Below are 141147 nucleotides of genomic sequence, written 5' to 3'. Positions count from 1 at the left end.
TATGATATGTACATTAAGATGTCGAGTGTGCACGGAGCGCGCGAAAAATGTTGGTTATATTTTCGGGCAAGTCGTTACAGCCCCCCCAAATCAAATTAGGCTCCTACGCCTATGTTAGAAACAAAATAACTTAAAACCGTCTTGGGGGATTAATTGTTTACTTAATGAGTTGATAAACCCAAAGAATTGTAGAAACCATCGAAAGATAAGAAGCAATCGTAAACCAGAAACATCAATGAATGAGGTAAACTAGAATGTACATGAGATCACTGAAAGGTGACACCATAAATCTCATTTTCTATAACCAATGATCAATACTTTTCATTTTCTGTAACGATTGATCAATACTTTTCATTTTCTATAACCAATTATCAATACTTGTCATTTTGTATAACCAATAATCAATTATTTTCATTTTCTATAACCATTGATCAATACTTGCCATTTTCTATAACCATTGATCAATACTTGTCATTTTCTATAACCAATGATCAATACTTGTCATTTTCTATAACCAATTATCAATTCTATTTATTTTCTATAACTGTTGATCAATACTTGTCATTTTGTATAACCATTGATCAATACTTGTCATTTTCTATAACCAATTATCAATTCTATTTATTTTCTATAACTATTGATCAATACTTGTCATTTTGTATAACCATTGATCAATACTTGTCATTTTCTATAACTATTGATCAATACTTTTTATTTTCTATAACTATTGATCAATACTTGTCATTTTCTATAAAAAATGATCAATACTTGTCATTTTCTATAACCATTGATCAATACTTGTCATTTTGTATAACCAATGATCAATACTTGTCATTTTGTACAACCAATGATCACTACTTGTCATTTTGTATAACCATTGATCAATACTTGTCATTTTCTATAACCAATTATCAATTCTATTTATTTTCTATAACTATTGATCAATACTTGTCATTTTGTATAACCATTGATCAATACTTGTCATTTTCTATAACTATTGATCAATACTTTTTATTTTCTATAACTATTGATCAATACTTGTCATTTTCTATAAAAAATGATCAATACTTGTCATTTTCTATAACCATTGATCAATACTTGTCATTTTGTATAACCAATGATCAATACTTGTCATTTTCTATAACCATATTGTCTCCTTTGTTAATCACCCTCCGTTATTGAAACGGCTTATAAACCCTTTTTCATCCAAGTTAGTATATTGAGTATTAAATCATATTTAATATTCTCCAGGAATATGTTTCTGTTTCTCAGTCTTTCATAACTCCTTTAACATAAGACATATCTGAGTTCCATCAACAGGAGTTGTTTACCATGAACCCCCCTCTGCCCCCCTCCCCATCCCCCTCACAGTCCCGATCACAATAATCTCCATCATATAAATTAATGATTGTTAGGTTTCCTTTTTACTTAGACATTATCCAGTAATCTTTTGAGCTCGCATATTCTTCATAACTGACCAAAGTGGCTACTTTGTTGTTCTTGAAGAATAAGCAGAATGCCCTCAAACTTTTCTACATTGAGATAATACATTGTCATATATTTCACCACAAGCATTTCAGAATTATTATTCTGACCAACTTTAACTTCATCAATAATTTTTAACTTCTGTCATTGCAATTATCTACTTACTTATTAAAATATAAATGCAAATGGAATACAAATCATCCCTCAAGGTCCGAACATGAGAACAAAATCCACTTTTCATGTTTGATAAGAATAATTACTATAATAACAGAGACATAATATCATGATATTTGTATAAAGTGTAAAAACTACGGTGTAAAAAGTGTAAAAAATAGTGTTGACATCAGCTAAAGATCAACAACTACCTTCCCAAGCGATAATTTCTGATTACGAAAATACCCCCCCCCCCTCCTTCACCCTCAATAGCAATAATGATGTTAATTGTATCATACATATGATGTTATGAACTTTCTTCCAAAAAAAAATCACAATTTATTGTGGAGTCTCTGTGTGATATTACACATTTTATTCCAAAAATGTATTTTGCTAATGAAAAGAACACCATTCAATCTCGTCAAAACTGAGCAATAGAACCTAATTCTAATGTCTGTATTCTCTGGGTGAACATATTATTTTCACTTAAATAATTATTGCATTGAATTATGATTGCATAATTAAATAATTGCATAATAATAAATAAATATTGCATAATTATTAAATATGTATTGCATTAATTCAACAGCAAAATTAGAAGATAAGGCTACTTTGGTGGTTCACCTTGTTTCGTATCTGTATATCACAGTACCATCTATGATTTTAGTCCTATAACCATTATACCATTACCCCATACCAATAGCGCCACCATTAACAAATTCCCTAGCACTACATCAAGCCATCTGCTAGAAGCATTATGGGAACACCTTGTTGGAAAGTTAAATTGGAGAAACATGCCTCCATCTTTACTATGCTTTTGTCTGTTATCTATCCCCCAACCCAATCAAACTCTGAACAGCCAATCACAAAGCTGTATATTACCTTTCTCAAATCATGAGTAGATTACCCTAGTTATGTAGTTCCTAGTTACTGAAGTGGTAGAGTAAACTTCAGCACCCACGCCCACTGGCATGGCACCTCTGCGGGACTGAAGGTAGGGAGGGTCACCACAATTCCCCCACTGGCACTTTCAACCCATTTGACATTCTCCGAGTAGCCTAACATCTGTAACTGCCGAATTTTGTTGGATTTAACACCCATCAGTTTTAAAGTGTTAGCTTTTGGCCACTTCAACATGGTCGCATAGACATATGTGTTTGACGGGCCAGTTTTGCTCGTATACCTGCGCAGGAAGAGATAAGATAAGAACATGAGAGGTGAGAGTATGTAAACCCAAAGAGTGAATCTCTGGAAAAGGAAACCACATAACTTATTAAAGTTACCTTCATGGGAAGACAGACACTAAAAATAACTTTCAAATAACAGATAGTTTGTGCTAGTAACACTATACTAGCACAAACTATCTGTTATTTGATACCAAATCGAAGAACTTCTTCTTGTGCAATTTGAGACCAATAACGATTTCTCTCTATCTGTCATTTGAACATATTTGGAGATCACAATCTTGAGGAACTGCTCTTCACAGCATATGATTAAAAAACTTTTACTGCAGCTTTTGAAACATACTCTGATATAAACGATGCTTCTCAATGAGAAATATATTAAAAACAAGTGGTCTGCAGATAATAAAGATCATTTTAATTGAACCTAGACTAGTCTAGTATACAAGAGATGTTATTTTATCTTCCATCATTTGTAGTCACTGTGGTTTGTTACATTTTCCATAATCCAAGTTATCATACCCATCATAGTGTCAATTGCTCAGTTAATGCCAATGTTTCAGAACAATTTCAAGTAAATATTCTCAGAGGGATATAACTCTACTCGCTGGCAATAAAAAATCAAACAAGTTACATCAATGAAGATTGTAGTAGCCACTAAATATCCTGCAAGTAAGTGCTAATTAAATCTAAGTCAAAGTAAACTATAATGTTTCAGAGAAGGAGATGATAGCTGTCACCATCCAATAGACCCAAAAAGAAGAATATTTCATGTTATGTACATCTAATAAAAGTTCCATCGATTGTTATGGTATCACAATACACATCTGTATGGCATTTCCATCAATTGTTACTGTATTGCAATGTTTGGATGAACACTTTGACTAAAACGAGATCTGTAAGGGGCACTTTTCATAGCATGCCCTTCTCAAAGCAAAGGGTTAGAAATCTCCTTCCATGTCTTGTACGAGACATACCTACTTGACCACAAGAAGAAAACTGTTTCTTGGTTTTTCTTACCAAACTCCACGAGTAAGAGTGTCATTTTGATGCTGCCAAGGCTTGGTTGAGTAGACAGCCTCCCCATTTACAGAAAGCCACTTGCCCATGTCACGTAGCCGTTCTTCAAAAATGGGGGCTATGCGACCATCATGTGTTGGACCAACATTCATCAATAAATTCCCACCGCAGCTGTCGGAGAAACAATATGACAATGTTGATTCCTCTGAGGGGAATGACTCTTTTGTCCTGGCAACCTAATCATGTTCTAGACTGAGAATTCTCTGAATTCAGGCTATTTACTGGCTAAATGCCAGTGGAATTCACCACTTGTCAGTAGAAAAATAAAAAGGCACATGTATTTTGCTGCTAGTAGACATTTAGAACGTAAAAACCACAGTTTTCATTGAAAATACAGTTCATTTTCCGCTAAATACGAAAAGGAAAACAAAAGGAAAAAACATGTCCATTTCAACTGTCAATCTTTATATGACATAAGAAAACATGGAAAATGGCAGCCTTCTTACATATCTCAAAGAGAAAACATTTAAAATATTGATCCAGATTGTTTTTCCAGCCTTTATCTTAATTATATTTATAAACGTGATCACAGGACTTTTCTGTCACATGCACGAGTTGACGTCATGAACAAAGCAAATTTCCTCTTGTTTGAAGAAACCGCTTTTCGTTTCAACATGTGATTCTGCCCATTAAGTGCAGGCAAGACTTGAAGCAAGTTCCAAATATTGGACTCATTATTCTCTGTGAGTTAACTGTCATGCATTTCCTACTTCCAAAGGTGATTGTTTCCAATGACGGTATAAATCGCACTGACCATTTGTATTGGTATTTCTTTGAGATATTACTGGGCTTTAATACAGAGAAAACTTTGAAACTCTAATATTGATATACTTTTTTTTGTATTTCTATTGATAACATACCATAGTTAATCCCAGTAACACTTATCACATTATACTCTCACTTCTTAACATTCCCATGTGACCTTTGACATCTCGAAAAACAGATGGACATAGAATCCTAACGCCATGACAAACTTGCTTCATTACAGCTGTTAGAAAATTGCGCTAAAATGGGACTAAACCTTCCTTCCTTTCTTTCTTCTTTCTTACTGATAAAGCAGAGTTGCATAACGCTAGCTTCTCCCTTAAAGGGTGTGAAGACTCGTGCAAAAAGAAACGTCTAATGCCTGTAATCTGACCTAGCTTCGAATGAGGTGTAACAGAAGTGTTAGACACCACCATCGATCCCAGAAAATACACACACAGCTTGCTACCGTCGGTAATTAGACACTATAGTGTACAGTCAGTACATACAGCTGCGGTCAATACCCACAGCACAGTGTATAAACGATACAGCTCAAGATAACAAGGTATCAAGTTTCATTACTGTCTGCATTTTGTAGCGACAAGAGAAAAACTTCACTAGCAAGCAACGGAAAGTTAACTTTTTTCACAGGGCGGCACACGGTTTGGGGGCGAGTCTTCAATGCCTTTAAGTTTGCTATCATCATGGTGTAATTACTGAAATGAGCTTGGTCAAGCTTCCATCTCACAGTTTTGTAATTCAACGTTGCCACCATTTATATTGCAAGCTCACCTGATGGTCTCCATGAGAGTTTTGATGAGTTCCTCGATGGTGAAGTAATCTTTCAAAGTGGCGTCACGTCGATAACCCCAGGATAATTTATCAATGGTCATGCAGTTCTCCCATTTATGTTTGACCAAGTGGCCTAGAAAGAAAGAAAGAATTTTACAGACAGAAATGAAGGCATTTGTTACATCATCCACACAAAAATCAAATTCTGAAAATCTTTACCCCCATCACATGTAGGCCTACCCTCACAGGCTGTTTGCAGAACATAAACAGTCTGTACATGTACGAAACAGGTTTTTTTTTTCCCTCCTGATTCTTTGAAAATTGTTGCAGAATGAAAGTAAGAGTTTCTACGGGAGTGGGAAGATTTCCAAAAGATTATTTTCCCAGGTATAGTGAATTATTCGATCGATTACTTGGTGAAAGTAAAGCGGAAACGAGTGTGATGAAGATAGATTTCCCCGTGCTTGTGCCCTCCGTGATTAATGCAACTTCAACTCTGGAAAAAACATCTCTTACTTTGATGAAAAATTTCATAAGGGGTAAAATTCCTCATTGCATTAACTCAAATTGTGAGTGGGCAGCAACTGAATGGCCGCCGCAAGTAACAAATATATCAGATGTTCAAAACTTTTGGCAGAGGCAGAAATTCTTTAGGCCTGCTCAATGGGGACATAGAGTCCTGGGAATAAAAAAGTTTGGTATAAAAGGTATCTCTTGCTTGTTTTTCTCATTCTTCTTCTACTTCTTGTTTTGTATTACATGGAAAGATCTTAATGCATATTTCATGAACAGGGCAACAAGTTGGAGAGATGTGATATTGGACAGAGTCATATTGGACAATGCTTTTCCTCACCTTGCCACAGTTTGGCTTTAGAAATGTTTAGAGGTCACCTTTTTTTTTGTCCCATATTTAATAGCATATTTAACCTTTCTAGAAGTTTTAAAAAAACAAGAAGATTCTTAGGAGTCTCTGAATTATACCCAGATTATTGGGAGACCGTGCTAGAGTCTGTAGACATAAAAATATCTCAAAAAGGAAATATATTTTGAGAGTGGGGGGGAGAAAGGTTTGCTAAAATTGAATATAAGTGATAATTATTTGACTTTATAGACTATTTTTGGCCTGTGTTGGTGATCTTAAAACATAGCATATGTTGAGGAGAGTAGCAATTGCTTGAACCATCCAGAGTGGACGATTAAAGAGATAGTTAGAATGCCTGAGCTGTAAGGCAGTTATTGTTTACTTGATGACTGAGGGCAGTTATTGTTTACTTGATGACTGCTTGAGGGCAGTTATTGTTTACTTGATGACTGAGGGCAGTTATTGTTTACTTGATGACTGAGGGCTGTTATTGTTTACTTGATGACTGAGGGCAGTTATTGTTTACTTGATGACTGAGGGCTGTTATTGTTTACTTGATGACTGAGGGCTGTTATTGTTTACTTGATGACTGAGGGCAGTTATTGTTTACTTGATGACTGAGGGCTGTTATTTTTTACTTGATGACTGAGGGCAGTTATTGTTTACTTGATGACTGAGGGCAGTTTTTGTTTACTTGATGACTGAGGGCTGTTATTGTTTACTTGATGACTGAGGGCAGTTATTGTTTACTTGATGACTGCTTGAGGGCAGTTACTGTTTACTTGATGACTGCTGGCAGTTATTGTTCACTTGATGACTGCTTGAGGGCAGTTATTGTTTACTTGATGACTGAAGGAAGTTTTTGTTTACTTGATGGCTGATAGCAGTTGTTTACTTGATGGCTGAGGGCAGTTATTGTTTACATTATGATTGAGGGCAGTAATTGTTTACTTGATGACTGTTGGCAGTTATTGTTACTTGATGACTGAGGGCAGATTTTTGTTTACTTGAGGAGTGCTGGCAGTTTTTGTTTACTTGAAGACTGAGGGCAGTTATTGTTTACTTAATGACTGAGGGCAGTTATTGTTAACTTGATGTCTGAGGTCAGTTATTGTTAACTTGATGACTGAGGGCAGTTATTGTTAACTTGATGTCTGAGGTCTGTTATTGTTTTCTTGATGACTGAGGGCTGGCAATCTCTAACATCGCATAACACACAGACAAACTCTAGCTAGAACTGAACCAATGATTAAAACTTAACCGATGGATATTTGTATACAACCTGATGTAAAACCAGAAAGTTTGTCAGTACAGAATTCGGTTACATTTGGTATTCTGGTCATGGAATTTCTATATAAATGATACATAGTGACAAAGACCAGTACAAGGAAGATGGAACAAGAGTGAAGAAGTAAAGCTCTAACAAACTGGTTGTTAAGATAAATAATCATAAAGCAAATTAAGTTTGTAGTAAAGTTAACTTTGTACACCTCTTGTGTTAAGCTATTGAGTCTATATACCAGATCGTTGCTCCAATTTGCGTCAAGACAGTTCAACTGTGGTCAATCTGAACGGATATGTTTTATATAATTGATTGATTGTTATAAATATGCTTTTCTGAGAGATAAACGTAAAACGATAAGGTGTGATATAATATATCCCTTCAAGGCACTGGGACGATCCCTACACATGATTTATATGTGAATTGTCTGTTGAAGATCAACATCTATGAAGAAAGTTCAGTTTGTATATTTTACCTGGATTGTAACGATCATCGCAAGTGAAGAATCCACCGTGGGTGCATCTAGCCTCCTTACCCCACCGATCGTTTGTGACAACTGTATCCTTTACTGGGCTGTATGAGAGTAGAAACAAAATAAATGTTTGGACCATGCTGTATGAGAGTAGAAAACAAATCAATGTTTTGACTATGCTGGGGTGAGGGGAAGAAAAAGAATTGTTTTGACTAAGCAATGTGAGGTGCATAAAAATAATTAATGTTTTGACTATGCTGTGTGAAGGGCAGAAACAGTCAGATTAATGATTGACTATGCTGTGTGAGGGGTGGAAACAGTCAGATTAATGTTTTGACTATGCTGTGTGAGGGGCTGAAACTGTCAGATTAATGTTTTGACTATGCTGTGTGAGGGGTGGAAACTCACAGATTAATGTTTGACTATGCTGTGTGAGGGGCTGAAACTGACAGATTAATGCTTTGACTATGCTGTGTGAGGGGTGGAAACAGACAGATTAATGCTTTGACTATGCTGTGTGAGGGGTGGAAACAGACAGATTAATGTTTGACTATGCTGTGTGAGGGGCTGAAACTGACAGATTAATGTTTTGACTATGCTGTGTGAGGGGCTGAAACTGTCAGATTAATGTTTTGACTATGCTGTGTGAGGGGTGGAAACTCACAGATTAATGTTTGACTATGCTGTGTGAGGGGTGGAAACAGACAGATTAATGTTTTGACTATGCTGTGTGAGGGGTGGAAACTCAAAGATTAATGTTTTGACTATGCTGTGTGAGGGGCAGAAACAGATTTAATGTTTTGACTATGCTGTGTGAGGGGCAGAAACAGACAGATTTAATGTTTTGACTATGCTGTGTGAGGGGCTGAAAAAGTCAGATTAATGTTTTGACTATGCTGTGTGAGGGGTGGAAACAGACAGATTAATGTTTTGACTATGCTGTGTGAGGGGTGGAAACTGACAGATTAATGTTTTGACTATGCTGTGTGAGGGGCAGAAACAGATTGATGATTTCATGTTGTCCGAAATCAAGAACCAGAGAATGAAACCACAGGAGTGGGTTTAATACTGTGCAACCTCCGTTGTTGACTAAAGGCTGTGTGAGGGGCAGAAACAGATGGATGTCTTGATATCGTCAGTCTCTTAGAACTTGGAACATGAGTGCAGTGATGTGAGGTAACTAGTTTACAACCTCAGCCTACCAACCTGTGCAGTGTGCTTGATAATACACATGACAATTCTTAGTTTGGTTCCCCTGTTTTAACAATGTTCTTAACAACTTCTTTAAACAAACCTATCATTATAGAGCCAAGCCAAGAAATGTGTCGAGTTCCAATATTCACTTCCGGCATCCCAGTCGCCGTCAGCCCAAATAACCTCCGGTTGGTAAGTATTGACTACTTCACTCAACTGAGGTGTCATCACCAGCTGAAAGAGGTCAGAGGTCAAATGTCATGCATAGTTATCAATGTTTAATTATGTACCAACTAACTTCAATATATACTCACTTGATGAAATGAACAATTGCAGAGTATTTCTTCTGCAGACCAGGCTACATGATCACAGCCTAGTTAAATCTGCAGCCTGGCATGAAATTTAATTGGTATTTATCAATGCAGATTGTTTGTATTTGGAGACATGCCAGTTGAGATAACTTTTATGAGGTTTAAGTTTACCACACTACACGGTACTTTCAAGCATGCTACACCGGAAGCAAATATATGGCAAAAGTAACATATCCATAATCTAACAGCAACAGGGTAAATTCAAAGTGCTGATACTGTTGTCAAACTTGTTTGAAGCATATCATGACTGGTACAGTTTATAAACAATTACCCCAACATGTTGTTTGAAAACACTAGACAATTTTAAAACTTGGTGGCACCTGCTGTGACATAAATGCTGAAAGTCGGATGCACATATAAATATATAAATATATCATATCATGTTGAAATCTTTTGTAATTTAACCATTGTACAATCAACCATAAACAACACTGCAACATTTTGCTAACTTATGTTGCCAAATATTCCATCTTCAGTCTTAAAGGCATCGAAGACTCGCCCAAGCCGCGTGCTGCGCTCTGAAAAAGTTAACTTTCCGTTGCTTGCAAGTGATGTTTTCTTCTTGTCGCTCCAAAATGCAGACAGTAATGCAACGTGATACCTTGTTATCTTTAGCTGGACCATCGCTGTACCGTTTGTACACTGTGCTGTGGGTATTGACTGCAGCTGTATGTATACTGACTGTATAATACTAGTATCTAATTACCGAAGGTAGCAAGCTGTATGCATATTTTCTGGGATCAATGGTATTGTCTAACACTTCTTTTGCACCTCATTCGAAACTAGGTCAGATTACCGGCATTAGACGTTTCTTTTTTCGCGAGTCTTCACACCCTTTAAACATGCTAAACATGAGGCAGCTTGTGAGAATGTGAAACATGATCCTGACATATTTGTTGATTGTACATGATATACATGGCACCCTTATTGCAAAACTTGTCTGTCACAGAATACTGCCAGAATGAGTCGTTAGTTGTTCTTCTAGTTTGATGCGCATACTCTACGAGATCACCATCGATAGGCTGATATCAGTGCAAACAATCCCTACCATTGACAAGCAGACCATTGCATTCATATCACCTTCTCTAGCTTGAAATCCTTTTTGATGATCACAGGTTCCTTCACACAGTTCCTGGCTTTTGGCAATCTTTTCTGATTCCTTTAAGATCAATGGACACTCTCGAACAGTATAAAGCGTGGCATTAATTTTTAATGTTTTCTAAAATGTTCTTATGGTCACTTTAACTTGGCACCTGTCAAACATGTTAAGCAAACCTGCACCGGTTGGAATTTGGTCTTTATAACACTAATGGTTGTTTTACTATTACCATCAAAGATATGCTAACTAAGGCCTACAGCACAGATTCTGTATCTGTCCACCATGTTTAAAGGCATTGAAGACTCGCCCCAAACCGCATGCGGCCATCTGAAAAAGTTAACTTTCTGTTGCCTGCAAGTGAAGTTTTGTATGTGTCACTACAAAATGCAGACAGTATTGAAACGTGATACCTAGTTATCTTTAGCTGGACCTGAGATATCCACTGTTGTACACTGTGCTGTGGGTATTGACTCTGTATGTACTGACTGTACACTAGTGTCTAATTACCGACGCTAGCAAGCTGTGTGTGTATTTTCTGGGATCGATGGTGGTGTCTAACACTTCTGTTACACCTCATTCGAAACTAGATCAGATTACCGGCATTAGAAGTTCCTTTTTGCGCGAGTCTTCACACCCTTTGAACACAGCTCTGAGACTTTTACAAGAAGTTTCACAGAAGATTGAAGGTTTACAAGATTAAAACTTACATCAACAAACTGTGTAGTTTTGAAATTATTCTTCTTATCCACCAGGTATAAGGGATTAAACCACTCAAACAGGGAGAAATATAAACCAAATCGTACGTGTGTTTCTCTGATTGCTCTTGAAAGTTCACCTGCAAATAAAGAAGAAATCAATTCTGTCAGACAGGCTTCAAGGTACTTTTGTGACCTGTGCAGGTCAAGTCATAATGAAACAAGAGTGCAAGATGTAAATAATTATTTTATTATATGTATACATATCTAATGTTTCATTAGAGAGTTAAATACAAAGGCACTGTTAGTAGGAAGGATGTTCTGTTCATGGAAAGTCTAAGCTTCAGATTACTAAATAAAGAAGTATTTGCAATGCCAGCAAGGGGTGGCAATTTGTTTGAAATATTGGGGGGGGCATCTGCTTGGGTGCAGGCGCGTAGGAAGTTTCATCCCCAAAATTTTTGCGCGCTTCGTGATATATTGTATATATATATATATACATAGCTGATTTGGAGTGATACTATACGTACAGAAAGTAATGTAAAGTACAGAAAGTAATGTATCCCTCAACTACCTATCCTCCTTTGAAAGAAAGTTATAAACTTAGTTACAGTTAGCAAGTTATTTCTTTTCAGACTCGACAGTTAAAGTTCAGCACACAAGCACAGTATATATACCAAAGGTGTAACATAACAAAGGAAGAGATGTCTGGTGAGAATCCACTTACCTACAAGGTCCCTTCCAGGGCCTATATCTTTGGCATTCCAGTTCCAAGAAAACTTAGATGGCCAAAGGGTATATCCTTCATGGTGTTTACTCGTCAAGACCGCGTACCTACATAAAAAAGATAAAAAAATGTAAACAGTCAGTTAGATATCCTATACTTAATAGGGTTTTTTTAAGGACCTTTTAACTAAATCCATTTGCTATAGTGTGTGTAACAGTACATGAAATATTGTATTTGTTGTACAGTAAACCCATGGCCATTAGAAATATTGTATGTGCTGACAGTAAACCCATGGCCATTAGAAAAATTGTGTGCTGTACAGTGAACCAATGGTCATTAGAAATATTATATGTGCTGTACAGCAAACCATGACCTATAGGAATATTGTATGTGCTGACAGTAAACCCATGGCCATTAGGAATACTGTATGTGTTGTACAGTAACCCATGGCCATTAGAAATATTGTATGTGCTGTCAGTAAACCCATGGCCATTAGAAATATTGTCTGTGCTGACAGTAAAACCATGGCCATTTGGAATATTGTATATGTTGTACAGTAAACCCATGGCCATTAGAAAAATTGTAAGTGCTGTACAATAAACCCATGGCCTTTAGAAATATTGTATAAGCTGTTCAGTAAACCCATGGCCATTAGGAATATTATATGTGCTGTACAGTAAACCCATGGCCATTAGAAAAATTGTGTGCTGTACAGTAAACCCATGGCCATTAGAAATATTGTAAGTGCTGTACAGTAAACCCATGGCCTTTAGAAATATTGTAAGTGCTGACAGTAAACCCATGGCCATTAGAAAAATTGTGTGCTGTACAGTAAACCCATGGCCTTTAGAAATATTGTAAGTGCTGTACAGTTAACCCATGGCCTTTAGAAATATTGTATAACCTGTACAATAAACCCATGGCCTTTAGAAATATTGTATAAGCTGTTCAGTAAACCCACGGCCATTAGAAACATTTCTCTCTCGACTAGGTATTCAGTGTTTTGTGGTAAGTCTGCAGGAAAACATGTATAGACAATTTGGGATGGTAAAATTAGGATGGGCTTCCACTGGAGGTAGCCAGTCTTAGAGGGTGTACAGGGCTAGAAAGGTTACCATTCACTGTAGTTGTGGTAGAGGGAGAGTGTAAAGGTTGTGGGGAGACAGGTAAGCAAGAAGCAAAGTTAATACAATATTTTGAAAGTATTTTGAAAACCATTTGACACCCAGAATGACTGAGAATGACAAATCTTGGATTCCACTATAAATTATCACTTTATCCAGGTTTCATGAAGTAATAGCGACGGCATGAACCCTAGCTTGTACTGTGTACATACTGTTTATAGTACTTTTACTGTAGTAAGCCTACCAAGGAATAAATTCATAAAAGTACAACTTTCTGTATGACAATTAAGCTGAACACTTTTGTCATACTTTTATAAGATGATAATCATTGGATATACACATAGGCGTAGGAGCCCAATTTGCTTTGGGGGGGGGGGCTGTAACGACTTGCCCGAAAAATAAAACCAAATTTTTCACGCACGGCGTTCAGCATCTTCATGTGCATATTACATAGGCATGCATCGGTTATTACATCGCTTGCCAATAACCTACAATCATTTGCTGTGTTATTACCCTTCCATATTGGTTAGAATTATAAGGGAAGTTGTTACAATAATAATGATAATAATAAAAGTTTTACCATTGAAAAACTCATTGCAAATTATTTTTCTTTCATTAGGTGCCTGAAAAATTCTCAGCATATTGCCCAAATTTTCACAAAAATATTTGGTTGGGGGGCTGCAGCCCCCCCCCCCCGCCTCCTACGCGTATGGATATACAGAGTGTAAGAAAAGTTTCAAAATACTAAATTTGTTATGATCAGGTTGTGAGTCATCCACTATACACCAGACATTCCATGTTTGGGATACATACAGCTTATCAGTTAATTATCTATGATTTATACTGCACTCATCAATCAATAGGCCAATTTACCCACCCCCGTAGTAACAGTCCCAAAAACAAAAATAGATATATTCATGAAGACCACGAGAGTGTACATACAGAAATTCACAAAGTGAGTCCATGGGAGCTGTTATCATGGTATTATATGGTGAATTTAATATGCACTTTCAATTTCAAAGTGTGGAAAACAGACATTGAGTACCTAGACATCTTATAACAATGGGACTGACAAACACAGTGTGCTGCACAATCTGAATTCACAGAAAGCATCCATCCGTGTTTAACTACAAAACATATTTAATGGAGATTCTTTTGGCTTTTGCAAGTTATTACCTCTGGTACAGGCTTATATGAAAAGTGCATAGAGCATAGCTATTTAAACAAATGGTAAACACAAAATTTGCATTGAAAGTAGTACCATAGAATCCCAAATTTTGAAAAAATGTCCTTGAAAGATCGACAGGGTTCAGTGTAATACTCAAACAGCAATGACTTGTTACGTTCTTGAGAGAATTACGACGTAACAAACAGAAATGTGTCACTAAAGAATGAATCAGGAAACTTCCATATCATGTACATTAGGTGTTTGTGAAGCCACCATTCACCAGGGTCAACTGGTCCTTGGTCTGTGTTCATTTATTCCCTATCACAACCCACTGTATCAGTACAGTGTGAAGGCTACATACACCACAATATTAGTTTGAGTGCGGCATACAGCATGAACTGTAAAGAAGCAACTACCTGACATGCATATGAAGCCTTAAAGGGTGTTAAGACTGGCGTACAAAGAAACGTCTCATGCCGGTAATGTGACCTAGTTTCGAATGAGGTGTAACAGAAGTGATAGACACTACCATCGATCCCAGAAAATACACACACAGCTTGCTATGCTACCTTAGGTAATTAGACACTAGTGACGTACAGTCAGTACATAAAGCTGCAGTCAATACCCACAACAAAGTGTACATAGCAGCGATGGACATCTCAGGTCTAGATAAAAGATAACACGTTTCATTACTGTCTGCATTTTGTAACGACAATAAGAAAATGTCATTTGCAAGCAACGGACAGTTGACTTTTCAGAGCGCGGCATGTGGTTTAGGGCGAGTCTTCAATGCCTTTAAAACAATGAAATTTAATAACGATATGCACTTACCATACAGGCTGTACATACTACCTTTTAAATTCCATAATTGATGTTGCCCATCCCATAGGTGTGCCACCTAGCTTTCTTTTTAAAACCCCACATTTCTTGATTAGCCAATGGGGTGACCTGTCTTCTGAAAACTTGTCAGCTGCACATTCAGACAAACAACATCATTTCTGTCTCAATCAGTTAGAATGTTGTCAGAATGTCCCAAAGTTTGATACTTATTATCATGCTGGATGACCAAGGTATTTTAAGTTTGAGGTCAACCATGAGAGATGACCGGCCTGTAAATGCACTCACTGTCAAATTATTTTATTCTTTGCACCATGCAAATCTTTATCCAACATGCAATCCACCTTACCAAAAAGAAGAAAACCAAACTTGATTTTAACAAATGATCACAAAACATTTTTTAATGATAAATAGGAAGGCCAATGCAGTTGTTCATATTGCCTTGCCCATGTGATTTATCAATTAACAAGAGGAAATTGCCCGGTTATTAACAACTGAAAATTGATTTCTGTATCCTTTTCAGTGCATGTCAGGTTATAATTGAGATAGTATTAATGGACTAACCTGTACCTCTATAGTTTGTACACTATATTGATATCATTCCACCTCTTAGAATATGTGTAAAACCACAAAAACAGCTTAGGCCTAACTTGCTTCTAGAGTAATTCCTCCTTGCCACAATTTCATCATGTTCATTATTAAAAGACTACTTACATTGGCCAGTGCTGATTTCAAGTTCACAATCAGTGCCAACATCAGCTGTACTGCAAATGGATTTTGAAACTTTGATTTCTGGTGACCTGTGACCTTTATCATATAAACCATAGGATTCATGTACTGTACACACAGTGAATCCACAGAGCAAGTATGACATTTATTCAACCAAGATACGAAATAGTCATGACCTCAAGATGACATTTGACTTCTACAACAAACAATGGGACTGTTGTTTTTACTAGACTGAATTTACAAACCAAACATATTTCTAGCAAGCAGGACCAGGTTTGGAGTAACCTCAATCTTTCAGGCTTGACCTCTGGTGACCTCAGATTGCCATTGAGCTATACACAAACCAGTCCTATATCTGGCTTTGTAAAGTTATTACCTCTGTTTTTTTTTATGTCAGCCTACTTTCATAATTTAAAACAAAAGGAACTAACTTTAACCTTTTAAGTTCATACTAGTTGCAATAACAGTATATACCTTGCTATATACTGACATGTCACGTAAGGGAACCAGATATGCTGCACTGCCTTCAATTCCCATCAAGGTGCAAAATGTATTGAAACTTGTCACTATATATTTTGAGTTCCTTTTTCCTTTTTCTTTAATATAGTGAAAACAACAGGTGTTACTGTACAATCCATCATCCAATCACAGAATAATATTAAACACCCCAGATATGGCTATGTCAACAAGGAGACATTTTATTACAAATATCTCGGAGAGGGTTTTGTTCGATTTCCATTCAGCAAGAACAATCTTTACTTTGTAAGAAAAGGGCAGGGTGAACACAAAAAAATAACAAACAGGATAACTCTCAACAGCACCCGGACCCCCCCCCCCAACGCCCTCCAAACACCACATGGCATAATTCTCTGAGAAAGAAAATTAAACACTTGGAATTAATGGTAGTGACACTATATTTAAGGCAAAAAATGAAATAAATGTTGCTGTTATTATGGAGTGTATGGACCTGCATTATATACATCGCTGCCGTAGTCTTGCAGCAGACCCTTACCGACATCCCAGATCTGGGCCAGATATAAAAATCCAGATATGGCCCAGATCTGGAATTTCAATCTGGGCCAGATCTGGAATTTATATCTGGCCAGATAAAAAATTGGGCCGATATATAAACTTGATATTAAATGAAGTTTTATATGGCCCATATAAAATTTGATCTGGTTAAATTTTATTGCAGCCATATCTGGGCCAGATAAAACTTTATCTGCGTATCTGGATTGACTCTATACCCAGTTATATATGGCTTTATATGGCCAGATAAAACTTGATCTGCACATCTGGATTGACTCTATATCCAGTTATATCTGGATTTATATGGCCAGATAAAACTTTATCTGCGTATCTGTATTGACTCTATATCCAGTTCTATCTGGCTTTATATGGCCAGATAAAGGCTTGATATGGCCAGATTAAACCAGATCTAAAGCCAGACCGGGTTTTCGGTAAGGGGAGACCCAGTGGCCACTTCAGGCAACTGCTAATATACATTATATTTGCACTGCTGCTGCTAATTTTTGGCATTTGTCAAGATTCCTTTTTCTAGACCCTCTTCACAAATTCAGTCTCCTTTTTGGCTCTCAATATAATAGCCAAGCTCTCAATATAATAGCCAAGCTCTCAATACAATAGCCAAGCTCTCAGACAAGGCTGTAGCGCCTGCAGCTATTCAAACACACTGGAGAGGGTAATTGTCGTTTGTAAATATGCTGAACACTTCCAAATAAGGACCCTCACAAGGCTATTATCCCTTTAGATAAAGCCTTGAAATAGTTGTTTCAATTCTATCATGTACTCTTGAAAAGATCTACATGTTTGGAATATGAATCTATTAAGGGAATTTAAACAAATTATACAGTTCTGCAGTGGAAACTCTGCACAAACAGTCAAGCACTGCACTGCACCTCAAATTGGTTTTGGCAACTTATACATTTTTGTGGAACAATTAGACTATGCAGTAAAGTACCTTAGTATACCAGCCTACTGTCTAAGTTTGAATCTGTTCACAGCAATCATGAACTGCACAAGACACAATTGTAGTCTCGGAGAACTGATGATGTAACAATACCGGACCTGAGACAACTGTACACGAAGAATCTCAGTCATGAAAAAAGTGCTTTTTATTTTGTTTTTTTGTGCTCAGCTTCTTCACTTGTTGACCAAAGAAGACTAGTTTACTTAGATCTTGAGAATTCTTCTCCTCCCCTTCCCCTATCCCTGCACCCCGCAAACTCGCTCCAGACATGCCCAAAGAATAAGGTCATGGTCACATACTCTGTGTGAAGAAATTAACTTTTTCCCTTTCTGTCTACAACCTTGATGTCATTATGTACATTACAAGTGATTGACAGATGATCGACTTTGAACGCGCTTGGAAACTGTGCGATATGAGTAGATTGTTGCACGAGTGTACTAAGATGATTATCAGCCACTAAAAAATGACCCATTGTTAAATGAAAAACAATGCAACAGTAAGTTGAAACTAATAGCTGTTCACTGAATATATAACTTTAATCTCCCATAATCTGTCATCACCTGATTATTTGAAAAAGCGGTCCAGCAGATATATATCTGCGACTTTGGACCAATGGTGGGTTTTCTTTGAGAATATTTATAGATCATTAACATATGTACACTTGACGTGCAACTGTACAGGACAATGTTCCACATGGCAACAGTATGGAACTACAAATAGAATGCCCAAAGTTGTCTTAAGAGGTCAAGTATGTATGCTCTAGCCCAAAGTTTGATTTCAGAGTACATAGTCTGGTGACACTAGTTAGTATCAATATATACTAGATTCCCAAGATGACTTGTATGAGCACAACTACATGAGGGTGCAGGGAACAGAGGGCAAAGAACACCTGCCTGCCCATAGCCATAGTAACTCTGTACTTATTTACCTCATTTGACAAACTAGAAATTCTACCCATATGATCTTGATGAACAAAGGCTTAACCCCAAGCCATTTATTTGCTACCATTTCAGGAAATCTCTGTCCATTTCCTCCCACTAGAAATGGAGACATATCTCACAGGTAAATGGTACATATAACACGAAGTTGAGTTATAACTCTGTGTGAGAAATGGAATAGTGTACAGTACAGACAGTTCATCTCATTATATATCTAGGCTGGTGTAAATGGATTACACTATATAGATGTTTCCACTGATAATCATTGATAGGCTACAATAAGCTACGTTACTTAACACCTTGCCTTGCCCTGTCTACTACCAAATATCCAATTAACACAACAATTAATCCAAAACTGATAAAACAAAATCATTAACACACAGGGCATTGTTTTATGATTTGTTTCTAATTGCAATCCCTCAGGTAACCAGTTCTTACATTTTGGTTGGCCTAGCTAACAGCAAATTTGTGTATCCTAAAATGTAGCAAATTACAAAGAATGACCAATATGTACACAGCTGTAGGAGAGATGTAAAGGTTTGGTGACTAGAACATCAGCTTTGGGCCCGTAAAGTAAAATTCCCATTCAGGAGGACCATAGGCCTACCACCCCTAGTATTGTTTTTCACCATCTCCAAAGGGACAGAGCAATATAAATTAATCAGTTTACCTATTTGGGCAGATTAATTAGTTACAATTCAATATCTGTTTTTGATATAAACAATTAACCATGGTAGCTGTCCAATGGATAACCATTAATAAAGCTAATTTTGTTTGTTTAAACACAGGTTTGATTGTCTCGGTCTAAGTCTGTTTATGTTTAATAGTTTCCCTGACATGTCATTTATATATATATCTGTCTCCATCAAATGATATATTTTTTATGTACATGTATATTATTTATGTACATATATCATGACAACCACCCAAAGACCCAAACATTCTGTATTCATTATTGGTCAATTAAGTGACACTGTGACATAATACGTAAGGGGAATATATTCAATTAAGTAAAACACAATTTTTACTTACTTAGCGCCAGATGCTTCAATTATGTCTGCCCAATGTTTCGGGTTGAAAAACTCTGCAGTGAAGGCGGGAGCAAAATCTGTGTAGGTAAAACCGGGCCTGTAGTTGGATCTCATGAATGCCTCATAGTTGATGCTATGTTGTCCTTGCCAGTACCACCAGAACCACTCAGAACCAAAACTTGGGACACTGTAGACACCCCAATGGATAAATATACCAAATTTGGCATCTTCGTACCAATCTGGGATCGGACGCGAGTCTAGAGATTTCCAGTTAGGAGTGTAACGGACGGCTTCACCCTTGAAGCCTGAAATGTATACGATCACCTCTGTGACCGAGAGAAACAGGAGGGCGTACAGCCCTAGACGGATCATCTTGATTGGAATTCGGACCATTGTTCTGGTTCCAGGTATGAATCGCATGTTTCTAATAGGTTTAATAACAAAGAAAATCAAACTGAATTAAGGTCCTCAATCATGCAGAAACTAGTTCTGTTGTCTGAATATACATGCAGTTTGGGGATTTAAACTGCATAGCTTGATGTGTAATTATACTGCTGGATAATACAGAAAATATAAATACAATTACAATAATTTCAGATAGAGGGGAAACAAAGTACATACATGTGGAAACATGACCAAATTACTGACTATAATGTTCACATGAAAGGATCATTTAAAATGTAAATATTTTGGGGAAAAATTATTTAACATAATTGAAGCCTTCGTTATAGGCAATACGGGAGGTATCTTCATTAATCTAAATACGTACTTTGTTTACATTTCCTGTACCACTTTCAACTCTATTGCAAATCAAGCTCCTGAGTAGATCTGCAGATTTAGGGAGTTGGGATGGGTGGGGGGGTGGGGTGGGGAGTGCACCTCCCTATCTTCTTACATTATACCTGTAGTTGATAATTTTTTGGACTTGATGTCTTGCATAGATTTGGCACACATGCAGACATTGTTATAAACAGGAAATAATTTATCCGGTATTGAAAAATGGAAATAAAAATAAATGGAAATAAAAAATAAGCTACACGAATGCAAACATGTACAGGAGGTTTTTGTACATGGCTGTTTGTAAACTATTTGCCAGTATTTCATGAGATTTAAAATTCATAATTCTAACAAGTAAATCACTAATTATTCTGTGTAAGCTAGGCCTTGCAAATGTTACAACCAACTCCTTCAAGATACAGTACATCTGTTCAGACTGAACAGTGTGTTATATCCATTACCTGAAATGCTGATGAACAATTTCCTGTAACCTGTCACCTCATTACGCTCTTTAATTTCCTTTTTATGTTGATAAATGATGTGTACATTTCAGTATAAGACAACTTAATTGAGAGTTGTTTCCATGCACTACCGTCGGTGACATATGTAATTCTATAACTTTATTCATATATAGCCCTGCCTGATTACACTAACTGTAGATGAGCAAACATGTAAGGTTACAAACTCAAAATGGATACCCAAATTAACTAAATCTCGATTTTAAATTTAAGTTTTATTTTTTGTTAGAGTCAACTCTGAGATTGTAACTCTGAGGATGAGATCTGCAGGGTTAAACATAGAGCATTGTTAAAAAAAATTAACATACAATTACAAAATGTGAATGGTTAGCACTGCACAATACAACGTACTGTATAACACCTTGGGACCTTCCCTCTGATTAGGAACAGAAGTTGATCTAGTGTAAACATTAATAAATGGCACTTCAAGTCCTGATGGAACCTGCATGCTATAATATATACTTACTGCATGTATGTAGATTGATCTTGGCATACACTATAGTGTTAACAGGCCAGTCCACATTGTACAGTAATATATTAGTAATAACACCAACACATTTTACAACTAAATCTATGTACACATAATGTAAATCATACTGTAAAAAAAAATTGTATGCTACCCATGTTGTGACCTTAACCTAGCTTGCCTAGAATACATATGTGGAGTTGTGCAAGTTTAATTATGAACAAATAGGGCTAACGACGTTAGGCCTGATGAATTTAATATCGTAACTGTTCGTCAACAGACTTAGCACAAGGAAACTTACTGGCAGTAAAATATATCTGCGGAGTTATCACTGGCCGGAGATAACAAGAATTCTAAGCAATACAAATGACAACACAAATTCTACACACATGTTTCTTTCAGAAGATCCGTTGTACCTTTGGCCTAGTCCAAGCAATAATTGTACCGTATGATAAGCTGATCTGCAATCGTTCATTGCTCTCGCTTTATTGTAGATAAAAAATACTTGATAGACCTCGCCTACGACTAGTTTAGGTATAGGCTAGCCTAACCAAGTGTCAATTATTTCCTTAGACAACCATTTCAAATTTAGTTACAGTAAAACACAAACGTATAACGTCCAGTCCCTTTAAGTCAAGATTCGTCTTGCAAGCGTTGTACTCTACTAAGCAAGGTGCAATTTCATTAGTTCAAATGATCGTCTTTTGTACAGCACTGTATTGTGTTCGACCGTTACTTGCCATTAGGCCTAATCTACGTAGACAACTAACGTTGCAGTTTTAGTATACTTGGATTGTAAAGTCCTGCTTATCAGAGCAGAACAGCAAATAAATGGTGGTCGTAATAACATATTTTAACGGAAGTGTGCAATTTTCAGCCAAAGATGTATAGTGATATAAAAGTATAACTGCCTGAAGTTTAGTGATGATTAGATCGTAATTAAGTTGGGGGATTTCCTTTGAAGCGTATAATTCAAAGTATAACATTGACCAGGATTGGACTTTATATTAACAGGTCACTAAATTTTATCATCCATTGTCTCTTATGAGAGAGCATTTTCCAAGAAACATAAATCATTTAGGGAATGGCTCCAAGCCCCATCGTACCGGTCCCGCCCCCCCCCCCAATCCCCACCCTCCGATCCCTCCTTGCAAATATAGGAGTGTTTTTGCTCAAGTGGTTACTGAAGCCGGTGCCTTCCAATCATAAGGTCCCCGGTTCGAGTGACTCCAAGATCAATGTATGTCGTCCAGTTACAGAGTTGTTGACAATTTAATTGACAATTCATAATCATGGACGTTAAATATGAATCTAAGAGACTCACTTCGGTCAGCCTGCGGCTTTGATAAGCCAATGAGGCTTCTTCGCGAGTTCCTGCTTAATTGCAGGAGGATCTAAAATACACACATATATGCACACACCCATACACACATACAAACACGTACTTTTTGCAAGCTTTCCGAGCGTTGTCCAACTCTGGGTAACTGGTGGGGTACTCCATCAAAAGCTTCTAAAAATGAAAGATCTAAAAAAAATATAATCTCGGCGTGAGTTCAGAAATTTCTATGGTTCAGACGTACTCTACTCTAACAAGAAGAGTTACTGTATTGTTAAATGTATGAGAGGGTAGCGGGGTCGAGGCATGGGGAGAAAGGTGGCAATTATTGCTAAACACAGTGGCGTAGGAAGGTACTTTTGAGTGTGGGGGCTGAAGACTGATGGTCGGCCTGGGGGAGGGGTCTAAGGGGAGGGGGTGTCCCCCTCCCCCTTTGGAATTTGTTTGCATTTCCAGGTGGCCTCAGATGCATTTTGGTGTAATATAGCACACTTCAACCCACCCACTCCATTTTGTATATAATTTTGCATTTCCCCTGGCCTTAGATGCAATTTGGTGCTCCAAATGAGATTTTTTTCTCATTTGGAAATGAAAAATGGGTTTTCTGACTTGCGAAGCGGGGGGGGGGGGGGCGGAATGATACTTCCGCCCCTCCATATTTTTCACTGGGGGGCTGGCGCCCCCAGCCCCCGGTTCCAACGCCCTTGGCTAAACATCGTCTGAATTATCATGAATCATTGTGGCTCTTTTATTACTTTCATTCTCTTATATTTTTTCACTTTTCTGTGGTAGACGAAAAGGCAATTTTTCATGTCATGATCAGGAGAGCATATCTTTGTACAAGCTAGGCTATTCAAGCGCCATCCTCTCTCGTTCCACGTTATTTCTCGTTCTGTTCTTTGTCCATGCCACCACACACATCTGCAGTTCTTGACCGAGCTCGGAACCGTCAGCTCCAAACGTTCAAATTTTCAAATTCAATGCACAAGTTTCTCAGTAAAGGTTTTTTCCTCTTCGAATGTCGATGCAAACGCAAATTAACTGATCATCCAATATTAAAATATCATAGAAAGTGGTGGTCTGTTAATGTATAAAACGGAGCCGTATATAGAGTTATAAGGCTCTGTTATAAACGAATAGCGTAGAAATTAGTCTTTCATATGCAGAGTCAGGCGCGGATCCAGAGGGGGTCCAGGGGTTCCGGACCCCCCTGCTCTTGCCCCCCCCCCCAAAAAAAAAAGAGGTAGAGAAAAAACTTATTAAATTAAACATCCACGGCGTTTGTTCTCTCCAATCTACCATAGATCATCAATCAAACTAGCTAACTCGTACTGATGCAGATACATTTCGAGTGAGTTTTTGTAGGTGCTTTGCATGGGTAAATTGAAGGGGGTTCCCTGTTGTACTTAAATATCCAAGAATTTCACTATGGATAGAGTGAAACCCACTCCCCTCAGACCCTAGGATCACTGGAGGCCAAACCCCTCACCCTTCCGGAATCCTGGATTCGGCCCTGCATCAAACAGTGGTGACGGAACGGGAGGGGGATTGGGGGCTAAAGGCATTATGATTTTGTATCATCTCAACTCATCTGATTTTATGTTTTACCATATTAACCATATTTAGTTTAATGCAAAGGAAAGTTTTTATTAGAATGAGTATCGATTTTCAGAGAGCTTGTGTGGGGGCTTATGTCATTGATCAACTGTCATTTTCTTGCTTTCCTATCAGGGGCTAAGTCCACCTCCCTCACTTCAGAGGTTAACAACCCTGTGGATTCTGTTAGTCAATGACCCAGGTCATCACTACACCAAAGTTTACCTCTGACCCCTCATACCCAGGGTGGTCCTTCATGCCAAGGAAGTCATTCGGAACTTCGTACAAGATGAGCAGACACAAGTCGAGGCTTTGAATCTTTCTAAGAAGCAGTCGGCCATTCGAAAGAAAAGTGCACAATCGCCTACTTTGGTAAAGTCATGTGCTTGCTGTAAATCGAAGATGTCCAAACATTACAAAATCAAGTTAGGTGACCGAGAACATTACCTTTGTTTCATGTGTCATAAAATGTTCACACAGGATAAACAGCTGCAAAAGTATGTTAGAATTATTCCACACCCAAAGAACAAACCTTCCAAATAAACTGTTGCCTCATTGATTTTCACGTTTTATGCTAAGGTTCTATTGGAAACGTTTGTTGTCCTTGCTTATAATGAGTTGTTGCACTTGAGAGGAAGTTTTATAATAAGCTATGATGATTTCAAAGTAACAGCATAAGATACAGGTATAAGTTGTGCTGTTCTCCCAAGTATGTATTAATATATGCATACCAATATTACAACTAACTTCAAGTTAACATTTAAACTAAAAGTAACTGCTTATTATTTGCATCAATGATTTATTTTCTACATCCTGATAATCCAATAATATTGATGCTTTCAAGAGACTATAACAAATTGAAGCGCATCCATGACATATATGACAAGAAAATTGTCTGTATTATGCAGTATTAGAGGATGGTTTAATACCAGGAATCACTTTATATAATATGTATGAGAGTTTAGAAGAAATACTGTTATAGATAAATGCGTTTATTGCGGTAAGAGTGCTGAAGTGCTGCAATGGAGAAAGATATAAAATGAATAAATTTGTTTGAATAATCGCGGCTTCAATATGAGTTACTATTTCATTAATTGAAAAATTCCCAGTTTCAAAAAATTGAGTGATTTGCTAGTTATTGAGTTTATTGGCATTGTATTTTCTAAATTGTTTGTAAAGCGCACAGATGCATCGCGCATAGTGCGCTATATAAGATTTTATTTAAATTACATTACATAGGACAATATTAAAGTTTCTTTTTCTGGAAAAGTCTATACCAAAATATTATCCTGATCCCAATCTCACTCTGTCTCTGTTCCTATTATCCTCCAACTGGTGCGGCTAAGCTTCTCCCAGTCCCCTCCCCCCCCCCCCCCATTCACACCCTTCCCTGGTCACTTCCACTGTCAACATGCTATTACTTTGTTACGGAAGTAAGATTTAGTAAGTAAAATTGCCAGAAAGATTCTCCTGGGCAATGCCAAGAACGGAGTATACTTTTAAAATGGTCATAAGAAAAGGACAACTTGTTGAAGAATCACACTTTAAAGTTGTTCTGACATTATAGGCTTTATACCTTTGTGTTTTGATTTTAAATTGAAACCCAGTTACTCAGTTAATAAGCCATGTGTACTGATGTACATATTTAGGTACATGGTAACAAACTAATAGTATCTGTTAATTCTAATACTGGAGTGCACCTCACACTGCACCATAAAATTGTTAGTAATTATCCACAGCTGCTTGCAACTAACTTTGGTATTACATCCACAAGATCACAAGGTTAACACAAATAACTCTCAAACTTCATTGGAGGAGGAACTTTTATGTTCATAAAATTTATTGCTTGCGAAAGGAAAGAAAGTTTAACAGCTAGTAGAAAAGGATTCTGTTCATATTTGTACACATAGTAACATGTGTGTTGGGTAGGGTTTGGGGGGGGGGGAGTGTAGGGACTTAGGGAATCATTTAATTCTTGTTTACAATCCAGGGATCCTGGAGTAGTTCAGTTAATAAGGTAATCATAATGAGGATAATCAATTGTATGAACCTTGAAAGATCGGTGAATTAGAAGAATAGCCTTTTAACTAAAATGAAGACAGTATGCAGGTAGCGGAAATGATGACATTTTAAATATTATTAAAAGAACACTCATCGATCACTGGTAGTAGTGTAATCTAATCATAACACATATTGTGTGACACTGATGATGCTATCAAACTCAAAAATCAGTATACACATCTATAATATAAACCCTGACCAAAGGTCTCGATATATAAGCATTCTCACAGTTGCCAGGGATATTAAGTCTATTTCAAAATTGTAACAAAAATCCTTGTTTTTATTTAAAAAAAATGCAGGTAATTAAGAGGTAAGCAAAAGTTTACGTCTGTTTATTTTGCAATGGCCCCTATCTCAAGATAACGGCGTTTTGTCAATATTTATTGGCTTGATTGAATCATCCCGAGAAATAGATATTTTCTGTTGCTCAAGCCTAGAATAAACCCAATCAATTCAATCATGTTCATTTTTTAGCACAAATCCCTGAGTTTATAGAGTTTTACGAAAGATTCGGTTAAAATTTTCGGAAGTCATTCCATAAGAATATCAAAAAGATTATTTATGATCGTTTAAAGACTAATGTTGATTATAATGACTTTTCAATTTTCGAAGAAGTTGCAGTTGCTAGACGTAAGAGAAGGCGCTGAACGCACATGAAAGATATTAATATAAAACAACAAGCTGTATCGGGCAGCGGTATTTTATGGCCAACCGTTCCATTTTGGAACATTTCTATCGCTTAACATTCAATTTCCGAGGAACAACACTAAACCGGAAAACATTTCTGAAAAATAAAGCGTATCTGACTGCTTAGAAATCACGTATCACTTGTAAAAATAGGAGCAGACTATAGCACTATACTCCTAGAAAATAGTAGTATACAAGTAAACGCCTCGCCAACTCTAAGAAGAACACATTGAACGTAACTGTGACATTTATCTCTCAAAGATTGATCTTCTATTCTTCATGGAATGCGCGAAGAAAAATCGAAGCAAAATCAGTTATCCAAACTTTTTTAAACACACGGCGATACACTGTGTCAGCATCCTACCTATACCAATTTTTATGCGCTGAAGTAGGAAGAATGACGTCATACGACATCGACTGAAGCCACTAATCAAACTGGTGGCGCTTTGCTCGTACCGCAAGCAGAGCCGTATATAGAGAGAGTTTGGCCAACCATGTAACCGATTTGGATTGGTCGAGAGGGAAAACGCCCACACAGGGTGGTAAAATAGGTCCACTTGAAAACTTTATAGCAGACGACACGCATACTCACAGTGTATAGACTATCGTTTGTGTACACGAAAAAAGTACGAAATTATGAAAGAAATGGTGCTGGGGATGCTGCGATCGGTCAGAACATGGGTATTGTTGTTTGATTATCCGACTGACCATAAAAGAAGAGGATTTTTTTGGAAGTAGAAAGAACAAGATGGAGATCTAATGAAAAAAAGTCTGTGTAGCCTAGGCCTATACTAGCCATAGGCCCTAGTGTAATACGAGTAATGTTCAAGCAATGCGAGAATTTTACGTTCAAACTGGTTTCTGTAATTACATGCATAGCTATTCTCTCTCGTTTTACGATCCACAAATTCGATTTCATTATGCCAGCTCTCCTAATCATAGGCATGGCAGTTTCAGTCGCACATATAGTTATCCTAATTCCTAGTTATTGTATGCCTAGGCTATGCCTAGCCTAAAAAAGTATCACTTTTAGTTTAATGTAAAAGGGTGGGCTAGCCTCTAGGCATCACGTAAAGCCCTAATCCTTAGTTAAGCCCGAAGCATAAGTTAAGCCTGGGCTTAGTTAGACCTGGACCATTCTTGCTATTACTACAACTGTTATAGCACATTACATAATATGGCACAGTATAAGGCCCAATTAAACTAGGTCTAAGGAAGACAAAGTAGCCTAGGCCTAAACTAGTTAGGCTAGGTCTATACTCATTGGCAACTTGTGGGTTGTGTACACATACTTGCCTAATTATATAGACCCTTTTAGTATGCCATAAACATGTGCCCAAATGGTTAAATGATCTTGGTTTGCGTTAATTGTCAGCATTGGCCTAGCCTTTTTAGGCTAACAAGAATTCAGCCTAATTTTTTCTTCTTCAAAAGTATAGCCTAGGCCTTGGTTTAATTTGGATGCAGTCAACTATCATTTATCAAAGTTGCATCAGTACCTCCTTATTCCCTTAATTGACACCCACATTGACGATTGAAATTAAAAAAATCTTTTTAAATTATCTTTAGACAGTAAATTTAACTCCCTGAATTTCAGGACTTTTTTTACAAATCAAAGGTGACATGTGCTCTGAAGAAAAACTCCTAACATAAAAAGCCACAGTTAGCAGACTGTGATAATGACAAACCTGGTGAGTGACTACTAGACTGAAATCCAGTTCCTGCAACCACAGCAATAAAGTCTTTGTTTTAATCAATGCACTTGTGTGTTTGAAACTTTCAAATGGACACTCAATGGCAGTTGGTTAAGATATAAGGTTTTACCTTCATCATGGAGAGTTGAAGGGAATCTGCCTCATCATCTGAATAATGGACTCAAGGATAGCAACAAATCATGATTGGATAATGATTTTGAGCAAGTAAATATCTGGCAATTTGAAAGTTTGTATTATTTTTTTACATATTATTTAAGCTGTTTAGCTCACACACAAGCAAATGATCAAGTGACAACAACCGATGCAGTATATTTAAAGGTATTGAAGACTTGCCCTAAACCGCATGCCGCGCTCTGAAAAAGTTTACTTTCCGTTGCTTGTAAGTGAAGTTTTTTTTTGTGTCGCTACAAAATGCAGACAGTAATGAAACCTGATACCTTGTTATCTTTTATCTAGACCTGAGATGTCCACGCTGCTATGTGCACTGTGTTGTGGGTATTGACTGTGATGTTTGTATTGACTATACACTAATGTCTATTTACAGATGGTAGCAAGATGTGTGTGTATTTTCTGGGATCAATGGTGGTGTCTAACACTTCTGTTACACCGCATTCGAAACTAGGTCAGATAACCGGCATGAGACGTTTCTTTGTGCGGGAGTCTCCACACCCTTTAAGGAGAAGTATTTATATCCCATTAATAGAGAAAGAATTATGTTTCAATTGGTAGCATGCAACTTAAAATTTTGCAAACATTAGATACAATCAAACAATAACAAGGTTCATTTACAAGGTAATCTACTGCCCTTTATTTCACATTAGTCTGTCACATCAGAAGGTCACAGCTTTCATTAATTATACAAACAAATTCCCTTGATGGGTGCTTCGTTAGATTCCTGCAATTTTCAAGTTTATCAATGTAATAAGTTCTGAATGTGGCAATGTGGAGAAGCTTTGGGATAATCTGTGGATAAGACTGCCAGACTATCAACAAGATTCCACATCCATGCAACTCCAACTGCTTCCTTCACCTCCTTGCAGATGTACCACATGTCCAAAAAAGTCAGCATTGGTTAATGTAATTAAAATCTGGCTTCCTCCTGAGCTGGCAAATACACATGAATTGTCAAGTACAGAGGTCAGTGTGAAACCACTGAAAGATCTTCTCAGCTTTCAAGAAAACAAAGACTTGAAGCCAAATTGACAGAGGCCACACTGATACCATTCCACTCTCATAAGATGAAGGTATCACCACACTTCATTTTGCTTCTGCGATGCAGTGCCTGGTATACTGTGAGGGTCACCCAATGGATGTTTTAACAACTGCCTGGTTTATAGAGCTCTGCAACAGATAATTCATCCTAATGTCTAGTCGTCATCCTGTCATGGTCTTGAGCAAGTTGAACCCACTTCAACACAAAGCAGCTATTGAATTCTTGTCTAGGTACTGTCAAATCCACATCACCATCATTGCTGGTTCCAGCTATGCTGACCATGATAAAAGAGTACAATGAGGGCTTTTTAATTCACCCAACAGATCTTGCATTCCAGTACCTTTGGGCAGCTGAAAAGATATTCAGAAATTGTTATATATGAGTGTGTTTGTATGCATGCATATGTGTGATTTTCTTGCTTTACAGAACAGCTCCATTTTGATAAGCTATGTAACGTGGAAACCTGCCAATCATATGTTTGAAATAGGACAGGCTGAAACGATTCTTAAATGAAAAGCTTAACGACTTCTTGCATATTTATACATCACTGTTCAGGTAAGGCCAGTAAGGGCAGTATGAAGAATAAGTAACAATTAATAATTATCATTATGGCCATTTGCTGTCTGCATAATAACAAACTGAATGATGTCATCAGCCCTGTGCTCAGTTGACAACACTGACAAGTAGGCACACTATGTCAGTGTGATCCATGAAACCTTATTAAGGACATGACCGTATAGTATATATGTTAATGGAAAATACATAAGCTACAACATAAACCAGTATTCAGTTGTTGCAGGTTTTTTTTTTCTCGACAGACCCATTCAATCTGTTGCACCTACTATAGCCTAGTACTACATTCCTGAGAAATTAACACCACAATATCAGTCTTAGGTTTGCCCACAGACTCCCAACTATTGCTAACTCCTACACTCAAGTATATAGTTTAGCTTAGTAGAAAAAAAGACCAGGAGAGACATTCAAGTGCCCATTAAGGACCCTAAGGCTATATGAGAGGAATAAAACCGAGGACATCAAATGTCATACCCAATTACAATGCTTAATGTACTCATCCAAAGTATTCTTAAACCCATTCACACTACTTGCAATTCAACCTTCTCAGGCAAACCATTCCATCCATTCACAACCCTTGTATAAGTTGTATTAGACTTTAGAGAAAAAGTTATGCCGAATATTAATCCTACTATGTAACTTCTGGAGTTTAATACAATTACCTCTGGGTACAACTACTTTTTGGCAAACCTGAAAAGATCAGTGAAGCATAAATTGTCATTTTATGTGTAGGCCTACTTTATTTAATTGAAGGATCTATTAATGTAGGCCTGATGCTATAGTTGTGCGTCTGTAATTTAGCCTAGCCAGGACTGTGATGTGTGCTTTTCGTTTGTATGACTAAAGTAGGACTAGTACTAGTAGTATGAGGCGTAAAATAAAACAAGTGTAATGACAGGTTTTCAGCTAGTTTTCTATGCATTTCAGGTGTGAATATAAACGTAAATGTCATTAACTAACGCATACTGTAATTCATTACCTGATATCCATTTTGTTCCTCGTATGCCTGTCAAAATCTGACATTCTGAGTCGCTTCGTTTGTTCGCAACGAGCACAGTGTGCAAAGCTGCTATATATTGTGTGTGGTGTTTTTCGTGTTTCGCGCAACTGGTAACGACAACTGGACCTATTTTGATGCCCATGGTTTGCGTGTGACGTCACAAATCGCCAGTTGGCCAAACTCTCTCTATATACGGCTCTGACCGCAAGCAGAGCCGTATATAAATATACGGCTCTGACCGCAAGCAGAGCCGTATCTGAGCAGCGCCACTGACGGCAAGAGAGTACCAGCGCGAAGTACAAACACTATGCCAAGTTTGACATAACAAGTGATAAAGTTTACATAAATCACTCCAAATGGTGATATCGTGTGGACTGCAGCTTCACAGGTAATTCTTAAGAAGCGATAGCAGAAGCATTTACATAGGAATATAATAATTTTAGTGTCGTCTGTGAGTAGTGCTGTATTGTTATTCACTGGACTTTGGAAAGTTGGATGTAGGCTAGTTAGCCTACTGTAGGCCCCTAGGCCTAGACCAGCTATACGGCTGTCCTTTTGGATGCGAAATGACTTAAGCCTAATGACAGCAATTATCACCACCTCATATTACTTAAAACTTTATCCCTAACGATAGATCCACATGCCAGAATAACTGAAGATGACATTTACATAGCCTACCTTGCTCTTGGTCTACTGAAGAGTAAGATTCTAAAATAGGTTCGCCTATAGGCCTAGGCCATAACAAAGCCTACAATATTTCAGTCTATTAACATATCTACTAGAATTGTACAAATATTCAAACACATTTTCCATTTGCAACATATTCCCAACAATGTACAAGTAAGTGTGGCAAAAGGGTATAGGGCCTAAGCAGTAAAGCAGGCTAAAAGCCTAGCCAGTAATCTGAGTCTTGAGGTAGGCTAGGCCAAAGCCTATAGCCAGGTTTGTTCTGGATAGTAACTTTAATTACAGGCAATTTGCATAAATTTATTCAACTATGATTTAAAGGCCTAATGATATTCACATACCATGTTTGGACAAAGCTTTGTAGGCAATACAACACACTTAAGTCACTAACTACTCTTGATAACATCTCATCTATTGTCTATTGATGACAATATGTGACTTAATGTAGATATGCATCAAACTGTTTGCACTCTCATTTCATAAGGTGGGATCTGTTATCCTGCATAATCTACTACCCACTTTGCAACATAAACATTTAACTGAAAACTGCATGCACAGACTAATATGGAAATATTACACAAAAGTAGGCGTGTGGAAAGGGGGAGTGGGGTGGAAGGTGGAGGGAGGGTTGCTTCTTCACTGCATTTTCCTGGGACAACTATGACACTATCTGAGTGGAGCACTTAAATAATACAAGCAAGAAAATGTTTGCCATATGCTTCTGTGATACCGGAAATGACAATTTCCAGACATTAAAAGTTGCATAAAGCACTCCACTTGCTCATAAGAGGCGAGAAAATGTTTCAAAGTTGGTTCTTATAAGTCAGGAGTATAGTACTTACTACTCTGATCTGGTCACCATAACATGTCTCTCTTGTGAAAAGTACACCTACTCTTTCGGAAAAATGGGTAAAATCAAATTCCGTTTTCAAAGTCGAATGGACAATTAGGCAGTGGGCCGTACGTCGAAAAGTGCTCTCCTTTTCACATTTCGTGACGCACATCGGGGGGTGGACAAATGAAGTCAAAGAAACTCAAGATGAAATAGTCAGGAGCAACTCATTAGTTTTCACAAAAGAATGACTTGGTTTTTTGAAGAGAAAATTTGCCTAAAATTTGCTGCTTTTTGGGTTTGTTGGAGAATACATGGACTGGTTCCGCGAAAGCCCAGTCTATATAGTGCTGTACTGTAGCTAACAGTTACAGTACTAGGCCAATGTTGACGAATGGACGCCTATCGTCATGAATTGCTCTCTTTTTCCTTTCAGCACTTTTGATAGACACTGCTGGATATGTATCTGTGACAAAATGGACTGCTGATTATTCACTGAGTCTAGCAATGTTAACAATTCGTGTGAGAACATTTGCCAACCGCTGAAACGTCTTTGGTCCAACCAACTTCTTTGGATTCAGCTGTTGTATGAAAGCCATACCATCTATGATCAAAGCACCTCCTTTGGGAATTTTCAACAATAGCATTCTGTGTTTGGTCCTCTAATGCATGTAGTAAGTTTGCCTTGTTTGTCTTAACAAGGCTCCCATGTGGTGTAGCCAAAGAAAGTGGAAGTGGCCCGAGTGCATACTTCATAAGCTCATGCAAATCAATGCTTCTGAACCTTCCAATGACCACCAGTCGTGCTAAAAGGTTTCTGTCAGCTTTCATACAGAACTCTTTTCCATTTATTTTCCTTTTGACAGTTCTCGAGAGAGTTGTGAAAGTCTTCAATTGTAGCTTCTTCATACTGTGGAAAAAATCTGTATCGTTACTTTCAAGTCAATTCTTGCTGAACTTTAAGAATACTTGCTCACCCTTATCATGTGCCATTAATATGTCTTGCTCAATGTCACTGTCTGCAACCACTCCTGATGTGATGTGCACAAGCACTTTCTCGTCGTGATCAAATGGATTTACCATGCTGTTTACGGTCTCAATGATTCTGGATACATCTGACCTGTCTTGTTTCATCCGGGCTAACAGTAGATCTGAGCTTCCACAGGCTCTTTCTCCTATTCCTGCCATAAGCTCACATTCTCTTGTAATTTCTCCTCTTGCGGTGGTGTGACCAAATCCATCTGTTTACAGCACCTTTGTTGGTTGTGAACCCGACCATTCCTCCCTTGGTTTTAGAATCCCTGTTGGCTGTTTGCTCTATTGTCTGATCACATGCTATTTTAGCAAAGCTATTTTGGCTTCTTTGAACTGCAAAGTCTCCATCCATGAACCTTTTGAACACTGTTGGATGTGTTGTAGGGAGATTAACCATCTCTTGCCAGTAAGCTGGAAGATATCTTGCGTAGTTGAGGTGGTCATATGCAAATATCCAGGGGATCATACACCGGACACTTGACAAGTGGAGCAGCCAGTTACCTTCTCTAGTTGCTCTGATGAACAATAGTAATATCTCTACCATATCAAGGTATGAACCCCAGTAGGCAAATGTATGCCTTTCTTCTCCAGCTTTGATGAACTCTGCAAATGAGGATTCAAAGTTTTGAAATTGTTCACTGTTAATTAGAAGTGTGAACTGAGGGTCAGGAAAGGCAGACTGTAGTTGCAATATAAGACTTCTGATCTCATTTGCTTGATCGTCTGAAAGAGATTGCAGGTAAGCATCCAGTCTCATTTGATGAAAGGCCTCTGACATCAATTTGTGTGCTCTAACTGCTCTGTTGTAGTGCTTTCCTGAGATTGCTTGGTTAATTGAACCTGCTGCAATAATTTCTGCTTCTATAAGTAGATCTTGTAGTCCACCGTCTTTGAACCTTTTCCCAATGCAACCCAGAAAGGACATTGCTGTATGAAACGCGCCAAGGCGTAAGACAATTTTTTGTGCAAACTCTGCATTCTGCCATCGGATTATTTGTGCCTTACAGTAGATAGCTTGGTCTACCACTACAACAATGACATCAAGTTCAAGCTTCTTTGATATTTCAACACTCCTTTGTCAAATTGTGAGGACTGTGTTCATTTCAGTTGGATTTGCATCAATTATTGGCAAGTAGCCAATAGCAGACTTAGACGGTACCTCAGTTTGTGAAAGTAGCTGATTAAACCCAGTCCAGCTTGGTAGTGGGCCCTTAATATCAAACTTTGCGATTGTGTATGCCAAATCTATTCTTCGAGGCAGTTTAAGAACTTGGGCAACTGAAAAATACTGGTTATTTATCTCTGCTATTTTAGGTCCTTCCTTTTTCCCACCTTGGTAGACTGCGATGTTAGTAGCTGGTGGATGAACTGTCTTCTTCCTTGTTCTATGTAGTGACTTCCTTACTTCCTTCTGGGGTACCTTGGTTGGATTGATCTGCTGAATTGCAATGCCATTGGTGTTATGTGTTGTTCCATGACCAGTGAGTGTTTCTTCACCAAAGTTGTTGTTGTCCCAAACAAGTGTTGTATGTGTCCCCCACTGTCAAATTTGCAGGTAGTGCACAGTCACCATGGTCCATTTCTTTGACAGCTATAGCACTGTCTATATTCAGTGCAACTGAATGAGGGACACAGTAGCCAAAGCCATTCATCAAACCTATTAGTTGAGCTGATCCAGTGAGGTGTTGAAGGGCCAATTCAAGGGATGTGTGATTAGGCAGTTGAGTCTTTCCTTTGGATGCTAGATACATTATGTCTTGCGAGATAGCTGGAATCTTTCTGTGGCTTTCAGTATCCACACAACTAACCTTTGATTCATTGTCAGAAGCTCGTCAGAAGCAGAAACAGTCCAAGCCAGGAAGTTGTATAGCTGATGAGGGACCAATGCTTCTGCATTTTCTAGCTTCAAGTCATCCTTAGTACAGTAGGTGGCCAGGGAATATCAGTTTTCACTTCTTGTATTGCTTTCCTGATAGCCAGTGAAGACATGTAGGAGTCTCTTACTGAATGTTGGTCAACCCTTTGCTTGCTACTCTTGAACTCAATATCTAATTCATCCTCAGTGTTTTCTGAGTCTGTGTTTACAAATTCACCCTTTAATAACTGTGTTTCCTGCACAAGGTCTTCTGTACTAATGTCATGTACATAGACAAGGTCACTCTGTGATCTTAACTTTGGGGTTAGGAAACAAAGCTGAGGGAAGGCTCTTCTCAGTCGTACCTTCAGATTTGATGTCCTGTAGCCACTCGCATCAACCCCACTAGTTGGCTTGCACTTCTTTGATAAAGATATCGCAAAGTTTGGGAAGTGGTAATATTTCTTTACCTGTAATAATCTGTGTCTTCACAAAGTCACACAACGTAGTGAAGGCTTCAGAGAATCTTGAGTCCAGCTCTTCATTGTGCCTTTTCTTTGGATACAAATACCTTGTGTAATTTGTGTAGCATGACTGGTGATATTTGACTTCGATAGCCACGCTGTCCTTGTTTTCTATCTTCAAGAGGACACCAGTATCATCTTTTTCTTTAGCAGCTTGTTGAAGTTTCACTGCTCCTATGGTAGAACACATCACTAGATTCTCCATTTTTCTTGTTTGTGTCCTCGACAGTTTCTCCACTTCTCTCTCTTATTGCAGAATAAGCAAATATCAGGAAGCACATTCCTCGACCTTGCTTGTTCAGGAGGAGTTGAGTAGTCTGATCGAAGTAATCTGATCGCAGTTGTCTGATCGAAGTAGTCTGATCAAAGTTTTTTCTTTGGCTGAGAACCTTCACTATCATCATGTACAGCAGGAGTTGCTGGAAAGTCAATATAAGAAAAATTGTTTCAATTGTTCTATAGATGTAGTAATTTTTGTGTGACTTAAAAATCCTGTGCCCTCTTTTTTTGCTAGCAGTCTCATCAAGTTATATCTGATTTAGAAAGGCAACTATGAATGAAACTTGGAAAAGTTACTAAGATTTACTGTACTTCATTAATAAAGGAAAAAGCCTAGAAGATGTTTGCTTTGTGCAAAATGCATTGCTTTCTTCTGAAAAAAATAGAAGATTTTTCCAGGTTCTACAGATCCCATTTATTACTTTAACAGTAGGCTAGCTAATAAGACAATAGTGCAGTTACAGTAGTAGTTGTGTAATTTATTTGTAAAAAGTTATTTTGATACCAACATGAGGCAATATTGTGAGGCTTTTTTGCAAGAAGAATGAGTTTTTCAGTCTACTTGCTTCAGATCTACCCACAGGTGTTTCCTGAAACTAGTAGTTATACTACATTTAGCCTTATGAATGATCGTCCTGTTCAACACCACATTATGGCAAAAATGTTTATGTCTTTCAATTCCTTCTTGAAACTGTATGGCTGAGCCTGAGTCGTTTCCGTTGGTGGACTTGAACCACCTGCAAAATAAATTTTGCATCACCTGAACAGATTTTTGACTTGCCAAATGCCAATACAGTTACCAAAAAAGAAAGAAGTCAAATGTATTACACTAGAACCATGTTAACTGGGTTGATTAAATCTTGCCTAAGTGTGGACCATTTTGTGAACACAAGTTACTTCCAATGCCAGGGTCTACAGTGTAAGAACTTTCAATTACAGTTACCACGACCACGTACATACCTCACAACTTTCCCTAACACGAAAACATATACAGTAGGCTAGGGCCAGTGATCTACTGTACATCTGCCTAATTAAATTGCAACCCACAGTTTCACATGCCTTATTGCATTCCCAGTGTACCCTTAACAAGGAATGACTATGTGACAAACATATTAGCCTGCAGTGCTTTCCTTTTCAAAACTTGTTTGTAACGATTACTGATAAAACTTAGTTAGACTAGAGTAGAGGCTAGCCTATGTCGTATGATATTTTAAAGGTGATCAACCAGAGAACCAGGGGAACATCATACTATGTCATTCAAAAGTATTAGGTAAAAAAATCGGAGAATTAGATTAAAATTTGAGGGTTAGGTCAGTACTACTAGTACTAGCTATGGTACTACTAGGGCCTTTAGTACTAGTACTAGTTGGGCGAAAACGGTTATCGCCTTCGTTATACCTGTTTGGTCACACTTACAAGGATGCATTAATTCTGGGGAAGGCCTGTTCCTCTTCAATCTATTGATGTACCGTTCTACCCTCTGTTTGTCAGTAAACTGACTGTAGCAGACGTTGTGATATCCTCCATCATGTGGCAGTGGCAGGTTGGGTAGGGGAATGTCGTCGAAACTCTTGGTAACAAAATTGGTTGCTATCTGATGTTGCTCACCGCTCAGAGACTGCCATTTTAGGACGAAATCAAGAAATCTTGACCATGTGCTGATATTGAACTTTCGAACTTGCTCATTGGTTTGACTTGAAATGAACATGTAGCATTTCAAGGCGCTTTCATCTCCCGTAGGAACTGACTTGCCGGTAGTTGCTACGAACGCCATGTAGGTTTCACACTACTGTACAGACTAGCCTAGTTGTAGGTATATTTCGCGAAAAAATTGACAGTAGAACAAAACAAACACGTTCCTCATCACCCCTGTGAACAAGCATTTTTTAAATATTAACGAATTAATTTTAATCCATAATTGCGAGTCAAAGGCCAAGTTGTTGCCCTGTGAAAGCTAGATATGAGTTCAGACACATTTTCTCTTCACGATTTTACTGTTTTCACGTCCACCCCCCGATGTGCGTCACGAACTGGAACGAAAATTGACCACTGATTACTGCCTTAATGTATGTATGACGACTTATAAATGATCTGGCTCTTTGCCTCACTTTTCTCAAGGCTTCAACACACAATTACTTTAATTATGTCCCATTGAGATACTTATCTTGACTCACAGGCAAAATGTTTATCGATCCTTTCATACAGAATCTCATATAATCTTTGATACAGCAATCTTTTTTATTCTCATATATTCTCCTATAGGCAAATATGGAGAATAGATGTGCAATACAGTGTGTCAGTTGTGAGAAGCATGTCCTCTACTGTACCTTGCACACCATGTAGCCAGGCAACACCAGGTGAAGGACAAAGGCCAAAGATTGCGGCTTAAGTACTAGTGAGGACAAATGTAAGTAGCAAATGTTTGTGTAAAGTATCATATTCACACAATGTAATAGAAGTATAGTTCTAATATTTTGACAAGTAAAATTACTGCCTTTTTTTTATTAAGGAACTCACATTCTTCTTCCAATTTGAATGACAGCATCTAGCTCTCTCCTTTTCTGCTCAATCAGCATGCAATTGTAGTAGCATTACTGGCATCCTGTACTTCTGCCCTTAATCAAAAGTACTTTTATTCCAAGGTACTTTCAGATATAACCCTTCACGGTTCAAAAGGTCTCCTGTTAGAAATAACCCTTCACAGTTCACAAGGTCTCTCCTGTTAGATCTAAAGATGCAGTACTTTAAGTGGCTAGACCATGTTTCATATTGTGTGATGTGACTCCAGTCAGTCAGTAACTCTATTCCAGCTAGATCTGAAGATTTTGTAAGTGGCTAGACCATGTTTTGTGTTGTGTGATGTTACTCCAGCCAGTCAGTAACTTTAAGTAAAGAAATTTCAGTTTCAACCCTGATAGTTATTGAAATCTTTGATAGCCAAGTACTGTAACAAATTTGTGTTGAGATAATACTAATAGTATGAAATGTTATAAAAAGGTGAAGCTAATTTGTATAATCAAACCTGGTTTTGAGACTGAAGACTTTTATTAACTTGGAGATAGTGAGCTTGGTGTCTTGGTAGCACATGCAATAAAAATACTATTTTTGTGTCATAATATTTACTCACAGTACTTTTGTTAAATTTTGAAAGTAAATATTTTATAAAAATGCCACACTTTTGGACCCATAATGTATTGAATAACCCATCATGTAAGTTTCTAAGATAGTAACCATGTTTTAATTTATTTGTATCTTCACAGAGGGGCAATCCTATACTGTACAGTAGTTACTCAGATTTTGATGGTGACTAGAGTAAAGAATTTAAGTGATGACACACTGGAAGGAAAACCTGCAGATAGAAATAGATGTAAGTATGTTGAAATAAAGTATTCAGAGAATGAATTGTGACTTGAATATGGCATATTGCAGTGATTTTTTTGATGGACAGGAGAGTTTGCAGCTAATCAATTCATTTTGCTGCCATCTTAAAGTGTTTAAATGATTACCTGCTTAAAATATTGATATCGTACAACATGGTGGATACCAAATCAAATTCATCAGTTGCGCTATTATGCCTTGGTTAAATATTTTGTAAAAAGTGTGATGTATGTTGACATAATTTTTAAATTCATCCTCAAAGCATATAACATTGTTGAACTGATGTGTTTCAAATAGACATAAAATAGCAATGAAAAATGAACTACTTGACATGATTATAGCAAAGTATGGTCTGTGAAGGGGTGTGTCTCTTGTCTCAGGACTGATAGATGGGGACCTAGGTAGACTCACAGATGGCTGGAGCAGTTAAGGATCAACTTACAAACAGTTCCAGTCTGAGACTGAGTATGGTTTATGGTTTATTATCCTTGGTCAGATTGTAGGAATGAATGTCTCTGATATGGGTAGTCAGTCTGTCATTGTGCAAGCCAAGGATGAACCTTGCCATATCAGAGGCTGTAGAATGTTTGCATTTTGACAAGAGTGACCTGTTCATCAGTAGTTTAATTACCTACTGTCGCCTTTGGGCCATATATTGTATGTCCAGTTAGACTTTGGCAGAAAGCTCATTTGTGGCATGATGAAAGTGGTCCTTCCAGAAATTGGTGAAGTAGAGGGGTTAGAAAGGGATTTTCATGACATCTGTAAAAGGGCAGACTGTGTCCTATAGATACTTGAGTTATGTCTGCTATGAATAGAAATGATGTGTGTTTTGTGAGTTTCGAAAATTCAGGTTATGGAGGAATGACAGACCAAGTTCAGCATTCTCTTATTAATGATAGCCTATAAAAATATCAGGTATGCCTAAGCAGTTCTCACTGGTTAGAGGTTGAGCACTGGTGCATGAGTTGATGATAATTTTGGTTTGTAACATAAAATATCCCCATCATCAATAATCAGGCTGAATTTATTTATTCATGTTCTTGTTTGATGATTTGTACATCTTTGGGTTGTGGCTATGTGCATGCAAGCATTTCTGATTATTTTTTCATACAGACTATATGTGTGAGCTAACATTGGCTATGCTTGTCCAGTCAGGCTGTGAATCAGAATTCCTGTTCATGGGTCAATTATCTTTCACTTGCATCATTTCAGGAAAGCAGGAATTGTTGCTTGCAGTGCTGAACTGTTTTTATCCAAGCTTACAATGGCTTTTCTTATTGATTAATTTGAATGTGTTTCTGTAATTTTTAATTTTTGTGGTTGTAATTTCATGTTTGTCCTGTAATTTTTAATTCTGTTCTCTTTCCTTTTTAGCTGTCATTTCCTTGCCCAACATGCTGTTACATTGGAAAAGCACTTTTATATATGGTTCATCATTGTTTATACAACTACAATAATAACTAATAATAACTGTTATTTATATAGCGCAGGTATCCAGAGCACAAGGCAATGTTCAAATGCGCTCCCATATAAAGGGTCTAACTGTGATATTTCTCAAAAAGGATAATTTTTAACTGTTTTTTGAGATCTGGGAGTCAATCATGGCAATCTGATGTTTTACAAATATCTAAGTAAAATCACAACTTCAGTAGCAGTTTCTCCAGGCCAGCCAATTTGAAGAAGATCAGATTTACCATTTAAAAATTCATAAAATATAGTATTGACCCATGTGACCTAATTAATATGATCTGAGCAACCAATAGTGAGGCATATAGCAGGGCTCTAGCCAGGTTCACTTGTCCAAAATCAAGTCCAAGTCAACGTGTCCTGAGTCCAAGCCATGTCAGAATCAGAGTGAAGGCCGGGACAAGAATATCAGAGTCGAGAATCCAGTTGAAACATAATTTTGATTTTTGTTGCTCACACCAACTTGGCTGGCCTGGATGTATTGCCATTGCTAATGTTGTTTTGTGATTGTACTTAAATATTTACAAATATTGGATTGCCATTATGTTATCGATAAGGCATGATAAGTATGGACAGTTTGTCGACTGCTTGTGACAATTAGGATTCAAAGACATTTTAAAACTCTTGGCATAGTAGTGTTAATGAAGCAGTCTATGAGTCATGTATTACAAGTTTTCCCTGTCATATTGTATTGGAGGGGCAGAAGAGAGTAAAGGAGGCTATTGGGGAATGGTGGGTATGGGTGTGGAGGAGGGGTAGGGAGAGATTAAACTTTGGAACAGGATGACTCCCAGAAAAGTTGTCCATAGCTGTTTAAAACTATGAATGCATCATTATAACCTCAAACCTTGTTTATTTTCAGTGTGATAATCACCATGCAAAGCTCAAAGATCATTCAAGGGACTCGTGCGAAGAGACCAGCAAGAAAGTTAAAATCCAAGATCAGAGGTGAGAGGTTTGATCAGACATAGTGAAGTCTGCATGATTTTGTGTCATTATGTGTGTATGTATGTCTTATAATGGAATCTTGGGTTATATAGTTAAATGAGCCAATATGCCATGTTATGTTGGATTCTTGGTACTCATACCATAAATTAATTATGAATTAAGTTTTCAATATATACACAACTATAAAGTAGGTAAAATTTCAACAAGCATGGAATGTGCTGCTGTACAACATATTAAAACTGACCTTACCAAAATTTTATAACTCAAACACAAAATGTAAAAACAAATTTTATGGACCAATACAAGATTTCTACATGCCAATAATTGGGGGAATGGTTTGTTACATTTCATAAAGTTGTATTTGTGTTGTGTGGATCATTCCATTCTAATGCCAATTAGTCCAAAAACATAACATTTAATAATTGTGGTTTTTTTACCAAATTTTCTTGGTTGATTACTGTAGGTGTTAACATGTACCAGTGAGAAATTATCATATTGGAGAATATTTTACCATTTTGTTAAATTTGCTAAACTAGAATGTTAATTCCTGTATGGCTATAACATTATTTTATGTAAATATGATTATTATCATTACTTTATCAACAATGCAGATTAGAACAATTTGCAATTTTTAGTAAAAGTTAATTAATAACAACTTTTGTGGCTAACAGCTCATTTTTGGCAAGGAAGTCATTTCTTTGGTGTTTGATCATATGCAAACTCATCCCTTACTAATTTAATTATGTGATTAATTGTTGGTAAACAATGAAAAGTTCACACTAACTATCATTTCATGCGAAATAATGATCAGTAGTGCAAGCAAGCCATGATATTTCTACTGGTCTAGGTTGTCATTACATATTTTTCTTTTATATAGACAAAATGATTGATGCCGAAGATATAAACACAGTAGTTATGATGCTGAAGAAGGAGACAACACCATACATCAGTGAGTTGTATTGTCTTGAAACAATTGATTGGCTCCTTGTTAAATACTTCCCATACTGGAGGCAACTAAAACCTATGCAATCAAGTTGGTGTCTGGGTGTGTATGTGACAATTTGGCAAGCATTGAAATAAGTACACAAACTGGGAAATACCAAAGCTTTTAACCAGAATAATTTTACCAATTAAATCACGACATAACCACAAATTCAAGATTCTCTTTAGCCGAGATAATTTTGGCATAAAATTCAGCCTGAAAAGGCTGTCACGGTCATTACGCACAACGATTCCTAAAGCAGTAACTTTCAGTCCACTTGAACAAATACAAATCAACAAAATTTGGTTTACGACCAATGAAAGGACCATTCAAGGCCGATTCAAAATGCTTCAAAACTAAAACAGTCTCCTTTAATGAATTATAAGAACCATCTAAAAACAAAACTGTGTCGTCTGTATACTGAAGGATTTTAAGCTCCTCATTAAGAACAGAAATACCTTTAATACTCTTATTAGCATTAATTTTCATAGCCAGCAGTTCTACATAAACTATAAAAATATAGGGACTTAAGGGACAGCCTTGTCTAACACCTCTAGTAATGTCAAAATAATGAGATGCAAAACCATTATTGCAAACTGTAGCAGAAGAACATGCGTAGAGGGTACGAACCCACTGACAAAAGTTATCATTAAACTTGAATAAATGTAAGCAGTGAAAAATAAAGTCCCAATTCAACCTATCAAAAGCCTTTTCAAAATCAATAAAAAGTAAAAATCCAGGGCTTGAATTATTCCTACAATAGTCCATAGTGTCCAAAATACAGTGAATATTTTCTCCAATAAAACGACCTTTAATATAGCCTGTTTGACTGGAGCCGATGATCAAGTTATGTACTTTTTTTATTCTCGTTGCTCACACCTTGGAACAAATTTTGTAATATATTTAGCAATGAGATTGGACGAAATTTTTTGACCAAAGTATGATCTTTATCTGGTTTCGGAATAAGCGTTATCAAACTGCGTGATTGCTCCATGGAGAGAGCAGATTGCTGAAAAGCAAAATTGAGGGAATCTGTGATCATGTTACTAATATTTGGCCAAAAATGTTTATAAAACTTAACTGAAAGGCCATCACTCCCTGGGCTTTTTCCATTACCCATTGAAAAAAGAGCAGATCTTCACTCTTCCTCTGTTAATGGACTGTCACAAAGTTTGGCTTCATCAACAGTTAAACAATTAACAATTTGGAAATTTTGGAAAAGGAGAAAATTGTCATTACCTTGGCTTGTATACAAATCCTTATAAAATAGAGTACTCGAAGAATGAAGGTGGTATCAGTAATATCGGTACCACACCGATCTTTTAACTTTCGAACACAGAACACATAACATTAGAAGATTTGTTACGTCTTTCAAGACTTAAAAAGTAGCTTGTATTCTTTTCACCTTGTCCCAACCATCTAGCTCTAGAACGGACAATAATACCATGTAATTTATAATCGAAGCATTTCTCGAGTTTATTTCTTTCGACAGTTAGCTTGTTCAGTGTATCTGAGGAGAGCGTATAATGATATTCTTTCTCTAAATCTGAAATTTGTGTAATTATTTCTACTTCTTTCTTTCTGCGCTCTCTTGCCTTAACTTTACCATACCTTAGAGAAACATCACAAATTTTATATTTTACAAACTCCCAAGTGGCCGAAGAATTCTGAGACTGGCATATTGAAGCAGTAGAAATAATGGTATCTGTGATGAGTTGAGTGTAATCACAGTCCTTAATGAATGAACAATTAAATTCCAGAAACCTGGTCCTCTTTTTTTCAGAATGCAGTAATAAATTTAAGTTAACTATAGAATGATCAGACTGCAGACTGGGAGAGAAAAAATAACGAGTTACCAAAGACCCCAGATTGCGCGAGATAACAAAAAAGTCTAAACGGCAACAAATGTCTGGAGAGATATTTGATCTCCAGGTAAAGTCCTTTTGAAATGGATTCCTGTCTCTCCAGATGTCTATTAGATCTAAAGTTGACATGATTTCTAAACATTTTGATCTAGCATTAAAGTTAGTACGTAAGTTCCCTCCTTGTTTATCTAGATTTAAGTTGGGAACGAAATTGAAATCACCGCCCATAATAATAGAATCACTCGAATAACTACACAATATTTGTAATAATTCCTGAAAGATATCAGCACTGTCTAAATTAGTGCCATAGATGCAAAAGATTAAGATTATTTTATCAACAAATTTAACCTCGGCTATACAAATCTACCACTAGTCGACGACAAACACTGAATTATGGTCACATCTAAAGACGGGTTCAAAAGTATACAAACACCTTTGCTACAAGATGACCCATGACTAAAAATACTACGACCTCCCCATTCATTTTGCCAATAAGATTCGTCACTGGGAGTACTATGAGTTTCTTGTAATAAATAGATTTGTCTTTTATCAGTTCGCATATATGCAAAAATCTTACGTCTTTCCTTAAACTGTCGAATTCCACGCACATTATAAGAACAAATTTTCAAGTCAGCCATTTAGAAATAAAAATGTGTAAGCTGCTTGCTTGACTAAAAGCGTATATAATGTGAATGAAATATGCTTTTGTAAATACCTTATTTAATCTAATGTTATAACTGATGGCGTAGAGAAGGGACAAAAGAGAGAAGGAAAAAACACTAGTAAACAAAAACAAAAAAAAACATCTATACAATTGGCCAGGACGTTAACCTCAAATGGATGAATGTCCATCCAACTAATAGGGTTCATATGGAACCTGTATGAAGAGGCTAGAAAACAATAACACCCTACAGGCTGTATCCACTGCTTAGCTGAGTTTTTTTGTCAATATTAAAAGGAGAATAACAAGTATTGTAATACATACGGTACTTACAGGACTTTTAATCCATTTTTAAAATGTCGAAACTGATCCAGTAAATTTCTAAATTAAGAAAACACAATAAAAGTTCTCAGAACTGGTATGGCCTTCCCGAAGCTTCTCTCCATTTTCCTCCGAGCAAAGTTTAGTACCTTGCTTGTACAGATCGCTGACTTTTGGCGCCCATTTTTTCTTTTCATTCAGATCGATTTTTGTTAGATCATCGACGATGAAAAACGACTGGTCCGCTACTAGGGTCGTTTGTCTGGCTTTCATAATAGCGATCTTGTCTCTATATGAAAGGCACCGGACTAGAATGTGTGGTGATCTCTCCCCATTGCTTCGTCCGTCTCTATGACACCTCTGGATCGATAATGCAGGAATGTTGGTAAACAAAGGAAGTACTGTTGTTTTAACGATGTCTTGGCATACCTCCGCTTCTGTAAACGGAATCCCCACAATACGAAAGTTGTTCCTTCTTGTCATCCGCTCCTGTTTGTTAACTTCGGTGTTGATGGATTCCATTGTCTGCTCCAAGAGCGTGATTTTACAGGAAAGATCCTCGCATTCTTTTTCTTTGGCCGCCATCTTTAATTCTAATAAATCTATACGTTCTGCCTGAAATTCCACAGCTTCCAATTTCGAGATCGAGGCTTGGAGAGTTTTCATGGCATCTGCCACAGTTTGTTGGAACTCTTCAATTGCAGTCTTCCAACCTCCTTCTACATCTATATCACTTCCATCATCTTCAACCTCGGGATCCTCAGATATGTAGCGAATTAGGCCCACACGCTCAGGCAAAGCACGTGCGCCTTTGGGTAAAGATGTTGTGTCTGATTTTGATGGTCTGCCTCTTTGTTTTTTTTCTTGAGACATGATATTGGACGTATTTATACAATAAATAAGTAACTGAATACAATCCTGTGCAGATAAGTGCTCCTTTTCGCCTTAAAAATTGGTAAGTTTTAAGCACCCCGTAAACGTTACGTGTTTAGCCTGCCATCGTTTAGCCTCATTATTTTATATTTTAGCAACTAAACTGATTGAAAAAGAACAGTTTTCCTCTCTGCATGCAAATTATTATTTTTGTTTTGTCTAAGGTTAACCTCTAGCTAGGCTGACTCCTACTGGCTCCTGCTCAACTTGGTGTGTCTAAATTTCACCACATGGTAGAGCAAAGAAATACCATCATAAATGCATACAATTCAGCCATTACATCTTAAAAATGAAAATAGTGTTATTGAACTAAAATGTTACAAAATATCTTACTTATATGATGAATATTAATTATCCTTCCTGAGTGGATGAGATTGCAAGTCTCAGCTCGACACATGGTCCTTGTCAATGATAGAATGTGTACATGAGTACAGGTGATACTTGATATTAGAAAAGTTTGGTTTGTCCTATTGCTGTTGTCTATCAGGTGCCTGGATGACTCTGATGAATTAGCTGAGAGTAGTGACCTTAGAGGGAGCATTGGTTTAATTCCTTTAAGTTGCTGATGTGTTTACAAGTCTCAGCTCATCACCTGATTGGTTGTTGGCATTGATGGCATATGTTCATGAGTTGCCAAGGCCTGTGCCATTTAGGTAAATTGTTCATGTGGAACATTGTCCTTATTTACAGCTTTTTATATCTAAACAATGAAATTAAAACTTCATTGTTACTTAAATCACATCAAATTTATGCATGTTGATGACCCAGATTTGACCTTCATCACTTCTCAGCAATAAAGTACCTGTCTGAACATATGATATTCCACTCTAAATTTGCTAAACATGACATAATGTCACTAATATCTGAGAGTTAATCCTAATATTTGAATATTCATCACAGCATCTGGCAATTTTTAAAAGTACACATTGGATAGATGTGAGGAGGCAAACTGTTAGGTATGTGGGAATTTGAAAGGATTTCTACTTGGGAGGCACACTGGTAGTGTGCAAACTGGTAGTGGGACAAAATGACCTGTTATCTTCTCAAACTGCCAAAATGTTGATGAATGAAAACATAGTATAGAAGTTTCTACTTCTTAAATGCATTTTCATATATTTTGATAATTACTTTCAAGAAAATGTAACAGTAACTTCAGTCCCATATGGAAACTAGAATTTCTTCACACATTTACTGTGCAAAAAATGTTTGTATATTCAAAGCTAATTGTTAAGTGTATATTCCAGTTGGTTCATGGTGAGTCACTCTAGAGATCACAATTTTGTTTTGAGGTACTGATCAAGTTAGGTCTATAAACAATTATCTCTACATTTGACAAATTTCACCATGATGTCTTTGTTGGTATTTCAACAAACGAACAAGTTAATTTTAAGCAAAGTTCTGCAAAAGTTTATTAGCTGCAAAACCTTACTTTTAACATACAGCCGGCTGTTGGCCAACAGGTACTGATAGAGTGCTGCAATATTTCTGTACCTTTAAAGTAGGGGGCTACCATGGACCATGATATTTTCTAAACCAGCCCCTTACTATTAACCTCAAAATAACAAATAAATTACTGAATGCAAATGAAAACTCCCATTTTATAAGGGTAAATTTCCACTCCAACCTGTTTTTTATCATTTAACCAATAACTCATTTGATTATAAATGAATTTGGATTCTACACTTGTGCAAAAGGAAATATCATCTGCCATTAGATAATCGCTAGTTATGGCTTGTACTTATAGTGGCTATCTTTGGTGTGAAAGCTATAAATAATCAAAAGTTGCTGTGAGTCTTAACTACTCTGGATCATACCTTGCCACTTGGATTTGTTTTTAACAAATATTCATTTTGAGAGCAACATGTCTCTGATACAAAATGGGAAAAAAAAATCAAACAAACCATATTAAAGAATTCTTTCTTTAAACTTTCTACCTATTATTAGATAAAACAGTAGTAATTATTTCTTAAGCAGCGAGTTATGGGACATCATCCAGTTTTGCTTCTGCTTTTAACTTACTGCTTTCAATGTCATTGCATGTGTATTGTTTTTATGATTTTAAATGTTTTGTGATGTTATCTCTCTTTTTTATGTAGTTTCATAATAAGATCACCCTACACCAGGACTGCCTCCATCATGTACAATCAGAGTGTGATAAGGAAGACTTTCAAGTGAGGTTCATCATTGATACCATTGGTAAGATGTAAAAAATAATATGTAAATGCCTTTTTAGGATATTCTGTATGATAGTGCATCAAATTCAAGTGGGAAATGATCCACAGCTTAAACTATAAAACTAACACTAAAAATTTCAACTTGAACGTTGGTCAAATTGCTTTTACTGACATTGGAGTACAGTATGTTAAAGGTAGTCTGTATTGGCCCTAAATTTTGGCATGCTTAAATTGCTAGAAGTTTTCAAAAAGTACTGACTTTGAGGTCTTTACTTTCCAAACTGTTCTCATATTTCTAAATGAACACACAAGATGACTGAATGTCCCAGTGAAGTAAATTGATTTAGTTCCAATATGGAAAGTACCGCCATTTACTGTTGCTCAATAGAATACTATTATGAATACAAAGCAATTTTTCTTCCTGCCACTGGGATTGGGGTGGGGTGGGGAGATGAGGGGGTCATGCCCAGTGTCTCTCTCATTTTGTTTTGTCCTTTTTGTGTGTGGGGGGATGGGTGGTGTTTATTTAGAAGAGTTGGTCTTGATAACATTACTGTTTCATTATAATGGTTGTACAGATGGAGGGATGGGGGTGAGCAGAAAGAAGGGAGATTATTTAAGAACAAAATCACTTGTAGAACACCAACTGTGTATGGTATTCTGTGATTGTTCCCAATCCGATATGGAACGCGGGAAGTGAGGCTGTCCAAGATTGAAGACATTGGACACAACATCAAAGAATTCTTCTATTTTCTTTCCCTGTATCAGAAAATCTTTTTCAGTCCATTCCTTTTTTTGACATCTTGACAGGAAGAGGAGTGTTTGCAACAAAGGAAATCAGGCAAGGTTATTTCTAGCTAGAGTATAAAGGAGAAATAATTTCTCCTGAGGAGGCATCCAAAATAGCTAGAACCAAGGAAGATGGCAACACCTTCTTGTACTTTTATGAGAATAGTGGAACTATAGAATGGTAAGTTAAAATGTTTGCTTCCCATATTATGGTCTGTAAATGTTTATTTTTCTTTGACTATTCACAACATTAAGGATAACAATTTAATCTTTGAAACGCATATTTTGTTCTATAAATATTCACAAAATGGAGGGTTCGAATGTCACATTACTTGCTAATTTGTGAGTAGGATTTTATTATTACCAGGAGAAAGCGAAAGGCACTACTATTTTTCATGGAGTAGCCTAAATTCCCTGAGAATATTCGCTGCATATTTCTACAAATAAAACCTAGTCTACTTTCCAAAGATTTGTCTGATGGAGCGAGATATCACCTTTGAATTACACTGATTTTTCACCAGAAGTGGACTTGAAGCAAACGAGGGTGATGTCAGAGTTATGCACTGACAACAAAGTGTTTTTTTTTACCTTTCACAAACTACTGTATGTTTGCACCTTGGAATGAATAACTTGCAAATCAGGAATCATACTTGATGCTTGGGGTTGACTTTTGTGTGAAATGAGACAACTTCAAATGTACATCAAAACATATGACTTGAATCAAATTCCTCCAGAATGTTACATTCATTTCCCTATTTAACCTGTCAAAAATTCATTTTGGCTTGTACTATCATATACAATGGGTGATCTGTCTATGTAGCTCTCTATACAGTGTGTCAACTTTTACAGTTGTTCAGTCCTGCTCCTTTGGTTTCATAGTCATTCTGAATTGTTTTATTGTCCACTTAAACTTTCAATTTGTTGCCCTCAGTATTGATGCTACAGACACAGCCTGTGTTGCAAAGATGGTAAATGATGAGATTGGTAGGGAGGCCAATTCTGTTATGAAGAAACAAATACTTGAAGGAAGAGTCTGTCTCTGTTTGTTTGCCCTAAAAGACATAAAACATGGTCAAGAACTCTGGTACGACTATGGGCAAACAGATTTATCGTGGAGAAAGAAGGTAAGAAAGAAATTGCAAGGCATGAGTAAATATTTACTTCATTGTTAAACTTTAATAGGGTATGGAGAAACATGTTTAAGATAAATTCCAGTATACCCAGTATCTGAAGGAGATCGTTCACTGAATACCACCTGGCTGAGGATTCTGTCCGTTACAAACATCTTGGACATTCCTCCAAACAACATGAATCTTTATTCATATAAGAGATGCGGGATTTGTACAAAATTGCTATGCCATGGTGATCAGTTTCTTACAGAACAAATCATGAGGGTGGGATGCAGGACATACATGAATGTATGAAGGAGTGAGCCCTTCTGGCTATCTGCTAAGCTGCTTCAGTTTAATTTGGCAAATCTGCCTAAAAACATCGAAAAGACCGTTTAGCTCAGAACGATAACTATTGAGAAATGTACAAGACCCTAGGAATGAATATAAACATCAAGTATGGGGGGGGGGGGGCACTCTGAGCAAAGATGTGTTCAGCTTTGTGTAAAGAAGGAAGGTGTACTCTGTGTACACTGAAGCAGCTTAAACTATGGTCTTAACAAGACTAAGTATGATAGAGGGTTTTAACCTTTCGCAGGGCTTCAAAGATATCTCTAACTTTTTCAACCTCTAACTGTAGTGTTTCCTGAAGAAAGACCACCATTAGAAATCAATCAGCAAGGTAACAGAGAAAAGTATTTTAGTAAAATAAATAGAACTTGACAAGAAATGTTCTCATTGATTGTGGGATTCAAATGTTGGAAAAGCCAGGGCAATAACATACCTGAATGATATACCTTACACAAGAGCTTACAGTAACCACTTGAAAGTATTCTACAGAATGTAGTTTTGGCTTTCAAAGTGTAATTGATCAAGCATTAGCTTACATACTACATAAGAAAGGCCAACTGGAAATCTTTACTATCCAAACTGTTCTCATATATTCTACATGAACACATAAGATGATTGAATGTCCCATTGAGGTAAATTTATCAAGTTTAAAAAAGGAAAGTACCTCCATTTATTGTTGCTCAATGAATTACTATTATCAAGACAATCCAATTTTCCGTCCTGCCACCTGTTGGGAGGGGTGGGGGGTAAGGGGGGTTGGATCATGCCCAGTGTCTGTCTCATATTTTGTAATATGGTTAGTACCAGGGTAATGCAGAGTACTGTTGAAACAGCTTTATGGAACTTTATGACAATTTTCTTTTCTGGGGGGGGAGGGGGGGTTGGGGAGTTGGTCTTGATAACATTACTGTATCATTATAATGGTTGTACAGATGGAGGGATGGTGGTGAGCAGAAAGAAGGGAGATTATTTAAGAAAAGAATCATTTGCAGAACACCAACTGTGTATGGTATTCTGTGATTGTTCCCAATCCGATACATGTATGGGGGAGTGAGGCTGTCCAAGGTTGAAGACATTGAATGCAACATCAAAGAATTCTTCTATTTTCTTTCCCTGTTCAACCCATTTCTTTTTTAAGGTCTTGACAGGAAGGGAAGTGTTTGCAACAAAGGAAATCAGGCAAGGTGATTTCTAGCTAGAATAAAGAGGAGAAATCATTTCTCCTGAGGAGGCATCCAATAGAGCTAGAACCAAGAAAGCTGGCAACACCGCCATGTACTTGTATGAGAATGGTGGAATTATAGAATGGTAAGTTAAAATGTTTGCTTCCCATTTTATGGTCTGTATATGTTTAATTTTTTTTATGACTATTCACAACATCAAAGATAACAATTTAAAATATGCATATTTTTTTTTCTATGAATATTAACAACATCCAGGGTTCAAATTCTGACTATATCAATCACTAATTTGTGAGAAGGATGTTATTATTGCCAGGAGAAAATGAAAGGCACTAGTAATTAAGATAAGATAAGATAAGATAAGTAAAACTTTATTGATCCCAAAGGGAAATTCAGGCACTCGCTCATAAAACAGTGAAAAAGTTACAAAAATAGATGTGTATATTGTACAATAAGACAGTAAGAATAATAGAAAAAGTCAATAAATGAAAGTCAGCGTAATAAAACCTCATTAAAAAGCTTAATTGCACGGGGTATGAAAGAATCTCTGTATCTATTGGTTTTGAGACACGGAAGTCTCAACCTGCCACTGCCTCTGGACATCTGACTATTATGAAGTAGCTCATAGAGGGGGTGGGTATGGTCCTTCCATACCGCGTCCAGTTTGGACTCGAGAAGGCTGTGGTAGACCGAGTCAATGGAAGGCAAGGGTTCCCCGACTACTCTCTCTGCTTTCTTAATGATGCTATTAATACGTTCTATTTCATGTTTGTTTACATTCCCACCCCAGCAAACCAAGCAATAATGCCAAACCCCGCTAATGGTACAATTATAAAACATTTCAAGGATGTCATGACGAACATTAAAATTCGACATCTTACGGAGGCAGTACAATCTTGAATTCAACTTTTTAACTAATATATCAATATGATCTCCCCATGCCAAGTGATCATTCAGCACCACCCCAAGATACTTATATGACGTAACACGCTCAACTACACTTCCTTTGACAACAACAGGGGGTGGAGGATTAGTATTGTGACGAAAATCAATAATCATTTCTTTGGTCTTAGCAACATTTAATTGGAGGAAGTTAAGGTCACAGTAGTTCACAAAAGACTGAATTTGACGTAAGTACGCTTCATCACCATTACCATTGACTAAGCCAATCATGGCAGTATCGTCAGCAAACTTGATGAGTGAGCACCCTTGTTCTAATGACCTGGCATCGTACGTATAAAGTGTGAATAGGAACGGTGCTAGAACTGTTCCCTGGGGTGCCCCTGTATTTGAAAGAATAACATCGGATAGACACGAATGGCTGAGTTTCACCAACTGAGTTCTGTTAGTTAAATAGTTTAAAATCCAGTGAATAAAACCACCGGGAACGTCCATATTCTTAAGTTTACTGACTAAAATATGTGGTTGGATAGTGTTGAAAGCAGACGAAAAGTCGAAAAATGTCACACGGGCAAAATGTCCTCGGCAAGAATGTTCTAAATGAGAATATAGTTTATGGAGGATCAAAAGAATGGCATCTTCACAACTTCGATCTGATTGGTATGCAAACTGGAAAGGATCTAAAAATGGAGTTACGAATGGTCTAAAGCGTTCTAAAAATATACGTTCACAAACTTTCATGGGCACAGCAGTGAGGGCAACAGGACGTAAGTCATTCAAACATGATATTGCACTGGTTTTAGGTACTGGTATGATGCATGATTGCTTCCATAAGTTAGGTATAACACGGGTTGTGAAAGATTGATTGAAAATATACGTTAAAATGTTCGAAAGTTGTATTGCACATTGTTTTAAGACCCGCGGGGAGAGCTTGTCTGGTCCGGCAGCTTTCGATGAGTGGAGTCTTGACAAATGACGACGAACCTCTCCTTCAGTAACCGTGATGTCACAGTCAGAATTTGCGAACTGCTGTTGAAAATCGTCGTGTTCAGCTGAAAAATCCTGTCGATCGAAACGATTATAAAAGCAATTCAGTTCGTTCGCATATTCTTCATCCACTCTGGGTAATTGGCAAGATTTTGGTTTATTGTTGTAACCACTCATCAAGCGCACGCCTTCCCAGACGCGCTTCATGTTGCCACCAGTAAAATGCCCTTCAACTTTGTCCTTGTACGCTGCCCTCTCCTCGCGAATAATCCTTTTCAGTTTAGACCGGATTTTCTTCAATCCCTCATGATCTCCTTTACCGAAGAGCCCTTTCTTCCTATTGATGACGTCCTTTACCCGTTTCGTAATCCAAGGTTTGTTGTTAGGATAAACTTTGATCTGCTTTGTTGGAATTGTAAGTTCAACACAAAAATTTATATAATCGCTTACTGTTTCCGTCAATTCATCCAAGTCCCCGGCAGCGTCTGTAAAGGCATTCCAATCAGTAGCATCCAGTTCAGCTCTAAGATGTTCTAAGCTGTCTTCGTTCCATTGTTGAACAATCACGGTCGACGGTTTCTGCCTCTGAACAATAGGTCTGTACTTGGGTAGTAAGTTGATGAGGTTATGATCGGCATTACCAAGGGCTGGCAATTGAATGGAGTTGTAGGCATCCTTTACGTTTGAATAGAGCAAATCCAGGGTAGCAGTAGCTCGTGTTGTGCAAGTCACATGTTGATAGTAGTGCACATTACTTTTCCGGAGGCTACAATGATTGAAATCCCCATTGACGATGAATAATGCGTCTGGAGATGCCGTTTCCAATTCATGTATCACGTCACACAGTTCCAAAGCAGCCAGTTTCGCAGCACTCCGATGAGGAACATAAACAGTACAAACAATGACATGGGAGAACTCCCTGGGTAAATAGTACGGCCTCAAACTGACTGTCAGAATCTCAACGTTTGTAGAACATGAATGATGCTTGATGGTTGCATGGTTTGGATGGCACCAATTCTCGTTGACATATAGGCATACACCTCCCCCTTTCTCCTTCCCCGAATCAGTAGTACGATCACCTCGCAATAACTTGAATCCATTGACTGATACATGAGCGTCATTATGATGTTCAGTAAGCCAGGTCTCCGTGAATGACATGAGACTAGCATTCCGAAATTCATTTAGGTAGTTCACATTGGCACATAGCTCGTCGATCTTATTGCTCAGGGATTGAACGTTACCCATAATAATAGTTGGTAAAAAAGGCTTACATTTCTGTCTACGTATCCGTCTTTTAACACCACCCGGTTTTCCTCGTTTCCTTTTCTTGATTTCTTTCGGAATGTCCGCATAGTTGGTTAGGCTAGGTGATCCAGTGTGTAGGCCTACATGCTTCACATTACGTAGGGCATGTAGCTGAGCTGGAGAATAGTACAGCCTAGACGCTGATATAAACACATCGTTTTCTCCCAAACCGAAACACGTCGTCACCAAAAGAAATACTAATCCAAACGTTAGAACCTTTGAGGAGGGGAGTAACCTAAATTCCCCTAGAATTTTAGGTACACATTTCTACAAATAAAAGTCTCCTTTCAGAAGATTTGTCAGATGGAAGGAGAGGGGGGGGGGGGGGAGGACTCAGGGTAGCATGACCAGAGGTTGATATTCAATGTTTTGTGGAATGTGGAAGAGAGGGAGGAACTTTTTTCTAGAGGTAGGGAGTGGCAGGCACAAAGCAATCCACTAAATTAAGTGCAGAAAATCTAGCCTAAACATTTGTTTAAAAGAAAAAAACAATTTTTTTTTTTTTTATGAAAAACAAACAAATGCATAGCCATGCTTACAAGTTTTACATGTAGTCACCTGGAAGTGGATCGTGGAGCTAAGAATAATAAATTGGGAAGAGGGGAGGACTGGGGAGAGAGGGATGGGTGTTTATAAGTAGGGATATGGGAGTACTGGCACCATATGCCAACCACATTTTGCTTAACACTACACTCAGTCAAATGGGAGAAGCCAGCCTATTCACATGTTGACAAAAGTAAAATTTGCATAGACTTGTGTACAACTTTGGATGTAGTGATCTGGCAGTGGATGCTAGCCTAATATACTGAGGAAGAGGGGGTGAGCAAGGACTGGGGTGGGCAACAGGGAATTAAAGAAGTATTGATATGGAGTCATTTGATAGTTTTCCATTTTTAAGCTAATTTGAGAGACGTTTGATATTGGTGTTTGAAATCTTTTTCATGTTGTTGTTGGTCTTAAATTTGAATTACCTTTTATACTACACAAAGAATCATATCAGCATAATTAAAGACATCACAGAGAATAACAGTCTAATTATACTACACAAAGAATCATATCAGCATAATTAAAGACATCACAGAGAATAAAAAATCACTGGTTTGTTAATTATTATTATTATTATTATTATTATGGATCCTTATATAGCGCAAATACTATAACATATGTATATTCAAATGCGCTTTACATGATGAAGAATAAAACAAAAATAAGTAGAATTAAAAAGACAAAACAAATCAAGTTAAATTAAGTTAATAAAAGAGTGGATAAAAGAATATAATAATTACATGATAAACAGTAAAAGAAAAATATAACAAGAAAACAATTAACGAAATAAAAATACATAAAATGAATTCAGATATTATAAGCATTGCAGTATAAATGAGTCTTAAGTTTGGATTTAAACAGGGTAAAACTTTCAATTTTTCTTAAAACCTCAGGGAGTGAATTCCATAAAACTGGCGAAGCATAGCTAAAAGATCTCGGTCCAAATTTTGCAGTTCTTATGTAAGGAACAGTTAAAAGCAGACGGGACGAGGAACGCAACGGTCTAGAGGGAGTGTAAAGAGAAATTAAATCACAAAGGTACTGCGGTGCAATATTGTAAATACATTTAAAAGTGAGTAATAAAATCTTATAAGATATTCTTTCTCTAACTGGAAGCCAATGCAAGTTATGTAGGACGGGTTTTATATGATCATATTTGGAAGTACCCGTTACAAGTCTGGCAGCAGCATTTTGGATTTTCTGAAGTTTATCTATGAGATGTGAAGGTAAGTTACAGTATAATGAATTGCAGTAATCTATGTGTGACGTAACAAATGCATGAACAAGTGATTTACATGAGGTATCATCCAAGTAACTACGAATATGCCAAAGCTTATGAATACTAAAATTTGCTTTTCTACACACATTTGCAACATGTAAGTCAAGTGAAAGACTTTTATCAAAAATAATACCCAAATTGCGAACCTTATCAACTGTATGAATTGTTGCCGCCCCCACTTGAAAAGAAAAATCAGGAAGTTTAGCCAATTGTTGCTTTGAACCTATGACTATCAATTCAGTTTTTGTATCATTTAGTTTAAGATTATTCGTTAAAAACCAGCGACGTGCTTCAGCCACACAATTTTCCATTGCAGAAATTGCCTCACCTCTGGCAGTGTCATTGCCAGCATTAAAAGCAAGATAAAATTGATTGTCATCAGCATAACCCTCACAGTTAGGAAGGTGCTTAAGCAAAACATGATACAATTGGGATAAGTATGTAATAAAAAGTATGGGGCCAGTACAGCTTCCCTGGGGGACACCGTGCTTCAAAAAGAAGTCTTTAGAAAATGTACCATTTACAAGAACTTTTTGACGCCTATTACATAAATAACTTTGAAACCACTGAAACACCAGGCCTTTGATATTTATACGATTACCCAGAGTATTGAAAAGAGTATCATAATGAACGGTATCAAAGGCTGCAGACAAATCAAGCATAATGAGAAGAGTTACCATTCCAGCGTCCATGTTTTTCATAATATCGGAATGTACCCTAAGCAAAGTGGTCTCAGTACTGTGATGCTTCCGATAGGCAGAGTTGTTTACTGGCAGGAGATTATTTTTTAATAAATGACACTCAAATTGATCCATAACAGCGCTTTCCACCAGTTTGGACAGGTAAGCCAAATTACTCACGGGTCGATAATTCTTAAATTCAAGTGAAAGCCCTTGTTTCTTTAAAATGGGAATGACAACAGCACACCTCCAACACTCGGGGAAAACTCCATTTTCCATAGACAAATTGATGATTTTTGTTATCACAGGTAGTAAAATATCAATACATTCTTTAACAATTTTAGATGGAACAGGATCAAGTATGCAATGTTTATTTGCAGACTTATTAATCAGCTTAAGAACCTCCTCAGGTGATAACTTGGTAAAGTGTGAAAAATCTGGGATTACTTCACGTGAATCAACTCTGACTAAATCAGACGGCAACAGATTTTCCTTTGTACAAGTGTCGCGAATATCTGAAGTAATTCGGTCAACTTTTTGCTGGAAGTAATCACCGAAACCATTAGCCAGACTCTTGTTGTCAATGCTTGGAGGAAACAGACTGGAATCATTTTTAGCAATTAATTTGTTGATGAGGCAAAATAGCTTTCTTTGGTCACCACCACAATCCTGTATTTTACTGGTGTAATATTCCTTCTTCACACTCTCACATGCATTGGTGAATTGGTTTCTCGCTTTTTTGAAAGAAATGTAATCATCATGAGAACGGGAATTTAGCCACCTTTTCTCAAGTTGGCGACGATGTCTCCTAAGAACGTTTAGAGATGATGTAAACCAGGGTCTTGAGGGCTTAACTGTGATGAGTTTTGTTCTAACAGGTGCGTGTTTATCCAGAAGTGAGATTAGCGTACCGTTGTAACAATCAATAAGTGACTGTAAATCATTTATAATAATAATAATAATAATAATAATAATAATAATAATAATAATAATAATAATAATAATAATAATTGTCTAACACTTCTTTTGCACCTCATTCGAAACTAGGTCAGATTACCGGCATTAGAGTTAAAGTTAATAGGGTATGGAGAAACATCTTAAAGATAAAGTCTTGGTCATGATGTTTTTTTCAGATTTTAACTTGTGAAAGTTCATATCAGCATTAAGGAAAACTGAATGGATATTGCAACTGTTTCCACATTATGTAGGGAACAGAGTGGTATGTTGTAACTGAACTGTGTAGACTTGGCGACAAAAACATTGCTGGCACTAAACACATTTCTAATGTTAAAGATAAGTTTAAAAACCCTTTCTGCTTGAATGAGATTTGATTGAGGAAACCTTGGATGTTGTTGTAACCTCATTATTCAATTGCAACTATTTATGTGGTTTGACACATTTCATAACATTTTTTGAGTTTAACCTTTGTGTTAGTTTATACTAATATCACCTTAATACCTTCCCTGGAGTTCAGTACTTGTCTTACAGTACTGATACTCAGCTATGCATGTGACTATGAAGAAGACAAATATGTGATGTGAAAGCCGAGCACAAGACTCCTTTGATGCTTGTATAACCATAAAAAAAAGGCATGAAGAAAACTGCCCAAAGCTTCAAGTTTCCTTCGTTATTTCGAAGATAAGAATTTATGGAAATTATTAAAAATAAGAAAACTTTTGAACTGTTCTAGACCTACCAGGATTTGGACCCTAAACCAAGACCAAGAGAATAATAAAATTTATAATTTGAAGCAGTGTTAATATCACCTTTCATGGGATTTATAGTAAGGCACATAACCGTGAGAATCTGTAAGATAAAAAATATACTTAAAGTTTACAGCAGTTTCAATCTACTTGCTTCTGAACTAAACAGTGAGGGTGGTGTCTTAATTTAACAAATTGTTATGGAAGTTGTCAATACTTGGTAAACTATTTACAAGCTAATAGTGGCCAAACATGATGTGGTAGGAATTAGAAAATATGCAATGAGATATAAGCAAGAAATTTTTTGAACAGAAATAAATGAATTTATAACAACCTTCAAGAACATCAGCTTAACCACCAATATGTGCTAGAAATGAAATAATAGTCACTTATGCTCTTTGCTTCATTCCTCAAACTACTATTCTGTAGCACAAAATTTTTAGAACCATTTGTTGTGAATCTTTCTCTTCTCAAAACAATTAATAAAAGGTGTTACAAATGAATGTATGATCTGATATTTCTCAAGTTTATTTTCCTTTAATAATATTGAAATCAAATATTACAAAACGATATAATGCAGTGTATTAAATATTACAAACCTTGGTCCCTGGCACCAAATGTTCCTATTTTCTAGGGCTGTGAGTTTTCGTTTAAAGACCTAAACGTTTAAACGGCCGATTTTTCGTTCGTTTAAACGTTTAAACGTTCGCGAAATCGCGAGAAAACGCCGAGCACGCTGAGCGTGCGAGCATAAAGGCGTGGGGTCCATAGGACCGCACTAGGGCCCTGGTGGGGCGAAGACCCCGGAAAAGGAAATTTTTGCGTGTGTGGCGATAAAAAAATTCGCAGTTGAGGATGCAAAATACTGACAACTTTTTTAATTTAAATTGTCACGAAGCTGATGAAAAATTTTAAATGACAAGTTAGAGTAGCTATATTATGTTATAAAATGAAAAGAGATTTAATCTGTCTTACAATCTTTAAAAAGTTTAACTTACAGAACCTCCGATATTATGAAACAAAAAACGTTCGGCAAAGCCCCGTTTCTAAACTGCCTAACAATGAATAGCGCACACTAAACGTACATCAGTTTACAACTGTAGTACGGTTTAACCCAACCTAAATACTGCGGTAGGATACTGTACATGTGCTCAGAATTTTCCCAGGTACATTTCCAAACAACTGTGCGCTCATCCCCTGTCTAACACCTGTTTGTTAACATTTTTGGCACGTTTCCAAGAAACGTTTCATGGAGTATTCCCCATGATACACGAGGCACAGTTCATACACGCAGCACAAGATATCAAGCTATGGCCATCTTTATGAAAGTAACCTTGTAATAAAATATGTTTTAGGCCACACGGCATGATTAACTAATGCTAAACATTTATTACCATGTTCTTGTAGAAAACGTCAAGTTCGCAAAATACAATTAGTTGTGTTTGTAGTAGTTACGTGAGATCCGTAACAGACGAGGTGGTTAGGCTATTTGCTATACACTTAACTATGGTAGGACATTATTTTGTACGTATATTTGGAAATTCTAGAAAATACTTTCTTTTCCCCCCGCTTAACACCAGATGTGGTCTTACGGTTTATTCATAAATGGGTGTACTAGAGCCTTGTTTACATGACATTAGTTGCATTTAGCACGATATGCCAGTTTCGCGTGAATTTTTCGAAAGTGTTTTGCTGGATCTTTCGTAAAACTTGAAAGGACCGAACTTACTTTTCGTACACAATTGGTAATTTCTCTACTGATTTTCAGAGTTTTTTTTTTACGATCTCCAATCGATACATTTCCTTTGATCATGTATTTGAATAACTATTACCAAGTCGAGTATTCGACCCGGTATTGTCTGGTCGGAGAGTTCAACGTGATGGACAGGGATTGTAATCATTTCGATTGAACATGCATTGACTGGATTATCTGCGCCGCCGCTGTCGGCTCGATATAAAGTACACTTGTGCCGCGAATCAGGAAGTTTTCACAAAAGGATAACAGCGTTCAAGTTTAAGCCATTCATATCGCCGGATACATCGGAGGGGGGGGGGACAAAAGTAGGATTACGTTCGCGGTTTATGATTCGACTGATCGTAGTGTTGTTATTTCGCGTAGTAGACAAAATAAACATGGGAATTGATACGCGATTTTTGCCAATAATTAAATTTTCAGTTGATTTCATAGTTTCGTTTAAACGTTTATTAAACGTTTAAACGATGTTTCGTTCGTTTACACGTTTAAACGTGTAAACGGCACAGCACTACTATTTTCACCCATCAATCCTCGTCTACCCCCTCCCCACCCCACCCACAATCACTATTTACCCATCTAGTAACCTTTGTTATTTACATGAACAGATTAAGAGGGAAATACTCTAAATCTGTTGCATGATATGGATAAAATTGAAAGCAAATAGTTAATAGCCATCTCTGTAATTTCTTCCTCAAAAGAATGAACTATTTCACACGTTTTTGTAGAAAAATAATTATTAAAAAGTTTACTTTTGATAATAATAACAATAACGATTGCAAAATAATATACATCTGTGAAGTTAAGATTTCCCTCTACCAGTAAAAAATAGAACACTGTTTTACTATAGGACAAAATGTACAAAAAAAAACACAAAAAAATCTTGCTATTGTTTGAGATCTTGAACATAACATACATCGTATTGCATCTTGCTCATGTCCAGATCTTTGAAGGAGCATTTTGAGGAAAAATTTAACAAATTTTCTGCCCTGTCAAGATACTTAAATCCCATGCCAGTGAAGGTCATTAATTTCACTAGACAACTTTAACCTCAAATAATGTATTCCAAGTGGAACAATTTCAAACATTATCAATGTGATTTCTGTTCCTAAAATATGAAAAATGTCTTGAGTGTTAACTATGGAAGATCAATGGATTTGTTCACCACTTTAACCACTGTAGGCTTGATTAAATTTACAATTAAATGCATAAAGCTTCTGTAATTGCTTCAAGAAAGTTGTTGTTTTTGGTTGAAAGCAATTTACTCCTTTCCTCCCATGTTGTAAGTCCTATTCATATAGGGTAAAATGAATTGGTTTGTTTACGAGGTAAGCACCCCCCCCCACCCCAATACAGAAATCATTGATACAAATATGTAGCTAACCTGTTGCATTATTGTTCAAAATTATACATGGCTTTAGAACTCATTTGTATACATATCCTCCAGTTCTGCTGTGTTAATTCTAGTTAAGAATGAAACTTCATGTCTTCTTATGGCATACATTTTTGTTACATGCGCAGTTTTATCAAGTTTTTTGAAACACACTTAGAAGGAAGTGAAAATACAAGGAACTCTTTTTTCTGATACCACAAATTTGCTACCATCGAAGAACAGAAAGTAAAACACAAAGTGTGTATTGCAGTCTAAGAAGTAAAATATTAAACTTTGTCGCACAAAAGAGAAAAAACTTTATGAAATGTTGGTCCGTCAAATGTAATACAAACTATTCCTGTGTAAATGAAAAAAAATCTACAATGGCAGAAAAGGAGACAAAAGTCCTCCAAGCAATTCTGGGATACTTATAAATATTGCAAAATTATGAGGAGATATCAGAAATGGAAAAGTTATCATGTGTGACATATTAACTTTCAATTTTGGGGAGGGCGTGAATCGCCCATTAACCTATAATAAATAGAAAGAAAATGCATTTGTTTTCAAATGTTGCAAAAATAGCCATCTTAATGAGCACTCAGTCCATAACTTATTTAGATTTAATACAAACCAATGACCTAGTTTTACGAACGCATTGTAATTAGTGACCATTTAGCAGTACATGTAATTATCCAGCAATGAGCTATGTTATAGACCCATTGTAATGAGTGACCATTTTGTAGTATGTGTAATTACCCAGCAATGAGCTATTTCGTAGACCCATTGATATTAGTCACCATTTAGCAGTACATGTAATTATCCAGCAATGAGCTATTTCGTAGACCCATTGAAATTAGTGACCATTTAGCAGTACGTGTAATTATCCAGCAATGAGCTACTTTGTAGACCCATTGAAATTAGTGACCAATTAGCAGTACGTGTAATTATCCAGCAATGAGCTATTTCGTAGACCCATTGAAATTAGTGACCATTTAGCAGTACATGTAATTATCCAGCAATGAGCTATTTCGTAGACCCATTGAAATTAGTGACCATTTAGCAATGCATGTAATTATTCAGCAATGAGCTACTTTGTAGACCCATTGAAATTAGTGACCATTTAGCAGTACGTGTAATTATCCAGCAATGAACTATTTCGTAGACCCATTGTAATTAATGACCATTTAGCAGTATGTGTAATTATCCAGCAATGAGCTATTTAATAGACCCCATTGTAATGAGTAACCATTTAGCAGTGTGTGTTTTCTATTGTCTACTATCTATTGTTGTTACGTTGCAAGACAATATTACAACTGTAATTCATGTTATTGATCCACTAATCAAGCTATGCCTGTTTGACTTTAAAATATGTTGAACAATCAATACCTTGCTTTGTGCACCCTAGGACAATCAACTTTTGAATATATAACTGTTAACTGTTAAATACTTTTGAATATGAACCTCAGTTTCATCTTATTTTTCTCCAAATTTTTTCAAAAGTTTCAAATCAATAATCCAGCTATTGACTCCAAACCGTCCAAAAGTGTGATACAAACTTTTCTTGCAAAGCAAATACTGCAAAACCAAATACCAAAGAAGCAGCTTGCTTTTCCAACATGGCTGAAAACTCATTAAATATATATCCCTTGATGTTATTGATTAAACTTTTTTTCATTTATAAGAAGTTTTTGAAATTTCCTGATAAAAAAAGACTTGAAACATAGAGATATATGTTGTTTTACTGATCAAATTTACCTTGCCATCAACAATAACAGAGTAACTGGTCAATATGCTAATGGCCATCACAATGTGACAACGAACAACATCTCGCCTTTAAATAAAGGACCTGGTTTCATCCCACAACGAAACAGTTAACGAAAATTACCATTAATGTATATCTGGTCACGGTCCCTCGTTAGAATTTAGTTACACCCGATCATGTCTTACTTAATCAAAAACTGTTTCAAACTGTATACAGGACTATTAACTCTACAGGGTGACAAATATTTGTAAATACATCATTTCTTAACAAGACTGCAAGCCCACGATGGTTGGATGAGTACTGTCCTGAACATACTAAACGTAGGTAGATGCCATGCTATGTATATTCCATTTTGAATCTGTTATCAGTTCCAATCGTTCCAAGAATCCAGTGTTTGATAGGGGAACCATGCAACCCATATAATCCATTCACTTCTTTACCAGGAAACACCGGCTAAGATGAAACATTCTCAATGACGTAATTTAGGATTCACGTTATCGACGGCCATATTTCTGGGATGTTTCCTGAGCAACACATTGGCAAAACATTTGTTAAGATGGTGGCTTTCATCTCTGTACCTTGAGCTGCTTCAGACTGAATCTCATTGTTATTGGATGTTGAAATAATTAATTGTATTTTTGTTCACAAAGACAAGAGATTGCACCTCCTGCCATCTATTTAAATATTTTATGTATCTTCTTCATCGCTGTTTTGATTTCTGAAAAGTTTGGTCTGTCCTCTGGTTCTTTCCTCCAGCAGGCCTGGATCCATTCCCAGACGGCATCTGGACATTCGGGAGGCTGGTTCATCCGATAAACTGAAATTGGGGAGAAGATAGGCTAATAACCACGACAACGACAAACTGGCACGGGCGTCACACGGTCGCTATGGTAGTGGTCAATATTGAGACATTTTAGGCATATTTCCAATTATGTCAGACTTTTTTCTACATCATTTGTATCATTCATATATATATGTAACTAGCAATAGTTAAGTGTCTTTTATGTAAAGTAAAGATGGCATTTTTTTGAGAACAAAAATTAGGAAGCAGATACAGCTTTTAAAAATTGGAACCCCCCTCGCCTCCCCTCCCCCAAAGAATAATTCATTAACTGTCTGGTACAACTTTGGTAACCCCCTATTATACCTACTGTAGCTTTCTCGTGTAACTATAGTAACCAACTGGGGACCACCTGGTGTAACCTTTGTTATCTATGAGATATCATCTTTTGATTGTAATTTGAAATTGCAAACAGTAAGTACTATTATTTTCCAGTACATCTGGCCAATATTCTTATTTTGCTTAAAGGGGGGAGGGTAAGGTTAAGTTGACCACTGTTTTTCAGTACTTACCACCCTCTATTTTCTCTCTGGCCTCATTGTTATTCATGCCGGGGTATGGAGTGCTACCTCTGGAGAATATCTCCAAGAGGAGTACTCCAGACGTCGGAGAGCGACGTGTATCTTCCTGGAAGAGGATGGAAAAAGGAGAAGCAGAACAGGTTGATTCGTGAGGAGATAGATGATGCAAGTCTCACATTGAATGAAAGAGTCAAAACACATATTTATATATATGAAGTTATATTTATGCAATCAATTTAATTTGTATCAGGACAAGATTTGAATGCTAGTACCTATCTGTTGATATTTCAAGCTTTGATGTAAGCTCGGGGCAATCTTTTAGCTCATACCAGCATGCTGGTGTGAGCTATTGTTACAGTGCGGCGTCTATCACTCTATCCGTCAACAATTGGTAAAACCGCTCCCACTCACACAATGTTTATTGGAATTTCATGAAACTTGGACACAAGGACCATTGGGTATAGGGCCATCAGAGATGGTCCGAAATTTGGGGTCAAAGGTCACCTGTGGGCCGTAATGGGCCACTTTGTGGAAATACGCAAAATGCTTCTTCTCCTACAGATTCCATGGTACAATGTTGAGGGTTTGTCACGATAGTACTATGGTAGTTTTACCTTCAGGGTGTTCATGAATTTGAGATCAAAGATCAACTAGGGGTCTTTTGTGGCCCGGGCCGTGGCCCTATATTTTCAAATTGCTTCCGTTCGTATAGTGTATGGCCAGTTATAATGAAACTTGGTCACAACGTTCCTCGGGATGAGGGTTACGAGGGGTGTTCGGAAAATTGAGGTCAAATGTCATTTAGGGGGCCATCGGGGGTCATTCTTTGTAATATTTTCAAATATCTCAATCTCCTCAAGATTTTGATGGATCACATTCAAAGTTGAACTGATGATTGTTGGATTGTGTATGAATAAGGTGATGCCTAATAATTTTTGGTCAAAAGTTAATTAATTACAATTAATCCCCATTGTTTAAAAAAATCTGAGCCTTCACCTTTTTGCCAAAGCTCCTTTAATTTGTCTCCCAGTCTCTGCAGTGTTTGTTTACATTTGTGGTTAAGCTCTGCAGAGGCTGTTAGTGGAATTAAAGCAGGATTGGGAGTTGTTATTAACTGTTGAACTGAAAGCATGAGAGCCCTATAGCCAATCAGCACTTGCCGATTCTTAGAAGTCTTTGAGCCTGAGGTTTGTAGGCAGCCAGCCAAAATTTTGGGAAGGCTTGCTTGTGAAATTATGTCTGCCCAGATAGAGGGGAGAAAGTTTAATAGGGTAGGTCAGTGGTATTGTTTGAGAGAGTGGGTGAAATAGGATTTAAAGGGGGAAAATAGGATTTATAGCCAGTGGTGTGGCCAGGATTCTGCTAACGGAGGGGGGGGGGGGGGGTTATCGCTGTTTTGAGCTAGGGGTAAAAATTTGTCTTTGAACCTAAAATGTTTGGCCTCATGGGCCCAAAATTGGTGGAATCTGAAAAATGGCCTGAAATTTTGTGGGCCATAAAGTTTTGTGGGCCCTACATTTTTGAGCTCGAAAAGGTATGAGCCCTGCACCATTGGTGCTCTAGTTACGGATTTTGCCTGGTTGTCCATCTGACAACCCGACCTTACAGTTTGTTTGTCAAAAAAAAAATGTATATTTATGTATCACATAACAATGACCAATATATTCACTGTAGGAAGGATTGATTCGACCATAGATTAGATTAGATTGATCAGTTGATTGAGTAGATTTGATTGATTAGATTCATCAGTTGGAATCAAACAGGACTATATCTGAGCCTTATGATGTTTTGATTTATATATTTGGTTATTGATTCAAAGAGCTACAGTATGATGTTCCAACTGTTTAAACAAATTATTCTTATTTTTTGAATAAGGGGGGGGAGGGGCTGGGGGGGGGATAAAAGAGCTATATCCTTACATTATCAATGAATTTGGACAAATAAATTCTCAGATGCCAGCCAGGGTGCTCATTATGGATTCCAAGGGCTCAGGTAAACTCTTCAATGAAGTTGATTGTAAGTATGATTGTAAGTGTTTTACATAATAAAACGATTTTCAAAATGTTTCCTTGTGTTTTATTTCAAATTGAGAATAAATAAAAACGTCCTGATTGAGAATGAGAAATAAAAGCTTAATGTTTTGGCCAGACAAAATCATTAAATTTTGGAAAAAAAAAAATTCTCAAATGCCACTCAGGATGCTCATTATGGATTCCAAGAGCTTGTGTATACTATTCAATGAAGGTAAGTGTCAGTGACACTAATAAAATGATTTTCAAAATGTGTCTTTGTACTTTCTTTAAATTGAGAACGAATAATCTCATTATTGCTTAATAAGAAGGACACCCTCTAAACAGTGTAGAAAAAAACTTTAAAAAATTGGCCAAAAAAAAAAAAAGAAGAGAATTGATAAGGCTATAAGCTATGCAAAATCCCGAAAATTTTGACCAAAAAAAAAAAGTTCTCAAATGCCAGTCAGGATGCTCATTATAGATACCAAGAGCCCAGACATGCTTCTCTCTGAAGTGGCAGCCTATGGAATTTTTAGCCTATTAAAATGATTCTCAAAATGTTTCATTATAAATTCTCTCAAATTGAGAATGAATAATATCACTGTTGCTTAAAAAGGACACCCTCTATCCAATGCATATGTGTGGAAAGAACTAAAAAAGGTCATGATTTTTGGCAAAAAAAAAAAACAACTCATAAGGCTATAGCCAAACAAAATCATCAAATTTGGAGACAAAAAAAAAAGTTCTCAAATGCCAGTCAGGATGCTCATTATGGATTCCCAGAGCCCAGATATGCTTCTCTCTGAAGTTAAAAGTGGAAGTCTATGGAATTTTTAGGCTATTAAAATGATTCTCAAATGTTTCATTATAAATTCTCTCAAATTGAGAATGAATAATATCATTGTTACTTAATAAGAAGGACACCCTCTATCTAATGCATATGCATGAAAGAACTATAAAGGTCATGATTTTGGCCAAAAAAAACTCATAAGGCTATAGCCAAACAAAATCATTAAATTTGGAGACAAAAAAAAAAAAGTTCTCAAATGCCAGTCAGGATGCTCATTATGGATTCCCAGAGCCCAGATATGCTTCTCTCTGAAGTTAAAAGTGGAAGTCTATGGAATTTTTAGCCTATTAAAATGATTCTCAAAATGTTCATTATAAATTCTCTCAAATTGAGAATGAATAATATCATTGTTACTTAATAAGAAGGACACCCTCTATATAATGCATATGCATGAAAGAACTATAAAGGTCATGACTTTGGCCAAAAAAAAACTCATAAGGCTATAGCCATACAAAATCATTAAATTTTGGAAACCCAAAACAGTTCTCAAATGCCAGTCGGGATGCTCATTATTGATTCCCAGAGCCCAGATATGCTTCTCTCTGAAGTTAAAAGTGGTAGTTTATGGAATCTTTAGCCTATTAAAATGATTCTCAAAATGTTTCATTATAAATTCTCTCAAATTGAGAATGAATAATATCATTGTTGCTTAATAAGAAGAACACCCTCCATCCAATGCATATGTGTGGAAAGAACTAAAAGGGTCGTGATTTTTACCCCCCCCCCCCTCCCCAAAGTAAGGCTTTGGCCATACAAACTCAATAAATTCAGACAAAAAAAGTTCTCAATGCCAGTCAGGATGCTCATTATGGATACCCAGAGCCCAGATATGCTTCTCTCTGAAGTTAAAAGTGGTAGCATATGGAATTTTTAGCATATTAAAATGATTCTCAAAATGTTTCATTATAAATTCTCTCAAATTGAGAATGAATAATATCATTGTTGCTTAATCAGAAGGACACCCTCCATCCAATGCATATGTGTGGAAAGAACTAAAAGGGTCATGATTTTCACCCCCCTCCCCTTTGTAAGGCTTTGGCCATACAAACTCAATAAATTCAGACAAAAAAAAGTTCTCAATGCCAGTCGGGATGCCAAGAGCCCAGATATGCTTCTCTCTGAAGTTATAAGTGGTAGTTTATGGAATTTTTAGCATATTAAAATGATTCTCAAAATGTTTCATAATAAATTCTCTCAAATTGAGATTAATATCATTGTTGCTTAATAAGAACGACACCCTGTATCTAATGCACATGTGTGGAAAGAATTAAATAGGTCATGATGTTTGCCATATGGTCGCAACTTTACAAATTTAGTGAATTTGGAGAACGAAAGTTCTCAATTGACAGTCAGGATGCTCCCTATGTTTTCATACAGAGCTCAGAAATATGCTTTACTATGCAGTTTCTATGTTTTTTTAGAATTTCTTTCAAGGTGGGAATGGTTCTTCTCATTCCATCTATTTTTGTAAAATTAAATGAAATTAGAAAATCAGAAATTTGCTTTTCTATCCAGATAAAAGTGGTAGTCTATGGAATTTTAAGCCTCATGATATCATAACAATTTTCAAAGTGTTTTAGAATAACCTTCTTTTAACCTGGGAATGAATAATACATTATTACATAATTCAAAAAGACACCCTCCATCCTATGCATATACTTAAAAGGTCATGATTATGGTAAAATATAGAGTTATTTTTAAAGGGTTAAAATTCCCAATAAACCACTTTAAACTGATCCTAGACAAGCATATCTGGTAACTCATAATGAGCATTCTATCTGTCATTTGAAAGGTTTTTTTTTTCCGACCGAATTTAGGGTTCTATTTATTATTGTTTAGCATTGGGTGTTTATTACTATCTGTTTTAGGCTTTTACAATAATTGTCTTACTGTACTATTGTTTCTCATACTTATTTATATTTATAAACATAGACTATGATTTAATCTTTTGTGCATTTTGTGTTGTTTTTAAAATTATTTTACTATTTACATACTTCTGAAGTTGTTTTGTATTTTTTTTATTGTCGTTTAGTACAAGTGTTTTTTATATTGTTGGGCTTTTACATTTTATGCCTTATTGGTTCTATATATTTAATATTTAGGTTTTTGTTTCTATTTGTTTTTAGGCTTTACATTTGCAAAGCGCTTTGAGCAGTGTTGCTGATTATGCGCTTAAAATATTACTTATTATTATTAATATTATTGACTGATGATTTTTTAATTAGCTTTTTTAATTAGCTTTTTTAATTAGATTTTTTAATTAGCTGATGATTTTTTAATTAGCTTTTTAATTCTTTCCAAAACTATGGTAAGGATGGAAGTTGTCCTACTGCATTAAGTTCAAATAATATGCTACATTCTCAATTTGAAAGGAAGTGAAATGAAACATTCTGATAATTATTTTAATATTTAGAGGTTTAAACAGTCCATAGACTTCAACTATTAGTTTCAGTATAAAGCATATTTCTGAGCTCTGGGAATTTATAATGAGCATCCTGACTGGCATTTGAGTACCTTTGTTGATTTTTGCATGGCTGAAACCTAATGACTTTTTTGTGGCAAATCATGTCTTCCTGTTTTCTCCACAAGCAACAATGATATAATAAATTCCTAATTTGAAAGAAGTTATAACAAAACATTTTAAAAATCATTTTAATATTTAGCGGCTCAAAGTTCCATAGACTAACTATTTAACTTGGAATCCATAATGAACATCCTGACTGGCATTTGAGAACTTTCTATTTTTTTTGGGTCCATATTTAACAGTTTTGTAGGCTGAAACCTTATAATTTTGTTTTATTTTATGGCCCAAAAAATGACCTTTTAAGTTGAGAGTATCCTTCTGAATTAAGCAACAATTATATCAATTCCTAATTAAAAGAAGTTATAATAAAACATTTTAAAAAATCATTTTAATATTTAGAGGCTTTTGGTTCCATAGACTAAAACTTTAAAATCAGAACTTTCTATTTTTGTTTGTCCAACTTTAACAGTTTTGTTACTCTAAAACCATAAAATTATTTTAATATTATAAGAGGCCTAGCTCTGAGAATCCATAATGGGCATCCTGACTGGCATTTGAGAAATTGTCATTTGGTCCAAATTAAATAAGTTTGTAAAATTAAATTTAAGTTAAATTTAAATTAACTAAGTTATGATTTTCTTTAGCTAAACCATGACCTTTATAAGTATTTCCACAATGATACATAGGATGGTGTGTGTCTTTCTGAATTAAGCAACAATCATATAATGCAATCCAAATTTGAAAGAAATTATTATGACAAATTTTGAAAATCATTTTATGCACATTTCTGAGCTTTGAGATGCCATTATGAGTATCCTGACTTCTGTCCAAATTGAATGATTTTTGATAATATTTGAAAACAATCATGACCTTTTAAGGCCTTTCCAAAATTACGCATAGGGTGGAGGGGTGTCCTTCAGCAAAAAGCAACAATGGCATTTGAAAACTTCTGCCAAATTGAAAGTTTTGTAGGGCCATATATAGCCTATGACTTTTTTTTTTAATTCTTTAGCAAAAATCATGACTGTTTTAATTCTTTCCAAAATTATGCATAGAATGTCTTTTATTCTCAATTATCAGGTCTGGATGCTCTTTATGGATTCCTAGAGCCCTGGTTTGCATTTGTTTAGTGGTAGTCCCTAATTATCAAAATGATTTCATATAACACAAAATCATTCAATTTAGATTCTCAGCATCAAGAATTTTATGCTTTTCTCTGAAGCTAAAAGTGGCATGTTAAGAGGGTTAAAACTCCATTTTTTGCTGTGGCTAAAATTCTGACCTTTTTTAAATTCTTTCTAATATTATACCTAGATTGGAAGTTGTCATTCTGATTTAAGTTATTATTACTTCTGAATTATTACTTCTGACTTATTACGTATGAGTACTTATTACTTCTGAGTTATTATTACTGAATTAAGTAATATAATCAGTTCCCACATTGATAAAAGTTATAGCCATTTTTTGTAAAATCACTTTAATTTTTAGAGGGTAAAACTTCTAAAGACTACCACCTTTAACTCCATTTTTTTTTCTGTGGCTACAATCGTGACCTATTTTTAATTCTTTCTAATATTATACCTAGATTGAAAGTTGTGATTCTGAATTAAGTTAGATGAATATGATCTGTTCCTACATTGAAAGAGGTTATAGACATTTTTGGGGAAAATCACTTTAATGTTTAGAAGGTTAACTTTCTGAGAAAAGAACATTTCTGGGCTCTGGGAATCTATTTTAGAACTTTCATATTTTGTCCAAACTATAATGATATTGTACATGCTTATAAATACCTTATTTTGTTTGCCTTATGATGATTTTTAATTATTTGCCAAAATATTGACCTGTTTCTAAAATGATTTGATCCCAATTATTTATTATGTAACGGGCAATAGCCTTGTGATTCAATTTGTTTTTGGCCACACTCATTTTATCTTTTCATTTTAACTCAATACATGTTTCTGCATTTGAAAACTTTCGTTTTGGTCCAAATTTAATGATTTTGTAAGGCTAAAACCTTATGATTTTTTTCATTTTTGGCCAAAATCATGACCATTTAAGTTTTTTTCCACAATTACACATAAAATGGAGGGTTTCCTTCTGTGTTAGGCAACAATGGATACAATCAATTCCAAATTTGAAAGAAGTTATAAGAAAATATGTTAAAAATCATTATAAATATTTAGAGGCTTTAAGTTCCATAGACTAACACTTTTTACTTCAGAGAAAAGCATATTTCTGGTCTCTGGGAATCCATAATGAGCATCCTGACTGGCATATGAGAACCTTTTTATACTTGTCCCAATTTTATGTTTTGTAATGCTAAAACTTAATGATTTTTGTTTTACTTTTTACCAAAATCATGACCTTTTAAGTTGTTCCACAAATATATGCATATGATTTAGGGTGTCCTCCTAAATTCAGCAACAATGATATAATTCATTCCCAATGTAATAGAAGTTATGAAAAACATTTTGAAAATCATTTTAATAAGCATAAAAATCCATACATTACCACTTTTAACCTTCAGAGAAAAGTATGTTTCCAAGCTCGGAGAATCAGTAATGAGCATCCTGACTGGCATTTGAGAACATTTTGTTTGTTCAAGGTAATTGATTTAGTAAGACTATTCATATCGCCTTACGAATTTTTAAATTTTCCACCAAAACAAAATATCATGACCATTTTCATTCTTTCCACAATGATGCGTAAGAGACAAAGGCTGTCCCTCCTAAAGTAAGCAACAATGATATAATACATTCCCAATGTGAAAGAAGTAATTATGAAACATTTTGAAAATCATTTTAATAAGCAAAAAAATCCATACACTACCACTTTTAACTTCAGAGAATAACATATTTTTGAGCTCTGGGAATCCATAATGAGCATCCTTACTGGCATCGAGAACTTTTTTTTTGTCCAAAATTTAAGTTTTGTAAGGCCTTGTAAGCCTTACAAGTTTTTTTTTGGCCGCCAAAATCATGACCTTTAAGTTTTTCCACAATAATGCATAGGATGGCAGTGTCCTTCCGTATAAAGCAACAATGATATAATACATTCCCAGTAATTATGAAACATTTTGAAAATCATTTAATAAGCGTAAAAATCCATACACTACCACTTTTAACTTCAGAGAAAAGTATGTTTCCAAGCTCTGGTTCCGTCATGGGCATCCTGAGTGGCATTGGAGAACTCGTTGAGTTTTTGGCCCCAATTTAGATATCATGAACAGTTTAATTCTTTCCACGGTGATGCATTAGATGGAAGGTGTCCTTCTGAAGGAAGCAATATGATATAAAACATTCCCAATGTGAAAAGAATTATTAGAAACATTTTGAAAATCATTTTAATAAGCATAAAAATCCATACACTACCACTTTTAACATCAGAGAATAGCATATTTTTGAGCTCTGGGAATCCATAATGAGCATCCTGACTGGCATTTGAGAACTTTTTTTTTTGTCCAAAATTTAACAGTTTTGTAAGGCCTTGTAAACCTTACAAGTTTTTTTTTTTTTTTGCCGCCAAAATCATGACCTTTAAGTTTTTTCCACAATAATGCATAGGATGGAGGGTGTCCTTCTGTATAAAGCAACAATGATATTATACATTCCCAATGTGAAAGAAGTTATAATGAAACATTTTGAAAATCATTTCAATAAGCATAAAAATCCATAGACTAAACACATTTTAACTTCAAAAAGAAGCATATTTCTGAGCTCTGGGAATCCATAATGAGCATCCTGACTGGCATTTGAGAACTTTCTTTTTTTTGTCCAAAATTTAACAGTTTTGTAAGGCTAACACCTAACAAGTTTTTTTGGTGGCCAAAATCATGACCTTTTTAGTTCTTTCCACACATATGCATTAGATAGAGGGTGTCCTTCTGAATTAAGCAACAATAATATCATACATTCCCAATGTGAAAGAAGTTATAATGAAACATTTTAAAAATCATTTCAATAAGCATAATAATCCATAGAATAACACATTTTAACTTCAGAGAGAAGCATATTTCTGAGCTCTGTGAATCTATAATGAGCATCCTGACTGGCATTTGAGAACTTTTTTTTTGGTCCAAATTTAATGAATTTTTATGGCTATAAACCTTATGAGTTTTTTTTTTGGTTGGCCAAAATCATGACCTTTTAAGTTCTTTCTACACATATGCATTAGATAAAGGGTGTCCTTTTGAATTAAGCAACAGTGATATCATACATTCCCAATGTGAAAGAAGTTATGATAAAACATTTTGAAAATCATTTTAATAAGCATAAAAATCCATAGACTAACACATTTTAACTTCAGAGAGAAGCATATTTCTGAGCTCTGGGAATCCATAATGAGCATCCTGACTGGCATTTGAGAACTTTCTATTTTTGTTTGTCCAAATTTAACAATTTTGTAGTGCTAAAACCTTACAATTCTTTTGCCAAAAATCATGACCTTTTTAAGTTTACCTACAATTATACATTAGATAGAAGGTGTCCTTCTGCATTAAGCAACAATGATATCACCAATTCCTAATTTGAAAGAAGTTATAATAAAACATTTTGAAAATCATTTCAATAAGCATAAAAATACATAGACTAACACATTTTAACTTCAGAGAGAAGGATATTTCTGAGCTATGGGAATCTATAATGAGCATTCTGACTGGCATTTGAGAACCTTTTTTTGTCCAAATTTTAACAATTTTGTAGGGCTAAAGCCTTATAATTTTGTATAATTTTTTGCCAAAAATCATGACCTTTTTAAGTTTTACCACAATTATACATAAAATAGAGGGTGTCCTTCTGAATTAAGCAACAATGATATAATCAATTCCTAATTTAAAAGAAGTTATAACAAAACATTTTAAAAATCATGCTTTAAGTTCCAAAGACTAACACATTTCAGAAGAAAAGCATATTTCTGAGCTCTAGGAATCCATAATGAGCATCCTGACTGGCATTTGAGAACTTTCTATATCTGTTTGTTCAAATTAAACAATTTTGTAAGGCTAAAACCTTATAATTTTGTTTTAATTTTTGCCAAAACTATTGACCTTTTAGGTTTTTCCACAATTATGCATCATATAGAGGGTGTCCTTCTAAATTAGGCATCTATGATATAATCAATTCCAAATTTGAAAGAGATATAATAAAACATTTTAAAAATCATTTAAATATTTAAAGGCTTTAAGTTCCATAGACTAACACATTTCAGAAGAAAAGCATATTTCTGAGCTCTAGGAATCCATAAATGAGCATCCTGACTGGCTATTGAGAACTTTCTATTTTTGTTTGTCCAAATTAACAATTTTGTAGGGCTAAAACCTTATAATTTTGTTTTAATTTTTGCCCAAACTATTGACCTTTTAGGTTATTCCCACAATTATGCATTAGATAGAGGGATGTCCTTCTAAATAAGGCATCAATGATATAATCAATTCCAAATTTGAAAGAGATATAATAAAACATTTTGAAAATCATTTTAATATTTAGGGACTTACATTCAATAGACTATCACTTTTAATGTCAGAATAAAACATATTTCTGAGTTCTGGGAATCCGTTATAAGCATCCTGACTGGCATTTTGAGAACTTTTCCTTCTTGATATTGTAAGAATTTGAATTTTAAAATGATAATTTTCTTTTGAGGTCATCTATTTTTTTAATTTTTGACCAAATTCATGAACTTTTTAATTGTTTCCGTAACTATGTGTGGGATGGAAGGTGTCCTTTTGATTTAAGCAATAATGATAGTTTACCATTTCAAAGATATTATAACAAACATTTTGAAAATCATTTGAGTATTCAGAGGTTTAAATTCTCAATATTTTAGCACCCTGACTTAATATTTGAGTCCTTTTTTAAAACCTTCCTTAAAAATATTGTAAGTCTTTAGTCATTATGATTTTTTTTTTCTAGAATCACAAAATTTTTAAATTTTTCCCAAAGTCATGCATAGGTCACCCTGTTGATTATAAAAATGCAAAGAGTTCAATTAAATTCAGTGTTTTTTAAAGCTATATTATAATTTGAGGCTTAATATTTCATAGAACCCCACTTTTAACTCGAGAATAAACCAGACCCTAGTTTGGGGGGAATTCCTAGTTTCTAAACTGTTTAATTTTTGCTAAATATTAAGGTTTGCATAACCTGTGATAATTTTTCAATTTTCAGCAACAAAGCACAAATTCCTCTTGCTTAATAAAAAACGTGCCATCATTTGTTGATGACGTTAAAATGCCCCTAATGTTAATTATTATGACCAAAAAATAAAAAATAAATAAATAAATAAATAAAAAATAAAATAAAAAATAAAAAAATAATAATAATAATATTCCACTTTAAGCGCTTTACAGAAGATATGTTACCCCTGGTCAATGATAACCTGTCCCAGAGACAATCCCTCCAGGCGGCTGCAGTTATATACTGCGCCCAATGACAAGTTACCTCACAGGTACCCATTTAACCCCTGGGTCGAGGGAGGCAATTGAGATAAAGCATCTTGCCCAAGGACACAACGTAATGGACTAGGCAGGAGTCGAACCAGCAATCCTTGGATCACAAGTCCGACGCCTCAGCCAATCGTCCACAACACTCTCTAAGGTTTTGAACACGCAGGTTTTGAAACAGACCCACAGAATATTTCACTTTTATATAGCGCTTATACCAGCAATAGGTATCAAAGCACTTTACAGAAGATATGTTATCCCTGGTCAATGATAACCTGTCCCAGAGACAATCCCTCCAGGCGGCTGCAGTTATATACTGCGCCCAATGACAAGTTACCTCACAGGTACCCATTTAACCCCTGGGTGGAGGGAGGCAATTGAGATAAAGCATCTTGCCCAAGGACACAACGTAATGGACTAGGCAGGAGTAGAACCAGCAATCCTTGGATCACAAGTCCGATGCCTTAGCCAATCGTCCACAACACTCTCTAAGGTTTTGAACACGCAGGTTTTGAAACAGACCCACAGAATATTTCACTTTTATATAGCGCTTATACCAGCAATAGGTCTCAAAGCGCTTTACAGAAGATATGTTATCCCTGGTCAATGATAACCTGTCCCAGAGACAATCCCTCCAGGCGGCTGCAGTTATATACTGCGCCCAATGACAAGTTACCTCACAGGTACCCATTTAACCCCTGGGTGGAGGGAGGCAATTGAGATAAAGCATCTTGCCCAAGGACACAACGTAATGGACTAGGCAGGAGTAGAACCAGCAATCCTTGGATCACAAGTCCGATGCCTTAGCCAATCGTCCACAACACTCTCTAAGGTTTTGAACACGCAGGTTTTGAAACAGACCCACAGAATATTTCACTTTTATATAGCGCTTATACCAGCAATAGGTCTCAAAGCGCTTTACAGAAGATATGTTATCCCTGGTCAATGATAACCTGTCCCAGAGACAATCCCTCCAGGCGGCTGCAGTTATATACTGCGCCCAATGACAAGTTACCTCACAGGTACCCATTTAACCCCTGGGTGGAGGGAGGCAATTGAGATAAAGCATCTTGCCCAAGGACACAACGTAATGGACTAGGCAGGAGTCGAACCAGCAATCCTTGGATCACAAGTCCGATGCCTTAGCCAATCGTCCACAACACTCTCTAAGGTTTTGAACACGCAGGTTTTGAAACAGACCCACAGAATATTTCACTTTTATATAGCGCTTATACCAGCAATAGGTCTCAAAGCGCTTTACAGAAGATATGTTATCCCTGGTCAATGATAACCTGTCCAAGAGACAATCCCTCCAGGCGGCTGCAGTTATATACTGCGCCCAATGACAAGTTACCTCACAGGTACCCATTTAACCTCTGGGTGGAGAGAGGCAATTGAGATAAAGCATCTTGCCCAAGGACACAACGTAATGGACTAGGCAGGAGTCGAACTAGCAATCCTTGGATCACAAGTCCGACGCCTTAGCCAATCATCCACAACACTCTCTAAGGTTTTGAACACGCAGGTTTTGAAACAGACCCACAGTAACTGCTTTTACCACTTCTTTGCCATACTCAGGCGCGTAGCCAGGAATTTGCCAAGGGAGGGGCGAACCTGTAGGCAAACTATCAGAGCCAAATATGGCTCTGCAAACTATCTTAGTGCAGCGCCATCACGAGTTGGCACGAAGCGTACAAGAAAACTTTGGCTGAAAATGCCTCCCAGATCGCTGGAAATGGCACTTCCCAGGCCTTGTAAGTTGCATTTAAGCATTTTCTATTTTGAAATTACTATATATCATAAAAATATCATGAAAATATACAAAAAAATTTGCTCAAGGGGGGGGGGGCGGTCGCCCCCTTGGCCCCACCTTGGCTACGCGCCTGGACATACTTATACACAACCTTTACCATAGTTCATGGCCTCAGGGGCCGCCATTTAATTGGTATCTGTCTCATGTTGTTGCTGTCGATCTGTTATTCCTCTTCTTCTCTCGACATTCCAAAATCGCTGATCTTCAGAATATTCTTCGCAACGACCAGACAATTCCTCGCTGCCAGGTCTCTGTCAATGAGGTGAAAGCATGACCATGAGTTTTACAGAGGTATACTGTGGGAGCATGGCAGTGACCATATATCAATCTACTAGATCTGCTGTAATATACAGAGAATTTGGCATCTCACGTTATTGGGCCCCTCCCAAAAAATGTCTCCCTACATTGAGGTTTCATTCCTTAATGTTGCCGCATTTTTGATAATGTTAACATCATTTCAATTCCACAGAGTGTTTTATTCTAACATTCGTGTAGATGGATAGGAGATCAATGGTGTGAGGTGTGGAGGGGGGGGGGGGTGCATGATGGTGGTGAGGTTCTATCTGTTAACAGAAAGTTACTTATCACTACAATTTACTAGCAGCATTCTACAATTACAACCATCAAGATCAAAACATCTAATTTCTAAAAGGAGTGGGAATGTCCCATTCTCCTTATTTGGTTAAGTAACGAGAATTGTCTTTAATTAGTATCCAGTTTTGACATTTTCCCTTTGAAAGCAGATATCACACAAAGTTTTATATAGACACGAATCCTGATTACTTATCTGAGTTCTTCTTGTTTGTTCCTCAACAAATACATACTAACATACATGCATACCCATGCCTACATCCATAAACCCACACACATACACATGTTTATTAATCCCAGGACAATTTCTAGTTTACCTGTGAATATAACTTTTGTCCTCCAAGTAAGCCATCCCTGACGCTGCGTCTTCACTCATTTGAATCCTTTCGGGGAAACTCAAGGTCTTGCTGTCATCTTGAAGGAACTTCAAAAGATCTCCTCCTGCAAAGGTGACAGAGAAGCAAACATCAGTCAGTAAAATCAATCTTTTTATACAATTTACTGATTTCATTTCATAAATCTATTGTTTTTAGTCTGTTTTGTGTGTATTAATTATGATACAAGCCTAAACGTACGCGAATAAAGTTCCTCTGTTCATGGTACATGTTGCACATCAGTGTAGAGCAAGCCAAAAACTACTAAAAGAGCTTATATATAATTGCAATCTTCTCTGAATGTGTAACCAGAAATACACCGTACAAAACTTCAATTTCTAGAAAATGTCACAGCATATTAATTTAGAAAGATATTTATAAGGATATTTATGATATACGAATATATATGGACAATATAAGGATATTTATAATATTTATTATTAGCCAGTCAAAATAGGTTACATTCAATCAACCAATACATCTCCAGTTAGGTGCATAGATCTTGAGTTGGGCTATTCAACTAGCATTGAGTAAACATTTTCCTCTTCGATAAAATTTCACGTTGTTTGCGACCAGAAAATACTTCTCCATACAACTAACCAGAGTGGCAGGGGATCCATACACAATAACATGTTGATGGTGTACCATATTCCCTAATGAATCAAAGGCAAAATTTGACCCCTAATCTAACTAATTTGATAGCTGTCACAGAAAAAAAGAACAAATGTCAAATCGATTTTTTTCTGGTTTTTGACCTTGTACAAGCTCCATGACGATGTAGATTGGATGTCTGTCTGTTGCCACGCCAATAAGTTTGACGATGTTGGGATGGTTGTATGTAGGCCTCTGAGAGGACTTCCTTCTCGTTGCAGCATCTACTGTGGCCTTGCACATCTTGACGGTGACAGGTTTATTCTTAAATGTCGCTTTGTGGACGTCACCGAAATGTCCCTGCATGTACACAAGAAAAAGGATGCTTATGAAACTAAAAGAACAATGCAGTCAACAAACCCACCCCCTCACCCACCCCACCCCCATTTTCATTTTATTAATATTTTATTTCACTGGGGGGGGGGGTGCAATAGAGAAGAGTTACAACCATATGGGATGTAATTTATACAGTTCTCACAAGATATTCATATAAAAATTCACTTTTTTTCTTCTTTTTTTTCACCTTAAATAAAGAATGCAGCAGTAGTATAGACAAAGAGATGTCACATGCGAGGTCATGTGATATGTCACATGAGAGCTCACAATATATGTCACATGAGAGGCAACCAGTGGCTTAATCAACCTTAAAACATTAATTTTTCATTGCCTACAGCTGAAGTGGTATACATTAGAATTCAGCTAACATCTTATGTTAGCCCATGTACCAACAGTACGAGTCTCCCCAACTAACTCAACATTAGTGCACACACATACTGTGTTCATAGGAATAGACTGGAGTAAACAACATGACACATGTTGTGCACACAGGGTCATCCCTGTTAGCTTCAACTACAAGTCAATTGGCCAAAAAAAATTACAAGGTTTCAGGGTCACTGGTACAAAGTGGGTAAATGTCGGTGAAATTAACTCATCTACCAATTAACTTTTCAATACCATTAAAGGCAATGAAGACTCGCCCCAAACAGCGTGCTGCCATCTGAAAAAGTTAATTCTCTGTTGCTTGCAAGTGACGTTTTGTTCGTGTCGCTACAAAATGCAGACAGTAATGAAACGTGATACCTTGTTATCTTTAGCTGGACCTGAGATGTCCATCGCTGTATCGTTTGTACACTGTGCTGTGGGTATTGACCACAGAGCTCTGTATGTACTGACTGTACACTAGTGTCTAATTTACTGACGGTAGCAAGTTGTATGTGTATTTGCTGGGATTGATGGTGGTATGTTGCACTTCTGTTACACCTCATTCGAAACTAGGTCAGATTACTGGCATTAGACGTTTCTTTTTTTGCGCGAGTCTTCACACCCTTTAAAAGATTGAATCGTTGTGTCTTTCATGAAACTCACCTGTCCTAATTTGGTGTCCAGCAGGACGTCCTCGTGTCGAAGGTCGAGCTCGTCCTTGACCTTACTTGGATTGGATTTCTGATCATCGCGTTGGACGCTTTCGTCACCGGTGTTTGAGTTGACATGTGATGGTTCACCAGTTCCTGGATTGACCCAAAACTCCCTCCTTCCAATCGATACTGTAAAAAACCAGAACATTCAGACATTCAAAAAAATTGTGTAGAGGAGAAAAGTCAGGCTTAATGATATATCATATCAAACACACACAGTATGCCATTTCAATTTTATACATTGTCATCACGTAATGTGAGGGAGGAAGGGGGACCAAGATGTGTGGAAGGGGGCCTTTGAGGACCCCTGGCCCAAACACTGCCTACAGAGGATGGTATTGTAACACCAAAATGTGTATTTTACATGGTGTTTTTACATGCTTTTATTTAAAAAATATTATGCTATTATGCTAATCTATTACATATATGCTATTATTAAAAAAAGAAGCACTATTGTAATAATAGCTATCAGCAAAAATAAGTCCCAAGATTGATTTGCTGTCACAGATAGGTTAACTCTCTGCAGGTTTAAAAACTCGCAATGGACTGACCGTGCTATCGTCTTGTTTCACAATCGGGAAGTGCCTCTGTTTATCAGCGGACCTGCAGGAGAGCACGTAATGGCCGGAGGCGTCGCTCTTGAATCTGAGGATGAAGTCTCCCTCCTGTTTCAGCAGCTCCTCCGTCTCTTGTCTCGGCAGGGCGCTGTGGTACCAGGCTTCATCCTCCAGGGGCACATCCTTGTTGGAGCTAGGCTGTAGACACAAACATCTCTGCTGTAAGTTACTCAACATCGACAACTTTCTGTTACATTGACTTGACACAATGAAGTCAGACCACAGTTGGAGCACGCTTCTCCCATCTCATGTTTGTTCAGCTGGAAGATTTCAATTATCATATGACATGTGCACACTGTCACCTGACTAAGTACACTTGTCACCTGATTGAGTGCACTTATCACATAACTGGGTGCACTTGTCACCTGATTGAGTGCACATATCACCTGACTATTACTTATCACATGACTGGGTGCACTTGTCACATGACATCAGTGCATGAGAATGGTCTACCTTTCACCCACCTCAGACCGAAATACTTGCTACCGTCACAGAACCTAAGCAGACTCAGAGATTGAAATAAGCCAAGACAATAGGATTAACTCATATCTCCCATTCTTGGTATCATTTAAATGTACTATGAATTAACCATTGTCCACAATTCTTCAATTATCGGCCAAATGCTTAACACGCTAAAATTGTTCAAAGTACTTCCAGAAAGGCTTTCATCCTCTCTACATTATACTGAGATGGGTGGGTGGGTGTTCAATTAGATAAATATGTCACAGTGAATTTATATGCTTTGTGGGTTGAAACAATATACTTCTCGTTATTTGATGTTTTTAGTATGTGTAGGGGACACACTGATGACTATTAACATCAGTGGTTAATGATTTAATATTCACACACACTTATGACTTGTATAAACTACCTTCATACCTCTTTAATACTTCACACCCATGCATGTTTATGAAACTGATATTTTCACCGGTACATTAAAACAAAGCGAATCTAAAACGTATCAGTAAAGAATTGCCAAGGTATAATAAATTCAGGTTGCAGATAAACCCAGCTTCCTTTAAAAAAAAAATGGTATCAATAAAATCTAAGGTTTAATCTTCCTTCAAATCTGTAATATATAGTATTCCCACCTAACATTTCCCAAGAAAATCGAACATGCGACTGAAGCACTGGGAACCTAAATAACTCAGACAAAGTAAAACAAGAAGTGAAAGCAACAAGGAAACAGTCACCTTTATCACTAGTATACTAGCACTCTCTATAGCTAAATCAATTTTAACACACCTGCTGGCCTTGTTTATCAAACACGAGACACCTTGCAACTAGCATTACGTGAAGGTTAACACAATATTAGCAATACATGTTTTGGAAATGTCATGTCATAAGTGTAGTAGTAGTAGAAATCAAGTCAGAAAATCTGCTAGAAATGAACACTTCCTTGTCCAAGGATATGTTTCTCTTGAATCTCCCAGAGGGAGGAGTCTTGACTAAGGCAACAATGGAGATTCGTAATTCAGGGTGTCTGTAAATGAATAAAATTTCAACTAGCTTCAATTACATCTCTAGTTTTAGCAAGAGGATAGGAGGAAACAGGAGAACTAGCACATCTCCAAGCAGACACAAATTTTCTCTGACATTCAGATCAACTCTTAACAGTTAATATAGAGAATATAGTAATTTATCATGTCTTATTTATAGAGGTAGGTTAAAGGTCATATGTATTTTCCTCCCAAGTTCATTGCAGACATTTCTAGTCAGTTAAATAGGACATTTAAGTGTCTCATGCCATATGGTGGCCAAAGCAAGAACTTAAGTGCAAATGATTGGTCATGTATTACCACTTTTCTAGCACATTTCCACATACATATATGGTCATTTTCATAATCAGTAGTGTAACTTTCAATATTGGCACTTATTGCTTTGTAACTCAGTGACCAAATACCAGAATTCTTAGATTTTTTGCCATTTGACCATCCTAAGTGAAGTCTACCTTGGGTAGCTTTACAAACTTTCTCGGTTTCTTCAGGTGGATTTGGTGGCCATAAATATGCTTAAAATATGCTAGTTCAGCCGTACACTTTCAACTACACTGTTTTTGTCAGAGCCTGTACTTTTTGGTGGAAGGTATTTTCCAGTTCTTATTTGGTTGATATTATCAACAAGTGTCCAAACTAAAATGCAATTGTGTTCCCCAGGTTTCCTTCCTTTCCTTCTCCAAGGACCGGTGGCTAGATTTTGTCGTTTCGGAGGTGACATTTTCCGTTAACAATTGGTACCTAAGTTTGACTGCAACTAAGTTCTAATTAAGCAGTGTAAATTTTGTTAAGTATGGTTGCATTATTACAATAATTAATGTGTCTAATATCTGGGCCCTAAAATATTTTTCATTTGGAATTTTCAAAAGAATTGTGTAAATTTCAAATTTAATGTTAACTTTTCCGTTAACTTTTCCGTCACCTCCGAAACAAAGCATTCTTCAGCCCAAGATTTATGTAAACAATAGTATAGTCATTTTGCCCTAAATTTGTGTCAAGTTTGGAGGCATCTTTTGTATAAATGTAAAGTATTTTATGTCTGATATTGCAAATATTATGGAAGACATGTGACCAGCTTTCGAATTTAGCTAATTTTGGGGAAATTTTACGGTCTCAATTTTTTGTAACAAGTAATTAAAATGGCAAAAAATGAGATGTGCTCTATATTCACAAGCAATGGCATGTTTGAGTTTTAATTTGCATAGGATCCTTGTCCAGTGGTAGTTGCACGGGAAAAGTGCCCAAAAAATGTGGAGCGCGTCGTACCTATTACGAACAGCGCCCTCAAACTTAAGAAATCTCACTTCTGGCCCTAATTGGGGGTCCAATTTGGGGCTGTGGGTAAATTTGAATTTTTCTTTAAATACCATTTTTCAGGAGTGCATTGACTGTATTTTTAAAAACTCAAGTCAAAAAGTTGTGTATTTTGTGTTATCTACTCAAATTCACGACTCGAAAATTGTGAAAATCACATAGTTCATATGTATGAAAATTCCTGCACAAGCCGATTTGAGTAATTCAAATGACAAAACTTCTTAGCATTAGCATACAGGTGCTTAATAATTAAGAGGGTGGTACACTAGCATAAGGACTACCAATAAACTGCATTTCCAGGGTCACATGCCCAACGATGCCTGTGAATAGCGCCCTTAAACATCTCATTTTACCAACATTTTGTGCTTTTTTGGGCATTTCAAGGTCAAATTTGGTCACAATAAAAACATTTATTTTTTATTTTCAATACTAAACTAGTAAGACATGTATACTTATGATGCAAAGAATGAGCTTTGGGCAACTTGGATTGGATATTAGCCCTCTGTGAGGAGACATTATTTTAGGGTGTTTGACTTGGCCTTGTCTTTTTTTTTAAATAGTTTAAAGTTAAAATTAAGGAAAACAATCCTTGATTTCCAATAAATTTTCAGTTAATATGGAAATATCTGCAATAGTATTAAAAACTTTCTGCCAAATCCTTTTCATTTTTAAGTAACATATAATGATTTAAGCATTTAAAAGTTTACTTGAATCAGAGTACTGTTTTAACACTGTGTAAATATGGTTGTAAAAATATATCTTTTTGCTTAAAGTTTCCTAGAGTCATACAGTCACCAAAAAATTACACCCATAAACGTATATGTGTAAGCTCCAAAAAGTTGAAGTTACAAAAAATTTGAACCCTTTAACATGTGATGTTAGTAAAAATTTCAATATATATGGTGTTTGAAATTTTGGCCCTGAGTGTACAAAAGTTACACCACTGATTGTGAAAATGACCATATACATGCACGCATACAGGGGGATAGGAGCTTGGGGGGGGGGGCTGGGAGCATGTGCCTCCCAACTATTTTTCAAAATAGCAAATGTGCCCTACTGGCAAATAAAATGTGCCCCTTTGATGAAGAACTGTCTTTTAGATATCTTAAGCCTTTGTTAATTTAAAAATTTTTTATGTTATTATGTGCACCAAAATTGTATTGATAGCATACTAACACATCATATACAGTATATTTAAGTGATTTGGCCGGTGTGTATCGGTTTATAGCATAACGAGTGGTGGTTGTGGAATGAGAAAGTGCCCCTCTGATGTTGTGCCCCCCCACTTTTTGGAAGCTTCCTACCCCCTGCACCCACACATACTTATACATGAATACACAAACACATACACCCATACATATATATACTGAAATTCCATGCTCAACATGCAATAGTGATATCAAACAGGGCGCTTACTGTCAAACACATTCACTTATTGCTATGGGAACGGGGAAGGTGGGTGTCACATCAGGTCATCTACATTACCATAGTCAGGAGGCACACCTCCATGATGTATCACAAACCCAATACTAAAGTTGGCATACATGTTACAGATGGCATTTAGGATGTGTGGGAGTCAACAGAGGTTGTTTTCATATATGTACAAGCACCTCCTTTCCCAGGTTACCATCACAGCATGCACTCATACATGATAACATACACACATACATTTATACACATGCAAATGCACTTTTATGCAATCTCCTGTCTTGGTCTATAATTTAAACTCATCCAAAAAGCAAGTTGAGTACACTTTGCACAATATTTTATCTATCTCTGTATATAACAGTAGCAGAGTTGTTGAAGCTGACATCCAAACATACCTCTCTGGGAACCTTTGCTGGTGGTAGCTTTGGGTGGGTTCCCTAGCCGAAGAGCACATTCCTGGGCCTTGATCAATTCCTGCCTCGATTCCTTGAAACCAAAAAGTAATAATAATTATTAGAATAGTTCTAACTTGACCCTTCAATTCAAATTGACCACAAAACACTGTCAATGGAACACCACCTCTCCAATACCCAGACAATAAACTAGTAACATCACACATTACATTTGTTTTAATACAGTCTCTAGCCAATCTGCATCTCTGTGGTTGCATTTAACATTCTAGTCTCATATAACTTATTACCTCTGCACTAATAAACCTTGATATTTTCAACTGGACTTGTCCTGTTTTTAGATTGCCAAAAAGACTCTGGGCATCCTTAGTTTCAACATTGCACAGGCTCTGTCCATTAAGTTCCAACACCTGGGCACCCACACTGTAAACAATGAAAAACAAATATTAATATGTGACAGGAATATACATTAAAGATAAATAAACAGCTTCTAGTGGGACACTGGAATTCCAAGAACCTTACCAGCTACAAGGGGACTGCAGTAGAAGAATTAATACACAAAATCCAAAGACAGGCTCCATCCTGTACATCTCAGTTTATGAGGTTTTATTAAGTTGTAACCATGGGGATCTTTAGCTATCACCAACAGGCCAACTATACTGAAGCATCTTGTTTCTAACCAAAGCTAGAAGTTTATTTCTTGTTTGTGGGAGGGGGGGAGGGGTTGTTTGGTGGAGGAGAGTTTGGTATTGTGTACCCAGCAGAAGGACATGACCCAACTAGCAATAGTAACTTGGAAGTTTTCTTTTATTGTTTTACATGGTCATTTACAACATTCTTGAGAGTTTCAGCAAAGTAACAAGAAAGTTATGCACAACAAAATGCTTTAACATTGCCAGGACAAACTATATTGCAATATTTAGTAATAATGTCTTCCCAGGAAGCAAAACACTCACTTCCTGTTTGTTCAGTAAGGTTTGAATAACCATGCAAACATGACACGTCAAGGATCTCAAAACACATCAGGCCCACAACTAGGTTTTCACAGATTGGAGCATCCCCAAACAAGGCAACCCTTAATTTAACAATAGGAGGTATTTATCTCCAATTCATTGGCAGATATACAACTAATTCAGAATTTTATAACCTTTTTGGTCAACATCTGATGGATCTCGCTGCCTATGCTATGAAACTGTAATTTCGAAAAATTTCACAGAAAAGCAGGTCAATAAGATTGTTACATCAGTATTATCATTTTGGAAATTGGCTTGGCCTAATATCCAGAACAATCCCCTAGTTACAGGCCTTCAGTTCATGCTAGAGCTACTCACTTTAGCGTAGAAGAACTGATTGGTTTGTCTTCTGTAATAGGAAAACTGTTCTCTGGCTGTGATCTTCCCAAGTACAGAATAAATGAACAATTCTACAAACTTGTCAAAATGTAGGCAAAAATAGGCTACATGTCAATACTTGTTTGGTATTGATTGATTCAATATAATGTCAGTGCACATACAGGATATAATACTGTTATGCCCTGGGTTGTTCGGGATGCGTGTACCCCGTATTTCGAACACGCCCAGGGCTACTAAGAATATGTTTTCCCGTTTTGTTTGAATAATTTACCCCGCGATTTGTTGTCCATTCACTCACCATTCCATTTACTTTTGTTTTATTATGCAGGTCTCTTTCGCTCTCCCCGTCGTCTGCCATCACCAGCATTCCAGGCATTCGCTCTTTTATTACGCGAGTTGTTCTGTTTAGCGTTTATCTATTTTACTTTCACTCTGCTCTCTATACCTTGTTTCATTAAGACGGTGTTGTTTTTCTTATGTATTTTGTGTAATGGAAACTTAATTTATTTCGTTGAAGTTCGGCCAGAGAACTGGAAACCAGCGGTGAGCAGCACGGCTATTACAGTAAAGTAATATTTCAAAGGCAAGGTTTATTTAATTTAGAGAGCAGGTCCAGGAGTGAGGGCTGACTACAGGCGCCATTTATTATATTGTTAAGTAATAATTTCCCGTCCTGGTTGGCTTTTTTGCATGTTATAGACCCCGGAGGTAGGGTCAAATTAGGGCTCTCCCCGGAGGTAGTGCAGGAGTTAATCGGGGCGGGAACACATTAGGCGGTATTGTTCAGTCTGCCGTTGGCGCCACGTGTCAGGTACTCACTCTCGTGATTCTTAAGAGCCGTGCTGCCCACGCCCTGGTACGTAGTTATTGGTTATTTATTTAAAGTGAATCTCTGCCCGTTGTTTGCTTTTATTTGTATACGGCAGAAAGACGCTGCCATATTTTTGTATGTTTAAAGTGAATTAAGTAATTAAATTGTTGACTTGAGACCCAGTTCTCTTAAACTATATTCTTCTCTCTTTTTTTGTGTATTGGTTCAAGCCCTGCTAGCATAAGTCTTCGCCTCCCCCTTTCCCCTGCCCTGACATCAGGTGGCCTCCAGCTGCCTGATAACCCACGCTACCGCTCGGCCGGGGTACAGGAGTGTTACAATACCACTCATTGATTTATCATCTGACATAGTATGGGCAGTCAGTTTTGTGTAGCAGCCTACACCCATTGCCTATCATTACATAAAGGCTGGTATCACACATGTCTAATGCTGATCAATAAGTTTAACAACTATATACTGTAGGCCTTCATGTGTTATTATCAATACCGATCACATCAATATACTAATAATTGAACAGAAGATAGATAGATTCTTACATTGCAGTTTATACTGCAGCTCGTATAATATCTAAATGTTTTAACTAAAAAAGCCTTAGAAGAAGTTTGGTTCAAATGGCTAACAAGGTATTCATTTAATCATGAACACTGCTTATATATAACAACAAGGGAGGTATGTCTGTCCTTATTACTACAAATGCTCATAAAGATCATATAGTAGTCATAGAAACCACAAGTTTTATTGGTTATAAAATCTCATCCACGTGACCACAAAGAACCATGCGGTTTACTTGCTTTTCTCTATCTTATAAATATAAAACTTAAAAGCAAACATTTCCTTTTATGTGTATCCTACAACATATCTCAATACTAAATTTCTATGTAAACCACAACTTAGTGATATCATTAAATTTGACCTATTCACTGAATGACAATCAAGAAAGGTATTTACCCCTTTGTCAGGCTTGAATATACTCGACAACTTAATTGTCCTCGATGCCGTAACCTGAAAGATAAAATAAAACAAAGAACACTTGTGTCATTTCACTGAGTTAATTGAGACAAAATCTTGACATGATAAGCAGAGGGCTTTGTTGATTTTGCTGCTGGGCGAAGATGTCAAGTTTTATGGGTCACACTCTGAGGAAAACTTCATAGTTTCAAAAAATTATCTCATGAATAGAATGAAAGTATGACTTTGTAGAGTTTTAGTACCTTTCGATCAATTTGTTAAAATCAGGCAATAGCGTTGTGCGGTAGTCGGATTTTACAAAACCGGTAATTGCTGCAACATGTATCCCGGTATCGTAACTACAACCAGGATTTTCCTCAACTTTCATCTATGGTTCAAAGCACTTAGTTATGAGACTGTCAATGTCAAACATTCAATATGCATAGCCTTTAGGCTATGTACATACTCTTACACGCAGGGTTATAAAAAATAAAAATAACACGCTATATTAGGGCCTTAGTTTTTTAACATACACTTCCAAAAAGAAAAAGCACAAACCTTGGAAAAAAGCAATAACATGTAGATATTTTTGTTATTATATCCGGGATTCCCATGAATGATACCGAAACGAATGTTATAACCAGTTGTCAATACCAGGATCGCGATACCAGGATTCACTTGACTACAGGGATCCCGCACAACGCTATCAGGAAATGTTCTTGAATTACGACATCAAAGGCCATTTGAAAATAATATTTGTCAGAGCCAGCGAAAATTATATGAAACAACTGTGAACGATGGGGGCACAACACTAATGTGGGGGGTCACAAAGAAATGACAGTGGGTGGCTCAATTTTTCCAGATATTGGAAAAGTTATCTACGTTTTCATTTAGCTTGCCGACGGAGATGAATTAAGCTGTATTTCTAGCTTTCATGGATTCTGAGCATTGATTCTGAGGGGTGGGGGTATGGTTGGGGGGTGGGGGTATGGTGGAGGGATGGGTAAGGGGTATGGTGGTTCGTGGATGAGTCCTCACCGAAGATCCTGTGGGTGTAGGCCTAAAAGTTTGCATACCTCTGATATACAAAACCTAGTATCCTACTACATTAATTTGTATCCATGATGCCTTTTTTTCTCTCAGTATCATCCATGAGATGCTTCCACAATTTATTTACCTCGTAAAGTTGGCAATTCATTGTTGAAAGTGAAATATCTAGAATCAACAGAAAATACCAAGTTTTTATCCAAAAATGGTGTACCATCATCTAAACTAACTTTACAACCTAAAAGGAATTTGTTGGGCAAGAAGGATCTTTTTCAAGCACTTAATTTCAAGCACTATAATTTCAGAAATAGCAGGTCTCTGTTAATAAGTACACCCCTGAGCCAGTCCTTATATTTCACAACAATTTAAAAGTTAACAATTATTTTGTCTACCTTCATAATCCTAGTTTACCATCTGACCCTATTTTACATAATTATTACAGAAAATTAAATATTGAGATTGTAATGTAAACTCACAGTCTGGGGTATCGGTCCCAGGGATTGCTGGTCCTTTAAGTCTATCCCTAACGGCAGTTGGTCCGGGTCGATTCCTTGTAACTTTTCCTGGAGGCAGGACAATTGCTGCTCTACTTTAGCTTCGTGGCACTTCAAGTTTAAGATTTCTCGAGAGAGATCTCAGTAATCTTCCTGTTTTGTAAGCAGGCTGCGGAAAAATAACAACAACAACAAAGCAAAAGATGAGAGATCAACATTATCCAATAGAACCACAAATTTCAGTTAAAATTGATGTAAAAATAATTCAGACCTACAAGTTTTGATCAGCTTTTCTGCCCATCTGGTGTTACCATAAAAAGGAACTATAATGTTGCTAGAAATGTCATCTGTTATATTCAACCCAACAAATGAGTGGACAAGGAGTAAGGATATAAGGCAAGGTTCAGTTTGCTAATGAAAGAATAAAGGATGACATAAAATCAACATTAAGAAACCATAATTGTTAAATTCGTCTGTGATAGTGGCTTGGTGAAACCTTCAACATTTTAATGGCCAATCCATCAAAAAGGTCATGCATTTAATCTTTTGGTAGTACATAAGATTGAAGACAATGGTTTCTTTGTAATATTTTCCTGTTCCTTGTGGCTTTTTCTTTGTTTTATTTACTTTCTTTAATAGAAGATCCATTTACAAAAATTATTTGAATAAATTGATTCAAATTACAGGAGAAACAAACAAAAGATTGAATCAAGAGCAAGAAATTGGGCACATGTGACAAGAAATAACCAGAGGTTTTCAATACAAAGACTGCTACACCTAATACAGTAGGCAATAGCCTACACTTTAGTTTCATAACAACTAGTAGTATTAATACACTGCTATCCCAGGAAAACTACCACCAAATATGGAACATTTCCTGTACAAGTTGATTAAAGTACAGAAATATAAGTACAGGTGAAGCAAAGCAAAACAGAAAGAGGAGAAATACTTCACATTGTATTTCAGAGGTTTGGTAACGTATATAGAAACATAATACAAGCACAACTACTGCATGCATGCACTTCACTGTGACCAAAGCTAGTAGTACCAAAGTGTTTATACCTCCAGAGCCTGTGAAATGACCTTTGATGGCCACCAAAAATGGAACCGTCAGAACATTGATTTTAGTACAGGAAATGTTTCACAGTGTATTTCAGAGGTTTGGTAATGTCTTTTGAAACTGAATACAAGCACAACTACTGCATGCATGTACTTCACTGTCACCAAAGCTAGTAGTAACAAAATGTTTACCTCAAGAGCCTGTGAAATGACCTTCAGAACATTGATTTGCATAGATGGCTTAAAGTACAGGAAATATAAGTGAAGATGAACCGAAGCAAAACAGACGCAACCAGAGATAATTTGTAGAGTATTACGGAGGTTTGGTAACACATTTACAAACGACGCACAACTATGCATGCACTTGAGTTTACAAAAAGCAAGAGTGATTTGAACAGCCACCAAATATTGAAAATATTCAATGCAACAAAGACATGTCAGAAATGTTTAACATACAGGACAAGCTGAGGTAAACCCCCCTTCTTAAAAATACTTTTCATGAAGGTTCAAACTGAACCTGGTAAACGATGTTGATAACCCTATCAATATACAAACCTGAATTAACAACATGAAATACAACACAAAAGTAGCCACTAAAAAATAAATTAATTGAAGAAGAGAGAAAAAGATACAATACCTTAATTAACCCAACACGTGTAACTAACTGTTACACTGCTTTAAGAATAATTCCATCATAAAAAAAAGTCAACAGAAAGGCATAGAAAGAAAATAAAACTTGACTTTATTAAAAGTGTTAAGAGTTACATTTACTGTATCAAACAAACTTTCACATGTTGACTTCAGCTAATTTTGAATTGTAAATGCTATAGCCGTGCAGTTTACTGGCGTGACTAGTTTACATTCACGTAAAGAAGGAAAATTCAAATTCAATTTTTTTTTTTTTTTTGTTGATTTTGTTGATTTTTGATTTTTTCATAATTTTTTTAATATATATATGTTTTTTATTTTTTATTATTAAAATTTAATAATTATTTGTTGTTGCAATATTTTTTTTATGACGAGGAGTAACAATAATTTCCGGTTAGGGTTAGGATTGAGGTTAAGGGTTATGTTTAGGGTTAGGGTTACCCCTACTATTGTACATGCGCAGTTGCTTTATTTACATTACTGCGCTTGAATTCGCCAATAATTTATCAACTATTCTTACGACTAGACGTAAGAAAAGCCACGGCCATGATTTTATTCAATTTTGTCATGATAGTGTCGTACTTAGTGTAAGGGCGGCTAGGCAGTAGCATGGTGGGCTTGTAATTGACGCACTTAAGGATTGAATTGACGATGTCGGTCAACATAAAATCAAAATCACTCAACTGCCTGCAATTTTCATATGTTTAGTCCCTCAGAAATGTAATGATCTCAAAATATTTATTGTTCTGTGCCTACGCATTGAGAAGAATTTGAACACAAAATGTCTGCTGTGTCGAGTTCTTTCATACCCCTAAATTGACACATTCGTCGATAAGCTAACTGTTGTGTAGGCCTAAGTATACATCCATTGACTTTGGATGCTGTTTGCTATGCTCTGAACCTCTAAGCTTAGACAGGTCCCAGAGAGTAGTGGTACAGTATCATATTGAAGTAATTTTGGTTATTTTTAGGGAGTAAGATTTCCAAATGTCCAAAAAATGTGTAAAACTGGGGGGAGCGTGTTTAAAGCTTAAAAAATACCACAATTTGGTCAGCAAATAGCTGAAATGGATTCAAACTCATGAAATATGTAATTCTGCTTGACTGCAAAAAGTTTAGGTGGCCTTCTGTATCGTTGCAAGTAATAATTGAAGGTGCGTCAATTACGGGGGTGCGTCAATTATGAAGCCTTTACTATATAAATAAAAAGTGTTATGGCCCTAGGCCTATGTGCTGCGTATGTAGTAGGACCTAGGCTAGGTTTGCCTACCCTGCCCTTAAGTTTTAACGGCATCATAATAAATACTTAGCTTAATACTAGCCTACGATTACGAAAGTATAACTGACTGATTATGACCTACTGCGTAGACCCTACAACATTTATTGACAACATATCATGGGAAAAGATCGGAAATATTAAAAATTTACGTTATTTTGGTCTTGATTCTTGCACGGAGTAGAAATTGTATTCCAGCTGCTCAGGAGTATGGCGGGCCATCAGTCTCAAATCGTGGGGAATCGACATATACCGATTTAAATCGACATATTCCAATTTCCTTCGACTTATACCAGTTTAATTCGACATATCATCGACATATACCAATTTAAATTGATAATAAATCGTTATATGCCAATTTAAATCGACATATACCAGTTTAAGTTAAATCGATGATTTGTCAAATTAAATCGGTATATACACAGTACGTACACAGATGCAATTACCTACTCCAGTACACCATAAACAAAGATGATATTGTTCTGCAATGAGGCCTTCTGTACGTAAGGTTACGTTTTACTACAGCTAAATATATACCCAGGGGGATTAACATTTACAGTATTCAAATCTCAAATCATGCATTCCACTGTGCTCGCGTTTATTTTCAAGTATTCGCGCGCCTTGTCAGGTGACTACACGTGATGTATCTCCACATGTCAATCATCACCGAAATCGGGATTTGGAATATGTTAATGAGCTTAATCGATGATATGTCGATTTAAATGGGTATATGTCAATTTGAGTTGCTAGAAATTGGTATAAGTCCACGGAAATTGACATATACCAATTTAATTCCACATATCATCGATTTAAACTGGTATATGTCGATTTAACTTGACATATACCGATTTATTTTACTTATCATCGATTTAAATTGGTATATATTTATTTAAATCGATGATATGTCGAATTAAACTAGTATATGCCGATTTAAATCGGTAAAGAAGCCAATTTAAGCTGCTGGAAATTGGTATTTGTCGATTTAAATCGGTATATGTCGATTCCCCACGATTTGAGACTGATGGCCAGGCGCGTCATGTAAATTATTGGGGGGGGGGGGGGGGCTAATGTGTGGAGACTAACTAAGCGGAGCGCCACCATCGGTTGATGCGGAGCGTACAAGAAAATTTTGGGTTTTTCAAACCCCCAGATGGCCGGAAACGCACTTCCCGAGTGTTTTATGCTGCGAATACCTAGCCCTAAAATATGGGTCTCAAGGCTGCAATTTCTCAGATTGCACGTAAAAATCTGTAAAAAGATTGTAATTTGTATATTCGATGGTGTTTTAAGAGAGTAGCTGTTACTCGTAGTGTACTCGCAAAGACGTTTTTGAGTGTAGTAAATTACTACTTGCAATTAAATGCAATAATTCAATAAATGTCATAAGAAAAAACAGAAAGCATTTCTTAATGTCAACAAATGGGTAATTCCAAAACCATGTGCAGTTGCCAACAAATTTCTATGAACCAAGCACTGTCACGAATGCATGTAGGCTACCCTATACAGTACAGGTGAAATGCTAATATTGTGTTTTTGCTCATTTAATAATTGATTGCGTTTAAACATAGAGCCATGTTCCACGCCTTGCGTGTACTCGTAGTGTAAACGCAAATTTTGATGAGTGTAGCGTTTAGCTTATTACACTCTTATTTAAAACACTAATTTCGATGAGGCATGATACAGACAATCAATTATCATATCGTTTGAATGCTCTGGCTGCAATGCTCCGCACCTACCGCCCCCATGATGTTCGCCCTGCTCCTCACCACTCCCACCCCACCCCTTTTGTGATTTCTTACCCAGACCACCACCATCCCACTATCCCATTGTTTTTTACCCTCGTATCGACTGCAATTCTTTCAGAACAGAGATTAGATTTCCTCAATGTAGAAAGTACCAAAAAGTCCAAAATACGAAATAGTCATCATCTAGTCATCAGGATTGTGAGGAGCACTAAGTTATCACACTTAAGGGCACTTAAGAAGGATATACCCTACGAAAGAGATCTCCAATTAGAAGGAAGTGTCCCTGAAGGATATATCCATGGGAAATGTGCTACCATTAGAAGGATATATCCTTCAGGGGATGTTGGAGAACTGGACGAAGTTGTAAGACGAAGTTGTGTTGCGCTTACCGGTACTCACACTCACTGCTTCCACTTTTCATGGGGCGTGAAGACGCGGTTGGGGTGACAATGTGGTCTATAGCCCAGGGAAGGGCCGAGGGTCCCTACAGCATTTACTAAAATGATTACACCTATATAGTATACGTGTGCATCGGACAGATCGACAAGTATGCATTGAAAAATGGGCAGATGCACGTTTCGGAGCCTTGGTAAATATTGGGGGGGGGGGGCTTATCATGCATTTGCCCCTCAACTTTTTAATTGGGGGGTGAGCCCCCCAAGCCCCCCCCCCCCCGGTTCCGCAGCGATTGCTGATGGCCCGCCATAGGCTACATGCTTATGCAAGGCCCAAGATTCCACATTAGGCAGGAGGAAATTTGCGAGTAGAGCAAACTTCATTAGGTTATACCATGCACACAAAACCTTTAACATCTGTAGCTCTCCCTACCTCACCACCAGTTTCACCGAAACCTCTGTTATTCATAATCAGGGTACTCCATCAAGACATCACAATTTCTATGTCATCCATTCTAATTGTACAAAAAAATACTCTTTAATAAAGTCTCAAAATTCCTAAGCTTGTTCCGGCTTATGTTTTTGCTTTTGAAAATGATTGACAGTGTGTTGAAAGCACCGTTGGTTATACCAATTCTTCGGTTAATGTCTTCTTCGGTGCCCAGCAAGCTTCCAACATATTTACAATTCTTCCAACTTTCATTTCCTTTTCTTGTGATTGAAAATTTCTCAGTTTTTGTGCAATTGATTTTCAGATTCCTCCCTGACAGTTTGTCAGAAACTCGTTTTTCGATATCATGCAGTATATGCTGACCAGTTGATGCCCTTGTCAATATGAACACTGTCAATACTAAATTACCCTTTTGGCGCTCCAAACACAATACTAGCACTTCATTCCAAACCGTTGGTAGGCCTATATTATATATATACAGTATATCCGATCATCCGAACTAGCAAAGGTACGAAAGTTCACTTTCAATGTTTTAATTTTAATGTACAGGATACATTATGCCTACAACTTATTATGTAGTTGATGAAAGGTCAATACTGTGCCAATTTCGAGAAACTTAGGTCGTCTAGTTCACATCAAGGTAACTTTCGTGTAAAGGGTCTTATCATTAATCTGTGTGCTGAGAATAAGTGCTGAGCTCTGTAATTGTCAATACCTTGGACATGTACGTAGCCTGTATGTAGGCCTAATTATATTTATAACCCAGTACGGAAGAGGCAAACAGTTTGCTTTAGTTTCTTCTTTAGTTTCTTCTTCTTTAGTTTCTTCGTTAGGTCTTACTTGCAGCGATACTTTCGATGATGTAAGCTATACTTAAAGACGCTGGACCCAATGAATGTGTACAGTAGGCAGCCTTAGCATGCAGTAACTAATGAATTAAGACTTGTTCGACAAAATGAGGTCAAAAATAGCCTACGACTATACGAGTAAAAGTCAAGAAGCCATAGGCTACTTTAGTACTTAGTTTGGCCTGTGACCTAGTATAAAGGCTAGGCCTTGTGCGAAAACTAACTTAGACTAGCTGTTACAGCCAAAGAAAGAAACATAAATTTTGTTTTCTGAAACACTTTTATGAATTATTTCACCTTTTAACCTAAATTATAAAGTAAATGTTAATGCATGTGTGTTTTTAGTTTATATTTTTACTCAACATGCAGGCCTGCCAAGTATCCCTAGTTGTACCAGGCTACTGTTTTGCTTTTTTTTTGTGGACACTGATCAAAGAGACATCACCATTGTTTTTAAGTTTATAAATCCTTCAAGGTGCGATGAACCATGGCTCTGTGTACCTTTAGAAGTGAAAGACCTCGATTCTGGCATTTGTTACTCATTGTAAAGTGAATTCCTCATATTTAGTGTCAGCAATGTGTAAGCTTCATACCCATTCATAATAAGCATAGCCTATTTTCTATTTAAAAATTTAAACTGTGCTCGTACTTTGTTATGGTAGGAAGGGCTTTCATATATGCTCATGTTTAGTTTCAGTTGAAATGTTCATTGCACTTTTTATCTGAGAGGTTGTACACTAAAATTGTCTAGAATGAACCATCCTTCAGATACATGAACTGCATGTTTCTCAATGTTTTCTGTTCTGTTTATTTATCAAAATTGTAAGGTACAAATGGATTTTACTGGTACAGTATATAGTGGTTATAAACTACCATTTCTAGCAATTCATGATTGCCAGTAACTGTTTCTGATTAGCTTGAATGACAGAGTTCTTAAGTAACAACAATGTACAATAGCCAACAACATTGACATTCATTTACAGCTTGCCAGTTCATTGGAATTTTCACTTAAGTTTTTTCTTCATTCCACAGAGATTACAAAGAACATAAGCAATGAATTCCTGGCATATTTTAACAGCCTCAGTGACAATTGGCCTAATCTCTGAAGTAGTGTATTACAGCTACAAGAAGAAGTATCCACAAAGGCTCTCCAGTTTTATCCTGTCTCTCTTCACATCTGAAGCCAGTGATCGACCATCGATATTAACATTTAGTCCACCCAAGTATTTTTACAAGGTATTATTCTTCCCCGATGAAGATTACCCGTGTAAATTTTACGCCTGGAAAGGAGGTTGTAAATTACCCATTTGTAATTTCCCACATGTTGAGACATCTTTTAAGTTGTTCGGTGACTACTTATACTCTGCCAGATCTTCCTTGGATGTCTGCGTCTACACAATCACAAGCTTAGTCCTCTGTGAGATTATCCTGGATGTTCACAAATCAGGGATTCCAGTCAGGGTGATTATCGACGATGAGTCGGATAACTTTGAGGGAAGCCTCTTGAAGAAATTTAGAGAAAATGGTAAGGTCCTGCTTTCAAATCTAGTACCTCTGGTAACATTATCTGACTAGGTATGATAGAATGGCGGGGGTGGGATGGGATGGGGCAGTTAATAGGTGGGTGGGGAGGGGTAGAAAAAGGGAGGGACACAAAATGGGGAAAGGCTAAGTGAAGAACACATTTCAAAAAAGTGTACTTGTGATAAGTGCTGCATTACTGTTCATAAAGTAGTTCCATGTTCCTTTTTCACAGTAACATTGATGCATTTTTGGATGGGAGGGGTGGGGGGGGGGGGGGCGGTGGTGTGGAGGAGGAGAGGGTTGTTAAATACTTGTTATAGCACAACTGATGTATTAGAGTTCTAATTCATTCTTCATGTCTCTTGCATGAACATACAGTAAGTTGGCTTATCAATGATTTTGTAATAGGAATGAAAATTTTGGTGCATTAAAATTCAAACACTGGGTGGAAAATCTTGTTTGAATATTCATTGTTATCTGCGAAACAGACCTCTTCCATCACAAATAATTGTTTAAAAAATAATATGCCATATGTTGTAGGAAATTAATATTCAAAATAAATGTTACAACTACAGTAAAAACAAGCAACTAATTATAGATAATTATTTGTCAATTTTCTGTACAATCACATGTAGTTTATGTACAGTACAACTTCTTATTGGCAAGAAGCATTGAACAGACTTTGAACCCACAACTAACTGCTGTAACATTTTGTTTGTGGGTTGTGCTCGCAATCTTTTCTTGTTTCCTGTATGTTTAAATTAATTTGGTTTAGTGCAAAGAAGTGCATCAGTGCATCTATTTGTTAAATTCATATGTAGTTGATACCCGAATGTGTTTCTTCTTTGCAGGTGTCAAGCTAAGGACAGACAAGAGCAGTTTCCTGATGCATCATAAGTTTGTTATAATTGACAAGGAAACAGTCATGAATGGATCATTTAATTGGACAAGGAATGCCATAACAGCAAACAATGAGAATGTCTTTATAACTAACAACCCAGAAGTTGTTAAGCCATACATGGAAGAATTTGAAAAACTGTGGAGATACTTTGAACCAAATTCTCGACTTTACATGAAAAGATGTGGATACCATAGTGACAGGCAATAGTTGGAAATGTGGAACAGATACATATATATATATAAATATGCATATATATATTTACTGTGCAGAAAAGAGTTTTGTGTTTGTTTTTTTGTAACAACTATGCAAATTTAGTTAATGTTACTGTAACCTTGATTATGATTATTTTGTAAAGCATTCCTTACTTGGCAGATAATCATGGTATTGCACTGGTCACTATTAGTTTCACTGCCATTTGAATTTCCTATCCTGTATAAGTTAAATCTATCCCGAATAAACTCCTTCTTTCCTTGAACTGTACAAACTGTTCCTATGTATTGAGAAGGTCCAATTCATATGATCAAATATCCAAAGGAAATAAAAGGCCATAAGGGTGACAGTGACAAGAGATCTTGGCTCCACCATGATATACAGTGAACCATTCGTGGGCATTCTATCGTAATTTGATGACAAGCTGATTTTACTATGATACAAATCACACTTTTAACATGTTTATTTCTAAGCTGGTTCCACCATTAAATTATTTATCTCAAGGCAGGGGTGGGGGGGGGGTAGAGGTAGCTATCCCTTGCCCATTTCTAACTAGGAGGGGCAGAGGTAGCAAACCCCTCGCCCATTTCTAAATAGGCAAGCACACCAATGCATTGCTGTGTTGCGCACTTGCGACAGTGCTATCATTGCCTGCTCAAATCTGCCAAGTAGAAATTTTTGCCAATTTTCCATGAAATTTAACACCAAATATCTACTTCTTATCTGTTTTGACTTTTTACTTTGGAACTTTGATTCATTGTGTCAACGCCCAAGTTAATTACAGAATTTGGATTACTTTTCATTCTGATAGTTTACACTCGAAGCTTTTTTTCTATTCCTAAAACTTTTGATTTGGAGATGAAATTCAAAATGCTGGGATGACACATTAAAATTTGTAACTTTGTGTCCTTTCTGGGCCAGGGTAAAAATTTCCCTGCTAGGCACTTACATTTTTTGGGCACCACTGTCAACCCACACCCTCATTTTCTAGAAGCTTTCAACACATTTGCCATGGTTATAGGCATGCAGGTGAACATTTAGAGATATTGTGTATAGGTTACTCAGTTCTTGGGCAAGATATACATACAGATGTTGCAAAATTGTACTTTGTAGAATACACACTTCATAAACTCTCGTTCATTTTGTGAAAGAGTTTAGGTATTATGTCCATTTCACAAACATTTAAGGCTGAAAAATCATCTTTGGTGTTATTTTATTTCAAACTTATACATTTTATACCACTGTTGCTTCCCACGCATCATTGTATGAAATCCTGTACAGCATTTTATATTTCAATAAATTGTTCCGAAAACGATCTATTCTTAGTAAATGTGTTGTTATTGGTTTTCTTGCTGTGGTAGGTACAATACATGCATTACACAGTTATCCACCAAGGTGACCCCTTTTCTCTGATATCGATTAAAGATCTGATGCCATTGAGTAAAGTTGTGAGTAGGAAAAAACACTTCATATAAATACGAACAAATGAAACATTTACACGAATAAGAAGACTCATCAAAGTTTGTAAGTTTGAATCTGTTTGATTGAATCAATAATTTTACCATCAACAATTTAAAGTAGATAAAATGTACTCATATTTCCCCATTTAAGGTTTATGATCATCTGAAATAATCTTAATGAAATCCTGATTAAAGTATTGATTTTGACATGTAATGTAACAAAAAAAAAAAAAAAATACTTTAGTAAGGTAGTGGGTTGACATATCACAAGTTTTGGCTAGCATTCATTTTGCACATAACCATTTCTATAAATTTCATATCTGAGTGACAACGGGGTCAACTTTAATATTGATGACATCGATTATCTTGCTGATCAAAACATGATAAGCTGATTAAAGCCCAATGATATATACAAGCCAATCACCCAGAACTTCCTGTAATTCATAAAGGAATCTGCATGAAAACGAAAAGCTGCAGTAGCTGCCCAATCAATCGATCAATCAATTAATATCAAAACAATAGGTATTCTACATCTCCATCAATATCAAAACAGCAGACCCTGCAGGGCCTATTGTGTTATACTGGGGAGCACAAAATATCGTATCCGATACAACCCCTGCCGCCCCCCCCCCCCCCCCATAAAGTCAGACTTTTGACATGTGATTCATTTTCTGATCAGCAAGCAATGCATCTTTTTGGTGCTCCACTAATATCGAAAGATCAATTGACCCATGCCATTAAACGATATTGTATTGAAAAGAGACACAAAGACCTAACCCCTTTAACCCTCATCACAACACAAAATGGGGTGATCTGGGTTGGATGAGGGGGGGGGGAAGGGTGAGATGTAGACTAACTGAATATTTCAGAATTTCAAAGGCAAGAGTTCTTTGGAGCTTCATGTGGTAAATACTACTTTTCAAGAATGTAATAACAATCATAAAATTAAAGACAAAATTAATAAAAGTCTCTTAAAGGAACAAACCAAGAAGAAAAAAAAATGAAAGTAATGGAAGGAAACTATTTTACAAATTATTTTAAAGAGAAGAATCAACTTGTTTACTTGCTTGAAACTAATGATAGGTTCCACAGTATTAAACAGCACCACAATGACAATGTCTTTGTTAACTATTCTATCACATGAGCTATTGATTTATGGTGGACGAGCAATTAATTTGTATTAGATTAAATAAGTCTACTTTAAGCATAGAAAAAAAACACTGTTCATGGCGGCTCTTGAAGTAAAAAATTTACATAATTAGGAAAATAAAAGGTACTAGAGCTTATAATATACCCTGCACTGACCACACTAAGTCACAGACACCCTCGAGGCTTCATTTGTATCTACAAATCCTCAAACTTAAGTTGGATGGTGGTTTTGAGTGTGGCTCAAAATTCACATGATATGTTGTCACATCTAAAAAAAAATATATATAAAAAAAGGAAAAACCGTTAACAACTAGCAAATTTGACCGCAAAACCGTTCGTTTTGATTACTACTACTTAAACAAAGACAGGGATGGCAGGAAACTGTTCCTATAGGGTCCTTGATGGGGACTTGAGTGTCCCTCCTGATCCTTTCTTTCTACTAAACTAAACTATCGGCATCAAAACAGATTGTGATCATGTAGAAAAATACAAACATGTCTCTGGCGAGTTTGGGATGCATGTGAAAGTGACAAAAGTGACAAATTCAAAAGTGCACAAAATACAAAATTTCTTTATAATTCCCTGCTTAATTTTCTTTCTTTCTGATTTAGATATTAGTTTATGGTTGAAATACCTGATTGTGAAAATTCCCTGACCCACCCTCAAGTTTTTGTGAATGCCTGGTGGAACAGACTGTGATCACTGTACCGCTGTCTCTGACCGGCATCCATACACATGTGACGGTCAACAGAAATCACAAATAACTCTAGGAATGGATTATTCAAAACAGGACCTGTAATTCTGAGGCTGCTGGTTTTAATTACAAACTAGCCAATCATAACTTCACTCTTTCAAAAGGTATTAATTATTTTACTCTGTAGTTGTCAAAATATGATTAATTTCACAAAGAGAGAAAGAAATAAGAAAATTAAGGAAAGTTCACAAAATTGATTACAGTTATTATACTTTCATTTAATTTGTATGTTGCAGCAGCTGCATATGGCAGATCAAAAAAAATTAGAAAGATACAAGAATAATCAAATCCCAAAATTACATAGCACTTTAACAAAGGAAAAAAACATCATTAATTACACCATATTTGCAAAATGCCACAGGACCGAAGACAAAGTCTGACTTCAGCAAATTTGAAGAAGGTAAATCATTCTCCGAATAATTTCCAACTCGTTAAACTAAGACCTATTCCAAGCTTTGTCCCTTCCGTCCATCACACATTACTGATTAATTACTATGGATTTGAGACAATACAAACTGATATGAGCTTGGGGGCTTAACAATTGTTTTTTTATGGGGTGTGTGTTTTGTATAACCTTTATTGGAATAGGTTCAGTTGTAATGCAGGGATACATTTTTACTAATAGGGAAAACTTTGGCCAACATGGGAATACAACATTTTTCTAGTTTGCTTTGCTTTGCTTTGCTTTTTTTATTTTTTTTTTATTTGTATAATTTTTTTTAATCGTAAGTATATCACTAAGTAGAACAAGTACTGTTTTTTCAATGAAGTGATCTCATTTTTAACACCGGCAATGTTGTCTTCTTACTTTTCACAAACAACACGTAGTCAAAAGTGGCAAAATATGAAGGACAAACAGGCCGTAATTCTGGGTTGTCCGAACAGCAAATTCAGTTGTCCAAATCCTTTTTTTGTTTAAGCAAAATAACCACCAATATGTACACTGTAGAAAAGATGTGTAGGATTGGTGAATAGAACAATAATATGTACACTGTAGGAGAGATGTGTAGGTTTGGTGAATAGAACACTAATATGTACACTGTAAGAGAGATGTGTAGGTGTGGTGAATAGAACACCAATATGTTCACTGTATGAGAGATGTGTGGGTTTGGTGAATAGAACACCATGCAGTGTTGGGGGTGATAGCAATTCATCATTTTAACTATTTAGGAGTATGTAGTTAAATTGCAATCTGAATTCGATGAAACCAACTAGTGGTCCACTGGATGACTTTTTAAAGCTGACTTCAGTCGACCGAACAGAAATTTGGTCGTCTCGGACGACCATTACAAATTTGCCTTGCTCATGACATACTGTATGTTATCTATTTTACACTCGGCTTACATTTGTTGAAAAAAAAAAAAAAGTGAATGAATGTAATTAACCTTCCTACTTTATGAAGCTGACAAACTCTTCTTTAAAGAACCATTGGTAGGTTGGAGGCCTTAGTATGTATTCTTATGAAAGCCCAAAGGAACACCTATGATCATGTAATTTATTTATTTGGACAAAACTTGCACAGGTATCTAATACTCTGCTTGGTTATGAGACTATCAAATTTATTGCAAAAGATGTCTCAACACTGATCTTTGTATATCTTCAAAAACCCTCTTCAGTTCAACAATATTTGTTCACCTCTATATCAATGTTAATTTGACACCTTAGCACATTTGTAAAACTCGAAATCCACAATAACAAGTTGTCATATTCTAGGTAGGTCTAGATTACAATACATTTTAGTAGCAATATTTTGTCTTGTATTTATCACTTATATCCAACTGATTTTATTCAAGATGACACAAATGTTAACAAATATATTTGTGCTTCAGCCACTTTGACCATAAATTATCGTATTTTGAAAATGAGCGGACTTACCACTGCACGGTGTAAATACAAGTGATGGAAAACAGGCCATCATAGTGTTCATTTTGTCAGTGATATAGTAACCAAGATTTAAAACGGTCATAATCTATCATGTACCTAGAATTAAATCTCTCCATCCAAGTCAGGAAACTGGGTTAGTGAGGGGAATTCTCAACGACAAACCATTCCACCCAGCCTACATAGTCACATAATATATTCATTCATGTAAATATTGAAAAGTACCACCCTAACTACCTGCAGATTGTATGATAGGATAGTGAAACCAAGGCTTGTAAGTTACCAGTTGATTGTATGATAGGATACTGAAGCCTAGTATTAACCTGGTCATTGTATTACTAAGCCTACTTTCTATGTTCATTCGTTGGTAGACTCGTTGATAGTTTGATACCCTTTGGGTTTCTGACATTTCCATTGAACTTTGAAGAAGCTGAGAGAACCGATTGTACCGAATACCATCAGGATACCAAGTTGCCAGTAAATGTTGAGCATACTACTGTACACAAAGCCCAAGGCCGCTGCTACGGACTACCAAAAAGAAAAAAGAGAAATCATGTTTCAAAACAATGTACTTTAAGTTAAATTAAGTCAAAAGCCTCAACTGTTAAATACAATGTCTTAACGTACCTGAAACCATTATCTGTCTGTACTTCAGTTTAATATCCAAACATGCTCCAGGTTTGACAATATTTTGGGATAATAGAGGCTTGACAGTAAATTTTAAATTTTTTTTGGAAGTATAAAACACCTGTTCAATTATACTGCTAACAGAACCATGGTTAAAAGGTACCAGGAAGCCATCTTCATAAGAACATAGATAAAAGTGCAGCTGCCAGCTTAAATAAGAACATCCAACTTCAATTTCTTTCTGTTACATTTCACAATATTATTGTGGAAACTTTGATGGAATGCCATTTGTTGAAATTCTTGGCAATTTTATAGTTCTGGATGCCCTAACTGGACTAAATCTTGTTGTCAAAGAAATTTCTGGCTCAAGTAATGTAAACCACAAAGGTGTTGTTATGCATTGAGACGCGTTATAGGTAAGTAACTGCGAGCATCTGTCACTATCCATGCTGTAACATGTGAAGGTTTTGTACAGACTTGCGTGCCAACACTGTCAATACTACTAGAAAGGGGTTGCCAGCATGACAGCCAAATATTTAGTAAAAATCTGCCTAATTATGATATCGTTCACTTAAGGCCAATTTGAATAATGCTACAGCCAAATTTGTTTTCTATAATAGTCACAGCAATATTGGTCACACATTGAGCAGACTTGGCTAAAGATGTTTAAAATCCGGATACTGTAGGCAATATTATATATTCGCCCGGACACCAACTCTGGGGAATCCCTGGGGAATCCCCAGGCAATCCCCGGACGTCTATTAACCCTATGTTAGAGATAGTGTTTGCCCTTTAAGTAATGAAATTGGAATTATCATGCCCTGCTAGATAGTCATTTGGAAACTTGAGTAATGGCAAATTTGGCATTTAGCTATTCTGCACTGCATTAAACTGCATGGTAATAGACTGTATTGGAACACAATGCAAGAAATCCCTATTCAGTCGAACAAACTTGCACATATTCCAAAGAGACAGGAGTAATGATGTCTAGATATAAATCACAAAAGGAAGAAATTGATTTACTGTGGTGGGTTGACTTACTTTACCTTCATATTTCTGTCATACCACCCCTCATACATTAATTTGGTTTATATAACAGCTTGGCTGGCCACAAAATGTGGTGGTACTTTAGTGTGATTGTCAGATCTGAGGTACCAGGGGCACCCTCTGAACAATTGAGCTACTTCCAACAGTGACAGAAACTACATCCAAAAATACCTATCTCACACCAGGAAACTGTGACAAAATGGTACGTGGACTAATATCTATGACATGAGGTCTGAGGTTCAATTCCTACCTTCCACTTATGAGTTCCCAAAGGACAAACCTGTTGTGAAGTTTTTTGGGTGTGTCGATATATATATTTGAAAGGCAATGAGTTGGAAAATCCAGAACAGTGGGAAAACTTCCTCCACCAAATAACATACATACATATAAATATTTATATCTATATATATACATATATGGTCTAGTTGGTTAAGAATCCCAGTGGAAGCTGGAAGTTTTTTCACTGTTCTGGATTTTCAACTCATTTCAATTTCAAATACAATACATATTCATACATATATATGGATTGCATTGCATTGTGTTCCAGCGTGTTTCACTGAACACCTTTGCATTGTACTGCATTGTTTAATGAACTCCATTACATGACATGCCATGCACACTGTACATAGTGAATATTGACTTTAATCTGCTTATGAATACTTACTTGAACAAATTTAAAAATGGCAAAGGCAGGGGCACTGTTGTCTGAATATACATCTCCGAGCAAAGAATAAATCTGTGTGTTGAAGCAAGCATCTCCGAATCCCAGCATAAAGGCATTGGCCACTGCGAGATACTCACTGAGGAATCAAATAATATAAACAAAGTGTAATAATGAGTTAAGAATTAACTAGAGTAATTAACCAGAAACCTTAATATGTTTGCAGGCACTTATAAAAATTACATGTCTATAATTGCAGTGACAAGATGTAGTTCATTTTTCATTTTATGGTAAGTGTTGTCACAACGATCACACAGTTTTGTGTTCATATTTTCTTTATTAAATACAGGTATGGTGACCTACTTACTCTTTTGTAATTGATAACAGTTAATATTATACAAATAATGAATGGTTATGAGTGCAATAGTGCAAATATTTCATGAGTTGAAAGATGGAACAAATTACATCTTTCAACAAATGAAATATTTGCACTATTGCACGAATGGAAACCATTCATTATTTGTTTTATACAACATATTATATTAAGATGGGTAAAATGAACTCATGCAACAGATTGTTTTGAACAGACAGGTATCTCTGCTCTCTTACCATTGAAAAAGTGCTACCAAAAAAGTATAACCCATGGTTCTATTTCATAGAGTGGAATAGAGCGGGTTTTGCATGCAATCAACGAGCAATTGACCAATCAATGACCAGAATACAATTAGGTGTTGTATAGAACAGATTGACCAATTTGAGATATGTACAACAGAGATACAACTATGTATTAACCCATTAGTGGTTGTTTATCCTTTCTACATGAATGTGACAAAGGTGGCCAAATCCCTCCTCTGCTCCAAACATTTCTATTAGGGAGGTATCATGATTATGATGGACAAATTAATCTTCGTCGTCAGTATAGTGGCATGATATGAAGAAATTAAAAGCAAATCCACATGTAATATTACAAGTGGTTTTCTTTAGGATAGAAAATACCTATTTTTGTGCAAGACAGGTAGGCAGGTCTGCATTACAGTAACAAAAAAGGTTCAATAAGTTCACAACCACAATAAAATACAGAACAATCAAAGGAAGATTAACGTATTTCCCCTAACAGAGACATTGTGTACGATAACATACTAGTCATCATGAGTGCAGCTAAGATGTGCTGCCTAACATATTAACGCTTGCATCTGAAACTAACACTAGGCTCCAATATGTTTAACAGCCTTGGATGAATAGCAAATACTTTGTCATCACAAAACACTCTAAAGATTTCAGGCTCATCAAGTATATAGGTCTTTTACTTAATGTGTAAGTTTTCAAACCTTCTGGTAACCTACTCCTGAACTTTTCTGAAAGGGTGAAAGCAAAAATTAATAAAATAGAACCCTTAATTGACTATTATTTGTAAACCTGGGGAGGGTAGGTTAATGTTCACAACTGTTCTTGGCACGGGGAAGTTCTGCTGTTATCTTATTTACATATTTATTTATTTACTTATTTAATCCATTAGAGTAATTGCCAAATATCGGAAAACATGTTGCCCAAAAAACAAAAAACAAATCCTAACCAACAAAGGAACAACATCAAGCAATATATAAAGAGTGTTCCCTTACCTTGTTGTGATAATAGCTTTTACGGAGGTGCTGTCGATAGGGCTAGGCCCTGGAATATTTAAGAAGATGAGAAAGAAACAAGCCATGTGGACTAGATAACCCAAGAGGACGATGGGATCGCGACCATAAGTATTGGTTCTGTTTCCAAGGAGACCAAACAGACCGCCACCTGAAAAAAAACCCCAAAGAATAAGCCATCAAGACAAAATAATTGAAATTTAGTTTTGAATTGTAGATTTTCTTAGAAATAAAGCTGATGTATCCCACAATCTGGAATCCAAAATACATGATTTTTGATATGGTCAGAAATGTACTTTGGTAACTTTCCTTGGTCTGAGAGACCAGTAATACTCTTTCTTTTGTTAAATAATCAGTAATGTCAAATATGGTCTAATAGTAATATAAACAAGTAATTATATAAATATAGCATAAACATATTACAAAATAATATCAATGTCAAAAATTAGCCATTCTAATGCCAGTTGTTGTGATGATTTTAGAACAAATATAGCCCCTTCTTTAATGTGACACCTTCAACTACTGGATGTTTGATGATGGAAAGTCCAAATTTTTAAAAATTCTGTTAAGCTCCATTTTATTGAAATTAATAGAAGAAAATTGCTTGGAAGATGAAATGTTCACAATTAAAAGTAAACATTATTAACTAACCACTAACTAAAGTTCATGGTAGGTCTACACTTTTAGCCACACAGCACAGTTTCATAACATTGGCAATGAACTGAACAAAAGTTGTTTATAAGCAGCTCCTTGAACTTATTTTAATTTCTTGATTTTTTCTTGTTCAACACTAAAATTCCATAACAATATATTTGAAACTGTGAATATTCAAATTTCGTTCAATGTTAAAAGTTGAAAATTTCAAATTTTCCAATGTTTTTGGAATTTCTGTTACACACATGGGATGATTGCTGACTTCTGTTTGATCAAGTTTGATCTGAGTGATTGAGTTGGCAGATATGAATATTCAGCAGGTTTCATAGAACTGTTTTGTAAGCTCTTCATTAAAAAAGTGCATCATTCAGATTGTAATAGTGACATTTGACAGGAGTAGCAACTAGGGGCAGATCCAGAAAGTTTTAAAAAGGGAGGAGGTGCTGCCCTGGGTTTTTTTGAAGTGGACTATCAAGTAAAGTTGTGTGAGGGGTGGTACCCCAGAATAAAAACAAATGAAATTCTAGATGTCAAATAGTGCTTTCTGAGGTATATATTGCTTAGGAATTAATAGGCTTAGTTTGGTCAAAAGCAAGCGTGTGTGAGGTTGACCGGGGGCACGGGGATGTTCACCCCAATAGTTGGTAACTGTATGTACACCAAGCAAAAGACTCACTCTGCGCCTATATGATACAGCCAGTGTGAGTGCAAAGAAAGAAGTGTCTGCGAAAAAAACCCATCCAACTCACCGAGAATTTCACCAGCGCCGATGAACATGCCACAGACACCGATCAATCCTTTACTGTTATGTATAATTTCACTGTTGCCTACAGAAGTACCATAAACACCACTGAAGAATGTCAGTTCTAGCCCTGAAAAAAGAGCGAAAGGAAAAATCCTTCAGACTTGAGTAGGTACAGCTTTATACAGCAACTTTGTAGACACAGCAATCACCAACACTATGCCTATAGCAATTTGTAGTAAATGTATGCATCAGCCTCATCCCTTGCCCATCTTGGGCCCTATCAGGAGGCTGACAGTGCTTTTATTACTATTAAAGAGGTCTTGGGAGAAGGGCTAATACATTGCATACAAACTTTCAGTTTGAGAGGAGGGTACTAACACAGTGTACACCTCACATTCATTTACAACAATCATAGCATTTCATGCCCAGGTGGTATTAAAGAAACTCATCTAAACAGAACTCTATTTCTTACAAGTACCTGTGTTTGTTATTAACGACAATAACAAAGTTTAACTACAATTTACAGTCTTGCTGGTATTACTGATCATTAATTACGTAACATGAACTTACATACCAAGGTCTGAAACTCCACACAGAAAATGTTTTAACTGACGTTGGGGGGAGTGGTCACTACTGTAGGGTACAGTAGAGAAACTTTGATGAGGGCAGCAAACAAATAAATGACATTAAACAAATGGTTATCCATTACTACGGTAGGGATACAGCACAGAAACATTGATATTAAGCTTAGTAAACGAATGAACGACATTACATGTAGATGGCAATTGATCCAGGCACTAACTCTAGGAGGCATAACATGGATGCATGACCTTTCATTAGTCCACTATAGCCCTGATGTCATAACATAGATTGCCCAACAGAAGAGATATCTAGGAGGTGTAACAAACATGACCAGTGACATGGGCAGTAGACTACTAGGGAGTAAAGCATAGATCACAGCTGATGGTGGCAGCAAGGGCTTGACAAGCGCAGTATATATGACCTCCCACAAGGGCAGTACATATGAACTTTGACAAGCGCAGCATAGACGACCTTTGACATGGGCAGTTAATATGATCTTTGACAAGGGCTGTACAGGTTTATATGACCCTCGACAAGGGCAGTATAGACGGCCTTCGATAAGGGTGTGTATAGATGACCTTTGATAAGGGCAGTATAGATGACCTCCAACAAGGGCAGTATATATGACCCTCGACAAGGGAAGTATAGACAGCCTTCGATAAGGGCATTATATATGACCTTTGACAAGCAGCATAGATGACCATTGACAAGGGCAGTATAGATGACCATTGACAAGGGCAGTATATATGACCATTGACAAGGGCAGTATAGACGACCTTTGACAAAGGTAGTATTGATGACCATTGATCAGAGCAGTATTCACAAGAACACAAGATATCACCACTGAGTAAGCACAGCTGCAATATAATAACAGGTTACAGCATGGTTGGCCATTGATAAAGGGGATAGTCTTTTCGATGGCACAAGATAGATGACCATTGATGAAGGGCAGTAGTCTACTAGAGGCTACAGCATAGATGGCAACTGACAAGCAGCAATTCAGTGTGCACAGCATAGAATGCCCTCGATTAAGTGTGCACAGCATAGAATGCCCTTGATAAAGGCCGTGGATTATAGGTATAGCATTGGCGTCCTGTCATAAGGACATTTAACAATCGTTACTATTAATGATGACAGTAATCTAGGCTGACCTCCAAAACCGAGAAATTCTGTGGACAGTTCGACATACACCAAAAGTTGCGAAACTGTTATTCTAGCCAAGACTGATTGATGAATTTTGCATGAGATAACTGGGCATCCTTTTTTTGTTGAAGATCATTGAATGTTTCAGATTTGTTCAACAAGATCAAAGTTTGTTATAGATGCTTGCAGCGTTACATTTCTTGCCTTCATTTGTAATTAGTACTCTTACCCATCCTCGAGATGCCACCTAAACAGTGTTAGTCACAAATCCTATCCACGTAAATTAAGCTTTGTGGTCTAGGCTTGAACGTACCTGCTATGATAAATGTTGTCAGTGTAAAACTCCATGTTGAGGAATCTATTGACAAGAAGCAGTATTTCACACAAACCGAAAACCCAACATTCTATAAGATTCAGGCACATTTATGACACAATATCAATGCCACGAGAAATAAGACAATCCAGCCTCCGCATGAAAGAAAACATTAACGTACAAGCGCACACGCACACAAACGCAAAGAAGTGAGTCAAAAGTCTCCTCCTACCTGTATAGAAGAAACAGACGCTCAAGAGTAACATGTCCGGTTGTACGAAGAGACGAAAAGAGCTAACTGTGAATAAAATCAAAAGTACAAAAACTACAAACTTATTACAGATTCAAATCGTTTTGGCTTAAGATTTTATCTACAGTAGCTTACAAACTGTATTTTGCTAAGAGCCCGGAAAACCCATGTGATATTTCACATAGAGATGAATGCCACTCACTCTACCTTGAAGAGATCTACCAGGTTACAACCATTCGGTTGCTTCTCAGTAAATGCGTTCCTTATGCTTTGTGGGATGACTTTACGCACAAAATTCAATTTTGACCGGTTTTAGACAGTGCTACCAGTCCGGGTTACACCTCTGTAACCGTTACATTTTTGCGGAAATGTTCCTTTAATAAAATAGCTGATATTTCATCAATTAAAGTGACTGATTTTATTCGAATATACAGACCATTCCTCATATGCAACACAAAGCTCGATGGAAAAACATAACTCCATTATGGCCTACTTTAATGTTTAAAATCCATTAAGAGAATTTTGTTGAGGACAAATGGTACTGTATGTCATCCAAGGGTTTTTTTTTTTTTTATATGAAGTTCAATTAAAATGGACATGTTTTGGTTGAGTTATTAGAATTTGTAAAACAAACATTAAGACGTGCACTGAGGAGCGAGTCATCATCTATTAATAGCCTTAAAGGAGTATTCCAGAGATTCAGCAAATGAATTTACATGTGAATATCTTGAAAACTGAAATTGCTATAGAAACACTATGAGATATCCAAACACTGCCTAACCTCATCTTTTTGTTCATATTATCAAATATGGCACATAAAGAGTTGAACAAACCTATCAGCAGGATAATTATTATATTAAAATCCTCTTCTATACCTTAAAACTTACAACATTAACCTATGAACTAATCTTTTCATATGCATCGTTAATAATCATACATAACAGCAAAAGCCAAGCACACAAGTATCTGCTGCTCAAAAGCTGCAAGTTGTCTTTTTCCATTTTCTAACAAAATTACGATCTAGCAAATTTTGATAGATTCCTATGGATAATATGGAGGCAAAATTAACATTAGTTTCAGATATGATTTCATATAAGATATATTGAATATTATCTCCTGCATCTTTTGAGGAAAAGGCTGAAAGCTTAAGCAATGAGCTACACCATACAACAAATAAACAACAACAAAACAAATTGTTTATAATTAAATCAGAAACGACATAAGTGCCATTAAATGCCATGTTCTCTAATGGGAGTAAAACTTCCTCAGTGTAAACGACGTTAGCATTGAATGAATGCTACGTTTAAAGCACAAAACTTACCTATAGCAGCAACTGGTCCACTATTACTCTCTCCTTGTCTGAAAAATAAACCATTCACATATGTGTTAGTACAGATGTCATTGCAATTGTAAGTGAAACCAATAATTCTAGGAGACAAATCTAGCACACGGGCCCACTTTGGGTCCTCTTCCATCCACCCTCCCTCCTTCCCCACCTCGCCCCTCCTCCTCCCTCCAGCAATCCATCTTGCTCTTCCATGCTGGAGTATCTCACTTGTTTGAAAAGTGAAGAAGTTTGCTATATTTGTAGGCTTCTGCTCGAGTGGAGAAATTGGGGCAATGCTATTGACAAAGACGTGATTTTTAAAGTTTAACATAAATAATCTGCACATACTCCGTATTGATGCCGACAGCATCCGCATCGGAATCTCCAGAAAAGCGGACCATCACTCTGACCGGGATGAGGGCCAGAAATAAGAGAACACCAACCACAGAGACCACTCCAAGTACACTAAACACCAGATTCCTGGTTTCAGCTGAAAAGAGAAAAAAATGTAGAAATGACACAAGTTCATTTGCGATGAAAATGCTTGATTTGATAGTGATACAGCGCAGCTTTAGAGAAATTTTTCCGAACGGTCTTACGTGATGTCTCAAACAGGCACTGTAATACAGAGAGTAAAATTTTGTAAAACACCGAACAGTTGCAGGGCATAGTGTCAGTGGTCACATTTTGTACAGCAATTTTTTTGTAAAGTACCACAAAGTACAATACTGTGAACAGATTCTGTCCACTGAATCTGCAATTCATTCATTTTTGCAATTATGTAGCAGATCATTTTGTGTAGCACTTTGGAAATTGTGTTTATCAGGTTGCCCATTTTATGCGACAGTTTGCTCATTTTGTGTAGCAGCTTGGAAGTACTGTGTGAAAATGTGGCCCCATTCTTGTATCAGTTTGCCCAATATGCAATGATAAAGCAAATATATTATTTTCTGTTGTCATCTGCAGAACCTGCACCCCAGATAGAGATAAATTTCAATGAACAATAAAACTGCAAAAGAATTGACAATTACATATCATCACCTGAAGCTAGGCTCAGCTGTGGATAAACGATTGCAATATTTTAAAGAGTGTTGCTGAATACCAAAACTTGGAAAACATACATTGTTGTTGAACATATTAGATGTAGATACAGAGGTTGCAATCCCCACACCCCTCCCATTCCAACCCCAAATCTACAATGAAAAATAGTTACTAGCACCACCGTGAGAGAAGGTAATAAAACAAAAATGACATTTTCAGCTCTATTTGCCCAGTTATGACATCATTCACTCTTCTGTTGCCAGATGCATTTCCAAAGTAAATCACCAAATTTAAATTTTTTGTATCTGCACGGTATGTGACACGAAGAAGTGGTTTTTACCACGAAATACCAAAAAACTTTGTCAAATCTATCAGCTTGAGCCAGCAGAAAATCCCTTTGAGTGTTCCTTTTCGATATATGATCAAATCAACTTAAAATAGTAACATAAGACAGAGAGAAAGAGACAGAAAGAGAAAGATGGAGACAGAGGGAGGGAAAACATAAAACAGGAAATGCAGACATCAAGAAATAGTTGCCTTCTGTTTTACTTACGCTCTATTCTGTCCTTATCCTGAAATGCGATGTCTACGAAGAGATTGCCAAAGATGAGACTACACTGCAGCAATGCCCAGAATAAACCGCTGTTTCTTCCAATGGTATCTTTACTCGACATGAGGGTCAAGTAATTGCCCTGAGCAGTCCACAAAACTGTCAAAATTAATAAAGAAAATGCAAAACAAAACAAAACCTGTTACATACATAAAGTATCTTCCATTCCGTGGAGAAATACTCTGAATGATTCTTGCTTGAACCTACGTGCAGTAGTTTTAAACCTAAGAAGCACCTGGCCCGCAACTACTGTAGGCATAGGGTATGGGGCATACATTCATAGTACCATGGGAGTTGAAGCACCCATGGGGGGGGGGGAAGGAATGAGGAGAGAAATGGGAGACAGAAAATATATTATGAAGTTCAAACTTTTGTAAGTCTAAATGTTAGGCATTACAAATGTGCAAAACACCTGCAAAGTGATAGTTTTATTCATGATGGAAAGTCGATGTTGCTAGACTATGAACCAATACAATTATATGCGAGATACATAAAGGATACAACCGGTTGGTTTCGTATGGTAATTACATGATACATGCTGTACTGCATGGTGTCATATCTAGATTGCATACAATGAGCCTTAAGTTAGACACTTAATAAATGTATACAGATCTCAGTGGGGTGAAATACATTCAAAGTAGATAGTAAAAGCACAATTTCTGAATTTTGAGACTGAATTTACCATTATTTGACCTTCTAGCATATTTGGTAAAGAGACACAGGCAAACTTTACATATCAGCCCCTACTACCATAACTAAGCCTAAGACTCAGTACTAAACATGGTACTACCATACCTGCTGCAGCGACACCCAGGAGAGCTGAAAGACTGTACAAGAGGTATGGATTGATGTAGAGAAAACTGAATATGAAGACGGAGTAGACGACACCACCAGAGAACATGGAGAAACGGGCACCTATGACACTGACCACCGATGGAGCAATCCAGTTTGACAATGCAAAGAAACTATAGATGATGGCTAAGCTGTTGTAACCCATGTGTTTGGACATACTAGGTTCATAATGTGTTTGGTTCTCTGCCCAGCTTTCGATGACCGTTTGCTGCAAAGAAAACATACCAGGTAATCTGACGGAAGTTTTGAAAGTAATGATGTGAAGTAACAATCCAAGTTATTGGTCTAGGAGGAAGGAGGGGGGATTTATCTAACTATTTTAGCATTTAAGCAAAGTCTATCATAAACCTTCAACTGAGCCTAGAATGCAGCTGTAAGGTAGCATGGTGGGTTGACATTTTCAAATATCTAGCCATTGCAAGGTCTTTCAGGGCAAACTGGTACAGTATTTTACTAGTATCCTTCAGACAACAAGGTCTCATAATGTGGTTGTCCAAATAGCACATTTGGTTGTCTGAAAAAATGTAGCAAAATAACAAAGAATGAACACTCTGTAGACTGTAGGAGAGGTGTAGGTTTGGTGAATAGAACATCAGCTTTGGGCGAATTAAATCTTATGTACAAGTATCATAAGCACGGCAAGGACTACCTTAGTAAACACCATTGACCGAAATATCCAATAGATAACATCAAAGAAAATTTGCATATATAGATTGAGTAATATATAGCTCCCAATTGGGTAACAGTACTGCAGAAATAAAAAGACACTGCCAGCCAACATCTGCAACACATTAAGACTAGCCTGCCTTTAGTTAGGCTTGTAGTGACCAGGTTTTGAATTCATTATACTTGCCAGACATACCACCTCAGGAATTTCACTGGCATCCCAATGCAAATACATTTGTTTATTCCACCCTTGCTGTGAAATGTTACTTGGTATGAGTTGTTCTCTACTGGATACATGTTGTCTCAACTTTGTCATTGCATTTCACAATGTTTTCCACCTTAAATGTCCCAAGTTGATTTTGACAGCTGGTGTTCATTGGTATTTGATCTTATTCTTTGTATACAGTCTTCATGTATGGACAACCATACACTAATATAAATAGTGTTTTCATTAGGTAGCTAACACAGGTCTCCCACTCATAGATTAAGGTCTCCTTTTACAGAACTGTATTATCTGTAAGCTGTATACTTGCTTCTTAGTGCATTAAAGAGCAAATATTGTGTCAAGAAAAAGAACAGTTGTGTCAAGTACAGAATAGGCTTAGTTCTGAAGGCATTGATATTATTATTTGCGATACTTCAAAGCGTCCAGTATACAGTAGGGCCTAGGCCAAGATATAACTTAGCCTAGCCTAAACTTAAGTCAGTTCTTACAGTATATACTTAGTGTAAAGGCCTACTAACTCTAGTACTACTTTACTATCTAGACTAAAATTAGTGACTGAGGTTTGCTTACTTGCAGAATACCCTGCGGTATCCAGTCAAAACGTCCCTTTACCAAAACGTCCCCGTTTTATTAAGACCAAAATGTCCCCGCTATTTACCAAAACGTCCCCATGAGTCAAAACGTCCCCGCTTTTATAATCAGTTGGAATGCAAGTGTGGATGTTATTAGTTCAAATCAAAGACTAAGGATAAGTATAGTTTAGGTTGAAAACACAGATTTTAGGAGTGGGAATTGACTGTTATGAGGGCAGAAACATTTTTGAGTATAATTTTTTAGTAAAACATGTAACGTTACCACACTAAAGGTAATCGAACGATATATTCTATACTTCAATATATATATTGTATATATATGTATATAATATATATTCTAAAGTATACGTATCCAAATTCTTTTTTAATTCCTCTTGTATACTATTTTTTGATTTCTTTAATTTGTTAATTCACTGAAAAACATATAGCGTACATACCTTTTTCATACCAAACATAATTAAACGATATAGTCCTTCATGATTTATTTAGCGACTGTTATCCAACTTGTATGCCGATAACTTAGCCAAATTATAACTTAAGATTAATATATATTCACAACTGTGAATGAATGTGATAGACGGGGACGTTTTGACTTACGAGGACGTTTTGACCAACGGGGACGTTTTGACCAACGGGGACGATTTGAACAAAAGCGGGGACGTTTTGGTACGGGGACGTTTTGGTAAAGGGACGTTTTGACTAGTGTTCAAACGATTAACCTAATCGGAATCGGAACGAATATTGCATAATCGGAACATAATTGGAATCGGTAAAAATTACGTGGAATACCAGTTATGTCATACCGATTATTCAAAAACATATGGAAGGTGAAAATATCATTATTCAAAAACATATGGAAGTTGAAAATATCAACTGATGTATTAGGTTTGTTCTTTTACTACGAAATATTAAAATAAGACACCCTCTATACGTCTTTCACAGTGTATACTTTCATCAATTTACGCTGCCAGGGTCGCCGATTTTGCTTCCCTCGTGATTAGTGACTTCAATTTTTTTGGCACAGTAAGCATAGCAGCAATACCAATTTCGCGAATTAACGAATGTGCGCACAATCACCGTGAAGTTCCCGTGGCAAATTACGGCCTGCACGAAGCAATTTCAGTACCAGTGAAAATAACCTAAAATCCTCACAAATCTCCGACCACATGGTAGCCTTACTTCACACTAAGTCAACTGCATGGAAATCTAGCCTTGCCATCTGTTTATTCGCTCTAGTTGTGTCGAAAATAAAAAATAAAAATATCCATGGAAACTGCAATCTTCGACCACATGTTAGCCTAACATTATTTTCGCTGGTACTGAAAAAATAACTTTTTTTTTTCTTTCCGAGAAACTCCAGAGGTAATTTGGTACACACAAAATGATACCTTAGAGCCTTGTATAACAACGAAGCAAAAGGAAACAGGGGAAAATCACAACAATAATTGTTTCTGTCAAACTTTATTGCCGATTTCGTATATATACGGGATATTTTCTCATTTTCAAATAATCGGAATCGGTACGATTTTGAAAAAAATAATCGGTAATCGGTATTTTCTGTTATGCATAATCGGTTGAACACTAGTTTTGACTGGTAAGCTACCCTGCAACTATTGAATCTCACAGATAATAACCAGAAGTCAATATACTGCACAACTATTATTACAAGAGTATAGTATGTATGTATTTGTATTTTAGGTCCTCCTGCAAGCAGGAACTCACGAAGAAGCCATCACTGGCTTATCAAAGCCACAAGCTGACCGAAGTCAGTCTCTTATATACTGTAGTAAACAATGTATTGCTGATCTTAGAAAGCTGGAAGTGTGTGAGTTGTGGGGTATTCTGCAATTTTCCCCCAAGGTTAAGGCCCTGGGCAAGTAACATGTAATTTATGATCGCAGCAAGTTTGCTATATAGGCCTAGTAAGACTAAGACAGTAAGAGCTTTAACATTCTTTTGAAGGATAGTGGTGATGACAATCATGCTGATTTTGCTTAGTGGTATAGTTCTATCCTTCAGCTATATGATTTCATCAGAAGTTTGAGAATTACACTTGTAAAGGTCAGGAGTCGAACTGTTTTGAAGTAGTTTACTGTATAAATATAATTGCACTAAACTTGTAAATGGGTGGAATAATCCATGTGTCTCAAAATACAAAATTGACTTGTTTTCACTCTAGCATTTTTGTCCATTTCCGTATAGACGTTGTAGCTTACAGTTGCAAAAGTGGTTACAATTTGACTCACGAGTATATGGTAACTACAGTGTCTACCACTATCACAAGTATCAGTGCAGCTACTGCAACAGTACGCGAAATTCGGGGGAGACGGAGCTATCGTACACCACAAAACACTTAGCCTAAGCTAGGCCTAACTTTTAGGCTAGTTACCTCTATCATTCCACATGTTTGGAATGCGGTGAATAGGCTCATGAAAGCTAACCCTAAAATCACCACATTGCATAATTTGAACAGCTCCGCTCTCTCCATCTTGCATTGAGTTTCGACTGACACTTTGCTTTGCTAAACAGACATATATGCTACTGGTTTCACCAAAGAATTTTGATGGCAGTCAATACATCATATGTACACTGACTGAGTACAGACAATTTTCGTGAACAGAGTTGCAACATCATGTCATGTGATCCGCCTAAGCTAGCTACCATCGTGACCATCGTGATGGAAATTCTGGCCTACTCTAGGAAGTCTTCAAAGTTTTAGTTCATTAATGCATTTTCCATGCATTTTCGTGCATTCCATTTCAACTTCTACTCCGGGTCCCAGGGCCTTTTGTCAGATCTTCAAAAGAGGAAACATGATTAAAATACCATGCAATCCTTTACACATTTTTGACATTTGTTGTGACCAGTGGTGTAGGAAGGTACTTTTGAGTGGGGGGGGGGGGGGGGGCTAAAGACTGATGGCCAGCCTGGGGGAGGGGTCTAAAGGGGTCTCCCCTTTGGAATTTTTTGCATTTCCAGGTGGCCTCAGATGCAATTTGGTGCAATATAGCACACTTCAACACCCACTCCATTTTGTAAACTTAATTTTGTATTTTCACCTGGCCTTAGATGCAATTTGGTGATCCAAATGAGATTTTTTTTTCTCATTTGGAAATGAAAAAGGGGTTTTCTGACTTGCGAACCGGGGGGCGGAATGATACTTCCGCCCCTCCACATTTTTCACTGGGGGGCTGGCGCCCCCCAGCCCCCCGGTTCCTACGCCCTTGGTTGTGACCAATGAAATTAGTACTGTGTTGTGGTATTTGAGCAAGTGAACAAATTGGTGTGAGAGATAGCGCAAAACTTGACCCCTAGCTAAGTAATCATGGGCAAAAGTTAGCCAAGCTTAAGTTACATCAAAACCCCTTATATCCCCCAATCTGGCAGCAGTTAATTAACGTGAATTTCCTGCCTGCTGACCACAATATGAAATCTCCAGCTAGATATGCTTGGATCTATCGTGTGGGACCTACGAAGTGTAAAACATTGCAACGCATGTGTAATCAAGTAGAACGATCAAGCCTTGGTGCAGCTAAATGGCCTCTACGGCTATTAATTTGATGCTTTGTTGCATACTAGGGGAGGGGGCGCGAAGGGGGAGACCGCCCCTCCTATATGTCATAAAAAAACTGCTGATTATTATTAAATCATGGTGCCTAGTAATAGATCAAGTACGTTTGGCCTTTGTGTACGTCTATGGCAAGCCATATGGGTCAAACACCCCATAATATATGCTCGTATTAATACGAATATATACGCCTTTGATTAATTGGAATATATATATACGCGTATTAAATCAGACAATAACTGGTATGTCTAATAGCTTTCACAATCGAGTTTCAGTTGAGAGTTTTCACATTGTGTAGCCTCGCCAGTGCAATAAATGAGAAATTATTGACGTACATGGCCCAGGTCAAACGTACTTTGATCTAGACAACAGCATGATTTAATACGTGCATATATTCGAATTAATACGGTACGTATATATATTCGAATTAATCCTCATTTGTTTATATTCGAATTCATACGCGGATGTATTTAAACCTAATGTTTGGCTAATAATATATACGCGTATATAGGCTATATTCGAATTAATACGCATATATTCGAATGAATACGCGGATATATCATGCGGTTTTTGTCCCACGTGGCTTGCTATACACGTATTAATTCGACTACATATATGAATATTAATTCGAATATATGAACGTATTAAATCATGCTGTTGTCTAGTTCAAGTACGTTTAAAAGTTTGAAAGTTTGAAAGTAAATGTATTAGCCATGATAGTCTTATATAGACTTATTAGTCTATATAAACTGATTGTATACATATGTTTATGAACTGTCTGCTGACATGTGTGGAATGCAGCCTTATATAGATCCATCTCACATTCACTGATGGCTGGGTCTTAAACAACAATTGTGAACAATTGATCAATCAAGTGCAGTGAGCTCTTTTTACTTTCATAATTGGGCGACATTACGAATTTAAAGAAATATAACTTTTCGAGATAAGACGTCAAATTTCAAAATACACATACAACTTTCGTCTTAAAGGTCTGGAAAATTCAAATTACAAGGTCCCTATTCTCACAAGTAAAAAGACCAAAATTTTAGATAAATCGTAAAACTTTCGCAGCAAAACGTCAAAGATTTCCATAAACCTTCACAATTTTTATTGAAACCTCAAAATGTTCCTCAACAACCGTCGCTGCCGGTGGAAAGTGATTTCTGATGGGGTGGGGAGAGAGGTGTGGCTGTGCAAAGTGACACCCCTGACCTCATGAGCGTCATCTTCTACGGAACATGCGAGTAACAACTGTACGTTACCTTGGTCGGAACCGCGTCTTCACAATATCAAATGTCACCGTGCAAAATTGATACCGTCACAGATTTTTCCTAAATACCTCAAACTCTGACCTTGGATCAGTTCATATCATTATATGTGAAATGAATTTCACAATATTTCGGTGAGTTATGTATTTAAGTATCATGATAAATAAATTAGGCTATTGAGTTCAGGTTACGTTATATACGAAATACCTTTATTTTACTAACTTGGTGTACAGCTTTAAATTGATTGAGTTAGATGGTGATGAGTGCACACACACACACACACATATATATATATATATCTATATATATATATATATATATATATATATATATATACACACACACACACACACACATATATATATAGTGATTTTTCGTGCATGAAAGCTTTCTCAGACATATATCTATGAGTTAACAGATATACTTCAACGGTGCCAAATATTTACGGTATTACTGAGCTGCTATATACTCAGCATTGATATCAGATAATCGTCACCATCCATGGAAAACTTAACTTAATATACGGTAAGTTATAACGTGTCTATTGAAATAAGTTTAAATGGACGAGGAAATCTGAATGAATCCTTAAGTTTGAAGTTTGCCGACCATACTTTATGAACCATGACAAAATTTAAGCGTTCGAAAAGCTGATATGAATGAAATATTGTAAACCCTCATATAGAAATCATACAACATTACATTGTTTTGTCAAAAACACTTTGCCCTAATTTTGCTGCCATGGCGGCGGTCATTCCTATTTTCGCTGCCTTCCCGCCAACTGCTGCTCCATACACCCCTCCTGCTACTTCCAAGGCTTGAAGGCCTAATTTAATTCCCTTTAGAACACGTTGCTGTTCTGCCCTCTTGATATCTTTGTCTATCTGTAAGACTGCGGCATCTTTTACGTCAACAGCTTTTGGACCTTTAGCACCCTCATCATACTTTTGCAGAATAGATGTCTTCTTTTCTTCATATGACACAAGCATCTCAATGTTGTCGATCGACGGTTTTAAAATTTCTCGAATCAACCTAGTCATCAATTTATCACAGTATTCGAAGGAAAGCTCTCCGTTCCGTCGATGAAAATATTTCACGACGTCGCTTTCTACCTTGGTGACGTTTGTGCAGTATACACGACTGAGCACATCGTCCAGTCCATCACATCTTCTTTCAAAATGTTTGCGTATTTTTGTGCAGATTGAAGAGCATTTCACCGATGCCTCTCGACTATCAAGAGGACCCTCTATTAACAGTTCATCCAGTTCTCTTTTGTAGTCTCTCTTTGCTTCAGTTAGTGCATGTTCCGCAATAAGCGTTTTCGCTCGACACAATTTTTCGTCCATATCCTCACCGTACTCCTTTCTTACCTTGTCCTTTGCTGGTCCACGTGCATCTCTTTCATATTCTGCCAGGGCGGTTTCCTTCGCACTTTGCAAGTCGGCAATATTCAGTTCGCTTACCAAATTCCACAGTGCATCGAAATGCTTGCGCTTCGATGATCTCATCGCTTCCTCACATGCATCGTTTGAAAGAGATAGGTTAGTTTTCTGCAGTGACTGCAACCGCTTACGTAAATCTGTTTCCAACCTGGATAGTGCATTCAGGAATCCATCGCAACCCCGGCATCGTATTTGAAATTGATTAATGCAGAGTTCGCGAATACGCTGATATTCTGCATCGATGACATTCGTTTCTAAAGGTAAACGATCTTGAATTGTATCACGTGCTTCTCTTTCGTACACCTCCTCAACAGCTTCTATGGTGTTCTGTATAAGAGCAGGTTGCAAAGTTTTAATCTTCCCATCCATTCGTTCTTCGAGCGCCTCCTTTACTTCATTAATGCTAGGACCTATAGCCTTGCGTAAATACTCTTCTAACACTTTTTGCCTACCTTCCAATAACTCTTCAAAAGTGTAATTATCAAGATTTTCCACTTTGGTGGTCAAATGTAGTTCTAGGTTTCTTGCAACTTTTTCACAATGATTATGCGATTTTGTGTTATTTATGGTCTTTATGGTATGTAATTTTCCTTTGAGAGCTGAATTAAGTTTCTTCCTGTACTGCTTTACGCTTCTTTCGTCGAAATTCGAGGCTTCAAATTCGGTAAATGCTTTCTGAACCTCAGAAGATTCCTGAACATGAAAACTTTCAATGTCTTCCGTTGAAATAGGATAGTTGATTTGATTTGCGTGGTCATCATACTTTTCCATGGTCGCAATCAAAGTGTCGTTCCATTTTACTTCCAGGAAAGACTCCCAGGCATTTTGTATAGGTAACTTATCAGATTCACTGTTCACTGCGCTTACACATGATGACACGTACAAAGCCAACTGTTGGCCGGTTATGGGAAAACCTTTTATCACTTTTACTTGTGCACAGGCGAGAACGTGATTTTTAACTTCTTCAACCCGATACAAAAACTTCTTGTTGATCTGACCCTTGTATTTGGCTGACAACAAATTTTGAACAACTTCAGGGTCCACTGAAGGTGGGGGTATCCCGTGCGCATCAAAGTTTTGGAACGACCTTTTGATAGCTGCTTTAATGACATTCCTACTGTTTTTAGCTGCACCAGCTTCTACGCAGAGGACTGAAGATATTATGAATTTCTTCCAGGTACAGTTTTGGCCATCTACTTCAGGTTGGAGAACGGCGTCTCTAATTAGCCACATGAAATATGGAGAAATATCAACAGCGGTTTCCATGCTTTCTCCGGGTGTTGATAAGTGACACTGAATAGATGAACTAAACTGGGAAATGAAACTCAGCTTGTCTAAATCATCACTCGTAGGAACACCTTTGCTATTGTATATCAAGTATGAACTGAACAGAGCGCAGAGAGTGAAAACTTTTCTATCCCACCTTTCAGTGCAACCATCATGGTCAATCGTGGATGTAGATCCTAACCCCTCGGCATCCAAAAGTACAAGACGCGCGATTTTCCCGTCAGTCATCGTCACCGAATTAGGTGCTAAAGCAATCCATATTCCCGTGGTCTTTGATGTCGTTGAGTGTCCTATCTCAAAGGTCACTCCTTCTTGAAATTGTGACAAAAAGTACGACTTCCCGGTACGGGCTGGACCTGTAATGCAAATGACGATGACATATTCGTCTTTAACACTGTCAAGGATTGCAAGACCTTCTGTGCAAACTTTTATATCACCTCGCGGTATACTTTTGTCGACTTGTAATTGTCTGTTTTGTGAATCCCAGATGAAGTTACCTGGTAGGCATAACGGTACTGATGGATACGGCTCCATACTTTGCTTCCAACTTCAAGAGATCGTTGCAGTTCCAAAATGTACAAGGAGCCAAGGACCATGCACCTCCGGAGATATTATTTACTGTAAGGAGAGACAGAGAGCATAATCAGAATAGGATCATCTCAAGAGTTTCAAGTTAGTTTCTAGTTTTACGTACTAATATATGGTCTTTATGCTACATAATTTCTTTAAACTTTGAACTCTTAGATAGAAGTTATCCGATTGGGGAAGATTTTAAGCAGATTTATTTTATGGATCGATTTTTGTGATGGCTGGGTTCCTACTGTAGCTCAGTATATATCAAAATTTCCATCTTCAAAGAACAACAATAATTAATGATTAATCTTACTGTGATCATCCGCTACGAAAGCACACATTTGAAATGTACTTTGAACTTTCCTTTTGTTTCATTTAAAGCATCTGATAATATTTGCAACAAAACAGAAGTGCCATACCACGCACAATGATGATGCTCGCATATAATACATATAGTTAACTTTGTTCAGTAGTGCCAAAACATAAATTTAGAGTATACAGACAGATTTGGGAATATTTTTCTTGGCAAATTACAAATCACACATACACCTTCTGGCGGTTTAAAACTAGATGTTAACGTTGTCAAGTACGATGTAATATCTTAATTGAATTTCCATAAATCATTACATTAATTTATACACCGCGAACGAGTGGTGTTCAACACTATAGCTCACACAAGCATTCAGCAATATAGAAATAACCAAAAGTAGGGTAGGCAATCAAAACCCATGTAACAACCCACTAATTATGACATGTATAATATAGCAAAAAAGCAAATCACTACACCTGGGACGGTGTTTAAGTCCAGAAGATATAAACAAAACAGAATTCTTTCCTTATATAATGCATGAGCAAATACTTCAATTTGTTTCAAAATGATATAATATGAAGAATCTTACAGAATACAACTGAATTAATAAACAACCAATTAGAAGAATGTGAAACATTAACTTACATTTTCTTGTCAGTGATTTTATATTTTGGCTATATATTGGCCGGCTAATGGTCATGAATACTCACTACTACACACGAACACTTTACAGTCCACACCGTTCGTCTACCTAAGGCCTTTTGCGTCGATCGTACTACTATGCCGGTATCACTTTTCAGCTACTTCCTTTATGAATACTGATTATGAAATATATTAGACTGTACGTGTATACATATAGCCTACGGTAGTAATCTATGGGTTTCAACTTGAAAATGTAGTTGCTACGAACGGATATATGATTGCAACATATACGGTGGAATGTAGGTTACATCATATATGTCTTAATTCTTAATCTAAAAGACACAGTATCTCAAAGATTCACATTAGAATGCCGTAAGATCTTACCACAATTGTTTACTCCATGGAGGCCTATAATCAGTATATTGTGTTGCCTCGGAGTCAATGTGAATCGTATAAAAGCTCCAAAGGGACGATGGATTCCTCTGTACAGTGCAAAGGTTGCAATGCTCTTCGGTGTCAGAGACTTGGGGTGGAGATTCCAAAGGTCACATTACTATTGTTTCATTAACATAATTAATATCAGTAATATATGTCTTCGGAACTGTCAAATAACAGCTGCTGAAGACTGTGTGGGTATGGTGTGTTGAATACAGTGTACCAGAACAAAGTTCATTCGAATTGCAATTAATGCCCAGTACGGATCGCACTGGCGCAGCTAACATATACCTAATACGATTTGGCAGTGGTACATTCAGGTTAGTAAAACTTAATTTGGGCCGTTTTCTTGTATCAGATACGCAGCAAACTAATGTATGTATTCGTTTTTCAGACCTTTTCAGACATGTAAGCGGCATCACGTACACTACAGTGAAACTACCCTATATGTGCATGTGAATTGAAAATAGGTATAGTGAGTTATGCTTGCGTGTTTGTCATAGCTTGAGATTTGATTTGAAAATTCACCTATTAATTTATGGTTGCCGGCTAATGTACAGTGTAGGTTGGTTTGTGTGGTGGTATATGTCAGTAATATTTGAAGGCTTGAGCATGGTTCAGTGGAAGTCTATTAAGTGAGCTGGTACATATGTTTCCCTACATTTGAAGAAACCCTTTTCCGAATACATAGCAGGGTAGGTACATCAGCAAATTTCTATGGTTCACTCAGGCGCCTAGGTTTATTGTTTATACATGGAAATGGGGATTGTCAGTTTGGTGTTTATTGCGTATTCGGTCAATAACTTAGACTAAAAAAAAACTTCACTTAACTTTATTATCTTACTTTTATTCATTTGCCTTTACTTTTATGCAGGAGCTGCTGAAACAAGTCCACATTGGTAATCATGAATTTAGGAAAAGCCGTTCCTCTGTGTCTTCCTGACAACCACACATGGGATGCGGAAAAACAATGTATCCACATAAATGAAGGAGCTCCTCGAAACAAACTACAGCTTTGTGAAGAAGGTCTGAATATTCTTAAAAGGATTGACAATTCTGTCGTGGTAGTCTGCATTACTGGTCCAGTCAGAAGCGGTAAATCCTTTTTGCTATCACAAATACAAAATGGCGGTAGATTCGACGTCCACCACGGGACAACATCAAAGACCACGGGAATATGGATTGCTTCTCCCAAACGTACTGTGATGAGAAACGGACATCCAGCCAGACTGATTTTCTTAGATACGGAGGGTCTTGGTTCTCTTAACACTTCAGACGGTAACGAAGATAACACATGGGAAAGAAAATTGCTGGCACTGAGTCTATTGCTAAGTTCATATTTCATCTTCAATAGCCAAGGTACACCTTCTTACGATGATCTATCAAAGCTGGGATTCTTGGCCAGTTTCAGTGAATTTGTTAAGAAGGCTAAAATGCCACAACGTCGTGGTCGGCATACGACCCACCAATCCAACACGTCATTACCCGACTTTCTCTGGCTCGTTAGAGACGTAATTGTTAAACCAGAATTGGACAATAAACCGTGTTCCTGGTCAACCTATCTTAGAGCTGAGGTGTTGCAAACTAGAGGTGGTCGATCACGGGATACGAGATATAATATCCGAAGAGCTGTGATTGACACATTTGGAAAGATTGATGCTGAGTCTATGCCATTTCCGTCCATTGACCCAGACGTGATTCAAACGCTTGATTCACCGAAAGTTGTTTCAAAGTTGCATCCACAATTCAAGAAAGCTATGCAGGATATTACTGACAAGATCATTGCGTATGCAAAAGTGAAGAGAGAAGCGGGAAGGGTGTTGATGGGACGGGACTTGGCTGATTTACTTCAGGGATACGTCAAAGTTCTCAACTCTCCTAACGGTATCATTGATGTGGAAAGTGCTTGGGATTGTCTTACAGCTGTCAAGGATGCCCAAAAACTTTATACTAATGAAATGAAAGCGATAGACATGCCATGTGAGAACGACCAAGTTGTTGCGTGTCACTTACTTGCCACAGGGAAAGCATCGGCTTTGATTTCCTCAAAAGCTGATCGAAGTTCTGCATCAGACATCGAATTTTACAAAGAAAAGTTTAACGCAGGAATGCAGGAGAAGCTACAACAATGGCAGATGAAGAACTGCGAAAGATCCCGTTCCTTTTGTCAAACGATAAAGGATAAAATGAGAGAGAAATATCTTCGGCAAACAAATATAACTGACGTTTATTGCATCGATAATGTGAACACCGCTAAGGAGAAAGCTCTTGAAGAGTATATGAATTCCGCGCGAGGACCTGTCAAAATGATAGTCTTTAAGGAATTGCAATCATTGGCAATTGATTTTAATGTATGTGCCATAAAGATGCTGACTGAAAGCTATCTCACCAAGGCTGTAAACTTATACAAAGAAGAAATGTCTAAGATAACAATGCCTTGTCCAAGCCACAACCTAGATGAAATGCACAGCAGTGCAAGTTTAGTAGCGGAACGTTTCTTTTCTGGCAAGGTACCATCTGGCAACAATAATGTTGTTTCTGGTCAGCTAGAAAGACTCTCAGCTGCCATCGCAAGTGAAAAGTCTGCTATCACCAAAAATAACAGCAACCTTTCACGAGAGTCTTGTGAAAATTTATATCGATTTTTGAGAGAAAAACATCTGAAACGGATCATTGATGATCTGGGAATAAGTAGCAATCTTCAAGACTTAAAGGATGGTTTTAAATTGGTGCTCAATTATTACGACAAGAACGCCATCGGACCTGAAATGATATACGTTCGCAAGAAAGCTTTGGAGGAAATGGAAACGTTGATTCAAGAGAATCAAAATAGGCTTCTCCAGAGAGGACTTAAAAAGGCCAAAGAATGTTACAGTCAACAGTTAAATAATTTGATGTTACCATGTTTGGAGAGAGACTTGTACAGACACGAGTCACGTTGCCGACCATTAGCCGATAAGACATTTTGGCGGTACTGCACAGGAATTTCACACGAATTCTGTGAAAACGAACTGCTTGCGTTGAACTGGACACTGAAAGGTATTTTTGAAACACGAAGAGTTGAAAATAATGAGATATCACGGCGTAATCATGTGGAACGGATGAGATACCTTGAACGCGAATACCGTCTGGATGAAACACTTCAGAGTCCATTAAAGAGGAATGTAGAAAATGTAAGAAGAATACATTCAGCTATCTTAAAAAAATTCAAGGAGACAGCAACAGGTGAAGGAGCCGATGAATTTTACGGAAAGACTAAGGACAGATATAACGATACTCTACAGCAGTGTTCTAAAGAACACGCCGAAAGTGTGGCAGCATTAGCAGCTGGTGGTGCACTGTTGTTAGGACTCGCAGTATATGGCATTACAAAGGCATTTGGGAGCTCAAATTCCAAAAGAGAATGATATGAATTAACGTTCTTTCTCGCCATCTTCCGCATTATATCATTTTTTGAATTTACAACTAATTATATAGTACCTATTGACGTTTTAATAATTACTACCCAGTATATATAGCTACCCAAATAATTATTGAACTCATTTTACACTATATGTGTGGTCTTTGGCATTATTATAACTATAAGTATGCTGTAATTTCCCGATAAATTTAGTTTGCTCAATTGTTTCATTATGTATGTGCTCCTTTGGTTTTAATAATTCCTCCTTGGTGACTCGTTTGCTTCTTTTCTCTGTTGGTTCCACTTATTGTTATATCACTGAGAAATGAACACCCTTTCTCCTCTAAGAGAAATGGAAATGATGACTTTGAGACAACATCTAATGTTAATCTATTGTACCTTAGGTGAACATGAATAGTTCAGCCACTATATTTAAGGAATAACGAAGGCAGGCATTAAAGACAACCTATATTGTTCAGTAACCTCAAAACTATGTAATATTCGATTTTTAAGTTAAACGCTTTCTGTTTGACTGAATACGCTCGCCTTGAAAAATTGCCTCTTAAGGCCTAACCACAATGCACAGTAAGCCGCCATTGATTATGCAATAAGCCTGAAATTCCACCTTGATGACGTCAGGGAGGAAAAACTCTCATAACAAAGTCTTTTACCGTGTGGTAGACTCCCCGTGAACAATATTCAGCTCTTGTTGCTAGGGCTAGAACTTTAGAAGGGCTTGCAATTTCCTATAAGCACAACGTAGTTTAAAATATTAACGAGGCACCTGAAGGTCATAGTTACGAGTTCTCTTTTCTAAAAATTTTCGTTTAAAAAGAAGGCATAGGCTACGCATAACGAGCACACTGCAGCTAGGCCTAGTGTAACAGTAACAATGTAGGCTGACTGTAATGTTAAATGCATTGAAGACTCGCCCCAAACCGCGTGCCGCCCTGAGAAAAAGCTAACTTTCCGTTGCTTGCAAGTGACATTTTTTTCTTGTCGCTACAAAATGCAGACAGTAATGAAACGTGAGCTGGACCTGAGCATGTCCATCGCTGCTATATGTACACGGTGTTGTGGGTATTAACCGCAGTTTGTGTGTACTGACTGTACGCTAGTGTCTTATTACCGACGGTAGCAAGCTGTGTGTGTATTTTCTGGGATCAATGGTGGTGTCTAACACTTCTGTTACACCTCATTCGAAACTAGGTCAGATTACCGGCACCAGACGTTTCTTTGTGTGCGAGTCTTCACTGCATACAGAATGCCTTGCCAGACATAGACTTACTACATATCCAATTCACATGGAATGTTCCTTGCGTGGCCACGGATGTCGTTCATTATCACTAAGGAGTTCTTAATACCGCTGGTAATGTGGTAATGGCGAATTAGTCGGCCAAGCTTACAACTTTATTTTAATTACCAAGGAGATAATTTTTAAACTATTCATTTCCTTAAGCTACACCATTGCTATTAAGTTTTCTTTCAGTACCGTAGGTGCCCGAAAAATTCTCAGCATATTGCCCGAATTTTCAGGGGAAAAAATCTGGTGGTGGTGGGGGGGGGGGGCTGCAGCCCCGCCTCCTACGCCTATGTGTGTAGTGTTCGGTTATCTGATATCGGGAATATCTGCTATTTTTCATTTCCTTCAACCAAGTTTTATAATAGCCGTTATAACAGGTTTTAATATTTCTACACCAATAAATTAACTGTGTCTGAATTTTCGAAATTTTCCTGACCAACATTCTTCATCATACTTCCCTCTACTCGTGCAATTTTGACCTGTCTGTTAGTGGTTGAAGGGGGTTTTTCTATATTGGTTGTCCATAGATTGAATTTTGTGCAACATTATGGGTATGTTTTGAAGTGATTTTATTCACGAGAAATGTGAATTTTCAAATTCTGAACAAATAATGGGCTTAAAACCATGAAATGTGGGGCTTTCGGATATTGTGGGCCGTGACGTAGAATCACCTACAAAAGCAATGATCCACAGGACATGCAATGAGGTCGAACATGATGTGTGACTGGTGACAATCTTCAAAAATGTTATGGATGGAAAAAAAAACTATTGGGAAATACTTGGTTCTCAGGCAAAAGTGTACATCTGGTTGGTCATTTTCAAGCCCGAGAAGTGCCATTTCCGGTGATCTGGGGGGTATCAAAACCAGAAATTTTCTTGTACGCTCCGCGCCAACCGATGGTGGCGCTCCGCTTAGATAGTAATTCGCGCCCCCGGGTTAGAAAATCCTGGATACGCGCCTGAATTCAGTCCAACGGAAAGCGGTTAACTTAAAAATCGAATATTAGATAGTTTTGGGGTTATTGAACAATATCAATTGTCTATGAATCCTGCCTTCGTTATTCCTTTAATGAGCCTTTTCTTGCAGAATATCTGCAACCAAATGGTATTATTAAATGTAACTAGGCAGTTGTTTCAATGACCTGTATATACTTTCCACCACTCGGGTTTGCTTGACTAATTAATTCAGTATTGTAATTGGTATTGATCAAAATATTTAACAATTTTCCCTGCAGTAATCGCTATTTTATATAGTAACAAAATAGCCTGGAGATAACAAGGAATTTTGATATGATACAAAATTAGTCACCATTCGATCCGTGTTTTTACACCGGTAGAATTAATCGCTGTTTTGTTGACTTGACGGTATAGGTCTATAAATCCTGTGCCGCCATCAAGCGTGGTAGTTTCAAAAATATACCAGGGGTATCTTCTACCAGGCACTGTATAAGGAGTGAGCGAGTGGGTCGGAAACGAGGAAGGAGGGGTTCGTGAAATTTGACTCCTTGAAAAAGGAATAATACAGATAAAAAAATATTCTACCTATAATGTAAATTGCACCATCATATTGGAATACCCTTGCTTCCTGTAAAACAACACATACTAGCGCATAACGACTTCTCATAACAAGATATATATTAAATTAAAAAAACTGTAGATGTAACAATGTTTATTATTGTTCAATCGCATCATAAATCGCACCCAATACGGTAGGTGGTGGACTATTTACGTGAACGCTTTTCTCTTGTTCTCCTTGTTCTCCCCATTAGGTTGCAGCAATTACCCTATTTTTAGATTTTTCCATTGTCAGGTATGTACTACTTCATTATGTCATAATGATATTCTTAACTGCTAATCAAGCTTCATGACATTTACAATGGGTGACAATGATCCGAATTTCCAGGAATTTGAGGTGTGTGTGTGGGAGGGGTGTGGGGGGGGGGTTGGTACTGGTGACCGTTAAGTATAACGAATATGTACGTCACGGTGTCAGGTATAGCACTATTACATAAGGAGTATAAGGTTGGCGGGCAAAGATGATCTAAAATAAATTATGACTTTATCATGAACTAATGATAATACAATACAAATAAAAAATTATAATAAGGTTGTTTCTGAGTTCTTATTCTCAACGTTGGAGCTTCTAAAACGATAACATGTACTTCAATATATCTTTAATGTTCCGTGCGTTATGTTTATGGTTATTCCATGAAGTGGGGATCCCGATGTGTGAGAGCTGTTCATGTCCATGGCTCACCATGAATCAGAGAGGCAAGTTTGTGGGTAAATATATAATACCTGTCATTATAAACTACCGGGTAAAAAATACATGCTTTTCAAAACGAAAATTTACATTAAACAGTGGATTATGCTTAAATTGTTAGACTTTTCCAAAACAAAGAAATGAAGATAAATAGCTCTGTGGTAAAGTAAACCAATAACGCATATTTAAGATGGAGCTCTAAATTAAGGTGTAACCGATTATCATATTAATGGTCTTTACTTGTCTCTCTTCGACTAAATGTTAACTCACACTACGTACCTCAAGTAAGGAAGTGTTTAACAAATTATACCTCGATGTTATCGCGACAGCATTGTTACATTTGTAAAGCATAGTAAGTAACATTAGTGACATCTTTTTGTTACTTTTAATATGATTAGTATTCTATTGTACCAAACAAGTTGAAATTTGAATTATACAGAATAATATTAAACGTATAACAAGATCAAACATAACAAACAGCTAAAGCTTCGTTAATTAAATCAAGTATAATATTAATGTCAGTGTAGTGGTAATAAAACCGATCTTTTCGAAAAACGACGGACTCGTACAATTGCCCTTCTTATAATATTATAGACAATAAGAAGTCACATGTATATACTTCCATGATTCCTTCATATGCCGTTGCCTGTTGTTGTCTGGGAATTAGGCCTTTTTTTGAAAAGGATTAATTATGGGCCTAATTCGCTATCTTGAAACTAAACCCTAAATGTTATTTGTTCATTGCATCCTTAGCTAATTGTATGAAGGCCGCAGAACCGGCGGCTATCTTAGCAGGATTGCCTCCAAACTGTGAAGACAATTTGGCAAGTTCCAAAGCTGCATCAGCTGCTAGCTTGCATCCTTTTAACACACGTTGTTGTTGACCTATGTCGATGTCTCTGTCTATCTTTACAAGGTATTCCTGTTGTATGTCTTCACTACTAGGACCTTTAGCTTGCTCATTGTAAAGTTTTAAAATGTGTTCTTTCGCTTTCGTAAAGTCAGCAAGGAATTGAACGTCATCTAATAAGGGTGTTAAGTTTTCACGGATAAGCTTTTCCATTAACTTTCTACAAAAATCTTCCGATCGTCGTTTCTGCAGTGTGACAAATTTGGTCCTATTTCTCCCCTCAAGTTTACTTAGTTTGGTTTTATACACAGAAGCAACAGTTGTGTCTATTCCGCAACATCTCCCTTCATAGGTTTTCCTTATATTAGTACATTTTGTTTCATATTGCGATGTTTCTTTTTCAGTTTCAAGAGGGTCTCGTTTTTCTACCAGATCTAGGTATTCCTTTAATTCTTTCTCTGCTTCCTCAAAAGCTGCCAAAGAGATGATTCCTTGCGCACGACTCAACTGTTCGTCAATATTCTCCATATAGTTTCTCTTTACTTTATCTTTCGCTGGTCCAACTGCAGCCTGGTCGTATTTTGTTATGACCTTTTCTTTAGCATCTATTAAATGGGAATAAGATGCATCTTTTGCCATGTTCAATATCGTATCGAAATCCTTCATTTTCAAAGCCTTCATGTTTTTTTCGCACTCATCTTGTGAGCAAGTATCATTATGATTCTGGAGTGTGTCAAATCGATCTCTCAAATCCTTTTTTAGACAGGAAAGCTTTTCATGGAATTGATAGCAACCCTCGCATTTTCGGATGAAGAGATTTGAACAGGAAGTAACAATTTGCTTATATTTTGCTTCTAGAATGTGTTCTTCAAACGGCATTTCACGTTTAACTTTGTTCTCTCCTCGCGCATACATTTCATCAACAGTTTTTAGAGATGCTTGTATGATAGCACTGCTTACGTCGTTTATTCTGTGCTGTATTCTTTCTTTCAACTTTGCCTTTACTTCATTAACAAGTGGTCCTTTAGCTTTACTTGAGTACTCTCTGAGGATAGCTTCTTTAGCTTTCACAACATCTTTAAAACAATTTTTCTTTAATGTGTCAGTCTTCGCAGTCAAGTAAGTTTTAGTTAACTCAGCCGCTACATTTTCACACTGTTTACGAGATTCGCTCAAATTCTTCTCTTTTAAATTATCATATTTCTTCTCGAGGGCAGTAGTGAGTTTTTCAGACCATATTGCCCTTGTGTCGTCATCAAAAGTAGGTGATAATAATTGGAAAAGCTCTTCCTGTGCCTCTTTAGATGCGTCATGGTGAAAGCGTTTCGCTACACGAGTCAATACAGGGAGCTTTAATTTTTGGATACATTTATCATATTTTTGTGTTGCTTGGTGGAAACTATCATTCAGCCGTAATTCAATGAGAGAATCCAATGTGTTTGGTACTGACAACTTATCTAACCCTTTATTCACTGATTTTACACACTCAGACACGTACGTAGCAAGTTGATCACCGGTAGGGTAACAACCTAAAATCTTCTTTACTTGCGAAAGTGAAAGAACTTTTTCCTTCACATCCTGGATCCCTTTCAAAAACTCCGGATTGATTTCTGCCCTGTACTCGGGTAATGATAAATTCCGCACTACTTCCAGCTTAACAGAAGGAGGTGGTAAGCCATATGCATCAAAATGTCGAAAGGTCGTGCAGATTGCCTTCTTGATGGCGTTTCGGCGGTTCTTAACTCCATCATCGTTCACAGAGAGCACAGAGGAAGTGATGTACTTCTCCCAGGAGCAATCCTTGCCGTCCACCTGTGGTTGAAGTAGTGTGTCCCTTATCAACCACATAAAATATGGAGCGATGTCAACTTGTATATCTTCCGGGCTCCCTTCCACAGTTGTCGGTGCTGAGTGACCATATATAAATGATCTAAATTGCGCAATGAAACCAAGTTTGTCCAAATCATCGACGGTAGGAACATTTCGACTGTTGTATATCAAATATGAACTGAACAAAGCACAGAGTGTAAACACTTTCATGTCCCACTTTTCTGTGCTTCCATCTTGATCAACGGTGGAGGTTGACCCTAAACCCTCGGCGTCCAAAAGTACAAGTCGGGCGACTTTTCCGTTCACTGTTAACAAAGTTGGTGCTACGGAAATCCAGATTCCCGTGGTTTCTGCTGTTGTAGTATGGCTAACTTTAAAGGAAGCTCCTTCTTCGATTTGTGACAAAAAGTACGACTTTCCGGTACGGGCTGGGCCTGTAATGCATACTACCACGACATTGTCCTCCTGAATGCTTTGAAGTAGCTTTAATCCTTCGGGACATACGGTTATGTTACCGCGTGGTTCATTTTCCTGCACCTCGATTGCTGCGTTCCTTTGGTTCCACCTGAAGTTGCTTGGTAGACATAGTGGAACGGATGTCCGAGATTCCATAGTTCTCTCTCTCTCTCTCTTTTAGAAGATCAACAAGCCGATAAACTGTGAATAGTAATAGAAGAAGGCTTCTATGTTAATAGTTATACCATACACATAAAATATCATATAGTAGGCCTAGTAGCCAGGTTTATCATACTTAATTAGCATGTTCTAAAAGGAATTGCTCGATGAATTTGTGTTTAGGTATCTGGTACGATTGCCATAATGAACTTGTGAAGATGTTTAAGATGGTAACCTTCTTTTCAATACAGGTTCGTTTGATAGTATGATGTATCGACAATTTCTTATTTGTTATTAATAATTTGTTCATAGTAACATATACAAAATCACGTTCCTGTGGACGTTTACGCATGAACTGAAACTATATGCAGAAAACTACTAAAGCTCTGGTGTGCAAACAAATTGATCGAACAGTCAGTACATTTGAACAAAACAGCAATGGGAAGCACTTTGTGAACTCAGACTATACACCTGTTGCAACATATATTACGTTTCACCCTTGTTGTGTTGCAAAGGCAGTAACTTCAGCTATCTAGTATATATATAATACATCTTTTATCTCC

At 36.9% G+C, this 141147-nt stretch overlaps 7 protein-coding genes and 1 pseudogene across 16 annotated transcripts; 2 read left to right on the top strand and 6 right to left on the bottom strand.

The window, feature by feature from the left end:
• Window positions 1-1836: 1836 nt before the first annotated feature.
• On the bottom strand, window positions 1837-22480 carry LOC139959421 (alpha-L-fucosidase-like). Of its 6 annotated transcripts, none has more exons than XM_071957017.1 (9): window positions 22105-22287; window positions 19956-20378; window positions 12138-12244; window positions 11423-11550; window positions 9346-9479; window positions 8055-8152; window positions 5436-5568; window positions 3840-4010; window positions 1837-2821 (listed from the first exon to the last, which is right to left on the bottom strand). In XM_071957017.1, exons 1-9 carry the CDS (start codon window positions 22188-22190, stop codon window positions 2566-2568), a joined length of 1536 nt encoding a protein of 511 aa, XP_071813118.1. In that variant the 5' UTR covers window positions 22191-22287; the 3' UTR covers window positions 1837-2565. The 6 variants fall into 6 exon arrangements, with proteins under 6 accessions (XP_071813118.1, XP_071813119.1, XP_071813121.1 ...); XM_071957018.1 differs by having other exon boundaries at window positions 22132-22287; XM_071957020.1 differs by lacking the exon at window positions 22105-22287 and adding an exon at window positions 22326-22480 and having other exon boundaries at window positions 1838-2821.
• Window positions 22481-53762: 31282 nt separating this feature from the next.
• Window positions 53763-56402, bottom strand: LOC139959813 (uncharacterized). Its single transcript, XM_071957689.1, has one exon. It carries the CDS (start codon window positions 56400-56402, stop codon window positions 53763-53765), a length of 2640 nt encoding a protein of 879 aa, XP_071813790.1.
• Window positions 56403-61175: 4773 nt separating this feature from the next.
• Window positions 61176-95781, bottom strand: LOC139959810 (tyrosine-protein kinase Fer-like; annotated as a pseudogene).
• A 3671-nt stretch (window positions 95782-99452) lies between these two features.
• Window positions 99453-103898, top strand: LOC139959951 (uncharacterized). 3 transcript variants are annotated; one of them, XM_071957900.1, is made up of 3 exons: window positions 99453-99608; window positions 100981-101473; window positions 102324-103898. In XM_071957900.1, exons 2-3 carry the CDS (start codon window positions 101002-101004, stop codon window positions 102578-102580), a joined length of 729 nt encoding a protein of 242 aa, XP_071814001.1. In that variant the 5' UTR covers window positions 99453-99608; window positions 100981-101001; the 3' UTR covers window positions 102581-103898. The 3 variants fall into 3 exon arrangements, with proteins under 3 accessions (XP_071814001.1, XP_071814002.1, XP_071814003.1); XM_071957901.1 differs by having other exon boundaries at window positions 99601-99740; XM_071957902.1 differs by lacking the exon at window positions 99453-99608 and adding an exon at window positions 99981-100004.
• Window positions 103899-104337: 439 nt separating this feature from the next.
• On the bottom strand, window positions 104338-123523 carry LOC139959950 (UNC93-like protein MFSD11). Its single transcript, XM_071957899.1, has 10 exons — window positions 123191-123523; window positions 119260-119524; window positions 118408-118563; window positions 117162-117303; window positions 116808-116845; window positions 115469-115534; window positions 113203-113325; window positions 111782-111950; window positions 110166-110301; window positions 104338-108355 (listed from the first exon to the last, which is right to left on the bottom strand). Exons 1-10 carry the CDS (start codon window positions 123287-123289, stop codon window positions 108185-108187), a joined length of 1365 nt encoding a protein of 454 aa, XP_071814000.1. The 5' UTR covers window positions 123290-123523; the 3' UTR covers window positions 104338-108184.
• Window positions 123524-125239: 1716 nt separating this feature from the next.
• LOC139959947 (uncharacterized) lies at window positions 125240-130401 on the bottom strand. 3 transcript variants are annotated; one of them, XM_071957895.1, is made up of 2 exons: window positions 130273-130401; window positions 125240-128981 (listed from the first exon to the last, which is right to left on the bottom strand). In XM_071957895.1, the coding sequence occupies exon 2, from the start codon at window positions 128895-128897 to the stop codon at window positions 126333-126335; it is 2565 nt and encodes an 854-aa protein (XP_071813996.1). In that variant the 5' UTR covers window positions 128898-128981; window positions 130273-130401; the 3' UTR covers window positions 125240-126332. The 3 variants fall into 3 exon arrangements, with proteins under 3 accessions (XP_071813996.1, XP_071813994.1, XP_071813995.1); XM_071957893.1 differs by lacking the exon at window positions 130273-130401 and adding an exon at window positions 129892-130116; XM_071957894.1 differs by lacking the exon at window positions 130273-130401 and adding an exon at window positions 129957-130113.
• Window positions 130402-130491: 90 nt separating this feature from the next.
• LOC139959949 (guanylate-binding protein 6-like) lies at window positions 130492-136843 on the top strand. Its single transcript, XM_071957897.1, has 2 exons — window positions 130492-130643; window positions 131198-136843. The coding sequence occupies exon 2, from the start codon at window positions 131229-131231 to the stop codon at window positions 133728-133730; it is 2502 nt and encodes an 833-aa protein (XP_071813998.1). The 5' UTR covers window positions 130492-130643; window positions 131198-131228; the 3' UTR covers window positions 133731-136843.
• A 286-nt stretch (window positions 136844-137129) lies between these two features.
• On the bottom strand, window positions 137130-140663 carry LOC139959948 (guanylate-binding protein 5-like). Its single transcript, XM_071957896.1, has one exon. The coding sequence runs from the start codon at window positions 140579-140581 to the stop codon at window positions 138020-138022; it is 2562 nt and encodes an 853-aa protein (XP_071813997.1). The 5' UTR covers window positions 140582-140663; the 3' UTR covers window positions 137130-138019.
• Window positions 140664-141147: the final 484 nt, after the last annotated feature.

Source organism: Apostichopus japonicus, chromosome 19 (genome assembly GCF_037975245.1).
Source record: "Apostichopus japonicus isolate 1M-3 chromosome 19, ASM3797524v1, whole genome shotgun sequence".
NCBI lineage: Eukaryota > Metazoa > Echinodermata > Holothuroidea > Aspidochirotida > Stichopodidae > Apostichopus > Apostichopus japonicus.
This window is presented reverse-complemented; position numbering and strand designations above follow the sequence as displayed.

Excerpts from the sequence above, each read along its gene's own strand:
- LOC139959948 (XM_071957896.1), bottom strand. The coding sequence starts at position 140,581 with ATGGAATCTCGGACATCCGTTCCACTATGTCTACCAAGCAACTTCAGG.
- LOC139959950 (XM_071957899.1), bottom strand. The coding sequence starts at position 123,289 with ATGGAGAGAGCGGAGCTGTTCAAATTATGCAATGTGGTGATTTTAGGG. Across the intron at positions 111,951-113,202 it reads CGGCGCTGGTGAAATTCTCG|GTGGCGGTCTGTTTGGTCTC; the intron begins GTGAGTTGGATG and ends GTTTTTTTTCAG. Across the intron at positions 108,356-110,165 it reads CCATTTTTAAATTTGTTCAA|TCCGTAGCAGCGGCCTTGGG; the intron begins GTAAGTATTCAT and ends TCTTTTTGGTAG.
- LOC139959421 (XM_071957017.1), bottom strand. The coding sequence starts at position 22,190 with ATGAACGATTGCAGATCAGCTTATCATACGGTACAATTATTGCTTGGA. Across the intron at positions 12,245-19,955 it reads ATTGAAGCATCTGGCGCTAA|GTACGCGGTCTTGACGAGTA; the intron begins GTAAGTAAAAAT and ends TTTTTTATGTAG. Across the intron at positions 8,153-9,345 it reads GCTTGGCTCTATAATGATAG|CCCAGTAAAGGATACAGTTG; the intron begins GTTTGTTTAAAG and ends ACTCTCATACAG.
- LOC139959951 (XM_071957900.1), top strand. The coding sequence starts at position 101,002 with ATGAATTCCTGGCATATTTTAACAGCCTCAGTGACAATTGGCCTAATC. Across the intron at positions 101,474-102,323 it reads GAAGAAATTTAGAGAAAATG|GTGTCAAGCTAAGGACAGAC; the intron begins GTAAGGTCCTGC and ends TCTTCTTTGCAG.
- LOC139959949 (XM_071957897.1), top strand. The coding sequence starts at position 131,229 with ATGAATTTAGGAAAAGCCGTTCCTCTGTGTCTTCCTGACAACCACACA.
- LOC139959947 (XM_071957895.1), bottom strand. The coding sequence starts at position 128,897 with ATGGAGCCGTATCCATCAGTACCGTTATGCCTACCAGGTAACTTCATC.
- LOC139959813 (XM_071957689.1), bottom strand. The coding sequence starts at position 56,402 with ATGGGTAACGTTCAATCCCTGAGCAATAAGATCGACGAGCTATGTGCC.